This window comes from Alligator mississippiensis, chromosome 5 (assembly GCF_030867095.1).
Source record: "Alligator mississippiensis isolate rAllMis1 chromosome 5, rAllMis1, whole genome shotgun sequence".
Taxonomy (NCBI): domain Eukaryota; kingdom Metazoa; phylum Chordata; order Crocodylia; family Alligatoridae; genus Alligator; species Alligator mississippiensis.
Genome location: NC_081828.1, coordinates 214108878 through 214249938, shown reverse-complemented (window position 1 = coordinate 214249938; position 141061 = coordinate 214108878). Strand labels below are relative to the sequence as shown.

General features: G+C 49.7%; 4 protein-coding genes across 8 annotated transcripts; 2 read left to right on the top strand and 2 right to left on the bottom strand.

The window, feature by feature from the left end:
* Positions 1-24517: 24517 nt before the first annotated feature.
* Positions 24518-43452, top strand: ARF1 (ADP ribosylation factor 1). Its single transcript, XM_006275324.4, has 5 exons — positions 24518-24627; positions 37409-37588; positions 38464-38574; positions 39410-39534; positions 41848-43452. The coding sequence occupies exons 2-5, from the start codon at positions 37441-37443 to the stop codon at positions 42007-42009; spliced, it is 546 nt and encodes a 181-aa protein (XP_006275386.1). The 5' UTR covers positions 24518-24627; positions 37409-37440; the 3' UTR covers positions 42010-43452.
* Positions 43453-58613: 15161 nt separating this feature from the next.
* Positions 58614-80609, bottom strand: C5H1orf35 (chromosome 5 C1orf35 homolog). Its single transcript, XM_014602753.3, has 9 exons — positions 80501-80609; positions 79377-79547; positions 78013-78163; positions 77153-77198; positions 75516-75598; positions 74594-74666; positions 72889-72968; positions 70381-70530; positions 58614-67680 (listed from the first exon to the last, which is right to left on the bottom strand). Exons 2-9 carry the CDS (start codon positions 79468-79470, stop codon positions 67392-67394), a joined length of 966 nt encoding a protein of 321 aa, XP_014458239.1. The 5' UTR covers positions 79471-79547; positions 80501-80609; the 3' UTR covers positions 58614-67391.
* Positions 80610-81738: 1129 nt separating this feature from the next.
* On the bottom strand, positions 81739-86028 carry MRPL55 (mitochondrial ribosomal protein L55). The gene is made up of 4 exons (XM_006275325.4): positions 85934-86028; positions 83823-84014; positions 83195-83396; positions 81739-82004 (listed from the first exon to the last, which is right to left on the bottom strand). The coding sequence occupies exons 2-4, from the start codon at positions 83846-83848 to the stop codon at positions 81855-81857; spliced, it is 378 nt and encodes a 125-aa protein (XP_006275387.1). The 5' UTR covers positions 83849-84014; positions 85934-86028; the 3' UTR covers positions 81739-81854.
* A 61-nt stretch (positions 86029-86089) lies between these two features.
* On the top strand, positions 86090-113641 carry GUK1 (guanylate kinase 1). Of its 5 annotated transcripts, XM_059729240.1 has the most exons (11): positions 86113-86197; positions 91054-91211; positions 91499-91661; positions 97153-97471; positions 98099-98212; positions 101335-101376; positions 103648-103744; positions 107633-107771; positions 109167-109251; positions 110211-110296; positions 112522-113641. In XM_059729240.1, the coding sequence occupies exons 5-11, from the start codon at positions 98101-98103 to the stop codon at positions 112555-112557; spliced, it is 597 nt and encodes a 198-aa protein (XP_059585223.1). In that variant the 5' UTR covers positions 86113-86197; positions 91054-91211; positions 91499-91661; positions 97153-97471; positions 98099-98100; the 3' UTR covers positions 112558-113641. The 5 variants fall into 5 exon arrangements, with proteins under 5 accessions (XP_014458226.2, XP_059585223.1, XP_019336244.1 ...); XM_019480699.2 differs by lacking the exon at positions 97153-97471 and having other exon boundaries at positions 86114-86197; XM_059729241.1 differs by lacking the exons at positions 91054-91211; positions 91499-91661 and having other exon boundaries at positions 86121-86197.
* The last annotated feature ends 27420 nt before the right edge of the window (positions 113642-141061 follow it).

Genomic DNA, 141061 nt, shown 5'->3' with positions numbered 1-141061 from the left:
GGAGCTCATGAGGTCACATCTAGTCCAACCCCTGCTCCAAGCAGGATGAGCCCCAACTACATCATCCCAGCCAAGGTTTTGTCTACCCAGGTCTTAAAAACCTCCAAGGATGGAGAGTCCAACACCTCTCTGGGTAACCTGTTCCAGTGCTTTACTACACTCCTAGTGAGAAGGTTTTTCCTATTATCCAACCTAAACCTCCCTTGCTGCAACATGAGCCCATTGCTCCTTGTTCTGTCATCTGCCCCCACTGAGAACGGTCCAGCTCCATCCTCTTCTAAACCCCACTGCAGGGAGGTGAAGGCTGCTATTAAAGCCCCCCTCAGTCTTCTCTTCTCTAAATTAAATAAACCCAGTTCCCTCAGCCTCTCCTCATAAGTCAGAGCTGTTATAAATCATTCCCAGGGCCGCTGTAAAAAAGACCCCTATAAATAACATCACTGATAGTTTCTGCAACTGACTTTATGGCCTATACTTTCCCCAATACAGTATTGTACTGGGCAGCACAAAAAAAACAGTGTCCTTGCCATGGGGCCGGCAGAACTGAGAGCACCGTTTTGCTCTCAGTGGGGGCACCGGGTGGGGGGAGAGATTTATGGCACTGGAAGAACAAGCAAAAGAGAGCCTAGCTCTGTGGCCAAGGGTAGTGAGTGTTGCCCTGGGAGGGAGAAACTGCTGTTTCCCCTGCTGTTTGATGCATTTACATCACAGTTATTAGGAAAATGGCATAAGCAGTACAGGGTGGAGAGTGTGTCACACCGTGTCCCATCCTCTCTGCAGGGCAGGAGATGATGCCCAGGCTGCTCTGCCTGGAAAGTCTTGGAGCAGAAGCCCTCCCTGCAGAGCTTCTCCATGCAGGAAAGACAGATGGGAAGACATGACAAAAATGTCTAACAGAAAGGGGCAGGTCCTGGTGTTGAGGGAGAGGAAAAAAAGAGCTGGCCAGGCTGGGCAGTGCAAATCTCAAGACCTCGGACAAAGAAAGCCCACGTGTGTGCAATGTGTGAAAAGAGAAACAGGTGAGGGCATGTAGTGACAGAGGGCATGTGTGAGCCCCCTGCCCTCTGTCACTAGACAGCCCCTGCCTCAGGGGTCACCAGTTGTCTCTCCCCACTGTCCCGTCTCTCCTGTAATCCCACTTCTCCAGTGACACTTCTTATCTTGTGTCCACCTGACGTGCAAGGGGGGAATGGCCGTGCTCACCAGTTGTGATAAACAACTACCCGATGCACTGCAGGCCAGTGCCCCCTCTCACTGGCACTGTTTTAGCTCCATTGGGCTGGATCCTAAAGTGCAATCCAGGATAATCCTTTGACTTATGCTGCCATCACTCTAGATTTCCACTGGCGCCAGGGAAGCTTTGGCATTAAATAGTCAGTGGGTAAAGCAAACACTAGCAGCCGCAGGAGCTGGGACCAAAATCCAGGGCTTCGTGCCTGCCAGGGCAGCACCCGCCTCCCTGCACCGCAGAGTCAGGTCCCCTTTTTGCTCACAACTCTTCCCTTCTTGGTTACGCAGGGAGGCAGCTTCAGCAGAAGGGGGTGAAAGATGCTCACAGCCATGCCTGCCCCATAGCCCAGTGTTTAAGATCCTCTATTAAAACAGAGGAAATGTGAGTTCATGCCTCCTGGGAGCGATGGGGGTGTATATTCCCAGTCACCCATGTCAGAGCAACCACTAGGCTCTTTGAAGAAGAGGAGCTTTATCCTGAAGTAGATGCAGTTGGTCATGTAGACTCAGGACAAAAGCCCTTGCAAGCCACCTGCAGCTTACCCAGTCATGAGGAATTGGTTTTCCAAGCAGACAGATGCATCTTAGCACAGATCCAAGCTCCGCATTGGGGTGAATGAAGAGCCATACACCTCCTGGGCAACAGAGGAGCTGTCTCTGGGGGTGTCCAATCACTTCCCTTTGATGTGCATGGGAGAGCCATGCAGTTCTGAATTAGCAAGTGTCTCCAGGGCCATGCACACTGCCCTGTGACAGTACAGGAGTGTGATGGGCCAGCATGGGGGAGAGAGAAGGCCTGCCTGACCCTGCTCTTCTTAGTCTCAAGAAGCCAAGGACTAAATCTGAGCATCCTTCAATCTGCAGTGAGGTCCCAGTCGAAACCCTGTGCCCTTTGCTGGCATGACCCACATACAGGTAGTGCTCAGACTGCTTCTCTGCTGAAGCCTGAAGCTCCTGCCCTAGGCCGCAGGGTGGTGAAGGGCTTGCCTACCTCAGCTCAATGGGAAGCTGCCCCTCATCTCAGCAGACCAGCAACTTCTGCTGAACTCTGCCTGCTGTGGGAAGCCGCTGCTTCTGTTAGCGCTGCTTATAAACACAGCTTATCTCTGGGTGATGCTTTTGCAAGGGAGAGAGAGATGAGCTGGACACGGCTGTGTGCAGTAGCGCCTCTGCCTCCCTGTTAGGTTCTCAGTAGCAAGCGCTTTGGAGGTGGGAGGTCAGCACAGATAAAGCCCCCAGAGTTCGGACGCTGGACTGATTGGATCCTTTGCACAGGATTCCTAGCCTCGTTCATACTTTTCATACCATGAAAACACCAGGCTCATGGCTCATTGGTACTTTGGTCTTCCTGGGTCAGAAAGTACGGGGGCATAAAGAGAGGAAAATAGCATAAGGAGGGGCTGTATTACCCAGACTTGTCCAAAGCGCTCCAGTTCAGACGCCATTTGGGCTGAACCCTTGCTCTGGTTCTTTTTTTATGCAAACCAGCTGGGCCCATCGGTGATCCTCCAACGCGTTCTCTTTGTTGCAAGATATCAGAGCTACTTCTCCATCCCACATATGAGTCACCAGCAGGAAGGTCAATCAGGGCCATGCTTGTAAATGTGCATGCCCTTGGCAAGCAAAACACAGTTCAAATCCCGATGAATACCCCACTGTTCCCTGAACTCCTGACTCTGTTCCTCTTCAAATTTTTCTGTGCAAATAATGTATTGGTGTTGTTCTGTCCTCCCCCTGCGGGGACTGGCCAGATCACAGCTTTAGCAAGGAGCAAAATCTTCATTCCCTGCTGCCAAATCTGAGACCTGTACGGACTTTTGCAAGCTGACAACCAGGCTACTCCTCCGTAGACCTGTTTGGGAACAACAGAAGTCTTGGCTTACCTCCAAGCTCCATGCGACTAAGGCATATGGCCTTGCTGTCTCTGCCATGCCATAGTGGAGACCTCCCTCTCCGTCATGACTATAGACTGCAAACTGTTCAGAGCAGGATTCAGTCGGGATTGTTTGCCTGTTAAATGCTATGCTATGCCATGGCACTGCATGGCCAGATCATTATAACTCTATGCATTGCTAATGCACTGCCCATGGTTATATCCAGGGTGGTAGTTTCAGAGGATCATTTCTACCTGTTAAAGCATCTGTCTCTCCACCCTTTCCTGTCCTGCTTCAGTTCATTTTAATGCTTATCTGTTTCCAGTCCTGCACTTTCCACAGAGTGCTCCTTGGCCAGGATAGAGGGATCTAAGGGGGGACCATGTCTGTGTCCCCCAGTCTGCTCCCAGATTTGCTTCTACATCATTAGGGTGAAGAACGCTAATTAGAGCTGCATGGAAATCTTTGCAAGGAACATTTTTTCCATCAGAAAATGCCAATTCATCCCAAGCAAAGTGCCTTGCAGAGAAGTATTAAGTTCAACAAGGTTGGGGGGGTTTCTAAATGAGTGTCCTGATTCAGTAAACATTCAGTTTCTGCCTGCTTGGAATGAAGCAATTTGGTTTTGAACTGACTTTTCAGTTCCATTTTGTTCATTTTACACGATATGCTATTTGTAGAAAGTCAAACCTGGATTGAAACATGTTGGTGTTTACTGGATCAACCTCTCAAACAACCATAAATGAAGCTAATTTTTTAACTTCATTTCTCTGGAAGTTTCCGAACATTTTGGTTTCATTCCATTTTGAAAGGGAAATAAATTTGAAATGGCAGAATTTCCCCAAAATGTAGAATATCAGTTCTCCCCAAGCCTTGATGCAAATGGGGATCAGCAGGGTTTGGGGATTCAGGGGCAATCACTTGTTATAGTGAATATGTGCATCAAGCACTGTCCTTCAGGCTCAACAGAAAGTGCCAACGATCCCCTTTATGCCACAAACTATGGAGGGACAGCCTAAGGACTACACAGGTCAGAATTCAGCTATTTTGACTGAGGGTTTTCTCTGGTTGCAAAAGGAAGGGGCTGTAATATTGGTTTGAAGGATCTTGGGGTAATAGGGAGGAAAGCCAAGAGAAGAAGACAAGAGGGGGAGCTCAAGGGGAAGCACAGACAGTATTTCTTGGGCCAGGGGCTCACTGGAGTGGCCAACTCAGGATTTCCAAGCAAGGAAACTCTCAGCTGTCATTTGTTTCTACTATGTTCAGCAGAGCTGTAAACACGATGCTACATGAATATACCTGGTTTGCGGCACCTATTTCTCCTTGAAATAGAAACAACCCCCCTGGGGCCTGGCTAACCATTTGGACCCAAGAAACAAAAATATTCATTATAGCTCAGTCCTGTCTCTTCTTGAAAACCCACGTCTCATGCGAGGCAGTGCCAGCTGCTAATCATCAGAAGGCCTGGCAGCCCCCAGCTTGCTTCTTAAGCATGAATTCTCCGCTCGTTCCAAGCCGAAAAGGTGCTTCGATGTGCACTGGGGACTGCCCCAACGATGTGGGGCATATCCTTCGCTGATGCAAGAACAAGAAGAAAGCCAGGCCGCTGCGGGGAATCTGCAAAAGCCACTGCAAAAGCCATTGCTGCAAAAGCCACTGGCAGCGCTTTCAAATTACAGCGTAATCATGTGCAATTTGGAAATCCCACACCGCTTTATTTTCTATGGCACCTTTCACGCCAGTGACGCTCTGAGATGCTCCCCACAAAGAAATGGCATATTTACACAGCCAAGAGCCTTTCAACCCTAATCCCCTAAAAAGATGATAATCATAGAGGAGGCTTGCCAGTTGTCAAAACACATCACCTCCTGTCTTGCTCACCGTCCTAGAGCAGAAGGAGCACTGCTGTCTCCCTTTGTTCAGTTTGGCAAAGGGGAAGTGGGAGAGGCCTTCTGAAACATGGAGCGTCGCAGATGGAGAGAGACCCCTATCAACCTGGGGTTGCTTCTCAGAAGCGGAGGGTGAGCTCATCTTGGTGCTACTCCCTGCAGCAAGTGCTCCTCCAATGGGGAAAGCAATGCACAAGCTATGTCCTGCTCTTGAGATGCTCTGGGCTGTATTCTGCAAGCCGTCTGCTGGGGAGCCTCATGTAAACTTCACTGAGATGAGGAGCCAGCAGGTGACCCATCGCTGTGCTGCTGTGACACATCTTCTGCATAACCTTTGTGCCTCTCACTAGGGTAACCCCTGGTGTAGCATCATGGATTCAGACTCATCTCTGGTGTCTTTTAATACAGCACACATCACAGGGCTGAGGTTTAATCCCCCTGATAGCAGTGTTTATCTAATACTGCCTTGCTTTACCACATGCTTCTGATGCGACACTTAAGGGCAATAGTCTACCTTGCCTGCTCCCACAGTTGCACTTAGTTTTCTAGGCCCTGCCTCCCAGGCACAGAAGTGGAACTTAATGCCACTTACAGTGGACATGTCTACATGAGACACTTACTGCGCATTAGCCTAATAACATTACGCAATAGCGTGTCACGGCAAAAACCGTACTTATAGCCTACTGCACAGTGTTATTAAGTTAATGTGCAATAAGCGTCACTAAACTGTGTGCTGGCGCTACTGCACAGTAACTCTAGGTACTGCACGTTTAGTTAGTACTTTGTTAAGCACGTACTAAACTAAATATGCAGTATCTAAGGCGCATTAACGAACACATAGACGTACCCACTGTGTACTTCAGATTCTACCCTGCATGGCTAAGCTTGGCCAGATGCAGAGGCTCAGCAATAATCCAGCTGTGCAGTGGAGAAATCCCCATAAAACAGAGAAATCCCTGCAGCACACCTCCATGGGAAGTGTAGTGCAGCCCATCCTAGGTCAATGACAAAACTTCCACCAGTGCAGGATCATGCCACGGGAGAGCTCTTCCTCCCGTCTGCAGCCAGATCTTACTTCTGCAATTCTCAGCATTCTCCAGGAAATGGTGCGGCTCTTCCTGTCATGTTTGCCTGCACGTGAACATCAGGGAGCATTTATTTTAGAACTTGAAACTCATGGAGCACAGTAACGACCATTCATCTTGGGCCAGCACAAGGCCTGCGGCATGTGCAGAGATTCCCCAAGGAGAATCCCGGACGTACAATCCTTCCCATAGCTTCCCAATTTTCCCAGTGCTGGTTGGGTCAGGAGCAGCCAAGAATTGTCCTGGGAGCTCTGCAGGACTGAGCTTCTGAAGAGTCCTAGAAAAGTCACAGGCCAGCTGCAGTTCCCACTTCTCCAGAAGTTCCCTGACCCTTCTTCAGACCCCACAGGGGAACATCTGGTCTCATTAAAATCAATCAGAAAACTTCCATTGACTCCAGAAGGCTGTGAGTTCTCCCTATGCATTTATTTCGCCGTGTGCATTTGAGTTTATCTGCTCCAGGGCGGAGGTTATTGCATGGGGGATTTTAAAGCACTCAAACCTCAAGACTCCCTCTGTGCAACACAAAGCCCTCCTCATATCAGGCCTCTCCCTTAACTTCTCCATCACAAAGAAGTGCCCACAGGATAGTAGGACTGAAAGGGACCCCAGAAAGTCATCCAGTCCATCCCCTATCCCGAAGGTAAGATTAGCTCTTCCCAAACCAGCCTTGATGAACACTTGTCTAACCTAGTCTCCAAAACCTCCAGTGCTAAAGATTGTCCAGCCTCCCTACATTATCCTGTGTCCACACTTCATTGTCCTTACATTTTAAAATGCATTTTTCCTCTAATGTCTAACCTAAATCTCCTTTCTTCCAGTTTAAAACCACTCCTTCTTGCCCTATCCCCAGCGGACACAGAGAACAGTTGATCAACTTTCTCTTCGAAGTAACTTTTCCATATTCTGAAAATTACTCTCATTTCACCCCCAGTCTTCTCAGTCCATCCCCTAAACCAAAGCCTATGAGAAGCTTTGCAGTGCACCTCGCAAAAATTAAATGAATTCAGTGTCAACTAGACCAGGACACAGAGGATACTAACAATAGAGACAGCTGCAGTGAAAACTTTGCCCCTTAAAATCAATGCAACATCCCCATTGACTTCAATGGGTCCAGGATTTCACCTCTGAACTCAAGTCTCCTTCTCTTCCGATTTTTTGGCAAAAAGGTCAGATGCCTAATGAAGGTCAATGGACATGCTCCTCTGTATGGGGGGAGATCAGATAAATGAGGTGTAATAATCCAGGTGGCTCTGACTCTCCCAGGCCACGTCTATACAAGATGCTTTACTGCAAAGTAGCATGGTTTACTGCACAGTAAGCATGTGTGTCTACACATGCACGTGCTTACTGAACAGTAAATGTCGCTAATCACAAGTAAATTTGCTACCTGCAAATGCAAGTAACAAATTTACTCAAGAGTAGTTATTGCACTGTAGTGCTCATGTAGATACGTGACCAGGAGCAAATCTGCTTCCAGTCAGCCTGCCACCAGGGAGCAGGATATTGCTCCCTACCACTGCCGGGGTGGACTGCACCACTGGAGGCTGGGCGGGGACTATGTCCTCCTGCCCCGGCAGCCGGAGCTCCAAGCCTCCTGCTCCAAGACTGCATTTGGGGAGTGGGGGCTAGGAAATCCCTATCCCAGTCAAGGGCAGGTCCCAGCCCTGCACCCCAGTTGGTTGATCATGAAGCAGGGCTTGGAAAGAGCTGCAGGGGTGAGGCAGGTCCCAGCCCCCTGCCCCATCCACTGGTGGGGCAGCTAGTTTGAACCCCCAGCTGGGTGGGAAATCCCTGCCCAGCTGGAGGGCTCACTGCTAGCTGCCCCACCAATGGATTGGGCAGGGAGCTGGGATCTGCTCCTCCCCTGCAGCTCTTTCCAGTTCCTGTGCCCCAATCAGGGAGCTGCAGCTGGGAGCTCCCCGGGGCAGGAAGCAGTGATCCCTGCCAGCCCCTGGGCTAGTAACCAGCAGGAGCCTCAAATTCCCACTGCTGGCAGCAGGGCCGCAGGAAGTGGGAGCAGTTTGTTGCTAGGATCAGCAAATCTATTCCTATGTACCTGCATGTGTAGACACCTGCCTGGGAGCATTTACTCGCGAGTAATTTACTTGCAAGTAAACTGATCTTGGATCAAATGCATGTGTAGACACCCACACTGTTTGGTCCAGAGTCCCTAAGTCTGCCTGGCTGGAGACCAATCCATACAGTGGTCCAAGCGGTTCTCTATCATGCCCTTACATGGGGGACCCCAGCCCGTGACTACAGCTGTCCCTGCAGGAAGTTTTGTCTCTTACACACGCTGCGTGATTTTAGCATCGAGAAGGCACTGGAGAGCATCTCCTCGCCTGCAGCTAAATATAACTCAGTCTGACACAGGCTCCCAGGGAGTGCAAGTTCATTAGCTAGTTTATAATTACAGATCTCACACCTCCAGAGAACACAGCTTCAGCTCCCGGGCTCTAAATTCAACTGGGCCACAGAAGCCTTCTCCAAAATCCTCCTGTACAGAAAGGTCCCTGCAGGTTGGTGGGCCCGGCTGTTAAGATGAGACTACAGTATCTTGCTGAGTTCAGCCAGGGTTGCTCTAGCACTATATCTGGAAAAAGCAAAACGGTGTGATGGGTGCTGCCTAGGAAACTCGAGAAGCAGATCCATTCAGCCTACCCATCCCATAGTTTATTCATGTAGCAATGCAGCAAGACAGCTCTGGATTCTTGCTATCAGCGAGCAGATCTGGTTTGCTGTGGGAGGTTTGTGTCTATTTCTGCGGCTGAGCTAGAATTGCCGGTTGTAAGCGAGTGGCGCCTGCTGCCGGGCCCAAAGTAAATGGACAAAGGAACGGGAGAGGGTGCAAGGATTTCTACCCATGCCAAGTGAATGAATGCACCTTCATGCACATTATCTGCAGGCATGTGCATATGCCTCCCTCCCACCCTGGTGAGTTTTAAAAGGTTACAGAGCTTATTAAAAGTATGATTCATTAGAGTGCTTTTGTAACCACACCGGGGATACAGGTTTAAATGTTAATTGAAATATATTTCGCCAGGATAAATCCAACCCCGACAGCATATCTGTTTCCCTAGAGATAAGAATGCTGGGCATTAGCTGCAAATGTAAATGAGTAATTGAAATAAATGGGAGCTTGCCTGAGCTGAGGATGAATGGTATCCAAGAGCTAGATCCTGCCAGGGCAAGGAGCAGAGGGTAGGATATTCCATGGGTTTCCTCTGCAGTTTTCCATTGGGGTGAAGAATGGCTGGGGGAAAGGGAGGATCCCCCCAAAACTCCCTTGATACTCTGGGGTCCTGGTGCCCTGTGGGGGTACAGTGATCTCTACCTGGAACAGCCCTTGATCTTTGTAATTCTGGCTCCTCTGCACAGCAGCAAAGCTCCAACAGAGCACACTGCCAGGGGTCCCCTGGAGAAGGCTGTCTCAGCACCCCCATTAAACAGGAACCCTCCCTGCCAGCTGCAGCATGGTGCAGCTACAACATACACATCCCACCTCCACCTTTGGCTGCCGCTCTGCCATCCCATGCGTTGCACGCTTTGTCTGGGAGCGAGGAGGAATAGAAAGCCAGGCAAAGAAGGGTGGTCTTCTGGGTAGGGCATTTGCCTGGCAGCTAGGAGACCCAGTTTAAGCCCCTGCAAATTTGCTGTAGGATGTTGGGAAAGGTACTTAGTCTCTTTGTGCCTCAGTTCCCCCCTCCCCCGCAAAATGGAGGTACCAGCCAGGCTATACTTCAGAGTTGTGTGTGAAAACAGGTCGCCAGTCAGTGCCATGAGAGGGGTCAGGTAAGTACATACGGTAACAGCTGTCCAGCATTCATTCCTTGTTTAACTCAAGTGAATGCTTTCTCTTTGTTTCCATGTCCTCTCTCCACCTCTCCTTGAGCCTGATCTATTGAAGTCAATTGAAAAATTCCTTTGGATGCCAATGGCTTTGCCTTGCACCAGATGGAGAAATGCATGACCTATCTTTGAAGGAAAGCCCTGGATTGCTACACGGAGGACATTTCAGAAGCTGCTTATAGCTGTTGATATTCTTTGCACATTTGTTTTGGGCAGCTTTCTTTTCTGATCTCAGCGTCTATGTATAGCCAGCACCTTAGTGGGGTTTTTATGTTTGTCCATATTCTTTGCACACTGAAGAAAAAGAAAAGTTCAAAAATAAAAAGAAAGGCAACAATGAATGGCTGCTCTTTCCAGCTACACTTCCAAAGGGCCCTCCGCATATTCAAAATGCTCCATGTACCAGCCCAAGCTCATCTCCTGAGACAAAGCCAGCTCCATTTACTCAGGCAAGCTGTTTTCAGTGAACCTGCTCCCCTGAGGGAGATAAGCAGAGATTTCATAAGGCCAGAACGAAGCACTGTGATCATCCTTCACAACATTTGTCTCTACCTATCTAGACTCCTTCCCAGGATGCCCCCAAACATCAGCATCTTTTTTGCCTTTCAACGTCATCTTACTGCTTTCAATGCAAGAGCATCCTCCTCTGCAACCCACCCCTGGGAAATAGCCTCCCTGTATCTCTTCCACCTTGCCAATATTCTGCCTCCCTTGAAAACTCAACGAAACACATCTCTTGTTTCCTTCTCCTCGGGCCCTTTAATTTCCCTCTCCTCCTAGTATTTAAAAGTTGTAATTTGCTAGTTTATATATTTAAAGTTGCCATGTACTGGCCTGCATGGAGCATCTCACATACTGTGTATTCTGCACGGTGATGCTGTGTCTTGGTTCCCAGAAGCAGGGCTCCACTACGTGAAGCCATTTTTTTTTTTCCATAGTGCAGGTGTCCCGTTTGGGTTTGCAACTTGACATTGATGTTCTAATTAGGCCAGGTTCCATTTTTCTCTGTGCATCTGAAACAATCAACATCATTCTTGCAAGAGGTCAAAGTTTGCGGCTAGCCAGGGACGGTTGTGACATTGATTGGCAGGTCCCGGGTCAACTCCTGTCTTCTCTTCTTACGCAAGTTGTCAGGTCTGTGTTTATCAATTAGTCGGTTCCACAATCTAATGAGGTTCTGACGATGGAAAATCACCAGAATTTCAATCCCATCTAGGGAAAACGGCTGTGATAATAACCCTGATTCTTCTGGAATAATACATTCATGTATATTTGAGAAGTCGTGGCACCTCTCAGGGCAGTCCAGACTGCTCTCAGGCTACGATGGGTCCCTCTTTGGTTGGGATCCTCTATGGAAAAAGCTAGGAGCTGTAGGAAGTGGTGCTAGTGATCCGGAAGGTGGCATTCATTCCCTCTGGTTCTCTGCCCCATACAGAACTACAGTGCACTCAAATGCCATGTATATATAAGGCTTTTTAGGTAAATGGGATATCTTTTATTAAACCAACTCAAATATTTGAGTTGGTCTAATAAAAGATATCGCATTTACCCAAAGAACCTTGTCTGCCTATGTCCTTAAACCAACACTGCTACAACCTATACCCACATATATATAAGATCATTATTATAAGAATTCATATGAGCCTCCACTGGACACTGTCATTTGTTTTAATGGTATTTCAGCTTTGTATAATCCAAGGTGTGGGAAATAATGGAATGCAATTTCAAATAAAAGGATACACTTTCTACTTTAACAACGACCATTTCTGCTTTTTGGGGACATTATTTGAGATTATTTTCCCTGTATTTTGTCCCAGTCTTAACTCCCAGTAACATAGGAATTCAGAGAATTGAAGATAAACCTAATAAAAGGCTTCCTTCTCACGTTTATATACACACACGCACATATACACGCATATATATATATATATATATATATATATATATATATATATATATATATACACACACACACACACACACATGCAATACATCAGTTCTGTTAAGATAACTCAAAATGGCCTAGTCAGCAGCACAAAGGTGCTAGAAATAAGCAGTATAATGTAGCAAGGCAATACACCTTTCTGCCTTCTTTTTACTGTACAGTTGCAACACATATTTCACAGATATCCAATTTCTAATTCTCAACGAAAGGGAATATGGTGTTCCCCTGCAGAATTCCCCACTGATTTCCTGTCTGACTTTGTCTAAGTTACCATACCTCTCTGTGCCTCATGTTACTAAGCTGTAAAATGGGTATTATAACCGTAAGCTACCATACCTTTTAGGCGTGCCCACAACATTCTTTGAAATCCTCATGTCAAAGTTTCACTGTAAAATATAATTGTAATTGGTGAGAAGCTGACAATACATCTTTCTTTCTACTAAGCTAGCTGAAATGAGACTCTCCTTTAAAGCATCAGCTGAAATTCAAACTCAACCTCAGCTGTCTAATGATGTGGTCTAGGCGATAGACAGATGAACTATTATCCATTTGAAAGGGGGGAATTTACCACAGTTCATCTGAATCCACTGTAACTCTCTCATGTGTCACTGTTATCCCACAGTAAGTAGAAAACTAAATTGGAGGACTTTACGGGCAGCATGGCATTTTCCCAAATTAAAAATTAGCCAAGACACTAGAACAGCTCTCTTTTAATAAAAAAGGTACTATGGGATTTTTAAGACTCATAGAAAAACAGGACAGTAATATTAATACAGGACCTGATCTACAAGTACCTACTATAAGTATCCCCCTGGCCCCACTGTGACTGTGGCTTCCTTCAAACACCTGGAAGTGGTTTAACTGGGAATAGTGCTGAAGTGTTGAAAGTCCTAATTAGATGCAACCATGATTATGCTGCAATTAAAGATTAGGCCCAAGATTTGGAAGTGTTTGGGAGAATGGAGACCTACTCAAGGTACAGATGCTGATGACCTTTGAGGCTCATATTCTGTGACTCTCAGGTCCTGTATATCTGATTTGAGAGAGAAATATGTGGCTACAAAGGTACCTTCAAGATCCTTTTGTAACTCCTCAGATTTGGGTGATAGCAACCACCTACCCGAATCACAGCACCACATAGAGCAGCTTCAGGGCTGCTGTAAGTCGTGTTGTTTTATAGCAGTGATTTATCCCCCACTGTCACCAGTGGAACTGGGTCAAGGAGACATTTGGCTCCAAATACATTTAATTGGGATAGTCAGTCATTTAAAAAATAATGACAGTATTTGGCGAATATACCACAGCTATTTTTCAGCAATGTGTTTCTGCTAACACCATTAGTTCCTGACTGCTAGCAGCTTTAATTGGAGGCAGTGTTAATGCCTCTATATTTAAACAGCACTGGGGAGCAGTCTCAGGTATCAGGCTGTACGCACCTTTTGTCAACTAACACTCGAGTGTCTGAGGCACGATGAGCTGGCCCAGCATTTCTTTTACAAATCAAGCACATCCCTAAACATAATTTTCAAGTCTAATGCTGAATTCCTAAATTAATGTTTAGAGTCCTGTGGTCTCAAAGGCAAAGCAAAATCTTGTTCATGTCACCAGTAATTTGTCTGACTTACTTAAAAATCAATTTAGCCCTTAATGGAGGCCATATTCCACAGATGCCAAAGGGTACTTGAAGGATCTTCAAGGCTGCTATCAGTAGGCACTTTTCTAGTAGACCTGCAAGAGAGGCATCAATCCAGAAGTCTCATATGTGACAATACTCAGTAACACATCTATGCCCCTGGTTTTATCAAGATGTCCTATATACTTTATCGGCTAAGTACAACCACCCCTGAGCTAGAGAAAAGGAAAGCTGTGCATTGCAAAACTACTGAAAATCCAGCAACAGTACATCAAAGGATGCACACTGCTTGCAAAGAAAGAAAGAAAATGCAAGAAAAAGAAAGAAAGGACAAGAGACAATGTACACCTACACCCCTGATGATTTCTGCCATGGCAGTATTAAAGTCGGGTTAATTTAGTCAGTTCAAATAAACACAGGAACATAGGATTTACCATATGAAATCAATGGTGCCACTGATTTCCATTAAACAACTTGCAGAGTAAGAGCCTTCACCGGGAAGGAAGATGGCAGATTCTATTCTAATATTAGCCCTTTCACAGCAGGTGCAGTTAAGCAGATATCTCTTCTCAAACAGCCCTGCTGAGGAAGCAGATGCAGTACCTCCCAATCCACCATAACATATGTTACCCATAGGAAATTAAAACTCAAGCATCATTGTGTGCATGTCATATGTCCTCTGCGGGGCCCATGGATCCACCGTAACTAAAACAGAGAACCTGCTTACAGTTCATCTGAACTCACAAGGCTTGAAATTCTGCTCTTAATTACACTGGTTTATAAGCAGCAGTTTTACTGATTTGGAGGCAGATACTCAAACCCCAGTTCCTTCCCCTGCAAAGTGCCAGCATGTTGCAGAGGGGTTGTTATCTGGCCAGCTGAGAACTCCCTAGGGGATGGGGGACAAATGTAAAGCAACCTGGCCAGTGGCTTTTAAACCAGGCAACTCTTGCATGTGGCATAGAGGGTTAAATGCCATCCTGCTCTGCTATGCCAGTTCTCCACTGGGGCCAGACCCAGCTGTTATGAATTAAAGCTGCCTTATATCACAGGAAGGACAGCTTGTGAATCAGGGACCATAATGCAAACCTTATATTATAGGAAGGGCAGCTCATGAATCAGGGACCATAATGCAAAAGACATTTCTTGATACAAGAGAGATGCTAGCTGTTCAAGTTCAGTGGGTCATTTAAGCCGGTAGAGTTACAGCTGTTGGCTAAGCAGAAAATGTTGCCTGGCTATTTCTTTTCTCTTTTTTTCACCTACAAAAGTATCTAAATCATCTTAGTGTTGTTCTTCCCACCTTCCCTTCTCTCAGCTTTCTGAATAATATTTTTCCCCTTGTTTCTTACTAACAGGTTGATGAAATTTAGAAGCCAAGACCAGGCTTTTTGTTTTCCTTTTGGCTGTAATTCAGCCAGACAATGAAGCGTATGCCTAACATTAAATATGTAAATAGCCTGATGGGATATAGGTATCAAACGCCCAGATACAGGCAGATGAAAGAAATGAGATGAAATTGTACACAAATGAAATTAACTGATTCAGTGTTGGGGAAAAGAACAATAACCCCTGCTATGAGATAGGAAGAGAGTTTTTCATATCCCTGAAGGAAACACTGTTCAATCCATTTCCAAAATGTATGACCAGCTCAAGGGAGAAACACAGCCTGACCCATCCAACCCTTTGCCGCACTGCTTCTGGACAGACAGAGGACAAAAACAGCCCAAGCATCCCCGAGCGCACAAACAGCTCGGGATGGTCCAGAATAGTGCCATGCAGTTGCATTCAGCACCAAGGACACTGGGCATGAATCTCCACAACCCTGCATTAAATCATTGGTGACATTAAACAGGCATCTAAGACTTTCTGTGAGAAGCGCTGCCAGTACAAAGAACATGCATAATCAGACGCTGGACAAAAGAATTCCTACCCTTAATGTTAAACAGGATTAAGCGTTTGAAGGCACATCTCATATTAGAATGTATTACTTATCAACTCAGAAGTAAGAAGATAAATGATGTGCTCAGGCATCAATCCCATAAATACAAAATCCACATAGATTATACTTTCAACTAATACCGAGTGATTTCTTCCCAGAGAAAAAAGTGTATGCACTCTTCAAAGCACACATGCTTTTTCTGACATCTTATTACACTAAATTGTTTAACCCCATAATGTTAATCATTTGGTAAAGGACTAGCTCTCCCCAGCCACAGGCACATGTGTGTACCTATCCGGTTGTAGACAGCTGGTTCAAATGCAGCCCAAATGGCTAGCGATTGAGACATGCTACCAAGTGATGGCTGTTCAGTGACCTATGAATGAAAATAGGTGTGTACTGGTCCTCACTGACAGCACTAGCACTAATTTACATCTCTGCTGCCAAACCTAGCAGAGACCTAGAGTCGAAGGGGCGTGAAAACAAAGTTAATGTCATGGTCCTAGAAAGCAGCCTAGCATATTGTGTTGGGTGGTGGCACCCGCACACCGCTTGCGTAGGGGTGGAGGACTCTGCATTGTGAAGAGCTGTCAAGCAAGCATTTTCACACCTACGAAATTAGACTGTAAAAATAATGAAAAGACAACCCAGATCTTCAACAGCAGCCAGTATCTGCTAGGTACAGCAGGGGCTGGTTCCAGCCTCGTGATTCAGGTCTCTTCAATACAATACAAAAGAGTTCAGTTTGGCATGGAAGTTTGTCACCTGCCTCTCCTAAAGGGCTGGAAAACTCTTGCTCCCTCCAGCGCAACTGGGGAATTTCTTGAGAAAGGTTTGCTAAAATCATGGTAGGCTTTGTCAAACAAAACCTGTTAAGTCATTTGTTTTAATTCTGAGGTACACGATTGCAACACTTCAGCATAAAGAAGCCAAAGGTAGTCATTCTGCCGTTCCATCTGCAGGAAGAGTCGCTGTTTGTTTCATGAGTCACCAGCAAAAACTCTCAACTTGCATCATATCAGGAGTTGTCCGTGACTCATACTGACAAGAGGTCAACTCTGCATAGGCTTTATCATGCACACAACCTATCGATCTGCTAGGGTTGGTGGTCTCTTGTGCAGTCCCGAGTTTGGGTGGACCACACAAAAGCCTAGGAGTTGAGAACACTTGTCATCTACTTCTTCCCTGGGTACTGACTTTCTTAGTGATCTAAGCAATCGCTTAGCAGGAATCCTAGTTCACTTTCTGTGCCTAAGTGGCATGTATGCAACTCTGTGACTTGTGTAACCGCAAGTTGGGGCACTTACACAGAGTTTCAGATTCTATTTGTCCCTGTGGTGGAATAAAATCGACCTGTGCGTATAGCAGCTGACAGCAAAATGGTGATGGGGGAGGGTTTGGGGACTTGTCCAGAGAGTGGGAGACCTGGACTCTAGGGTTCCCTCAGCCAAAACGTGGGTTGAACCTGCATCTCGCCGTTCCCAGCACAGTGCTCTAACTGCAAGGGCAAAGGTTACACAATTTGCTTGCGATTTCCCAGTTGGTCTAATAAAAGGTATCATTTTGGAACCAAGAGTTCTAGTTTTTTGTAGGGCAAAGGTTAGGCATTATGCAGAAGCCTTCCCAGCCCTTTTGCACCTAATAAATGGAAAACAGTGGGCAGGTTTCTGCCCTATTTGGAGCCTGGGTACAGGCTATCTCCCATCCAAAGCATCAGTCACCTTACTGAACCATGCAGAGCCATTGGCTTGGCCTCTTCTTTTCATATCTCCATCTCCTCTACTTATCTCCCATATCTTCTCCCCTCTTCTACATATCTCCCTCTCCTGGCTCAGAAAAGCTCAGCTTCTAGGGAATGGATAGAAAAGGTGTTAGTTAATGTCTACCCTGTCACTTGGTGGTTAGAATACCATGCTACAAAGCAGATTCAAAATCCATCTGAGTGAGAGGGGACATGCTGTCCTGGGGACATGCCCTAACCACTAGGCTATTGGGCTAAGCAATAGGGTGGTTGCTCTACTCCTGCTTCATTATGTAATACCCACTAGTCATGGGTTTTTGCATGGCTGTTATCTGGGGATTTATCTGGCCTTATGGATGCTGACAGGCATAGGGAAAAAATAAAGCACTTTACTGGAAGAGGCATCAGACCCAACTCCCCAGCGTCTGTATAGCTCAGGTGCTTTAGCAGGACTTTTTGGTACTTTTATCTAATAGCTGATTGAATCATAAATAACTACTTTGGTTAGTCTATAAGGTTCAAATCTACTCTGCTTTATACCTGCTTAGCCAGAGTGCAGCCTTACTGAGTATGTTCAGTGGAGGTGCAAACACTTGCACTCTCAGAGCTGAATCCCAAGCATTGCATAAGTGCCAAAACTGCAGTTACACTGCTGCATAACTACCACTTAGGTGTGAAAAGTGAAAGAGGATTTAGGATTTATACTTTGCCAGAACAGAGGGAGGAATCATTGACCAATGACTTCACAGGACACTATTTGTGCTAAATAGCACACAAGGTCCTGGGTACTTCGTGACAAGCTGAACCTAAATGTCACACTAATGCCCCTGGATTCTGTGGTGCTCTGCTGCAACAGTTCCAGTTAAATTAAAATGGAGGTTAATGAATTCATCCAATATAAAAAGAACTAGTAGCTACGTACTTTTTATTTTACAATCCATTTTTATGCTGCCCTCAAGTGTTCAGTTTCCCATGTGTCACAGATGTTCGCAATGCTGACACATAACTGCTTCATAGATGTTGCCAGTGGGAAAGCTGGACATGCTGCCAGCTGAGCAGGAACATGGGGGCTAAAGTCATAATTAGAGATAATTGAGGATAGTAGGGTAAACTCCTTAACTGGGTATTTCTGCTCAAAGGTTCTGGAGTGAAATCACTAACATTTTTATTATTCACTGTTTTCTTTAGGTTTCAGAGTTAATAGCAGCTTGCTGTGAGAGAGGGTTTCATATCTTTCAGAGCTGGTTTCAGGCCGCAGATGGGCAGCACAACACCAGTTGACCCCTTGAAGTAGGAAATAAAATGATTAAATCAACCGGCTTTCAGTGAAGCTCCCACTTAACGAAAACTACCATCGTTACCAGTAATTGGTCCCGTTGCTAGCAGTCCCAGCAGAGACTATGTCACCATTACCAACAGTTTCTCCAGAGCCCAGCTTCGGCTTTTTGCTGAGAGTGATGTGGAGTTGTTTGCACTGAGAGAAGACAGCTCAGCCTAGTAAATAGGGTGCTAGGACTGGAAATATGGAGAGCTCATTTCTATTCCCAGCTCTGTCAGAGCGCTGCATGGCCCTTGCACCATGAGAGATAGATCTCCAGGTAATATTGTAATTCTGCTAAACCGGTAATGCTTTTGCCATCAGGCTGAGTCAAGAGGGGTGGCACCCCATGCTGCTCACAATAAGTAACCAGTTAATTAAGGAGTTCCTTCCACCGCCTTATTTTGCTCTCTTCCAAGTCCTCCAGCAAAAATGCAGGCAGCAGCTCAGTGAAAGTTTCCACCAGCAGGTGTCACCTGTGGGAGTGTATTTTCATTGCTATAATCAAAAGCTTTATGGGAAGCCATACAGAGCGTAAATAAAACAGCACTGTTGAAATGGCATCTCACCAAGCTCTGTTTATATATGTTATTTATATTTTATATATATATATATTAAGGTTTCCACAGATGTTCTCTGCTTACTGTGATCAAATGTTTCTCTGAACTGAGAAGATTAAATCACATGGCAGAAACTGTAAGTGGCTAGCTCTGGATGTCACCAAGCAGTATCTTTTTATACTGCCAGGGGGAAATGGGTGGGGATTCCACATAAATCAGAAAATGCACCAGCCTCCTGTTTCGTTTCCTTCCATGTTAGCTGCTCTCTGCAGTTTCACTTTGCATTTTAAGTTCAAATAAATGTCTCACTGCAAAAGTCCCTCAAAAGTGAAACATGGTCTCAGTAGGTGTTATTCCTGCTTACGTCAGAGCTGAATTTGGCTCTTTAACTTTTACCCCTTGCTCTGATTCCAGATGCTCAGGGCTCTGGGCCTAATCCAGCTGCTTTTTTTTCAATTGGAGTAATGTTTAGAGGTTTTGTATTCTTGGTAACATGCAGGACACGTGTAATTGTCAAGTGTGATTTGTGCAAATACAGGGGAACTTTAGAGATGACAGACAGCTATCTTTCAAAGATGAATTTGTTATTCTGGAGTGCCAGTGCCCAATCATATGTAGTAATTTGAGCAAAGGCTGCAGAATAAAAAGAGACGGATGTCTAAAAACCTCGTAGTTTCACACTGTCTATCATCCCCGGATGTGTGAGTGTGAAACCGTCTGTTCACAACACTTAGTGTGTTATTCTATTCTCTCACTGCCACATTACCTATCTACTTGCCTTGTATAAAATAATAATAATACTCCCACTTTATCTTTCCTCTTTCCCTAGCCTGTGTATTCTTGTCACTGTGTCCATAGACAGTGAATTCCCCAGGGCAGGGACAAGCCTTTCTTCAATGGTTTGGAAAGTACTTGCTACATTGCATGTATTACCATAAATAAAATAATAATATTAACAATTACTACACATTTATTTACACCCATCTCTTTTTCCTGTGTGGGATTAGCAGATGGATCCCTTTCCCATCCTGCTGAAGTCCCCTCTCACCATGTCTCAGCACAGCTGCTGCTATCACTCCTTTTTTTCCCCTGTCATTTTTCTCACCTTTCTTTTTCATTCTTTTTTAATCCTTCTCGATGTGTGTTTTTCTTCTCTTTCATAATTTCCCCGCATGTTCCTTCTTGGTTTTGTTGTTCTTTTTTTTTCTGTTGTGTTTGTGGCGGCAAGGCCTGAGATGCATCTGTTCCTGTGGCTTTGAGATATAGGAAGCAGACCACAGAAGAGAAGTGTGAGCCAGCTTGAACATGCAATTTTCTACATACACATGCCACTAGCTGTATAAGGGATACCCACTGAGTCCCAAGAGGCTGCGGGAGGCTTTTCAGGAAGCCAGCTACCAAATTATTGTAGCTGTAAGAGCGGTTTGTAGTATGAGATGTGGTGCAGCCAGAACCATGCCATTATTCATCTTCTCCCACTGCCCCATTTTCTGCCTCCTGCCCTTCCCATGCCTACAGGCCTACTGCCACATCCCGAGCCGATGCTGGGCAATCCTAGTATGCAGAGACTTGTTCCTAAAACACAGAACACATCAAACAACTGGCGTGTTTCTTTGATGACCATGTGAAACAGCAGTGACAAAGTTAAAATAATCCTTTACAAAAAATGTTTCCTCGGTTCAATGATTTCATAGATTTTATAGACATTTGAGCTGGAAGGGACCCCGGAGGATCATCGAGTCCAGCCCCCTGACCCATGGGCTGGAAGTCAGCAGGGATCATAGGATCCCAGCAAGATAAGCATCCAAATGTGTCTTGAAGGCGCTATGTTCTTAAAAGTAAGACTTCAATTCCCCCTATTTATGCAACTTACACACTATTTGCATTCGTTCACCACCAACAACAGTGAAATTTGACTTCTCGGTTTTGTTTTCTCTTTAATAACTATATGTCAGTTGTTGCCAAATCTCACCACAATCCCTGTTTCCTGAAAGCCCCAGTTCAGAAGTCGTGTGTGAATGCTTCAGATCTCTGCTTTCCTCTTAAAAAAAGAAGTTTCTAGGCCTCATGGTTGCAGAGAACAGCATGGAAATGTGACCCAGACGTATCTTAAAGGTACCAAACCTAGAAAGCAAATACAAATAAGCTCAAGGTTATTATTATTATTATTATTATTGTCATTTTAATTACTATTTTTAGACCGATTTCATGATCTCTTTAAACCTGACTCATGATGTAACATTTGGGACCAGCAGTACTGCTTTCCATGTATCTGACACCTGTCTGAGGTCCTGCAAGCACTTTCAGATCACTTTCATAGATCCATAGATGTTAGGGGCTGGAAGGGACCTCAAGGGAGGTCCAGCCCCCCTGCACTTGGCCAGGAAAGACCGCTGGGGTCAGATGGTGCACATCAAGTCATTTTTTAAAGATCTCCAGGATAGGTGATTGTACCACCTCTGGGGGGAAATAAGCAATCTCCAGATGAGGAAACTGAGGCACAGAAAAGTGAAGTAACTTTGCACCGAGTTCACTCACACAGGTGGTAGGATCAGAGCCCAAATGTCCTGATTGCTGGGCTGTTGCCTTTATTGAGGTGTTCATGTGTAACCTGAGCACTGGTAACAACTGTAGGGAAAGCCGATTAAGTCAGGCCTTCTTAAATTTGTACACAGTTGTTTCCTAGACAGCTTATCTTGGCGACATGCTCCCTTCTCTCCCTGATTACATGGGCATCCTCTGCTCCCATCCGCAGTCATGTAACATTGCTATAGCAACTATAGAAAATGTTTACTCAAAAAAGTTGTATTAGGCAAGTGTTTATGTCCCTTTCCCCTGCTTTCTCTGTTGTTTGGGACCTTGGTCCTCCTCTGTCCTGAGCATGCAGCTCAACCAACCCATCCTCTCCTCCTCCTGCTCTTCTGCACTTACTGCCTGGCTTCCTAACTCCACTTTCCCCTGATCCCCGTGTGACGACTGGGTTGTCTGGTCGCACTGGTTGTTCTGGTCCGTAAAGGTGCTGTCCTTGCCTTTCACCCTCTTCTGTCACTAAAGCGTCTATACTAACTCACTCTCGTTATTTCCATTGGGTTTGACAGCTCATTCTTTGCATCGGGAAGACTGAGAGCTTGTGTCACAAAAGGTGCGTCTGTGTCACCAGAAGGCGTGTGCATGTTTCCATTGGGTTGTGAGACGGACACAAATCGCAGTGTGTGCACTTTTCCCCAAAGCCTAAAACACATTCGTGGTACTATGGAGCGCGAGGCAGGTTCATGTATGTACATAGCACCACCGGATGGAGACTTTCACAAAGCATGTGTGTGTCACACCAAGCTGTGACTCATGTCTTTGTCACCCCAAGGCATGAAGTTCATCCACATCATCACAAGGCGTGCACCAGGCACCATGAGGCATGTTCAATCCATCACAGAGTCAGGGTGTCACCACGAGGTGAGCCATGTTTGTGTCACCAGAAGGCAGGCACACGTTGTAAGAAAGGGTGAAAGGGGTATGTTATAAGGCATACAACTGACTTCCCAAAGGTGTCAAACACATCTGTATCCGCACAAAGCGGGAGGCAAAGTCATGCCAGGAAGCACATACATGTCTCCAGAAAGGATGAGATGGCCATGCATAAGACTGGAAATAATTTCTTGGACCATCAAGTCCTGTCCCCAGTCCAGCCCCTCATACACGTCACAGCCACAAAGCACCTTAGGAAAACCAGGCCTGAATTACTGCAAAATGTGGGTGCCACCAATGTCCTGCCACTGGGAGACGTGATGACACTTTTAGCACACACCTATGCTTATGCATGTCATCCCAAGGCATAACGCGCATCTGTCTCACTGCAAGGTGCGAGGTGGGATCAGGTCACTGCAAGGCTTGCGTGTGCCGTCCCGGGTTGCAAGATGGGTTCGTGTTTCAAAGCACGTGTCACAAGCTGTGAATTAACGACATGTCACAATGTGTGTGTATTGCCAGCACAAGGCATTAGGCTGCCCATAAGATGTGTACCTGCCATCATCAGGAGAAAAGCATGTCACTGTGAGGTGTAAGGCAGGATCATACCCAAAGGCAGGCAGATGTCAGTATGAGGTGCAAGTTAGGTATACGTCATAAGCGTGTTCTCATGAAGTGTGACGTGGGTACATGCAACATGTAAGCAAAAGTTCAGTACGCATCACAGGATATATGCATGTCAGTACAAGGGGTACAAGTTGCAAGGTGTGTGTGTGTGTGTGTGTGTGCCTTTCACAAGATGAGTACATGACGAGGCATGTGCATGCTACCAGGGTGTTCCCTGTCACAAGAAATGCATGTGCTCCCAAGAAAGTGAGGGCGCACATATCAAAAGGCAGATGTGTATCACCAGGCCGTGAGAGACTGGTACATTATTGCAAAATGTGTGTGTCACCAGTGTAAGAATGGCATGTACAACAAGGCCTGTGTCTCGGGTACATGTCGCAAGGTGTGTGCGTGTCCCCGCGCAGTGCGAGACAGGTATACGTAGCAAAGCATGCATGTGTCATGGGTACATGTTACTGGGGAGGTGCGTGTCCCCACACGGTGTGAGAAAGATGCACTGGAGAAGGCGTGCGTATCATAAGTGTGTCGCACAGCAGGTGCGTGTCAGCATGCGGTGTGAAGCCGGTACACACAAGGCGTGTGCACGTCACCACACGTTATGAGGCAGGTACACGTGACAAGGTGTGTGCATGTCACCACAAGGTGAGGCAGGTACTCTGGTGTGTATCATAGGTACAGGTGGCAAGGTGTTTGCATGTCAACATGCGGTGTGAGATAGGTACACACAGCAAGGCACGGTGCACGTTATCACGTGGCGCAAGGCAGGTATACGTGATAAGACATGTACGTCACCACACAGCGTGAGGCAGGTGTACATGACAAGGCGTGTGCTCGTCACCATAAGACATGAAGCAGGTATGCACGACATGACATGTATGCATCATGTGGTGCGGGGCAGGTACGCATGACAAGGCGTGTACATGTCACCACACACCGTGAGGCAGGTACGCACAAGGCATGTACATGTCACCACGTGCGTACATCGCCACATGGCACGAGGCAGGTACACATGTGCTCATCACATGGCGTGAGGTGGGTACATGACACGTGTGCACATCACACAGTGTGACACAGGCACATGACACAACCTGTACATGCCACCACACGGTGTGAGACAGGCACACATGACACAGCGTGTACATGCCACCACACAGTGCGGGGCAGGCACACATGACAAGGCGTGTACATGCCACCACATGGCGCGAGGAGGGGGGGTCACATGACAAGGCGAGCTGACGTCACCACCCAGCGCGGGGCGCGTTCTGTAGCGGTGCAGCGCCAGGCCCCGCCCCTAACACCGCCCCGCGACCGTTGCCGAGGCGAGCACGCCCCCATTCCCGTCGTGCCCCGCGCGGGGCTGGCACTGACGTGGCCGCGGCGAGCCGCCATCTTGTGAGCCCGGGCGGAGAGCGGCCGAGACGCGCAGGACCGGCCCCGAGCCACCTCCGACCCGCCGCCGCCGCTGCCGGGTGAGCCGTGCCGTGCCGTGCCGTGTCCTTCCCCCCCGCCCTATCTTCCCCTCCTCCCCCTGCCCCGGAGCCCGCGGGCCGGCGCGGGGGCGGCCTGTGCGGGTGCAGGCCCGGGGTGGGGGAGGGGCGCTGCGGGGAATGGGCTGTGCCGCCCCCCCCCCCCACTCTCCCGGGGAAGGGGGAAACAGCGCTTCCTTCCCCCGCTTGGAGGGAGCCGTGGGGGGTGGGGCAGCGCCCTGCTGCCCCCCCACCCGCCCTTGCACCCGCTTGTGCAACTTCTTGTGCAACCCTCCCCTCCCCCCCCAAAGACATGGGTGACGGCCCAAAGGCACCCCGCTGCGCTCCCCTTGGTGGCTTCCCGTCATTATCCCCGTTTCACAGAGGGGAAGACTGAGGGGTAGTCAGGGAAGCAGCCACCCAAGGTCACTTTTAACAGTCTGCGGATCCTGAGGGTTTCCTGCCCTCCGCTTCCTATTTCCCCCGGCGGGGGGCACGCTCTCGACTGAGGGGTTTATTCGAGGGCTGTCCAGTGCCGCGCGTTTCTCCAGCCGGGGTGCTTCCCTCGCGGTTGCAGCGGTCGCGCCCGGCGGGACGAGCGCCGATAACGTACCTGGCTACCGCCCCAGGAGACGGCAACCTCGATTGTGCGTTGGCCGAGTTTCCTGCCTAGGGACAGCTCAAATGGATGTGGTTTTCCCCCCCTGGGACTCGGTGTGGTGAAATAGAAGAGGTGGGGGATAGGTTTGTGTTTAAAATCCGTCGCTTGGCTCGTTTCTGCTCCGTTTTTTGAGTCTCGACGCACGTCTTCAGTTCGCAGCGTCCGTGCCAGCGATGCCTGCTTAATGGATCGTGCCTCGTTTGCTTACGCCGGGCACGTTCGCTGCCTCTCCTCGCAAAATTAAAGGGCTTTCGGAGGGCTGCGGAAGTAGCCTGGCGAAGGCGTGCGCTGGGGAGACGGGATGGACGCGCAAGCTGAATCTTTACTGTGCCTTATATCTCCTGGTGCAAATTCCCTGCGGTAGGCAGTTGTGTTGAGGGTGCAAATGGGATGTTCAATACCCCTCCTGTGCTTTAATTGCATAGCGGAAGAAGGAAATAAATCAGCTGGTTGGTTGAAGTCAGGAAAGATTGTTTCCTTCTACATACCATCTCCTAACTTCTCAAACGTGTCCAGCGTGGACGCAAAGCATTATTGAGCTGTGACCTTTCCAGGGTAAAGAGAGACTTTATTCTTCTCTTAATGATGTATTTTATTAACTGTAGACCAATATCTACGTTATTTCCGGTAAATCTGATCACCGTATTGTAAGTCCATCAATGGAGAGAGAAAGTCTACTTTTCAAAATCTGTTGAAGGCCTTGTTATGGTTTAAAACCTGTAAAGGTATCAGTATCTGCAACCATCACGCTCTCCCTTAACTGATGAGCAAAGACGTTCAGGACCAGCTTCCTACTACAACAGCTGTGTTTTTGCATTATTCAGCAGTTTTTTTCTTGCCACGTGCAAGTATCTAATTTTATTTCTTGCTTCTAATACATAAAAATAGTGAGGGAATAAGGCATCACTTCTGCTGATTTCTCAAATCTAATATAGTTCTCATTCATGTGCCAATCTTTATCTGAACAGAAGCTGCTGGTGTTTTGGCTTTTGAATTTGGTGACATGTCAGCCACCACTTGCTTCCACTTATTTTCTGTTCACCTAATGTATTTATTACCATATTTGTTTGCGAATTGACACCAATGCGTTGTTTGAACTCATGTCATGAATGGTATGAGGAGCAAGTACTGCAGTTTTCAAGCATGCAAGTAGTTTGTTATTGCAAGCCAAGGCATGCGTTCTGCTTGAGTGGAAGCGAACCCGTTTTATTGTTGGGCCAACTGCAGTGTTTTTGACCTGGGCTGCACCTGTTGAATGGCAACTTAAACTACAATCAAAACGCCTGAGAGGGGCATTGACTGCCAGCCTTTAAATTGGTGATTCTCAGCCAGGGTGCTGTGGGGTACCATGCAATGTTAGCACTGTTAAGTGTGCAGACACAATTCACAGATTCATCCCAGAGACTTCAAGTAGTGTTACAAGCATTCTGGCCTGTTGTGGTCTTTCAGAGTTCTTTACAACAGAAGAATTACTATTTTTTTTCTGTAGTCAAAAAAATAAGTGAAAACTAAGAGCTGGCATTTTCTGAGGAGTGCCTTAGATTCCAAAAGGTTGAGAACCACTGTTCTAAATCAGTCTTCATCTTTTGGGCAATGGGGAGTGTCCAGCACACAGAGGAAACCCTGAATGTGTGGTTCTATGACATGTCCTTCCCCCAGTGCTGTTGGTTCTACGACATTACACCATGTGCGTGCGCGTGCACATCCCCCTAACTTTCCTGATCCTTTTTTTTCCCCCCTAAACTTATCAGTTGATAAAAAAAAAAAAAAAAAATCTAGGCTGCCAACAGTTCGAAGGTGAGTTAGTGAACTACCAAAGGCTGGTAGTTAAAAATCGTTTGGTAAAATTGTGTGTTTCAGGATTTTACTCTTAAAACAGAATTTTATCATTGCTTCTCTTGTCTTAAAATGAAGTTGGAAATAAGAACCTAGTTGGATGTAGGGTTTTCTAATAAAATTTGCAGAGGTTTTCTTGGTTTGTCATCATATGTGCTAGAGCAGTTTTGTGCCCCAAACCATAGGAATGATTTAACTCTTTGGCTTGCTAATCTGCCACAGCACAGATCCAGCCTGTGACATGGTGTTATCAAGCCTATGGGGCTCACAGATTCATAGACGTTTAGGGCTGGAAGGGACCTCATGACATCATTGGGTCCAGCCCCCTGCTCTGGGCAGGAAAGCCTGATGGGGTCAAATAGCCCCGCCAGGGCATATGTCCAGTCTCCTTTTGAAGATCTCCAGGGTAGGTGTCTGCACTACCACTGCTGGGAGTCTATTCTGGAGTCTGGTCACATGAACTGTGAAGAAGTTTTTCCTTGTATCCAGTCTGAAAGCTTCTTCTAGGCTCACCACAGTTCTGGAAATTAAGCAGCAGGGGAGCAGTGCCACTGCTCCATGGCTGCCAAATTTCCAGGCTCCCGGGGAGCCCTGGGCTCTGCACACCAAACTGAAAATCTAACCCCAGCAGACAGGGGTGGTACCAGGCTCCAGGGCTCAGTCCTGGTGTGGGGACAGTGAGGGGGAGGTGGCAGGCCCCTGGGGCCCAATTCCCAGCAGGAGGCAGCAGTGCCTCAACCCCCAGGATCCAGTCCAAGTACATGGGGCATAGTGGGGGTGGCACTGGGCCCCAGGATCTAGGCCTGGGGCACAGGGCTCAGTCTGGCCCAGGGCCACTCATCTGGTCCATGGGGACAAAACGTTGATCACTGAGATAGTAACATACTTATGCACGTGTTCACCCCATTATGCTTGTTCGATACCTAGCACATTGGTCCCTGCCACGAAGATATTGCAGGCTTAGGCAGGAGATGGATGCCCCAAATGTGTAGGAGAGGTATAGTGGAGTTCAGGGGAACCTGTGCACCTTGTGAGGTAAATCATTCCAGTTCAGAAGCCATGAAACTGCTGCCACCCAAGGTGGAAGTAAGATCTGCCAAAGGACGATTTGGTTTTGGTCCATACTAATGCCAAGCTCTCTTCCGCCTACGTACCGGTTACATTTATTTGTTTTTTATATTAATCTGGAAATACATTTGAGAACCGCTTCTTGTTCTTAATCTTTTTTTATTGTAAAATCTTAGGTGTGACTGTTGAGTGACATCATTGCCTTGGACCATGCAAGTTTTCATTCAGCTTATTTGGAGAGTAGTACTTACCATCTGCTTTTCTAGTTTTTCCATTTGATTGGACTGTTTCTAACATCTGAAGAAGCTGAAAGCCATATCTAGATCAGTCTTCATTGCACATCACAGACTACATCTTGATAGCTCAGAGTACCATGAGAGAGGATTGTTTCAAGCAAGGGCAAATAGGGACTCTGAAAATAAATTGCAAAGCAAAGACAGAAGTTGCTTTACTGACAGCTTTATGGTTGGTTCTTTCAAAAAGTGCCTTCATATTTTAAACACTTCAGGAATGTCAGTACTCTGCTTTTCCTTACATTAGTCTCTGAAGAGTGTGAGTAATATGCAACCAAGAGGTTATAACTTTTTGTAACTTTATTTTATGGCCTGTCTTTCTGTCCACTTTCCCCATCTGTACTAGAAAGTAGAAAGTTGTAGCTCTGGGTACAGTGTCATGTGAAATCACCAGTAGTTCAAGGGCCATCACAGATCTGCTCAAATTATGTCCAAGAAATGTGGGGGGACTTGAGTATTTCTAAGAAGTCCTTGGGTTGAGGGAGGAGGGGGGAATGCTGAGCTAGCTTTTACATATTAGGTTGAGAATATGAAATGATACGGTTTGACTTGACACCCGCATGACTTCATTTTAGACTATTAACAGAATGTCTAGATTCCTGATTACACATACTTGGAATTAAAAAAAAATAAAAAGTGGTATACCTTAACTTTTGAATGTAAAAAAAACCCAAACCAACTTTAGTCTATATTGCAAATTAAGTAAAGCTGAAATAATAGGCTTTGTTTTAAATAGAAGTATTTGTGGAATTTTTTGCATCCCCCAGACTTAAAGAATTCTCTGATTTTTAGACAAGTGCACTTTATATTTAACCATCTTTCATCCATTGCTTCAAATGTGAAAGGCCAGCTTCTAAAAATAGTTGTAAAAAAACTGCTCTTGAAGTCATGTATTGTGCCAGTGCAGTTACATATGTGACAGTACTGTAATCATGAACTATTTTTAAAATTTGCTGCAACAAAATACTTTAATCTGCCAAACATAGCTTCGCGTACAAAAGAATATAGCTTTATCTAGTTGTGTCTGTTGGTTTCAAGTGTGAAATGCTGTGCTTCTAGACTACAGTAGCCCTTAAAGCTCTAAGACACCCTCTTGAAAACTAGGGGGTTGTACTCGATGATCTGTTGAGGTCCCTTCTGACCCTAGCATCTATGAATCTATGTGATCAAACATCTGAACTTTTAAAGTTCAAAGTATGCTGCCAACTTTATGGGTACTGTAGTCTACCTGTTTTGTCTACCATTCTTACAAACAACACCAAACAGAACTAGAGCTAAAGGAAACTGGATTTTTAAAAAAATCTAACTTTGCTTACTCAGTATATTTGGCAACTCTTCCTGTGTGTATAGATGGCTAGTTTTGCCTTTTGAATGACTTTCTGAGGGGTTTTTGCGCAACAGAAAGGAATGAGACTTTTAAAAGAAATGACGTTTAGGATGTCCCAGAGTCCCATATAGTAAAAGGCAGGAATCCAAGATCATGATGTTCCTTTTAAATAACCAAAATCTGATCATTTACTACTTTGGTGCAATTAGCTAGAACTACCAAGTTGCTTTTAACTCTTGAGATCAAGCGGACTTAATTTCTGAAGTCCATTTAAGCCTTTGTTTTACCTGAGGGGCAAGTGCTTCTGATATTTGTGAGCCAGGCTTTGTTTGTTTTGTGATGTTTTTTTTCCCAGATGCATCAGACTTTGCTCACTGAGCATTTAAGTAGCTGGCAAAACAATTAGAGTGAGTTTATTTAATTTGCATGTTAATTATTTCTCTGAATAGAAAGCCAAAGTAGGCAGCATTGAATGGAGAAATCACAAGCTTAGGAATATTGTATGTCTTACCAATAGTGTTTATTTTAAATTGATGCTCTGACCTCAGTGTGTTCAGTTATTTCTGTATTAAACTCACTTTGTTATAACTAACATTTCATAGTACAAGAATGTGTATGTGTTGGTGATGCTGTCCATCAAATCAGCCTTTCCCTCCTTCCCTCCTTCCCCACCCCACAAATAACTACAGGGGGAAAAAGCAACTGAAACTGTTAGTGCTGGCATGGCAATTTATTAAGCCTTCAGAAATCCACTCTACAACTGCTGTCACTCCTTAACAGATGGCATACTTGTACTCTGAGATGGGGAGTTAAGACACTTTTTTTTTTTTAATTTATTTTTTCGTAGTTGTAATTGTTATCAATGACTCTTTCCTGTTTAGATGCTATCAGTAGTGGAGGACAGTTTGTGAGCAAGATGGTTGCACTTCTGGCCTGTATTGCTTCTGACAACACTTTAAAACAGTTGATATGTGACAATCTAGTTTAATTCCTGTAGAAACTCTTATGTATGTTGTGCTTGAGCACAGGTATAAAGCAGAAGTGTTGGTTAGAAGACAAGTGGATTTGTCACCATCTAACTTCATCTCCTTTTTAAAGTCTTCTACAATATCTTGTAAAGGACTGAGGTAAAGTTGAAAAAAATGGGGAGACATGGTGCCTTATGCCATTCGTATTTGGTTGATCAGAAAGCAAAATCATCTCTTGGCCAAAAGGTTCACCACAACGTTCAAGTAAGACTATTCATGTTTTCGGAGATGATTAAACTGTTGGTTCAATGTATGTCTGTCTGGGTAAACTTTAAGTATGCCTGTTAAATTTAAACGATACTTTGTTCACCAAGGTATGGCTAACAGCTATGAGGAATGTACCCGAGATCAAAAGCATGCAAATAAAACAATGTCAAAAAGCACAGTAAAACTAATGCTAACCAAATTAAAAACACACATAAACATTGGGTGAGACATTACAGCACTCTGAATATAAATGTAAATTTTAGTTGCATCCCTTTTTACTTCTAGTCTTACCTGGTTAAAGGAAACTTCAGCCATGTCTACCCAGGGGGACTTAACATTGGCAAAGGGCTGCCTTGGGGAAGACATCAGACAGCATATGTTTCCGCACAACTTTTGGCAGCTCTGCCAAATAAAGCCACCTCTCCATGTCATCGGTGGTGCCAGCAGGGCACAGAGCACAGCCTGGGAAGGCCCAGCCACTGGGGGTGAACTGCTCCAGCCAGTAGAAACATGTGCTTTCTACCAGGAGCCCAGCCAGGGCAGAAGCCTTCTTCCCTTGGAGAGGGGGTGTTTTGCTACTGCAAAGAATCTTTGAGCCATGGATATTCTCATAGTTTTACCAGCAGAACTTGAGTAATGTGGGCCAGACCTTTAAAGATTAGCTTTATCATTGGTGCAGTGCCACCTGGGCAAATTTCTGAGATTTCTAGACACAGCGTCTGTGGTCTAATGGTTTTATCTAAATATATTAGTTGCTAGAAATGTAGCTGCGTTGAGATCAGTGTTTTTTTTTGTTACAGACTGCAGTCTTATCCAGAAATGAGTCTGAATGTGACTGGTAAACAGCAGCAAATAATGTTAGCTGAACCTGACTAACAGGTTTCTGTCACCGTGCAAATTGTGAGGAGGTGGAGCAGAGTACAAGATCAGGGTGTACTTCACATTGCTCTGACTAGTGAAGACCAAGAAATTGGAATGAGGAGTCAGTTTTATGCTGGTGTCGTTCAGAGCATATGAAAGATCCAGAATAACAGTTGTGTGTGCTGAATTTACAGTGCATAGGTGGCAGCAATGCCGTCTGCCCCAACAGCCCTGACCTGGAGGGGCCCTAACGAGAGAGAGGAAAACTCTGTTTTTTCATTTTCAGCAGAATTAATGCCCAAGGGCTTATATTAAGCCTCAGTGTCAGTTTATATAGTTTGAGTGTAAATGTAGGCATTGACAAAGCATGTTAAGCCTCAGTTAAAATAATTCTCGTAGAAAGCCACAAGTAAGCTATTTGTGATGGTGCTACCTTTGTATTGGGAGTTATCCTGTGAAACTAGTTTTGTCTGAGTTTATCAGAAGTCTAAATTAGGAGCGTTTTGTCATTATTACTAATGTATGCCAGTGAAAAAAGGTAGGTAGGAGTGAACAGCTGAAAGGGGCAAGAGAATAAGACTATAAAAAGGTCCATGATAGGCAGGGGATTAAACAGCTTTGGGGTGGGGAAATGCTGGTAATTACAGTATTTTGTTGCATATATATGCACACTTCTTCCTAACACTAACTGGGGGAATACAGGGATGCATTATATGTGTGAAATATGAACCTCCAGGGTTTTGGAGACCCAGTGGTGGTGAGTATTGGCAGCTGTAATTGCCATGGCTCCTAGAGTGGATCTGGGAGCCACCGCAGTTAATACTGGCACTGCTCCAGTGCTGCTGTATCTCTGGACCCCTGTGGAGCGCCCCAGCTGGTTGACATGGCACTACATGCTTGCCCGATCCAGTACATAGGGGCTGTTTGCAGCCTAACGTACAGCTTGAAGTCAGGCCCTGGCATACAGCCTGAGACACCTCCCATGCCTCAGTTTCTTTTTAGTCCTAGGTAAGATCTTCATTCCTTCTTGGGGGCCTTCCAGAAGCAGAGAAAATAGGGTGTTTAGAAGTTATCCTTTAGTCAGGGTGGCAGTCTTCATAGATGTGCTAGAGAAGAAACTGTTAAGAACCCAAAACAGGGGTGGCCAGGCTGTGTTGTGTGTGCAGCAGGCAGCACAAGGATCCTCCGTGTGTGGCATACTGCAGATTTAAGCAGGGAGCACAGCGACAGATTGGGCAAGGGAGGGGGATTAGGATGAAAGTGGCACTCAGGAAGGATGTAGGGATAATTTGTGGCATGCCTGCCAAAAAGGTTGGCCCCCACTGACTTACAGCATAGTAGCGAAGGATGTCCCACTCAGGATTAGGTCTGCAGGCACATGGAGAAACGGAGGGTATGTCTTAAAGATGAGAGAGACTGTGATGTGGTAATAATGCAGACATACGGATTGAAACAAATTAATGGGAGGTGACAAAGGTCAGTTAGGTTGGAGGAGAGAGAGAGGCTACCCTGCTTCCAACAATCGCCGTGGTAAAAGTCAAGATACCTGGCATCTTTTAGTTTCTCATTGAAGGTGGAAGCTTGCAAGCAGGATCCACGAAGGGCTTTTAATAGTTTTGCAGCTTTGTTTCTCTCAAGAGCATGTCTCTTAAGCATGCTAGGGGTGTATCTTATTTTTGCCTAATATTCCTATTCCTGTCTACCAGGTCTCCAGGAATTTTTCACAGCTTGACTCTTAACGAGGATTCAGTGTGGATCAGAAGGTATTTTTGTGCCATTAAAGGGGTAACTAATTTGGTTAGCAGTGTTCAGTCTTTTGGCCCCAGGGGCTGAGTCCCAGGATCAGTGCCCACCTGGGACCTTATGCAGCCTTGGCTCGTGCTTTATCTAGTGCACAGGACCACACTGTCCAGCCACAAGTCAAGCAATTTGGCAGTTGAGGTTACTCTGTAGCCCTGTGGTCATTTTCAGACCCTTTAGGGAGCCCTGCAGGCTGGATAACATATTCCAGAGGTTGAGTACCTTTGAATTTGGTAAAAGATGGCTTACCACCAAATACAGAGAAGCTTCTCCAACAATGCTCTCGTTAGAAAGGTGGCTCTTTAGTGGGAACAACGGAGTTCAATTTTTATGTAAATAGAAAGATAGCTGCTTTAAAACTACTGAAGAGAGTAGTTGGCTCAGAGGGAGGATATAAGCTTAAGCTATCAGCAGATCTGCCACTAAAAAAATTCAAGGCTCTTTCAGTCTCCATGATGTTTTGGGGAAGTAGCAGTGGAATTAGCAAGTATGAACAGAGTAACTTACTGTAAACCCAGCACAGATTGTGCAGCTCTTCCAAGCTGTGGGAGGATGTTGCAAACGTAGAGTGTAGGCTGTATGTTAACTGAATCTATCAAATATCGAAATGGCTGCTGTCAAGGTAGAACACACAACCTAATTTATGTGCCTTTAAACTTAGAGAAAGTAACAGAATACATGATTGTCTTAATATTTGCACGGCTTGCAAAGTAGCCTAATAGCAGTAGTACTTAAACACACTCTTCAAAGGTCAGAAAGGTTATATAAGGAGTTCAGTCCAGTCCCACTTCTTCAACTAAAGGGGGTTGACGCTGCACTTGTGCTCTGGATTAGCAGTATTTGCATCGCTTGCTCCTCTTTGCTCAGACACAGCTCTTTGCTGTGAACTGAATGAGACACTAGTTTGAAAGACAGTGATTCAGAGAAATAAAGCCTCTAGAAGGAAGGAGAAGCCTCACTTTGCAAATGAGTCATGCTGTGGCTGTTTATATCTTTCCACCTTATACATATGTTGAGCTTGAAAAGAGTTCTCTGAAATAGTTCAGTATTAGGGCTTTATAGGACTCTGGACACAGAATTCAGCCAATACAATATTTTTATCTTTAAATCTGTAAATAAACTGCAAGTAACGCTAACTTAATGTTTTGGAAATTATACCATGTGTCTTTAAGTAATCCATGTGCTGGTAAAATATTTCCAGCATGACAAACATGAACTGAATTCCTTGATTCATGAAATAACCATAGTGAAGACACTGATAATGCAAGCAACCAATCCAAGACTTAAGCCTACACCCACGAATGAGAGGGAGCCATTAATTTAGTTTTGTGGCCAGCAAGGATTTTGTGACTAAGGGGCTGTGATGTAAAAGAATATGGTTACTAGACCACAGACTGAGAAGCCATACACATTTTACCTACGTAACTAAATGCCTGTCTAATACCAACTGCTGTTAGCTGCTAACTTGGGCTGAATTTAAACTCTTTAAGTGAGAAAACTGTACACAATTATTAATTCATAGAACCCCAGCTAGTTTCCTAAATGGAAAAAAAGGCTTATTATGGAAATGTATTATATTAGAAGCGTGGTGTGATAGTCCCAAGTTTACACTCAGAGAAGAGACCTTTAGCTAGTGTTCTAACACAGCTAATATTATCAAGTACTTCTTGTCTATACATTTAGATATGCTGACATATAGCCTGAAATACAGAAGCACTGACTTGCATAGTACAGTTCTGCAGTGATTGGATCATTAAACTGAAATTTTAAAATGTCAGAGAAGCTTTTTAAGTTTTTGAATCTGAGATCCTAGCTCCTTCAGTATATTGCTCAGTAAAATCAAACTTCATACTGTTGTTAATGTACCTAATGAAACATCACAAGCTAGGTTCTGATCTGCACTACATTTGCCAAGTAATTTTGGGGAAAAAGATATTAAGCATGTTTTAGCATAATTTTTTTGATGTGGCCTAAATCAAAACTTTAATAAATTGGGTGCTTGGCATCACATTAGAATGGCCTCTTGCCTATCATATATGGGCAGTATATTTTCCTATGATCCCAGTTCAGTGGGGTAAGTAAATTTATATGAAGACATAATTTGGCTTAAAGGAAACAAATCCTCTGAATATTGCATGTTCTGACTCCACATAATCCTGCTCTCCTTTATGCTTCTGTAAAATCTGTACTTTAAGTTTCTCATCTCTTTCAATTGAAGCGATAGTTTTCTCTGTATAAATAGATGTGGAGTTGAGATGCCATTTTTCAGACAACAGTAGCAAAGGTGTGAATCGTGTCCGTTTCAACACGAAACATCAAGCTGCTTCTTAAACGGCCTTAAAACCTTAATTGCTTCTGTTTGGCAGAATGGTGGTGTATGGTGATGCATTAGATAGAAAAATGTATTATTGCTGGGGCATTGGCAGTGCCCTTGTCTCTCCTGTGGCACATGATGGTATGTATATTTGTGGTTTGGGTGAGCGGTTTTGTTTGGTTGATTTTTTTTTTTTTTTCCAACTCTTTTGATGAATAGTTGCCTGAAGACATGGGACAGGACTCAGTGGCCCAAGATCCCTTTCCAGTCTGGTGCTCCTAAGTAGAAGCAGGTTCCCACCCCTACAGTGTAGTAATCCATTTTGTACTTTAACTGTTAGAGAATACTGGTTTATTCAGATTATTGGGGGATAGGGGTGGGGGTGGAAATCAGCCTCTGTTTTTCCCTTCCAGTGAAAATCCCAACTACAGTGCTTATTGGCAGAGAGAGCCACTGTATTTCAGATCCATCCCTGACACGGTGTCAGGACTTTCTCATTGTCCTCTGCCTGATAGGTTTACATGTTTAATTTCAACCAAAAGTGAATCATAACTTGCAAAGCTTTACTAAACCAGTTGGTTCATTTTTCAGAAAAATGCCTTAAAGATGCCGGTTTAATACCTAGCAGACCTTCTACTTAAGTATTCTTCATGTGACTAATTATTTTCCTGTTGATCTAGTTATAGGTGAGGAAGAAGACATGTAGGGACCTACCTAAATCATGGCAAGACGAGGTTTTTTGCGGCACTGATTGGCAGAGAGGCCCATGGGGGAGGGATAAGGGGACGGCTGTCATCTTGCTTGCTGTCTGCCCTTTGTGCTGCCACCCTGCCACTCAGCACTGATTTGTGGAGAGGTCCTTGAGGCAGGAGGGATGAGGGGGCAGCTGCCATCTTGCTTGCCAGCTGCCCTTTGTGCTGCCCCACTTCTCATCACTGACTAGCAGAGGCCTCAGCTGGGGAGGGAGGAACCAGGGGACAGATTCTCATAGTTAGTTGTTTAGTGTTGGTAGCTTAAATGCTTAAGTTAATGCACTCTTGCACTGAACTTAGCTTTCACATAAAATTGTTTCTTTCAGAAAGGGCGCTGACACCACCATGTGTCTTGCTGAGACTGTATGTAAAAATATATTAGCAAAAGATTGCAGGGTCCTTTGTAGCTATATTGCAATTAACACTACCTTTCTACTCCTGGTAGTCTTTGAATTTTCCATCTCAAGGCAAAAGAATAAAAAGAATTAATCTGTGTCTAGCACGTTTTAAGCCAATGAGCTCCTGGCAGCTTTTGGTAGAATTTGTATTGAACCACCAGTTTTAGATGGCTTGTTTTAATAGTGCAGAAGGTTATCAAGTGATGTGTATAATAACTCTCCTGAATTTTTCTCTCTAGATTTCATTGGCCAGTGAGAACATATCGCAAGCATGGGAAATATTTTTGCTAACCTCTTCAAAGGCCTTTTTGGCAAAAAAGAAATGCGTATTCTCATGGTTGGTCTGGATGCTGCAGGAAAGACTACCATTTTGTACAAACTAAAACTTGGTGAAATAGTAACTACTATTCCCACTATAGGTAAGTTCTTTAAACAGCTTGTTAAAACCTTGTTTGCTTCTTGAGAGGGCACTGACTAGATAAGTTCAGGCTTGACTGTCTGTAACTCGGAGTACTGCACCCAGGATTGGCTCTGAGTTGGGAATGTGCAGGCAGCAGAGTCTCCTTTGTAGGTGTAGGAGGAGAAGGCATGACTGCTTCTTCCTCCATTCCCTCCCACCAGCCAAGGCATGGAGCAGCCTCTGACAGTCTGCAGAAGCAGTCTAGCCAGCTCCTGTTAGGACTGCCCTGGTGCGGACTGCTTGTGAGAGTACAGATGGGGAAAATGTTGCATGCTGGGGAGAGGACAGGTACTGGGAGAACATATTTAAAGACCTTACTCGCTGGTTTATGGAATGGATAGATGTAAAGGGCTGTTAGTTCCTTTTATAACTTCTGCTGCTCCAGTCCCAGTTAGGCAGGCTTATAAAGCTCACTGGCTTGTGTTCCCTTTTTTAAGGGGTAAAAAAGCATATCTGTACTGCTGACTTGTCATGCCCCTTCCTGTCCGCTATCTCCCAAATGGGAAGAAGTGTAGATCTCTTAGTGTCCCCCTATGGAAGGATATTAGCTCTGCTGAGAGGCAGCACTAATTCGCCTGGGTGCAGTGCCACACACATGCAGGTATACTACTTCTGGTTTGGGAGTAGCATCTGCAAAGTGTAGTATAGCATGTTTCAGTCTAGTACTGCCCACTTCTAAGGGTTTTTAACTTCATGTTTAAAAAAAATGTAAGAACCTTCTTGCTTTCATGGATGGGTACTCAACGTGACTGTTTTGTAATTTTGTTCTTTAGCACAAATTGGAAAATCCAGGCCCTAAATTGATCAACTTTTTTCTTACCATTTTTATTTTAGGTTTCAATGTAGAAACAGTAGAATACAAGAACATTAGCTTCACGGTGTGGGATGTAGGTGGTCAGGATAAGATCAGACCACTCTGGCGCCATTATTTCCAGAACACGCAAGGTAAGCTGTAATGGTTAAATCACTTTTGTGACCACAAAAGATCTCTTTGTATGCTTGTTAAACTTGCTCTTAAATTGCTTATCACCTGATAGCAGAAGCCAAACTATTCCGTAAAACTGTCCTTTTTCAAGGAATTGGTTATAGAATACATATTAAACTTCATTGTGTTTTGGATTCAGTGTCCAAATTAGATTAGTGCAGATGTAAATTGGCACCCATTTCTTTAAAACACATGACAGTAAGCTTCCCTATCCAACTTCGAAAACCAGAGGTCAGCATTTTTCCTCAAGAAGTATTGAAAGCTTGCTTTTAAACAGAGCAGTTGGAGAATACAGGAAAATTCTCTTGTTTTTAAGTGCTTATGATCTGCTGTATAGTGAATTTAAGGCTATGACCTGAGGACTTGAGGGTAAGTCCAAGGATAGCGGTGTACCATTCTTAAATGTATCTCTGATTACAGGATTTTTGGAGGGATGGGGAGGTTTAAAAGATGGAGGGTGAGCATTTGTTGGCTTTCAGAATTAAACTACAGGAAACAGGATGGCACAATTTGAGGGGGGTGGGGAGGAACCTATTCTTATTCCAAATTGGGAAAAACATGCATAGTTCGTATTATTTGGGATTCTTGCATCTGTCAAACTAGGGATTTCAGTAGACTGAGGTGCCTGTTACCCTATGCATGTCAATAAGCTATTTGCTTTAATCTCTGTTTAGTCTTTAAAAATAATAATAATAATTCTGCAGTGTTGGTTTCGCATTTCAGAACAGGGATAGCTTTTACAAAGGAGAAGTTATGCACCTTTTTTTGTTATAACTATTGTTTGCTTGTTTATAGGTTTGATTTTTGTGGTTGACAGTAATGACAGAGAACGAGTGAATGAGGCCAGAGAAGAGCTTATGAGAATGTTGGCAGAAGATGAGCTTAGAGATGCTGTCTTATTAGTGTTTGCTAACAAACAGGTATGGCTTAGCAAGTGATCTTAAAGAGGAGCCTTTGAGTTGCAGGTTGCAAAATAGTTTTCCAAAATGGTTGGTACGTAGCAAGATGTGAGACTTTGAACCATTTCGTAACTTCTAATGTGATAAACGAGTGTTTAGCAACATACCAAATTGACCCTGGCTTCGGCAAACTTGTATGTGGTTCTAGTCTGAAATGTGTCTGTAAGCTGAATTTCCATATCATTGCCTTGCTGGTGAAGACTGCCACCAATTTTAGTTTATTTGATAGCTGTTTCAGGTGCTGCACCTGCTTTGAGCTTCCCTCTTGCAAACAGGAGATTGACTGTGTGATGGTGCCACAGTATAAAGTATCCTGAAAAGTTTCACTAACCCTTCCAGTGATGGTATAAACTTAGATGTTAATCATTATAAGTACAGAAATATTAAGGCTCACTCTCAGGATGTTCTAAAAATATTAGGGGTGCACCGATAGAGATTTTTGGGGCTGATATTGATAGCTGATTTTTAAGGAGGCAATATTGGCTGATACCGATCTGATTTGTGATGCGTGGCTTTTCAGCTTGAAGAGCTGCATCCAGCTGGTAAGTCTGGTGTGGTGGGAGGGAAGGGGTGTGGGGGAGGGCAGATCAAGGCACCTGCCATGAGGAAGGAAGTGGGGCTGAAGCATGTGCTACCCAGCTGGGGCAGAAAGGGGTGCAGGACAGTTGCAAGCAGGGGGGCATGTGCCCCCCCAGATCTGCGTGAGGTGGGCTACAACTGTGGGCTGGGGCTGGGGCCAGGGCAGGCATGGGACGGAGTTGGGGGTGGCTCCTGTTGCTGCATGTGACTGCGGCTCGTGCAGGGGGCACGGGAAGGGGTGGGGGTTTCACGTGGCTCATCTGGTGCTCATCTGGCGGCTTCCGCTGCTGCTCCCACCACTTATCCAGGAGGGCATGGGGGTGCGTGTGCTTGCAGGGCAGGATGGCACTGGGCTCTTCCTGAACAGGCAGATCCAGGGGCACACGCTGCCCCTCCCTCCCCCCCCCAGTGCCCTCCCAGAGGAGTGACAGGAGCCCCCGCTACTTTCCCATGTCCCCTGGACAAGCTGCAGCCACAACCCCACACCCTCCCTCACTGCAGAGCCTTGATCTGCCCCCCCCCCATGCCTCTCGCCACACTAGACTTACCAGCTGCAGGCAGCTCTCCACGCTGCCGGGCTGTGCTCCTCACTGCCTGCGTGCTGCACTGCGGCTGCATGCACACATGGGCATTTATCAGACAAATTATCGTTTCCAATACATTTTCTTTATATCGGTGTCAATCTGATATTGGACCGCGGTGCACCTCTAAAAAAGCTTCTAAATTTGAAGCTTTCAGATTAGGTTTTCCATCTAATTCGTTGTTGCCAGTAAAGTGTTTGGCCACCCAGATTTAGTCAGTAAAACCAGTGCAGCTACACTGCAAAGATGCATGTATGCAGTTAATTGCACCTGCCTCCTAATTGATAGAAGGAGTAAAATCCCCCTGACTCTTTGCCTTATTGGCTGCATACACACGTTTTGGAGTGAACTGCACTTAATGCTTTTGCAAAAAAAAACCCCAAAAGTTCCTAGGAATTCAGTTGCAAAGAAAACTTCCTGAATGGAAACTGCCATCCCAGAGTGTCCTTAAGAATTAGGCGGCCTGAAACAATAGCCCCTGAATATATAAACTGTCCTACTCCAGTCTGAGTGTTAACCTGAAACTTCATAAGCTTAAGTGTCCACTTTTAACTGTTTCATTTATGATCTCTTTGAGAGAGACACTTTGCACATGCAAATCAGTCGGGTTAGAGTCTCATGGCAGCCCACTTCCCTAATTTATAAGGATTCCCTTTTCCACAAAGCAAAGGCTTTTAAAACTAAAGGCTCAAACAGAAAGCTCTTAAAATCATCTCAGCACATGCTGGAGATGCAGTGGTCTTAGTCTGAATAAGAGCAGAGACTTTCAGAGTTGCACAGTTCTTTAGTTGGCAGCAGTTGCAGTTTAAAGCATCCTTACTTTTCTATTTAATCAAATGAGTTCTGCCACTTCGGTTCACCCATTCTTAAGCAATTGTCTTCTAATGGCAGCTTCCACTTTGGCCTTTTATAAATTTGAAACAAAAATTTGCCAGCTTGGGTCTGAAAACTGGCTGGGCTTCATACCAACTATTGAAGGCGTTTCATGAAGAGCAGCCATATTTGATACATGAGTTGGGTTATGCTTTGTTTTGTACCTTGATGTGGGACTGCTTTAACTGAAAGGCAGAAAAGGCTCTTCAATATGGAAAATGTTGTCTTTGTCTCCTCTCAGGACCTGCCTAACGCGATGAATGCAGCAGAAATCACAGACAAACTCGGACTGCATTCTCTTCGTCACAGGAACTGGTATATCCAGGCAACCTGTGCCACTAGTGGAGATGGTCTCTATGAAGGACTGGACTGGTTGTCCAATCAGCTCCGAAACCAGAAATGAAACCATAAACCTTCCTCTTCCCTCTTTTTCCACCCTCCCTCTTATTTCCTCCTATTCGCCCTTCGCTTTACTCTAATGTGGCAAACTGTGCTACTTTGTGGTATTGAGTGCCGGAAGCTGTTTTCATTTCTTTTGTCACAGTATATATTGCACCATGCTGTAAATGTGGCAAATACAAGCCTGAAAACAGTTAGGTTTCTTATTTAATGTAAATAGTTTTTGTTTCCAGTGAGGCAGTTTCTGGTACTCCTATGCAATATTACTCAGCTTTTTTATTGTAAAGAATCAACTCACTGTTTAGTACTGGGAAGGGAGTTCAGTGGATTAACATGGGTTGCCAGTGGTCAGCATGCAGTAGAGCTGAGTCCTATCTCTATTGGGTTGTGAGAGCTGTGAGATCCATTTTGATGGTTGGTTTTTAACCTGAAATCTGTATTTTTTAAATAGTCAAAGAAAAGTAAAAACACTTAAGCGCATGAGCATGTTTAACACAGCTTCTGCGGTTCGACCTTGAATACCAGTTATTTTAATTCTTGTGAACGTTGAAGCGGTGATGACACCATCCAAGCTTCAGCTGGGTAAAATACAGATCAATGTGCAACTGCTACATCTCTGGATCTTTCTAGAGTTCATAATGTTTGTGTTCATATTTATTTGTACGTGGAGACTTGTTCAAAGGTTTGTCTGAGCTGGTCCAAAACATTTTGCAAACAAATTTCACGTTGCTTAAAACGCTAATGTACTTTGGTTTCAGGTAAGGTTGATGCGACTTCCATCAGACTTGAATAATTTCTGGAAGGGTCACATTTTTAGCCTGTTAGATTCTATCATCCAAAGTGTTTTGTACTTTTCTCGTGTGTAAACCACTCCAGAAGGCAAACCTTTCCACAGAAAGCACAGCCTATTAGTCCTAAGCTCTATAGACAGAAAGTACTGTACTTAAGTAAAATGCCATGAAAAAAACACCAAACATCTATGTATAGTGTCTAGAAAAAAGCATGAGAGTTTGGAGTCATTCCATTCTAGAAGTATTCAATCTCATTTTGGAACAATCCCATATCTGTATATGTGTGAAAACCCTTGGCATCCCTCATTACTGCAAGGTTCAGATTTGCCATCAGAAAAAAAGACCTCTTTACTTTTCTTTTGTATTTTGATAAACACTGAAGAAGCTGGAGCTGTTGAAAACTTTAACTTGAGGAACTATCAGAACTGGTTTGTTTAGTGTTGTGGAAACCTTTATTGCTTTCAATACACAGTTAGTAATCAACTGTTTTGTATACTTGTTTTCAGTTTTCATTTCGACAAACAAGCACTGTAATTAAAGCTATTAGAATAAAATCTCTTAACTATTTCATGTTTTTTACGCCTTGCTGTTTATTCGATCACCTTGGCGGAATCATAATGAGAATACTTGTTGAATAAAATGTTTCATGAAACTTGTGCCAGCATTCAGTTGTTTTGCATCGCCTCCTGTGTAGTGTGAAAGGTCGCATCCGTGCCTAAGGAATACCTTGCCCGGGAGGTCAGGCCCGACATATTCTTTGCCTTCAAATATGGTGAAATCCAAACGTCTTGTTATCTGGACTCTGCAAGCCAGCAGCATTACTCACTGTTTAGTTAACTAAAGTACAAAATCTTTCCTCTTTCCAGGCAGGTCTCCTGGGGCGGTTGCTCATCAGCCCTGCCTCCAGCTTTTAATTCTGTTAAAAATGCCCTACCTATAGAGTACATGATGCGGCTGCTGTGCTGTCCCTGTGACTACAGTACAGCCTGGCTGGGAGCCAGCGCAGACGTGCTCCACCCGGGTAAGGAATCTTGCAGCATGTTGGTTTCAGACGCGTAGCAGGAAATAGGCCTCCAAGGGGCTGAGTCAGAGGAGCTCCACACAGGCGGCTGCTGGCCTTCCTGCCCTGTGACTACTCCCTGTTTTTGCTGAAGCTGAAAGGCAAGGAGGGGGGCTGTGAGCTTGAGAGGCTTAGAGATCCTTGGAGGTCTCTGCTACTGGAAGAGGGGATTGTAAATCAGAGGGAACAGATGGCTCAGCTGCCCTCATGGAGGGATGTGAGGAGAGTGGGTTTGGACTGGGAAGACTGGAGGAAGCAGGAACCTAGACACTAGATTAAAGAGCATGGAAAGAAATTGGTAGAGAAAGCTCTTGGGGGGGGGGGGGGGAACTAGTTCACTTGTAGCTGCCCACTTCCCACTCATCCCTCAACTCTGCTTTAAACCGTCTCCACTGTACATGTGTGATGGGGTCCTAGTTTGCCATTTGTGGCAGAAAAGCATGGAATCTGGGGGGGGGGGGGGTTCACAACCTACCAAAAGCGTGCCGGCATCCTGCAGCGAGCGGCTCTCTTGCCTTGGTTTTTGCCTCCCAGGCAATCAACAGTGGGGGTGGCACAGCGCTGATTGGCAGACAAACCACGGCAGAAGTGGCACTGCTCACTGTGGGATGGCACTGCATTTTCTGCTGTTTCCACAGGGTGACTTGAGCTTTCTTAGCTTACGGCCCCTTTCTGTGCCCCCTCTGCCCTTGCCAACTAGGCACTTGCTATTCAGGAGTAAAGAATGTCTCGGTGCTGGATGCAGCTTGGCAGGAAGGAAGCATGGCCCTGATTTTGGCTGTTACTAAATGGTTTCAATGGTGTCATTTGCTTTGGCAGATCGGAGCTATTTTTGAGGTGCAGGTCCCCATCTGCAGCACGGGGAATTGTGCTCCTTCCCCATCTCGCTAGATGACAACCTGTCCAAGGCGCAGGGGATGTCCCTTCACTTGTACTTGTCTTGTGCCTAGTACAATGTGATCTTGATCTTCGCAAGGTCTTCCACGTTTTACCGTAAGATCGTGAAAGCGCAGTTCAGCTGACTGACCCTCCCTCGGGCGCAGAGTGGATTACTTGTTGCATCTGCTTTCTCCTGGGGCCTCCAGGCTGGCAGCTGCTGCGTAGCACGGGCAGCTGTTTTTGGTTAGCCTGGCTTCCAAACAAAGCACTGCTTTTCCAAGGTCTGTCTGTCTCGGACATCCTCCCAGTCAGCCCTATGTGAATCAGCTTGCTTCCGTCATGAGATGACTAGCAATAGAGAGGTGGCAGGGAGCTGTTATTCTAGGCAAATTGAATTATTGCAAAGTGAAATATTCCCTGGAACATCCTCGCTGCTGCCTGAATTGCAAGCCCAGCTTGGGGTCATAGCCAGGAGGGTACTTGCTCCTGGCTGCCTTCGGTGGAGAGCTGAACTTCGCAAGTCTGCTCTTGCACTGGTGCAAATGGCTGCAATGTCACTGGAATCGCTGCAGCTGCTCTCTCCCATGGCACAGGATCTGCTCTGAGCTCATCTCGCCCACCCAGATGGAGTGGGAGGCCAGTCATGACTCAGTGCCCCACTTCCATCTGTAACAGGGATACTGCTTGTGCTAGGAGCCCTGCAGTGCTGTTCCTAGCACGAAGCGTGACTGTGTGCATGTCTTGTGTTGGAAAGAGGGACTTGCAGCTGGGGACCAGGGGAAGGATGCTGCGGGGGAAAGGAAAGGTGGTCCTTTATGATCAGTGGCACAGAGAAAAGATAAGGCAAGTCCAGAGAACACCATGCTCTAAGCGCTGCGAGCCTGGGTTGAGAGAGGCTGGGAAGGAGGGGGCAGCAGGAGTGGCCTAAGGCTGGCTCTTTGGGCACAAAGGGGCTTGCAAACCCCCCCGTGATGGACACGGCAACCTGTTCCCTTCATCTCTACTGGTACCAGCAGTGCAGGATTCATCCTCTCCCATGTTGGAAGGAGGAAAATAAGTTTCCCCTTGTTATCTGAGCTCACTCACTCTTTCCCCATCTTGGACAGCTGTGGCCTGTCAAGGCCAGTGTATGTGCTGTCTGAGCTCCGCACTGCTGGTTTTCACTGCCCTGCTTGTCTGGGTGCAAAGGTCTCTGCCACCCATGGGTGCAAATGCCAAGGCAAAGGCTGATGGTGTCTCTTTGAGCCCCAGAGAGATCAATAGATGGCCCTGCTCCTCCCTGCCACCCTGGATCCCAGCGGCCTGGAGGGGTTGGACAGTTGCCCACAGTGCAGAGGAGGACGAGTGATTTTAGGCTGGTTCAGCTGAGTGACAGTGCTGTGCCCTGGGCTCGAAGTTGCTCCAGCCTGACCACTGCCTGCCAGTCCTCCCTGCCAGCTTGCAGGGCAGGTGTGGGCAGGGGCTGCAGAGCAACACGTGTGTTGTGCCACCAGCCAGGAGGGGCAAGGGCCAGCATTCCCCAGAGGTGACAGCAGCATCCTAACTGGTGGGCCACAAGCAGCCCTGGGCTGGGAAGGTGGCTTTTATCTCCATCGTTTGTTCCATCCATCCCATCCCGCCAGCCCTGGCTCCCATCCCTGTCTTTCCTGGTTCAGCCCCTTTACTCAGGGTTCCCCCAAAACCCGACTTCAACCCCTCGCCCCAGCCACCAGGCACCAGCCCTGGGATCCCCCTGCATGCTGCCATAGGGAGTAGCAGGGAGATGAGGCTACTGCTGCGAGAGGGAAGCAATAAGGACAAATTTCACCCCTATCAAGGCCATGCACCCAGCAGCTTCCTTGGGCTATAGTGGCCCTGGCTCGTGTCCAGATTGGGGGGGGGGTGGTGAAAACAGATACTGCTGCTGTCCTTACTGTCTGCCTCGTAGGGGGAGGCTCTGCCCTGGAGATTGATTCTTAAACCATCAGTTCAATCACGGCTTTAATAGGTCTCGTAAAACCCAAGAGGCTGTAAGGGGACCCCAGGTGTTGGGGACCCACGGGGAAAAGGACCTGGCAGAGCCAGGAGATGTGTGGTAGTGTACAGCAAAGGGGCTGAGCGCAAGGTGAAACGTGAGCTGAGGTTCATCCCACTGCTGACACCAAGCCTACGGTGGCAGTGGAGCTTGGTCTCACAAAGGTGAAGCTTGTGGGGAGGGAGATGGAGACTGCAGAGCCTGCGATAAACCAGGCAGGGCAGGGAGGGGACGTGCAGCCGTAAGCTGAGAGGGTGAAAAGAGCTATTTTGGCACTAGGCAAAGAGCAGAAGGAGCCTCCCGTGGCTGCATCGAGGCAGGGCGTGTGGGCTGCAAGGTGGACAAGCAGCAGGTAGACACCATTCAATAAGGCCAGACCCTTGCCGGCTCCTTGAAGTACAAATGCAGAAGCAGCCAGTTGTGGCCAAAGCCACCCCTGAGGACCCCAGGAAAGAAAGGACATTAGGGGCCAACTCCGTGTAATCCTCATGCAGACTCAGCACCTTTCTGCTGAGGGTTCAGGGTTAAGTAACAGCCAGGCCCGGACACCTCAAACAAGCCTGTGCCGCCACTTCATGCTAGGGGCTTTACAAGCTAAGAGCAAGGCAGAGGCTGTCCCTGCTCTGCGGAGCCTGCCATCCAAGCCAGCCGGACAGGCAAGGGTGGCAAGGACACATGGCCCCCGGGCTGTGCCCTGCTGCTGTGAGCCCTCCTCGCTCAGTCCCTCCTGCTCCACCAGTGCCATGAAGCAAAGAACCGAGAGAAGGATGCTGAGCATATGCCCAGCCCCGCGCACAAGCACCGTGCTTATTGGCACGGGCTCAGACAGGGACACTGGCTTGTGTCTGGGGCAGGCTGTGGGTGGAGCAGGGCTGAGCGGCAGGTGCAGCTCTCATTCTCCCAGCACGGCCAGCCATCCAAACCCCAATGGGCTGAACCCCCATAGCCTAAAGTCCTGGCGGGACAACCTCCTCGGAAACTCCCATCAGCACATCAAGACTCAAAGCTTCCCAATGTAGACCCCCTCCTACCAACATGCCTCCGTCTCAGAGGAAACGCTGCACATGAGGATTGCATTAGTGTCTATACAGGATGCCACAAAGGACAAGCACGTGCAATTCCTCATTGCAGCAGAAGCAAAAAAGGAGGCCGAAGAGCAGTCTGTGGCCTCAACCTATGGATTAAGACCCCCCAACATAAAAGCTAGAGCGATGGATCAGTGCTAACGCACGTTGCCAGGACCTCTGTTCCATCTGAGCTGACAGACGCAGCCAGTATCGTGGTACCTGGGCGGGTATTTCTTTCCGACTGTAGCTACAAGAAAGAATGGGTGAAGCCATGTGCCCCATGGGAAGAAGTTTCTCCCTTGGGAAGTATGGTCCAATGGATAGATCTCTGAGCCATGAGTCCTGCGTTCTCTACCTAGCTCTGCTGCTGGGTGAGCTGAGACATGGTAATGTGCCTCGGTTTCCCTCTCTGTGAAATGGGGGCAATGATAATTGGCTTCCTTGGCAGCTTGCTTTGAGACCCACTGATAGGCCTCACAAGGGTCAGAAGTTGCTGGTGCTAAGAGGCTCAAAAAGAGCATGAAGGGAGGGTAGGGGGGAAGGTCATGACTAGTCACTCCCAAAGGGGTCAGGCCCCTAATGCCCTACCCTACACCAGGAGTGCTTCAGTGGGAGAGGCGTATGGGTAGGGAGCAGCCCTGGGATCCCAAAAGCACCCCATCCTTTTGCCTCTGGCCAGCAACCTTGGGCAGCTCTTCCCCTGCCTTTGTGCCAGGGGGAACGGAGCAGAGCTTAACCTTTAGGGCCCAAATGTCTTCCCAGCCACTGAGCACTCAACGCATGCGCTTACAGCTGAGTGGATGTGCTGACAGCTTAAGGCTTGAGACTGCTCCTTGCTCCAACCTGGGCCACCCTGGATGGTCCCGCTGACTCCAGCAGGGCCAGTCCCCCATGGGTCCAGAGCCGGGTCCTGTTCCTTCTGGACCTTCACATCCCTCATCGCACTCTTTTCCTGCTATTGATGCAGTCTGGGTTTTTTATCCAGTCCCTCCAACCAAGGTGGAGACAGCAGCCCTCAGCACAGAGCAGGGAGGCCTGGGGCGGCAACAGGCAGGTTGGGTGGGGGCAACAGGACAGGGGGCAAGCTTGACTAATTACACCGTTGGAGTGAGCATTGCTGGTTTGGCTTGCCACTCATCAGAGCAAAAGCAAGGCCATTTGCCGGGTCAGACCGCAGGTCCATCTGGCCCAGTCTCCCATATCACACAGCAGCAGCGAGAGGATGCTGACACGGAGAGCGAGCTGCGTCTGATCAGGGTTTTTCCCTCTATTCCTCTCTCACTTGCAGCCTCCAGCATTTAAAGTTTAGAAAGTCCTGATTCAGGGGCTGCATCCCAAACTCAATAGCCCCTGAAAGGTCCCCACTCCTGAACTCAACCAGTGCATGAGGATTTCCAAACCCCTGGGGCATTTCAAGTCAGGGATCTCCCCCGCCCACCAAAATAAAGCAAGCCACCTGTTCTGCATGAAAGGTTAAACCAAACAGGGAACTTGTACACCGCCCAGTCACTTTGATAAACTGTTTGGAAGTCCCAGAGGTTGTCCGCGGCCCTTTGAGCAGGGCAAGGGGGTGGGCGCTCTGGACAGGGGACCGCAGCATGAGTCTGTGCATGCTAAGATCGCATGCTTGGATCCCCCACAGCGTGCACAGAGCAAGGAGGGCTCTGTGCTGCCCCAAGGCAGGGGGGAGGATGGGATGGCAGCTTTAAACCCCTTGCGTGCTCCCCTGAGCTTGCCCCGGTCTGAGCCAGGTTCTTGCACCAGCCTGCAGTGGCTATGGGGGTGGATCAAGGTAGATCTTAACTATGCTTCTTTGCCAGCCGCGCCCCTGGCACGGCTGCAGTGAGGCTGCAATGGCTCAGTGCCTGCGAAGAGCATTTGCACACTCAAGTGACCCTACTACGACTGGTGAAACCGGCTTCGGGGCAGATTTCTGCTAACTCCCCTTGCACAGCTCTGGATTGCAAATGCAACTGGCTGAATAGGGGCCTGGAACGGGCGAAGCCCCCAGGCATTTCCCTGCTCAGCCGAGGAGTTCAGGTGAACAGACTCATGATTAAACAGGTGTCTAAGTGTTGTCCTGCATCCCTAACAATAAGCTTTATTTTGGCTTGGCTACCCAGGCCCATGCCCCCCCCGGACCTCTGAATACACATGCTGTTTAACACTGCTCAAGGGATATCTCCAGCAAAGAAACAGCAATCTCCAGGGCACAGGATCCATGCCAGGATATGAGCATCCACCACTGGATACGTGTGGTTGATCTCACACGGGCAGGCCAGCTCAGGACCTCCAGGGATGCGAAAGGCCCTGTATTTTCCCCAATTGACTGGGTGCAAAATCCTGGCGATTTCCCAGCCAGGATTTGCTCAGCAAGAGAAGGGAAAACACTATTTTTAAAAACTAACTAAATAAATAAAATTAAAGCATTTAAAAAATGGCAATGATCATTAAAACAAAACACGACATACAGCCCCAGTTGGCAGCAAAGCATCCCCTTCAAAAGATTGTTATTCATCTATGGATAAATATCTGGCTGAGGTATTATGATCCCAGCACTCATTCCTGCCCAGGGCAGGGGGTCGGATTTGATGATGTGTTCAGGTCCCTTTGGACCCTAGAAACTATGAAACTATGTTATCATAGATGAATCTCTACGGTGCTAGGAGGTACATACTTGCATAGGACAGAAAGCCCCTGCCCCCAAGAGCTTATAGCATCACTACACTGCATCATTGAAGGAGCAGTGACATGCATGTGATAAGGGCTAAGGGTAGCTATAGCAGTCTGGCTAAATCCCTATTAAAGATGGAGAAAGAAGGATTTTAGGAACCTGGGGGAATCCCTGCTAAGCTGTTTGTGGAGATCTTATATGGTGTTCAGCTGCTACCATGACACCGGGCATTTTTAAGAGATTTTGAAGAGGCTGAGATGGACTGGGATGGAAGAGGCCAGGGTTATGCTCCTGTCTCTGCCATGTACTAGCTGGGGGACTGTGATCATGCCATTTATTTGCTCCAAGTCTCAGCTCTTCTGTCCTGCCACTGAGGGCAGGGCATGTGGCAAGAGGGCAGCAAAGTCTGGATCTGAGCTCAGGAAAATCTTCCTACCTGTCGGAGCAGCAGGACAACGTGCCCAGGGAAGCAAAGTGATCTCCTCCCTTGGAGGTTTCCCTCAGAGAGACCGGACAGGCGTCTGTCTGGGACGGGTTGGGAATGGCACACCTTGCCATCAAATGTTGGACTAAAAGATCCAGCCCTATGACTCGTTCTGGGGCTGCTACCTCTCCTTGCAAAGAGCTCTGACACCTGGAGGTGTAAAATCACTTGAAACCCATTGCTCAGAGGAGCTGGGCAGAATTGTACTCATGGTCCTGGTTAAAGCAAAAAGCATTGGTAGTTATTCAAATCTATGGGGACAAATGCAGCCCCCCCAAAATCAGCCCAACCTCCACTTGCCCCAGGCAGGAACAGGCCCCTGCTAGTGTGAATATACAATACTTACATCAACAGACTGCTCCAGGCAACGGCCCTTTGGTTGGGGGCCGAGGTCCACGTCAGGGGAGCAGGGTGCAAGAGAGACAGCTGGCTGATGCCTTCTCTGCCTGATGCAGGGCAAGCGCTCCCTCTCCTGGCAGATGAGAGCTTTGCCGCAAGGATAGGGAAAGAGTCGATCTGGAGTCAAATCCTAGCACCGAAACGCAGCACATGTTCCTCTTCCTCGCCCAAGAGAAGCAGAAGTCTCTGCGGCATACGGGAGCGATAGTGTAAATAGTTCACCCGTCATATAGTGATGCTCACTGGGTGCATCTACACGTCCGTTAATGCGCCTTAGTTTACTGCACGTTTAGTTTAGTACGTGCTTAATGAAGCACGGTGATTTAGTGACGCGGACTGCGCCTTCGCCTCATAACGCTGCGCAGTAGGCTACGAGCTACGAGGAAGAAAATGGGTACTGGTGCAGAGCGGGGAGCTGGGGGGATGCTTTCTTGGCAGGAGGACGAGGCAGGTGTATGCTGAGGCCCGTGATCACCAAGACTGCGAGTGCCCGGCCCCGTGGCCCACACGGGATGTTTGGGGGCTCATATTGAAGCCAAGAGGAATGCCCCTGGACTCCAGGGGGATCGGACCGAGCCCTGCAATGGGGGGCTAATCCTGCAAGGTACCTCACAGCTACTACAGGGCTCCACATGGGCTGATCCTGCTCCCTGCAGCCGTCTCCCCCTTATCATCCGCAGCACAAAGGCAAGCCCGTGCCAGCCCCTTTCTCTCTCTTGGGGTCGGCGTTTTGGAAGCAGGCTCCCTCAAAGCCAAGGGCCGTTTGTCTTCAGCGCCCTGACTCCCCCTTTTCTTGTCAGCCGGACGATTATTTCAGCATTTCTCCCTCCTTCCCGACAGCTAATAATTATCTCCATTTCCTTCTTCTCTTTATCAAAAGAGGCCATTTTTCAGCCAAAAGGGATTACTCGGGGCCATACATCATCCCCTGACATTGTGCACCAAGGGGGGAAATCCAGCCCCTTGTGCAAAAAAGGCCGGAGTGGGGGTCTGTGAATGGGGCAGATCCCCTTAAAGCTTTTAGGGGTGAACAGCATCGGTCCGCTACCAACTGGTCCTGTTCTTCATGGGAACAGCCGAGGCTACCACCCAGCCAGGCTCCTGCTGCTTCTTTTGCATGGCTGACTTGAAGCAACCATTGTAAGCCCAAATTAAGGTTAGTTAACCAGTCTAAAGCTCTTGAGGCAAGGGCATGCATCTCTGCAATGTCACCGTCAAATCTGCATCGAGGGCAGGGCGTTGTTATATGGTTCGCACGCAGTTGGATCAGGGTTGCTCCAGTCATATTCTGCAGAAATCCTAATACTCCAACAAGCGACCGCAGTGGCCATGCCCGGTTCGGATCTGACTTAGAGCCTTCCACATTTTTCGCGGACAGTCAAAACTAGGAGGCTGTATTGTTGGGTTGGAAATTAGAAGTTTATTCCAAATGGTCATTTCGTTCCACACTTACTACGCCGTCGTGTCCTACAAGGGCTTGTACACATGTCCACAAAAGTTTCGGGGAGACCAAGCGGTGAGCCAAGAGGCTCTTTAAATCTCTACGGATGGGGAAGTCTAGGTTGCCGTTCATGCGGACGCCCTCTCTGAACGTAGCTTTGTTGCAGCATATGTCTGGAGGAGCAATATCGCCCAGCGCCTGTCTGCTATATACGAGTCACAAGGTCTGCTATATACTCTAACGTTGTGGGTGCGGCACGCATCCTGGCTGCACTGAACACCCGCAGTTTATTTTATAACTGTGGCTTCCTGCTTCCAGGCTTAAAAATAGCTCCTCTTCTAAAAGGCTCACATGCTGAAGGAGGGCTGGGTTGGCCCTTCACTGTTGTTAGAGGGCCGCAGCCCAGAGACGGAGCAGTCAGTGCGAGCATCAGGCTGGAAACAGAGGTGATCTGCTCCGTGTGTGCATGCCTGGAGATGAATGAAATGATGCACTAGCTGCGACCCAACCTGTAGCCCATGAAGGATACACTGTGATGAACCCGGTGCATACATCCTTTCCTAGAAAGAATCACAACCCAGACCCCACACGGCGGGGTGTAATAGTAAAAGCCTGGGATTTGGTTTTGTTACTATCCTGGGGTGCTTAGGTGGACTGCATCCACTAGTGTTACTGTGGACACGTCAGCAAGTGCCTCTGGCTTAGTGTGCCTTAGGGTGAAAAAGGCATCCAGCTGGAGGATGCACAAGATACGGGGTAGGTCACGCTGCATGCAATCTGCCGGTGGCACTCACCACCGCTGCATTTTGTACGAGCTCATGTGGGTTTCAAAGGGGAATGGGTAGGTCCATGGGGGATTTATCAGAGGAAGGGATGGTGCAAGGTTGAAAAACCTATAAACCTGACTATGGCAGAGCCTCAAGGCAAGGTCTGCAAACGGGGGGAAGAAGTGGAGATGGGATCTCCTGGAACAGCCCCCTGGAGCATGCATCTCTGCAATGTCACCCTCAAATTTGCATCGAGGGATAATCTTGCAATTATCATCATCACCTCCTGGCTGGCTGCTGAGACCGAAGGCTCCAGCCCTCCACTTCCCAGCCTGGGGACAGGAGGAGACAGTGACGAGATCCCTCCAGACAAGGGTCCTTTCAATGTTGTCCCAGCAGAAAATTTCCCTGAGAAACCCCCATATTCCTGCTAGAGATTTGGGTTTCACCAGAAGGGCACAACAGGATGGGTCGCTCTCCTCTGACCAGCCCTTGCTTCCACCCTGCATCATGGGTCTCGTTCACCGTCTTACGGGGGCAGCTGCGTGTGCAAGGGTTAAGCCATCGGTGAGTCGATGCTGGAAGGGCCGTTGTCTCCGCAGGAGCCTGTCAGGATGCTTTCCTGACCTTTGAGCCGCGTAGCATACCTGCGCATGATTTATACCATTAACAGAGATATCGAGGCCTAATGAAGTCATCTCCACTTCCTCTCACCTCCTGATTGAGACCCACACTCCTGCTCGGACCTGTCTCAGCAGCAGTAATTAAAGGCTTTATTGTCCAGGGGAGGATTTAGGGGAGGGAGGGAAGGGCGGTCTGCTCCTTAGGGGGCTTCCTGAGCGGTTGTGGTGGGGGGGGAAGACTGGTCAGCTGGGTGAGCAAAGCCTGACTCAGAAATGGGAAGAATCAAGGGCCCTTTCAAGGATCAAAAGGGGATTTCACCTTGCCCCAGGCCTCTGCCGCACCAACAAATGATAATCATAATCATGAGTAATGGGGAGAGCTGTTTTACTGAGCCCTGCTCTCCCCTTCTCCCCCAGCCCTGAGGACAGCTTGCAAGGCAGGCGTCCTACCTGGCAGAGCTGCCAGACAGCATCAGACCGTCCTGCCTCCGGCCATGGCAAGCAGTGAAGGCTTCAGAGGAAGAATATACGAAATAGGGCATGGGCAGAGTGGTGCATCCCCTGCCAGACTCACCCAGTCCCCAGCAGGTGTAGGTTAGGGAGGTCCTGAGCCTGGGTTTGCACCAGTGAATGATGGTGTTTTGCACTGGCTTGCACGGGGATACGAGGGCTCAGAGGTCCCTGGGGCTGGAGCTGGAAAGCGAAGAAGCCAGCACGGCCACAGCTGGCAGGTTTCAAAGCAATTTTTTACTGCACTGACATTTCACAGCGGCTGTTTCCTTTTCCAACGGCTCCCGGCCCAGCCTTTCGAGGCTTTGCTTATGGCCCAGCCCTGATTCCCGATGGATCATAAAGCTGCATTTCCCTTAGTTAAGCGCCAGTTCGCACGTATGTGAGAGGACACTCACAGCCCTGCACTTTATTACAGAGGGGAACGCAATTCCTCTGTCATTCGGCTGTTACTTCGGCTTCAAGGGGCGGGTTTTCCTCTCTCGTTTCCTTGATCGCTTGCAGCATGAAATCGAGATGAAAAACGCAACCCCCGGCCCAGACGAAGGGGCTCAAGCTGCAAAAAAACACCCTGCACATTTACAGCTCTTCAAGTAGCCATCATAAAGCAATCGGCAGCTCTAAAAATTACCCCTTCTTGTAAAAGGTAATGTCCCACCTGGACCTCTCATTTCACGGGAGCTGCAATCAGCCTGGCCTCAGCCCACAGAGAGGTGGCAATCGCTGCGGTGAAAATGGCTTGATTCCTCCCAATAAATCCATCTCACTGGTTTCAACAGGGAGTGCAAATGATACGGGGTTTTCCAAATTAACCAGCTGCCTCCTCCACCTCTCGGCCTCCCCAGAGAAACGCCTCCCATTCCTTGCTACTGCAGTGGCACGTCCTCATGAAAACCCCACCCTAAGCAAGAACAGGATGAGACCCAAGGGTCCTGAACCGCCCCATGCAGATTCTGCCGATGGTTTCCATGGGGGTGCATTGAGCTAAAGGAGGGAGGAATAGGACTGTGGGCTGAGCCACTGCTCTGGGGCTGCAGCATTGGCATGGTGGGGTCAGGGGTTTGCAAGACATGATAGACGGACAGACAGGCCGGCGAGGAAGGGAGAAAGAGAGCTGAGATACGGAGCATGTCACAAGTCATGGTGGGTCCCCTCCTCCCAGGGCTTGCCTGCCACGCGGAGCCAGGATCGTTGCAGCTGTGCCATCACAACTGTGCTGGGAAGATGCAGGGTGTGCCCGGAGAAGGGGTTCTGCCACCATCACTGCCCCCCTCTGAATGACACGAGTTGTGACAAAGCTCCTCCTCTGTCTGCCCACACCAGGGGATTCACCAACATGGCTGCGGGCATGAAATATTTCCACATCTCCTTGCTGACAGAGCGAGGCTAGTAGGAATCGAGGGTGCCAGGTGATGTCTTGAGGCACCCTGGCTAGAGAGGTCCTGCCAGGCCCCTGCTATCTCAGGCTACCATGTCACAGAGGATGGCAACCTCGTGCATTGAGCATGCCCGGCAGCTGTTCTCAAGAAAAAGAAAGGCCATCAGATGCTGGGGGCCATCTAGCCATCCCACCAGCCCAATCTTCCCTCCATGTTCCTAAGGAGAGAGAAAATAAAGTGACCAAGGGGAAGCTCTGCAGCCTAAAATGCCACCATCGTGATTGTTACTAAACAAGCTAGTATTGAACGGCTCCACTGAACCCCCCAAGTTCACCCTTGGGGTTCAACCCTTTGGGTCCCCTGGGAGGGGACGTGACACAGAGCACCCCTGGGAAGCACGAGACGGTGCGGCAGGTCTTAGCAGGCCCATCTCCAAGGGATGGGAACATGGTGTTGCATCCCTTTCAGGGAATTACGGCTGCTTTCTAGAGGCAGCTGAGTGGCAAAGCGAGCGGTTATTAATCCAGATCCTTCGCAGTGAGTGTCCCACGGACCCTGAAGAAGCATGGACAACAGAGACAGCTCTTTTTGTGGGGGCTGACCGGGTCGACGCGGTGTGCCAGACCCTCTCTGGGGAGAAGCTGGAGAGCCGCATGCCTTGTCTTGCTTACAAACTTCATGCTTATGGTAACAGGGCCTGATTCACTCCAGTCCCATTGTCACACTTCTCCACAGCCTATCGATGGCTCAGTTTCCCCATCTGTAAAATGGGAACAAGGGAAGTTGTGCGGAGAAGAGAAGACTGAAGCAGGAATAGCCTAGAGTCTTCCAGTATCTGAAGGATGGTTATAGAGAGGATGGTGATATACTATTCTCCATAGCGGTAAGGGGACAAGACTGAAATTACAACAAGGGGAATTTAGGTGGCCTTTAGGAAGAATTTGCTGTCTCTGCGCCAAGTGCTGCTAAAGATACCTGGAGAGGTGGGAGAAGCGCTAGTGTTGCAGGTGTTTAAGAGCGGGTTAGACAGACCTGCCTGGGATGGTTTAGTCAGGGATGATCCTGCCTTGAGCAGCGGGTTGGACTAGATGGCCTCCTGAGGACTCTGTCAGACAGGTTTTTCTATGATCCTGTGACCTCCTTTTTAAAGCTCCTTGAGATCTACAGCTGCTTTAGGGAAATAGCCTTTTGGCACCACTGCTGGAAAGTGCTTCTTGGCCAGCCTGTGTATGCAATATCAAGACTGAGGACAGAGCTGCTCACCACTGTCCAGATACAAGTGCTTGGAAAGCCACGTCAGAGGTAACTGGTAGGGGCAGAGGTAAATGCAGAGAATATTTCTACCTCCGCCTATGGCTCCCAGGCCCTGGCAAGTGCTTTCCTAGAGAGGCCTGTTCCTTTCCTAGACAGATTTGCATAATTAACAGAGCACTTGATTGCTTAATTGCTTCTCTGACATCCAACTGGTTGTGCACAGCTGATGTCTCATTACAGTCTCTGTTTGCAGATGCCCTTTGTCTCCAATATTCCTCTGAACGAGCTGGGGGCACCCCATGGAAGATACTCCAGGCCAGATCCATGGCTGGTGTAAGCTAGCACCATTTTGGCTGGCCCATTGACTTCAATTTACACCAAGGGGACAGCTTTCACCTCGTAAGAAGTCCTTGCACGTCCCCATGAAGGATTTTACCAGGGGTTTTGGTGCATGTCGAATGCAGAATAAGTTATGGCACAGATCAGGCCTCCCAGGACCATGTCACAAAACTGCCTGCCTAGAAGAAAAGGTACCTCTATGGTATCCATCGCTGGTTGTTAAAGCCAGACTCGTTCAAACTGGAACGAAGGCGCATGCATTTCACAGGATGATAGAAAAGTCCATCTGGAAGAGATCTTCAGGGGTCACTTAGTCCAACTCCCTTCCTGCGGCAGGATCATCCCTATCCAAGCCATCCTAGATAAAGCCACTGTCTAACATATTAGCAAAACTACACGGTCAACCCTGACACGATCACAAGACTTAACATCCTAACCTGCCACGGGTAAAGCAGGGGAACCACCGTTTAACAGTGAGGGGGATTAACTCTGGACCACAGGAGGGGAGGATAGCTTCTACATCTCCTGGCATCTTCAGATGAACGCTTTTCTGGAAGGCATGTTTTAGCCAGACACAAGTTACTGGGCTCCATACAAGGGTACCAGGGTAAAGTCCCCAGACCTGGGCTTTGCCAGCACTCAGACACAGAAGATGATTTAATGGTCCCTTCTGTATTACCCAAGACCTCATGCAGGGGCATCGCTCCCAGCAGCATCTGCAGGATGCACAGGACATCTGCAGCATCTGCACAGGACAGAGCTGGTGGTAGTAAAGCTTTCCCAATTCCCCTCCATCCCAACCAGCAGGCACCAGCCAGCCCACCGTGCCCTCCACTTTGCTTGCATGAAAAGGGGCTCATGGCAGAAGAGACATGAAAGGCGCAGCAGCACCACCTGCAGGCATCAGATACATGTGAGAGGCAAGACTTTATTTGGGGATGTCTTTTATTGGATCAACTAGGTTATGTCGTTAGGATAAAGTTAGACAAGCCTTTCCAATGCAAGACATTCTCCATCAGGTCTCCGATCACAGGAAGCCAGGCACGGCCTCGGGAAACACGGCAGAGGAAAGGGACCAAGAAAAACTCTCAGAGGTAGCAGACACACAATGAGCAAAGAAACCGATTACCGGGGGAGATCAAGACCTCCCAAAAGAGTCAAATCTCAGCTTCCTCGTGTGGGAAGAATCCAGGAGATGGATAAATTACAATGTGCCATAGACCCAGTGTCAATATTTAGCTGTTGGTCCTTAGGGTCCAGCCAGCTGATGCATTTGTGTTCCCAAGGTCTCCTTTTAAAGGTGTTAGGTAGATATCCCTTGAGCGCAAGCATAGCTAGCTATAGGTATCGAGCATAGCTAGATATAGGTATTCAGGTTGTAGCCGCCTTGGTCTAGAGGCAAAAGCCATCAGGACTCGTGGTGGAGGTGATCTCTTTTATTAGACCAACTAGATTTTTGCAAAAATTTTTTTTTGCAAACTGTTTGTAATAAGAGAGATCACCTCTACCACGAGTCTAGATCGATATAGCCATTCTAGCTAAGGCTGGTCTCCCCCATTGTGCAAGGGCTCAGATGATTCATAGCCCTGAACGGGGAACACCTTGAGCCTTAGGTAGTCCTAAAAGCCTTCTGCTTACATGCCCTACCGCTGCGATGGCAGCCGGCACTTCCTCCCGCACACCAGGCTGTGACTTCCCAAGCACGGGGCTTGCACTCCCTCATCCCTGCTACCAGAAAGGCCAACCTTGCAAGGGCCAACCCTCAGTAGGGGCAGCCCTTTGTTTTTTTGGAAGAGCTAACTCCAGCTCTGTGCGCTGGGAAGAGACCTGAAGCACCAGGCAGAAGGGACCCTTAATAACCCTCTGCACTGTACTTGGGTGCAAACGTTTGCACCCTATGCTGCGGCACCCTTTGTGCCTGGCCTAGAGATGGCTGCACGGACTAAAACGTGCCAGGCTCGCCCGCCAGCTGTCCTGGTCTCCCCGGAGGCTGACCGCTCAGTGCCTGCAAGGTTCAGGGGCTGGGGGAGCAGCCCCCAGCACCCCGAGACCCAGAGGGCTCCAGTCTCTGGGGCTGCAAGTCTGATACCATCGGCCACACAGCAGGCCCTTGCAAGGGGGCAAAGAGGAGGGGTCCGTGGTGCCACCCCCGGCTGCTTCCCATCCCCTTCTCCTCCTCAAGTGCTTGCAATTCAGCAAATTAAACGTGTCCCCTGGCACCAAGCACATGCAGGGACACAACCCCTTCCAGGTGGCAGCAACATCCTGCTATCTCCTTTGCACCGTGCCCTCATAGCAAAACTCCCCTCAGCCCTACCATGCCTTGCACCGGAGCATCATGCCACCCCTGCCTTGGCCGGCTGGCTGTTTCCCACCCAAGCTACCTTCCCTGCTGGGAGGAAACCTATTAATCAGAGAGAAAATGCTGGAGCTAGGCTCTGGGGGCATGGGTCGGGGCAGGGGGAGAGGGAGGCTTTCCTCCCCCTCCATTAGCTCCTTCCCTTCTCAGCCCCTCTCATTTCCAGCTGACAATGGGACTGATTCACAAAAAAGGTCCAGCGCTCAAAGGCCTCCCCCAGAGGGGAGATGGCTCTCGTTGCCTTCTTTTAATTGACCTTCTGCCATTCGGAAAGCGGCGGCCCACTGGCTGGCGTGCACGACAACCATAAAAATCAAGCCTTGACGCCAAGGATGAATTGGAGGCAGACAATAGCGGGCCTGGTTGGGGACCATATTTATCCCACGAGTCAGCTCAGCCCTGGGATCTCAGGCAGCCGGTGGGAGCGCCGGGGAGGGGTGGAGGGGAGCAAGGCGGCGCTCATTGACAGGCAATAACCCACATTGAGTGGAGGTGATGGGGCCGGCACCGCCTGTCAGGGTGGCGTTGTTCCTCTCCCTGGCTGGGAAACATTCAGGGAAGAAAAGCAGCCCCCTTTCCCCGCAGGCCCTGCCCCTGTGAGAAAGCCGAGACCCTGGGACACTCAAGGGCAATGCCACACCGTCGCTCGGGTGCAGTGGGTGACATGGCATGCCTTAATCTAGCTTTGGGTTGTGCTGTGACCCACCTACTAGAGTCCTTGGGTTGGTCTAGTGTTAACCATCCCAAAAAGGATCCTCCAGATCTCCCCAGATGCTTTGCATCTGCCTTAGCACCTCCCTCCAGGAGCTCTCTCCCAACTTCCAGCCCAAATTCATCATCACGTCTGCGAAGGCTAAGCAGAAACGATCCTCCTCCTCCTCTCAGCACCCCGGCGCCACCCTTGAAGGCCCCAGCCCTTCAGCCCACTGACTGAGATTCAAATTCATATTAAAAAATAAGAAATAAAACACCTCCAGTACACCTATTCATCCTGCCAGCTTGCACCTTCTCCCTGTGGGCTTGCTTGCAAATCAGACTAGCTCCTTCTTCCCTGTGCCTCAGCCTGCACTTTGGACCGAACAACCTGGCTCAGCAGCCAGCCCCCGGCACAGCTACAGACGAGGTTCCTGGTTGCTCACCGTTGCATACGGAGTGAAAGCCTTGCTCAACTCAGGGTTTCAGCTAAGGGGTTATGAAATGGCTTGAGTCAGGCGAGCAGAGAACAGGCCTCTTGGCTCCCTGCACCCTGCTCGCACCACTGTGTGGGAGGGTAGTACCCCAAGGTCCCCACTGGACCAGGGCTCTGTTATGTGCATGCACAAAAGACAGTCCTGGCGCTAAAAACCACATAGTCCCAATAAAAAGGGAAGAGGGAGGATCCGGGCAACTATAGGCTCATTAGTCTTACTTCAATCCTGGGGAAACTCTTTGAAATCAAGGAGCACATCTGTGATGGGCCGGCATCGGGGATGATGCTCAAGGGCAACCAGCACGGTTTCATTAGGGGCAGGTCATGTCAGACCAACCTGATTGCCTTTTACAATCAGGTCACAAAAGCATTGGATGCAGGTGTCACGGTGGAAGTAGTCTTTCTGGACTTCAGCAAGGCCTTTGACACTGTCGACCACCCCAATCCTCATTAAAAAACTAGGCAACTGTGGCATTGATGCCTACACGGTCAGATGGATTGCAAATTGGCTGAAGGGTCGTACTCAGAGGGTGGTGGTGGACGGGTCATATTTGACCTGGGGGGAAGTGGGCAGCGGAGTCCCCCAGGGCTCAGTCCTTGGGCCTGCACTGTTCAATTTCTTTATTAGTGACTTGGACAACAGGGTAAAAAGCACCCTGTTCAAACTGCTGATGAGACCAAGGATTGGGGTGAGATGGGCACGCTAGAAGGAAAGGACAGATTACAGCAGGACCTGGACAGGTTACAGGGGTGGGCTAACGAAAATAGGATGAGATTCAATACTGACAAGTGCAAGGTGCTGCACTTCAGCAGTGGGAACCAGCAGCACACTTACAAGCTGGGAAACTCCCTTCTCGAGAGCACGGTGGCAGAAAGAGACCTTGGAGTCAGTAATGACTCCAAGATGAACATGGGCTGGCAACGCGAGGACACGGTCAGTAGAGCTAACCATACCTGGTCCTGCATCCATAGGTGCATCACGAGCAGGTCCAAGGAGGTGATCCTCCCCCTCTACGCGACACTGGTCAGGCTGCAGTTGGAGTACTGCATCCAGGTCTGGGTGCTGCACTTCAGGAGGGATGTGGACAGCATGGAGAGGGCCCAGAGGGCCACCTGCATCGTCAGGAGGCAGCAGGGCAGACCCTACAATAAGAGGCTACGGGACCTGAACCTGTTCAGCCCCCACAAGAGGAGGCTGAGGGGGGACCTGGTGGCCATCTATAAACTCACGAGGGTGGACTAGCAGGGTTTGGGAGAGACCCTGATCCCCCGAGCACCCCCCAGGGTAACAAGGAACAACAGCCACAAATTGTTAGAGAGCAGATTCAGGCTAGACATCAGGAGGCGCTACTTCTCAAACAGGGTGGCTAGGATCTGGAACCAACTTCCAAGGGAAGTGGTGCTGGCTCCTACCCTGGGGGTCTTCAAAAGGAGGCTTGATGCCTACCTGGCCGGGGTCATTTGAGCCCAGTTTTCTCTCCTGCCCAGGGCAGGGGGTCGGACTAGATCTACAAGGTCCCTTCCGACCCGACTTCTATGAATCTATGATGAAAGCACAAACATATACAGTCATGATGAGGAAAGGACGAGGAACTGGGCGTATTTAGTCTGCAAAAGACAGAGGTGGGATTTAATAGCAGCCTTCGACTCCCTGCAAGGGGGTGCAAAAAGGATGGAGCTGGACTGTGCTCAGTGGGGGCAGATGGCAGAACAAGGAGCGATGGGCTCAAGCTGCAGCGAGGGAAGTTGAGGTTAGACAGCAGGAAAAACTCTCACTAGCAGGATAGTAAAACACTGGACCAGGTTACCCGGAGAGGTGGTGGACTCCGTCCTTGGAGGTTTTTAAGACCCGGCTAGACAAAACCTTGGCTGGGGTGATGTAGTTGGGGATGGTCCTGCTTTGAGCAGGGGGTTACACTAGATGATGAGGTCCCTTCCAACCCTCATTTTCTATGATTTTATGGGAACACGGACTGTAATCTAGACCCATTCCAACCAAGTGTGCAAGCCTCTAGTCTAGGCTACAGCCAGGCTCCCTCCTCTGCTTCCTCCGGCCCCTACATCTTGCACTGTCCTGCCCAGCAGGCTGGCTCTAGCAGGAAAAGCAGTTCCAGTTAAAACAGCCCCTGATCCAGTGGTAAGGACCTTCCTGAGAAATAGGAGGCCTGGGTGTGGATTGCCCCAGGCAGAGGAAGAGGCATTAAGCCCAAGTCTCCCCTGTCCTGGGTGCAAGCACTTGGCTACTCTCCAAGTGGCAGAGGTGGCAAGGACAGCAGCAGCACTGGCCATCCTTCAAAAACAAGACGGGCAGCTCTGCTTACCAAGCACGCAGATGCCAAGCACCAGGAGAGAGCTCAGGCCTGCGGCCCCCCAAGGAATGAGGCATCTCCTTGCAGTAAATGCACCTGATGGGTGGCAATTTAAGACTCGCCCCTACTTTCAGCAGTTCCTACAGGCAGCTGCATGCTACGAATGCCAGCTTGAGGCATCTCCCTGGTTCCTGCGGGCTATTTTGGGGACTCTCGATTCCAAGCAGAGGTGGACAGGTTCCTAAAAGTGCCACCAAGGTTACTGGATCTGGCCCTCAGCCCAGTTTGCCATTTAAATATGTCCAGTACCCTTACCCAGGCTGTAGGTGTCTTTGCACTTTCGGGTTGTAGACAAGCACACAGCCCTCAGCGCACAGGCAAAGCTGGTACACTTTGCAGAAGTCTGGCTGTAGCTGTAATTGCCATTTTTAACAAGGATCTGCAGTGCGACATGACACTAAAGTGGACAAGAAACCACATCCCTGACACCCTGAATTGCTAGGGTTAGGCTGCATGTTCATTGTGGCCTTTAAAAGCTATGGAGGAGAAAAAAAAACCCTAAAAACAAACCAAACAGCCCCATTATCACTTACTGGTCCTGTACCTTGACCAGCTCCAAGAAATCTCACCATGATCTCTCCCCTACCCTGGGGGTCTTCAAGAGGAGGTTAGACGAGTATCTAGCTGGGGTCATCTAGACCCAGCACTCTTTCCTGCTTATGCAGGGGGTTGGACTCGATGATCTATTGAGGTCCCTTCTGACCCTAACATCTATGAATCTATGAACTGAACAAGTTTTCTTCCTCCTATAGACTATTGCTACTCTCTACATGCCTGTCTGGTGCACAAGCAGAAGGAGCCGTGACTGCTGCACTTTGCTTAGCACTGAACTCATTGTAAGGAAGAAAAAAATATGCTAGATTTGAATGCCGCACAAACAGGGTGTTTGGAACAGCAGCAGGCTCCTGGGGGAATTTTGGTCCAGTTATCCAAATCAAGCCGTGCAAAGCAAGAGCTAGACGGTTGGCATAACCTACATATAATGACAAGAAAAGCCCGAGAGGCACCTGCCCTGGTGACTTTGCAGCTGAATCACTGGCTTGTTTCAAAGGCTAGGTGTCAGCTTGGCTTCCTTCTGCAGTCGTAATTCATCCTACCTACCATAAAACCTGAAAAACCGGAGCTGCGCGTTCCCTGTCTCTGCCTAGTGCTCTGGCCCCAGGGTTTCATCCTGCGGCACTTCCCTGCTGGATAGAAGATCAGGGTGGGGACACGTCTCCCCGGTCCAACTCCAGACAGCCGTGGCAGGCAAGTTTGAATACCACACCCTAGACAAGGTGAATTTGGCATGAATGACAGAAAATAACCAGACAGAGAGAACATGGGCAGTGGCTGCACAAGCTCTAACCAGACAGAGAGAACATGGGCAGTGGCTGCACAAGCTCTTACCATTCCCAAAACAATGCCCTGCCAAGGTACTTCAAGCAGGGACCCTCCCCTCCTTTCTGGCAATGCAAAAGCTCAAGTAACATACAGGCTGTGGGGACTCGCCTCCTTGCTGACCTTGCTTAGGGTAGTAACAGGGGCAATGTGATGAGAGCTGGAAAGAAGCAGACACCTGCCTACCAGGCATCCCGCATGCTGCCACCTTTCTCCTGCTGGCACTTCTGGCTATGTTGCAGTGGCCCCAAGAGTAACTCAGGTTGCAAGAAAAAACAAAAAGGACAGGGGCCTTTTCATTAGGGAACCACATCTGTGCTCACCCAGGCCATGCTTCCACAGCGGAGGCAGCACAATCCCAGGCTTAAGGCACCAGATGCGAGTCTAACCCCATCTTGATTGTAATCCAGTCTCTGCCACTGACCTGCTGTGCGGCCTTGGGCCAGTCTCCTCTAGGCTACACATCCCCTCAGGGTAGGGGGCTGCCTACTGTAAGGAAAGGGTCGGGTACCCTGCACACTACACATTCAGACCAGACGGAAGAACGAGCTGCCTTCCCACCAGCTCTGCTGACCTGGCTGTAATTGCGTGTCAAGGAAAGGTCCAAGGGTACAAGTCCATCCCCAGTGCATCTTGGTTGGTTCTTCCCACCACCATCCAATCCCAGTTATTAACCCCACCAAACCTTGGATTACCAGCCCTTTGATGCATGACATACAGCTGAGAGCAGGCATCCACATTCCCTTTTACAGCCCGCATGAGAACAGATCTGCAACCATTTGCTATGAGGGAAATAGCAGCTCAGATGCTCAGTCCGTGCTGGAAAACCCTTTTCCGCTACAGCAAGGCATATGAGACCAGACCTAGGATAGTTCCCAGCACTGCAGTTGCATCTGCTCTGTCCAAGCAAAACAGAGAGCATGCCATGGAAATGCACTGTGTTCCCTCGGCCTCTTAACTACCCCACACCTGCACAATTCCCCTGTCCCACCAGCACGACTCCGTTCAGAGTGGGCCTTCAGTCCTAGAGAGGCTCAGTGCTCGGTCTCTGTCGAGGCTTATAACAGGGACACCTCGGCACTGTCTGCCTTGCGATGCAAATGGGCCAGAGATTTCCAGCTCCATTCAAAACCTTCCATAGTTTTCCAACACAGCCAAGCTTGACAATGTCTTGACCATCTAACTGTTAGGAGAATGGCATAGCACGTGTGCCCAAAGAGGCAGTACACAGGCAACATATCTAGGGCCACAGGTATATTGTTACAGCCGCAGCTAGTTCAGCCTACAGCTGGGAACTTCTGCCCTGGCATGGATTCAGCAGAAAATGCCCTCCTCTATGTGATGTGGGCATGGCTTCCTGGAAGTCAACAGACCCATGCAAGTGACACCAGCCTCGAATTGGGGCGCAGTTCTGGAGACGCATCCTGACCCCAACTCATATCCAGGAACCCCTGAGGGAAGAGGGATGCTGTTCATCCAAAGGTGAAAGTTCCCTTATATTTAGGGAGCATTACTTTGGAGTCACAAAAGCTCCTTCACTCCCCCTAAATTCTTCATTAGAAGCCATTTGTGGGATTTTAATACACAGCAGCAGGTTAAAAACCACATCTATAAACTTCTTGCTGTGCACTCCTAGGGGTCCCATGCACAATGACTCCTTTGGTGTAAAAGCTCATGCTGTTCCAGCTGCATCCCGCTGGGGTCTTGGACGTTCAGATGGACCAAAAACCACTGCCTTCTCAGTCCAATGGCCTTGCCCATGTGGCAAGCTACACACACTTCCTACAGGAAGTAAGACTTCCCAACAAGCCCTTTTGTTGGCTATTAAGAAATAGATATTCCAAAACTAAGACTGTGATTCTGTCACCCTTGAGTGAAGATCCCAGCATGGCTGGGATCTCCCACGAGAGTCAGCGAGCCAAAGACCAGAGCAGGGCAGCATCCTTGGCCAAGAGCTCATCTATCTTAGCCCAAGAGCTAGTCTACCTTAGAAGTGTTACCAGCACCATCCTTCCAGTGTGGGCACTGTCCCAGCAGCAAAGGAGAATTTTTGCTAAGGTAAGTGCCTACAATGGGCCAAAGCAGAACAAAGAACGATTCCCTCCCTGCAAGCCCCAGCCAGCAGAGCACATCAGGGCAGCCCTAGCTAAAGCATCTGTGCTTTAACAGCTGCTGGCACCATCCAAAAAGGTGCAAACTGATAACAGAGACAGGCATTAAAAATCCCTGGGCCAGACTCTCAGCTGGGGAAGCTTGAGAGCCACTCAAAGGCCTGGGGTCACACAGTAAGGTCCGAGTTGCACTGGCTTGCATCAGCTGGAGGTCTGGCCTCATTGCTGTTATCCAGACAGGCTCCCTGTGAAACAAGGCGACCGCAGTGTTGGACCCCCACCCCTGCCCGCCCCGAATCAGTCGTCTGAATCGGTGTCGTGCCGCCGCTTGGCGCCGCGTGCTGGAGGGGTCCTGCTTCTGCTCCTCTTCCTTGCTGGGGGTGAATGGCGGCTGGGGCTGTCGCTGCTGCCCCTCCTGTGAGCTGCGCGGCGAGGGGGGCTGCTGGAGGAGTCTGTGTCATGCCGTCGCCTGCTGGGCCGTCTCTGTGCCTCTGCTTTGGGTGATGAATGACTGTCACGGCGGCCAGCTCCAGCCCGCTGGGAGGATGATGAATGGTCCTTGGGGGAAGGGGTTTTCCTCCTCCTCCTGTAACAGACAGGACAGGGCACATCGTCACGCTGCTAACCCCATGGCCCCCACGGAGAACAAGAGACACATGGACGTGGAGCAGGGGGGCTCGTCCCCAAACGCTCTGCAAGAATGCAACGCCATGAGGCTTCTTGGCATGGAGGGCACGTAGCCAAGGGAACAGTCCTGCCCTCTCCCATCTTCTCTCCCGTGAGGAACAGAGCCCCAGAAAACACCCCCCTGGGAATGCACTGTCCTGCCCTAGGGCTAAGGCCAGGTGCCACCCACTAAGCCTGCTCCGGGATGCACGCAGAGGCCAGATTCTGCCAAGGAGTGACACTGAGATCAATATGGTACTCCCACGTTCGCCTTGGATTTACACCTTTAACAAAATAGACTTTGACCAGGGAAAAAGAGTGCTTGGGGGGGGGGGGGGGGGGGAGGGGGGGGTGTAATTTTTCCCCACCACCGCTCCCTCCTGCTGTGTTGTAAATGCTGCGGACGGGGTTAATGGCATTCCAGTGTCAGGCTCCCAGACAGAAGTGAGAACAAGACAGCTGTATTAATCAGATGTCCATTCACCACGGGCTTCTGAATACCAGGGAGGCCTGGAGGGGCAACCTTGCCGATTCGCATGTTGCAGCACTGGCATAAGAAAGTCACCCTGGATGCCATGTGCTAACAGCTGCTGCTCTCCACAGACCTCCTGTTCAGGGGACCGCCAAGTTTTGGCAGAGGTATACCACGGGGCATTTGCTGCCATCACCACGTGGGGTTACTGTAAGCATCCGAACCACAAGCTAGAGTCGGAGCTGCCAGGGAAGCATGGGCTGCACCGCCCCTGACTCTATATGGTTCCCCCTTGCTCAGCCATGCGGGGCCCAGCTCAACCATGGGATTGGTGCGACTCAGCAGGGCTCTGCTTATCGCTCGGTTGGCACAGACAGCACAGTCCCTGCAGTCAGGTCGGCACCAAAGGGCTTTCCTACACTGCACAGATATTATAGGATCATCTGCACAGAGATCCCATGGGGACTGAGCTGGCCTGTGGAGAGCACCCCGCCTGAGTGCATCCCCTTCCCGGGAGAGAGCTGCTCCGGTGGGGAAAGTTTGGTAGTCAGCGTGAGTGGCAGCTCTGCTTCTGGGACTGCCCCGAGGAGAGGGGCAGCTCTGGTCTCACAGTGCCCTCATGTGAGAAGTACTGGCAAGTGCAGCTAAAAATAAAGAACAGCTGGGAACAGTACACATATACCATCCACTTAGTTGGACCACGAGAGAAGCCATCAGTCTCACCCCTGCTCTGTTCACAGGGATCCTAAACTCACTTATGCTAGTGTTGCTCTTTCCTTATGCCATCAACTATGGCATAACCCAGGAGTAATGCAAATAGTGTGAGAGTGTGAGCAGGATCAAGCTCCTGTTTGTGCTGCACCAGCTAAGCTGTGCTGGGCTCCACGCAAACACTGAACAGAAGATGCCTTCTCCATAAAGCTTACAGGCTATGCTATACCATATCAGGTATCCCAAACATGGCTTCTCTACCTGCCAGGGAGGTGGGGGAAAACAGTGGGTGTGCTTAACTACTCTTAAAGCAGCAACTTTTCCTTTAAAGTGCTAAATATGAGGTAGTTTGGTCCCCCACAATACCAAAAATAACCCTGGCCACTGCCACAGGACATGAGACCCTCACCCTGCCTTGGCAATCGGTCGGCTGGTTGGGAAGATGGCATTAGATTACAAACCCACTCCAAGACCATCAATTGGAAATGATGGGGGTGGCATGCCGTGTCCTCTGGATATTTAGAAGCAGGGTAGTAGGCTAAAAGATCTCATGCATAATTTGTGCACAGAGTGTGTTTGGAGAAAAAGAAGGCTAAAGCGACAGAGATTTTCCCTGCAGTTTGGCTAGAGTGGTAGAGCCAATTCAAACCTGCTGTGGTGACTGGGGAAAGGGTTTGCTGACCACAACTGGAGGCCCAGAAGCTATTTACCTAGAGCAACTTGGAAAAACCTCAGAAATGGACAATGCATGCCCAGCGATTGTGGGAGAGTCTGGGGAGATGGCCTTGGTGCGACTGGGCAATCCAGTCTTGATGGCTCCCTTGAAGGATCCTTATACTACCAGGCAACTTTGCGGGAACACTGCTGCCTCGTGCTAAGTACCCCTCACTCTCCTCAGCTTTCAGCCCAGGACGAGAGCCAGGGATATTTTCCGCAGACACATCTAGGGAGCTCCCTTCCAGCCGTGCAGCCAGCACCTGGTGTGCACACAAGCAGGGAGAACTGGGACAGGTATCACAAGGTCGAGGTACTGCAGCATCCCATCACCCAGAGCTGGCCAGCCATGGAGCAGCTAGGATGAGACCACACCGCTGCCCTGCAAAGAGTCCAGCCCCAGGAAGATTAACCATTAGAGCAGCAAGGCCCTGGTATAGCCTTCCAGCCCTCAATGACACTCCACCAGCCTCTCCTGGATGGGGAAGGGGATGCTGCAGTCCACACCACCAAGGCACCTCCAGCACAAGGACTGCAGGAGATGTTTAAAACCTCAGACTACAACCTTCTGCCCCAGGACTGGATCCCACCCAAGGGGGATCCCGCTGAAGCTACCCACGAGGTCAGGCTACATGATCCTTCCCGGCCTTGCCCCTGGCACAGGGGCCTTAGACACTGCCATGATCAAAAGAGAGCAGTGAGCAAAGGTAGCAGCATTGGTACCTCTCCTCATGGTCTGGAGAGGAGGCAGAAGAAGAGGCGGCAGTCTCTTTCTTGTGATGTTTCTCTTTTTCCTTCTTCTTCTTCTCCTTCTTATGCTTTTTCTTCTTCTTTTTCTTCTTCTCCTTTTTGGATTTCTTGCTGCTCTCAGGCCTACGCAGTGAGAGGGAGAGGCATGAGTAGTATGGACACATCTTTGAAACCCCAGACCCGCTTGCCTTTTGACGGCCCATGGGAGCATGTTGGTAGGTCTCAGCCCAGCCTCGACATATCCCCACGCCAGCAGCAGCAGGGAAGAGCAGAGGAACACACTCCTCAGTAGCCCACGGCCAAAAGCATTGAGGAGCCAGCAATCCTTCAGGGAAATACAGCTCCCTCTGCCCTAGGCCCTCTTACAGTGTCTGCAAGCAGGAGGGAATATTTACAGCTCTCTCTGGCCTATAACCCTCCTCTATTCCCCTCAGACGCGTGCATATTCAAAACAGAGATGTGCACTCTTTCCTCCCATTTGCAGAATTCGTTTCGATATTGTCTCTGGGGCTCATCTCCATTCAAGCATCTTGCATAGCTGCTAGAGACAGAGGAGAGCAGAGGCAAAGCTCTGCTGGAGACCTGGGTCTGGCATTTTGCTGTGAACACACGGAGGCTCTGGACACTCCCATTTCTTGTGACGGAGTGTCCTGCTGCCCATGCCCAGGTCTTGGGAAAACCTTCAGTTGCCATATTTGAAGTCAGGAAGGAATTTTACCCCATGGCGAGATTGGTATGGACTGTGGGGTTTTTTACCTTCCTCTGTAGCAGGGTGCATAGCCCTCCATCTGGGATCATTGAGAGTGGGACACTTTTCTAGAAGTGGGACACTGGCTGCCGTGCTCCCCCTGCTTTCCCTAGGGCAAGTTCAGGGGTCACATCTTGTGTTGTCAGGTTGATGGTAGTTTTGCTAAGAGGTTAGATTATGGATTTGGGCAGGATGGTTTGGATGGGGACAATCCTGCCTCTGGAGCTTCTCCACACTTCTACGATTCAGTCTCCCAGGATCACAACTCCTCTATGACAAACAGCTCTGCTTTTCCAGGGGAACAAAGAGCACTCACCATCTCTGAGCACAGCCGGGGCCCTGGGAAAACAGGCTGTGCACTTACCCTGCTCCTTAACTGCAGCAGCAGCTGACCTTGAGCTTTCTGCATTTCATTAAGTCTTGCTACTCAGAGCACTTTATACCTCTAATAGCACCCAGGCTGACAGGACTTAGTCAGCTCAGGGCTGCTATTAGAAGCCTTGATTTGGTGAAACCAATTGACCGTTGTTAATTATGCAAGAAAACAAGTACAATTACATCGAAGCAGAAAGGGGGGGGGGACTGACGAGCTCTTATGCCATCAAGTGGCTTATGCACTTCAGGTATGCAGAGAACTGATACTCGTTTCAATGTGAGCAACAGGCAACACACTGGAACTAGCAACGCAGTACGAGGTTAAGTGAACGGTGCATTTATCCAACAGGCCCCCGACTCGAGCAGCTGTCAGCCACAGAACAGACACTTGCTCAGGTAAGTCAGGGTATTCCCAACGACCGGAGGCTCATGAATTTAGAGGGGTTTTTTGTTTGTTCTTTTTTTAAGGCAAAAGGGCTTCATTCAGAGCACAGCTGCGATTGACCCCGCAGAAGTATACAGATCATCCTGGCTAATTCACAGCCTACAATGGAAGTGGGGCTGTTTTGCTTCCATGGCTCTATGAGGATTTGATGAACTGACATCTCTCAAGACCTCAGATCAAACTGACACATCGAGGTGGAAGGACAGCCCAATGGTTAATGCACTTGCCTCCAAATCAGCAGACCTGGGTTCGAGTCTCAGTTTTATAAGCTTCTCGTGTCTGTGAGCAACAGTTATCTGCTTAAGATGCAAATTATAGCAGTGTCCAACTTCACAAGAGGGAGGGTCAAAGATAAGTACTTGTTCCTGCAATATCCAGGCACTTCATGGATGGACTTAAGACAGTCTAGCCAAGGACAGATGCCCAACATGTACTGCAGGGATCAGACAAGCGGCCTACAAACCAGCTCACAGGCTTGACACACAGCTCTGCGGCATCACTTCTTCCTTCCACCCCATAAATTAACTCTGTCTTTATCAACAGTCTTGCCTGAACAAAATTTGTTTCAGGATTAAACAGATCCCAGCTGCTAACATCCACAACACATGAAACGTGACTTGCAAGGCATTTCAGTATTGCCAACCCTCATGATTTTGGGCATTTCTCTTTGGGAACATGAAAAATGTAGCTCTTTCTTTTATATATAAGAAAGAACTAAGTTTTTCAAACTCCTGAAATGGAGACTTTAAGAACAATGCCAACAATCATGAGGGTTGGCAATACGGGTATTTTCAATTCAAACCAAGGGCACACAAGGCTGGGGGGGAATTCTTCCGAGATCCACCCAGCTCTTTGCTTGCCATTCCCCACCCGAGAGACAGCTGCAGATAATGTGCAAGCAGGCTATTTTTACCTTTTCTCTTCTGCTTTTTCTTCCTTGTCCTGCTTCCTCTTTGTGCTGGAAGTCTCTGGATTCTCGGTTACTTTGTGATGCTAGAGTTTCAACAGGAAAAAAAAGGGTCACACCAGCATGCTGCTAACAAATCAGCCCTCGACACCATTAAGAGGATGTCAAAGCTGAGGATAGGAACATCCTGATGATATACGTCAGGAGCACCTTTCTTCTCCTCAACACCAACTCTCCCACACCGTTGCCCAAATTGCCCCTGGTCTTCTAGTTGCAAATTTGCTCATGTCTCCCCAGCTAAGGGAAGGCACAATGGAGTCAGGGCTCTGGCTAGCACCAAACTGCAGCATTTCCCCGAGTGAGGGTGAAGTGCTGCCATTCTCTGGACATTTTCTTCACTGCAATACTGCATTACAGCCCCTCTGGCTTTCAATAATGCCTTGAGCTCTTTCCAACCACAACCTCACTTCACTGTACCTTCCCCCAACCCCTGGTACCTCCATTTCCGTTCCTCATCGTGATGCACTGAGGAGTATCTGTCCTGTAACTCAGCTACCCGAACGGTCCCAGCCACCCCAGCCTCGTAGTGAGGCTCAATAGCTTAACTCACACTTCTCATATACATGCCATGGGAATGGCTGCTTCGGACCCCTGAAGGCTGGGCTGGTATCTGGGGATTTGACTCATTGCACAGGTAAGAGGCAGAGCTGCAGACTCTGAACATTTAGGTCCAAACCCAAAGTTCACAGAGGTGAGGACGACCAGGTCAGGTTCTTCTCCATTATCCCCCACCAATACACCACCCAGCTCTCAGGATGCATCCAGTTAAACAGCAGAAGATCATGGGGACAGGATCCCCTCCTCTGCCACAGACTACCCCCCTGACCTCAGGCAGGTCACTTAGGCCAAGCCTACACTGATATTTAGGGTCAACCTTGAGGTCACGTGAGGCACCTCCTTCTTATCTATATCAGACTTTGTCGCCACACCAATGTCACAGGTTGCTCTTCTTTTGTGAGCACAGCACTAAGATGCATCCTAGCTTTCTCCATGGTGTCCTTCTAGGAATCGGCCTGTAGATGGTTTGTCTCTACTCAGGAGCAACAGAAAAGGGGCACTGAGGTGCAGGAGAGGTGGAAGAGAGGAGCAGGGAATTGTGACGTTGCTGCTAAAGCACTTCCTGGGCTCAAGGCCTACATCAGTTCACACCACAGTGCATGGAGAGCACAGGCCAAGAGATGAGAGGGGGTGAGGGTGCCAGCCTCATACCCGGGATCTCAGCAGAGCTTCCAGGCTCAGGTTAAACTGCTGTTTAGAGTCAAGGAAAAGGGTTCACGGTGTGGACAGTGGCAGGTACACGCTTAAGGATCTAACAGGCAGACACAGCCTTATCTCCCTATGCCTCACCCCCCAGTCTGTAAAATGGAGGCAATCTTACATGCTTGCAGCACTTCTGCAGGGTACAGAACTACGCTGCAATCATAACATGCTCAGAGGTTAAGGGGACATGGGCCCACATAGAGCCCACATCAGCATGGGGACAGATTAGTCCTGACACAAAAGCACTCCCAAAACATGAGCAAAGTGAAACCAATCCCACAGGACTGGCTTAGGTGGGGGGACACCACAAAGCAAGGATCATACCTCTCCCAAGCACCCAGCATCCCAGCCCCAAGGAGTAAGCCATCACCCAGAGTCCGGAGAGACTCACCGTGAACACAGAAAGCCCCAGCTTGGCAGCCTCTTTGTCTTCTCTGGAAAGCGTCATTCTGCCGGAACAGCCGCTGGAAATCAAAGCAACACCATGTGGGCACTTAGAGGCGACGTTCTCTGGCGCATGGGCACAACTACAGCTGAGCAAGTGATGTTTTCACAGCGCGGCGGAGGAACGTCCTTGCCTCAGCCCAGACTTGGGAGCCCAGCGTCCCCAAAGTCTGCTCCCAACCCTGCCACAGAGTTACCGCAGGATCTTGGCACAACCCTTTAATCTCTGCCACCCCTACGTCTCCTTTGGGGATCACTTCGCTTAAGAGGGTGGGTTGCAAGGATTCAATGATGGTAATAAATCACTCTGGAACCCCATAAAAAAAGGGCACAGCATTAGTGCTATCCCACAAGATGGCCCAGAAATGACCAGACAAACAGGTCCTCTCTGTTTCTTTAGACTCCTCTTGTACTACATGAAGCACTGAGTTTTGTTTCCATCCTTACCAGGTTAGGGCTCTATGGATGTACAACAACCTGCAGAGTACGTCTCTACCTACACAGCGCTTTGGACTTCACAATATGCTACTAAGATGCTCTTCCCTTTGCTGGAGAAAGATGTGACCTGCTTCTGTAGAGGGAAGCTGCTGATTGGTCAGTTCTAATTAACTTATTAGATCACATCACTTCCTATTTGGCATGTATGTTCTGGGGGCCAACAGGATAATTCATGGTCTGCTGCCCTCGTGGTGGTAGAGGACAACAAAAGGGCAACAGGGAGAGAAACCTGAAGAGGATTCGGGGAGCAGAGAGCTGCAGGAGCAAAACATCTGCCAATTCAGGGCCGCCAGAGATCGTGTTAGACGGGAGCGGTTTCAAGAACAGGGGAAAGCACTGCAGTTTCCTCCTCGTAGAGGACAGCCCCCTACCTTGAGCTCCCCAGCCCCACCACACGATCCACATCCTTATCCTCATGTTCCACTCCGTCGCGCTTACAGACCTCGGCCAGGTCCTGCGGACAGACAGGCGAGAAGGAGCATTATGTCTGTGGAACTGAACAAAGAACTGGGCAAGCTGGTAGCACCACCCTCCCTGTGGCAGGAGAGACCAGTGCGACCCCAGACCGGGCATGAAAAGGAGAAGGGGAAATTCTCTGGGGCCAAAGAGGCTGCGTGTCACCTCGTTACTCCCATCAACCAAACCTTGCAAAAATCCTCCGGGATAAGCAAGTACTGCAGAGGAAGCAGCTGGCCTTCGCCTGATGGAAAGGGCACCGGGCTGAGAATCAGGAGGCTCCGAGTCTAATCCTGGCGGTGACACTGACCTCCAGGGTAGCCTCGACAAACTCCGTTCTCCTCTATTAGAGTTATTTAGATTGGGAGATTCGGATGAGGGAGCGATTCTCATTCAGTGCAGAGCCCTGATCTCAACTGGGGTCTCCTGATACTCTGGTAACATTACCAGAATAGCCTTCAACCACCGTAGAAGCACCAATTCACGGACATTTCAGAAAGCTGGGGAAAAGTCTGCTCCAAATCTTACGTCTTCTTACAGTGCCTTACTCACAGTTAGCATCCCACATAGTCAGGGATTGAGAATTAAGCTGCTTGTTTTGCTCAGCCTTAGACAACAGCCAATAAAGCAGAACCAGACCAGCGAGAGTATTCAGGCGTCATCCCACTCGTAAAACAACAGGACTGGAAATAATAGTTTCCCCATAGCAAACGCAGCTCAATTTTCGCTCTGCCTGATCCCTAAGTACTGGGCTTCAAAAGCCACCTCACTCTTATTGCCTGGCTCCCTGCTTCCATGCTCGAATCCCATCATGTCTCAGTGTCTCCAGCCCCACTGCCGTGACGCGGGCTGAAAGCAGCTTTAAAGCCCAGCTTTCCCATGATGCAAACCACAGCTCTGTAACGGACCCCCAGGTTTTTGCTGCTGTAATCAGCATTTTTTGGCTCTCTGAACACAGGCTTTTGTGCCCCCCCAAAAAATGAGGGGGAGTTGACAGCGCCACTCCACCCAAGAGCAGCTGCACTGCTAATCTAGAGAACTACAATTCCCAGAATGCCTTGCACCCCGGGATGCTGCCCAGCTCTCTCCTCTCTCCATACTCTGCACCTGCAATTAAGAAGGTGGATGGAGGGGGGAGATGGCTTCCCCAGGAGTACCTTTTCCTGCTAAGCCTCCGTGCTCCTGAAGAGACTGGCTACTCCATCAATCTGGGACCAGCAGAGAAGCAAGGTGGGGAATCAGGAAGGTTTTGGGTTTTTGGATGCATTTTTTTTTTTTAAAGGGGGCAGAAACATTTTTTAGGGACCAATACGTAACTGAGGACCAAGTTACCTTTTCTAGAGACCTGTTTCTGACCCTAAAGGCTGAAACCCCACCCTCACACCCCAAAGGTGAATCCTTGTAAGCACCAGTCTGTTTAAAGCATTCATTTCAGTATTTTGGCATGCAAAGCCCAGATAGTCTATGCCATCATGAAATGCCATCTTCCCCCCCACCGCTTCCCACCAGCACAAAAGTGCCACATCTCCCAGGGGATGGATGCCCATGTTACCTCTTTGCTCAGGCCGGTGGGGTGTCTCTTCATATTCTTGTAGCCTCTAGAAAGAGTAAAATCCACAATATCATCATAAAAAACAGCAAAGCAAAAACAGGTGATGTCAGGCTCCCATATCACTCGAGAGAGAGAGAGAGAGAGAGAGAGAGACTCAGTCTGGCGTTGTCATGAACGTACTCCCCATCAGTTCAGCTCTAGGAGATTACCAGGTCAGGAGGCCCAGAGACGCCAGGAACCACAAGTGCAAGCGGCTCCAGAAACAGAAACGTGTCTTTGGTTAAGCATATTTTAGGAATACAGAACTAGAAAGGCCTCCTGGGAGCTCAAGTCCAGATCCCTGCATTCAGACAAGCGCATACCCTGAGCATCATCCACGTCGAACCCTCTCCTGTCCAGCAGATTCTGCTTCATCGCATATTGGTTATTCACACATTTCGCTTATTTGCCTACTTTCTCATAGGACAAAAACCATTTGCTCTCTCTTCAATTAGATTTTACTTGCATAGCAGCTTTGGGCACATTTTTGGTTTGCTGCATAAGCCAAAGCTAGAAAAAGAAAGGCTAGAATCAGTTCATTCAGGGGTATCAAATAAACGGCCTGGGAGCTGGACCCACTTTATCTAGGGAGAACTGCCCGAGGCAGAAGCCTGGTAGATGTGGCAATGAGTAGCAGGAAGGCAAACGAGGGCTGACACCTTCCCTCCCTACAGACTAAACACCCACGGAGGAGGGTGGGGCGGAAAGTCGAGGCGACTTCCCAGGCTGCGACAACCAATTCACAACCAGAAACGCGTAGTGGAGAACGCAGCTCTGAGTGTGTGGAAGTCACCAGTGCAATACATCCCCCCTGAACTTACAGTGCTGCCATCATGGCCTCCTGTTCGGCCAGCCGGACAGCAGCCAACTCTTCTTCCCGGGACATCTGCACGCCCTCCTTCTTCCCCTTCGCATACCATGTGAGGTCCTTCCCCTTCTGCCACCTTCCCACCGGAGCCATGAGGGAATTCCCTGCCGCAGAAAACGAGAGAGGCCGTCAGCAGAACCAGAACATCCGGCCTGTAAAGACGTCCCTGCCCAGGCAGCAGAACAGAGTCAGATCCATGACTCGGGTCACGTGGGGACCAATCCACTGGGATCAGAGACCTGGGTTCAGACCACTGACCTGCCACATAACCCTGGCTAAGTCACTTCATCTCTCCGCCTCAGCTTCTCCACAAAGAGGGTAGATGCTGTGACCCCCATGGGAAGCGCTCTGGCACATGAGCAAAGAGCTCTACAAGAACCACCCAGCTCCTGCCCTTAGCCAGGCCCAGGGCATCCTGCAGAGGCACCTGTCTGAAGCTGCAAATCTATTCAGCAATATATCCCAACCTCGAAGTTTCCAGTAACAGGTCACTGGGATGGCTCAGGAACCTCCCCTGTAATAGAAACCCAACACAATACCTGAATAACTTACGTTTATATAGCATTGTTCGCCACTAAGGATCCACAAAGGGCTTTGTAACTCTATATATGCCGCTGCACTGAAAAGCAGCCAAATCTAGGGTGGAGCGTGGCAACCACGTGACACACGAGCGCCCTCACAGATGGCAGAAAAAGGTTGTGTTGGCAACAGGACAAGCCACTAAGCTTCTAAGAGTGGCATTTTATGAACAGGCAACATGTGAGAGCCCATCTGTGCAGTATTTGTATGGCAACTTTGTACTGCTGCAGCCCCCGAAGTGTTTTAGCAGCGTGATTGACAGCCTAAGCCAGATTCGCTTTGCTCACCGATGCTCAGACACCTCTTTGCTTCCTAAGGGAAATGGGACATTCTCCAAACAGTCTTGCTAAAGCAGCTCTTCCCTTTAAGCCCACCACAGATGGCCAGGCTCAGCGTGGAAGGCCTGGAGTAGAGTTCCCAGGCCTGTGTTTTGTAGGGCAGACTGGGCGATCGCAGCGGACCCACACCAGCCTCAAAGACCTGCAGTGGCCTGTTCAAAGCACCAAGTGCTTGCAAGGTGAGGCAAAGAGCAGAACCCTTTTCAGCCAACGTGAACACCACGAAGAAACACCCCAGCAAGGCAGCGAAGCCTGCAAATGCAGCCAGAACAGCGGTCCCAAGGTGGCCGAGACTTGGGGGTCTTGCGGATACTCACCAGCCGCCAGGGCTGCTGGTCAGGCTGTGACAGAGCGCTGGATTCCCCCAAGGGCTGTAAATAATCATGGGATCTCCCCTTACCCAGATAGTTCTCCCGCTGCTTATCCGTCTTCACATCCTCCCAGTTGAACTGGTCCTGTCCCCCCCTCACACCTCCGCGGGATGAGCCGAACATGGCGGGAACGGCCAGCAGCGATGGGCGAATCAGAGATCACCGCCAGGTGCCCAGATGCTCAACCCAAGGCACTGCATCTAGAAGACAAGCAGGAGGATTACAAGCCCCAGCCCAGCCTCAGCATCCTCTGTGAGGAGCAAAAGGCTAGTTTCCCTAGGAAAAAAAAGCCACCCCAGATAACAAGCCACACTCCCTGCACCTTGCACGGGGGCTGCCTGCTCCTACACCAGAGCATTTCAGCGACTGGTCCGTGCCTGGGTCAGGTACCAGGAGGAGTAAATGAGCGTGTTCTTCCCCTGCCCGCTCCCCTCCCTCCATACGCCGAAGTGGCTGAAGTTGGCCGCTGCGAGCAAAGATTTCTAGGGAGAGCTTTCTGCAACAAGGGGCCTGGCCCCGGGCTCACTCTGGCAGGAAAGTCTCCCCCTGAGCTGAACCCAGCCCTCTGAGGCCAGCCAGCCTCACCCCAGCCCTGCAGAAGTGCTCAAGTGAGACATCCCAGGCCTTCCACCGCCACGACACGAGACGCCGCGTGTCGCAGGACACAGAGGTCACGCAGCACACCCAACTCGTGGTCCTCCGAACACCGCATCCTTCCACTACCCGGCTCCAGCTTCGGGAGGGGCAAGCTACCCCACCCCCCAGTGCCCTGCGGGGCTTTTTGTGGGTGCACATGAGAAAGGCAACCTCTCCCTGCGCCCTGGGGCAACGGGCTCATGCCCCGAAGTGCCAACTTGGATCCCCCTCGCGCGTTTTTACACAGCAGCACCGTGCACACACCAGCACGCTGCTCCCCCCAGCCCCAGAGCTCCCCAGCAGATCAGGGCACTACAGAGAGACAAGGGCCAAGCTCCACTTCCCTCCCACCCCCTGCAGGATCATTGCCCTGCATCCCTGCTGGAAGGGGGAACAACCCAGGAGGGTGATCAGCTGCTGGGGGCTTTCCTGCCGGGCCCGGGGGGGGAATCAGAGCAAACACACGCGCGATAGAGACAGCTCCCCCCGCCCAGCCCAGCCCCACTCCCCTGCCTACCCGCAAGGCGCTGCCCGCAGCCGCAGCCCCCGGACCGCCCCGCCCCCACGTGCTCCGAACGCCTGCACCAATGTTGCAAGCGGCTTCCGGCTGGTTCGGAGCATACCACGGCGCTCCGCCTGCGGGGGGGATAGAATGGAGCAACCCGGAAAGAAGCGCGGCGCCCGCCTGCCATTGGCTGGGCACAGAGCGCGCCCCCCCCCGCCCTTCGGAGAATGCGGCCGCCCGGACGTGCCATTGTCTCGGGGGATTTAACCCTTTCCCTGGCGGCGGGGAGCAGGCGCAGCGTGCTCGTCTCCTCTGTGACCTAGAAGCTGCGCTCGTGCACCAAGTAAGGGCTTGTTGCCTGGGAAACGTGGGCGGCTCCTGGAGCTCTTAAGCCCTGGGTTGTCCACACGGTAACACCCTGGAGCCTCCTTATGCGGCTTAAAGTTACGCCACTCCCAGCAGGATGCTTTCTGATCCGCACAACCCAGCTCCTGTCCCGTTAAGGGGTGGCTCAAGTTGAAGTCCTCCAGTATCCCAGGATCTCTTGCACTGCCACACATAGAAGCCCGTCCTGGCTCACCCGCCTGCTAGTGGGAACTTGCAGCTGCAGCTCCTAGCCCTGCTCCTGCTCACCCGCTGGCATCACGTTTTCCCTAGAGGCTGCTATATTTAGCAGTAGGGAAAACCATTTCCCCGTTTCGCTGTGGCTTTGAAATCTCCCGAGATGAAAGGCTCCAAGCAGCCCTGGAACATCCTGCCCTCATACAGAGCAGTGCATCCCAAACACCCATTTCAAACCACCCCTATGGCTTCCAGTACCTCCTAAGTACAAGATAAGGTTATCGCTCAGCCATGGTTGATCCTGGGAGTGGCAGACTAAGAGAGTTTTCACCTTTTTAAATGATCCATAGGCAGCAAGGTCAGTCTCAAAAACAGGGCTAGTACGATTTTACAGACTCTGAGGGCAGTTGGGATGCTTCAGCCCAGGTCCTAGTTAATTGATTCCTCAACCCACAAAGCCACCAGTACAGGGGCACCAGCTGGCACCTTTTTTGGTTAGCTCAGCAGAAAAACCAAAGACTGAATGCTTCAGGGAGAATGAACTTTCCCGTCATTCCTTAACGTATTGTGGTTTTTTGTCATTGCCCATCCAGCCGATCAGCAGATAAACAGAGACCTTCAGTCTCCAGGGTGGTACCTTTCAAACACACACGCACACACACACACACACACAATAGGAGCACAAGCAGTTACGGGGTAAAGGATCTTTACTCATGTAAAAACCACCACCCTAGAAGATTGTGTTAGTCTCCTTCGGCACAGTCCCAAATCCTCAGACCTCCTCGCAGATCCTCCGAACAAGCCCTCATTTTTTCTTCCAGAATTGCTTGTAACGATCCATATTAAAGTCATCCTCAAGCAGTCTCTCCTGCGTGACTTGGAGCTTGTTGCGATCACGTTTCCTTAACCGGGCTCTTCTTTCAGCCTCAGGAAGAGTGTTGAGGTCTACAGGCATCTGAGAAGGAAAGGGGGAGGGGGGATAGAAAAAAAAATTAATCAACAACAGAACAAAGAGAAGCAGGTCGATCTAGAACAGAGCTCCAAGGACTCTGTCGTGTCCGAAAGGAGAAAGGCAAGATGTGATCAAGAGATTTTGCTCCAAAAAAATCAATGGCCACGCAGTTTTCTAGAACGCTGCAAGTTGGATCTCACTGCCCGAAGCGGGCTTGTTGGTTTGAGAAGGATGCACAAGTCACTCTGCATTCATCTGTTACCCAAGGGATTTAAGGAGGCATTAGTGCAGGCGTGGGCAAAATACAGCTCGTGAGCCAGATCTGGCCCACCAGCTGATTGGATCCAGCCTGTGAGGGGTGACCCCCAATTGATTGGATCCAGCCTGTGGCTGCCCCTGTGGTACTCCACATGGAGCCAAGCCTGGTGCAGGGCAGCCAGCAATGCACTTCTGCCTGCACCCGCCAACCCCAGGCAGTGCACACAGCTTCCAGGAGGACTGCTCCTGATGCCTGGAAGCCATCACCTCCAGCAGCGGCTCCTCCTGCTCTCGCTGCAGTGGACCTGGTGGAAGGCAGCTGGGAGCCAAAGCCCCGCATGCTGGGGCAGGAGCTGCCTGGTTGCAGCTTCTCCCCTGCTGGGAACAGTACAGCAGGGAGAGGTGTTGCCACTGGAGGTGAAGGGAGCTGCCACACTAGAAGAAGTCCTGCTACTAAGCTGTGCCTGCTGGCCAGGGCCAGGATGGTGGGTGCAGGTGGGAGCACAGCACAGCACAGGCTGCCTGTGTAGGCTCAGCCCCATGCAGAGTCGGAGAGTAGTAGCTATGGACTGCACCGCCCGGGCAAGCTCTGCTGCATACATCCCCTGCTCACCCCCTTCCAGCTCCCAGGACCTAGCACCCATGCAGCTTCCCCCACCCTGTACATGCCCCCCCAGCAGATCGCCCATCTCACTCCCTGCCCACAGCCCCATCCCACATAGGGAGTTTTGGTAAGTTGTTGTGCAGGGGCGGAGGGGGTGGGTCTGATGACCCAACCTGCGACAGCTCATCAAAACTCTTTATGTGGCCCACAGACCCAAATAATTGCCCACCCCTGCATTAGCGAAAGCTTCCACCTATCCAACTAGTTGCTGTTTGGGCAACTTTCTTTCTCCAACAGCTCTACAGAAGAAAGAGCTCTGGCTCAGCCTTACCGTCAGAATCCACCTCGGCTCCTTATAGCGAATGTGAACGGTCGATCCATCAGGCCTGATCAGGAGAACTGGGTAGACCCTGCCGTAGGTCTGTCTCCGTAAGCTAGCAATGGCAGTCCTGTTGGAGTTGTGCTGGCTGGGGGTTGCGTGCAGACTGCAGATCGTGGGGAGCGGCCGCTGGATCAGATCTCGCCGTAACAAGCTATTAAAGGAATTCAAACAGGGCAGGGTTGATGATCTTCCCTACACTCCTTCAGGAGAAAGAGCTCATGGGCCTGCCCTCAAGCACCACGTAAGAATAGTCTGTCGTATGCTAGAGAGGGAGAAAACCTGAAGTCCCAAGGAATGGCACTTGAACCACAAACCTGGTCCTGAGGGGGATTTTTTCCTTAACCACCTTGACAATCAGGTTATCTCCTAATACAAGAGACTTGGTTTCAATGTGCAACTCAAGTGAATGCTCCTACGGACCCTGTCCTAACAATAAACACAAGCACAATTTGTGGCTTGATCTTCTGAAGTGCCAAATGCCTTCTGCAAGCAGCTGGGGGCCAGCATCTCTGTTCAGAGATCATGCAAGATGAGTCCTCAAATCAGCCAACCTGCCAGATGCGAGTGCAAAGCTTACCTCAGGCTCCTGCTTACTGCTGCCATGCTGGTCCTGGCAATGACTGCAGAAAAGAAGGGGCGCAAATGGATGAGGCACGTGCCTGCAAAACCCAGTCAGATCTCTCTTCGACTCTACTCCATGAAGTTCCTCAGGGCAGTGATGGGATTTCTACACTACCTCTTGGGACGCGCTCTCCTTGTTGACGATAACCTGATGACCAAAGAGACCAAAAGGAGATGGCTTAAGCCAAGCGATATTTCCTTAATTCTTCACTTGGATCACTTAAAACTTAAAAAAGGACGAAACAAAACCCACCCACCCCCGGTGCGTCTCTGAGTTAACATTTCCTTTAGCCTTCTAGAAAGCACTGCAAGATGACAAGCTGGAGAAAGGGATTGCTCTGAGTGGTCAGACTCACCTCTCTCCCTGAAGAATGGCAGAAGCAGGAGCGTTCATCTCAGGGCAGGCCAATTTGTGCTCTGCCTTCCCTGATTTTTCAGCTAGCAATGGGGTAAAAATCAACTAAAACAGAGACCCAGGGTGCAGAGGGGCAGACAGGACAGTGCAAGCAAGCATCCAGCATACTGGCAGTGACACCTGATGTGAGCAGCACCTCTTAGCAGCAACATTGCCCCTGGAAACATACCCTGGACAGTACTGCGTGCTCAGAGGACCCTCCACGTAACAGCAACAGCCCCTCAGAGCAATGCAGAACCAGGGCACTGGCACGTGGCTACTAGCAGGCGCTATTTCTAGTGGCCGTTGTGTGGCAACACTTCTCAGTGGCAACCAACCAGTAGCTCCCAACTCCTCTCATAGGCCAAGGATGGGTACAAAGCTCTGGATAGCAGGGAAATGCAGGCAGCTGCCTGAAGCCTCCTGTCCTCCGTCAGGAGAAAACTGCTGTGGGTCTGAGCCCATGATCAGCATCTCATCACAGCTGTGGGGCGCGAGATGATCCCGGGTCATGTTCATCCCTGGCCAAACCCCTCTGAAGTGCGAGACCACAGTTGCACATGTCCCGTGTCTGGCACGCGGTCATCTTCCAGCCGTTCAGGTTTGCACGGCGCCAGCCCCAGGATGCGAGAGGCAAACGCCTCCGCAGCTGGCAGAGACCTTGCCCCAAACCTGCCACATCACATCTGTAGGACAGGCTCAGGGGTGCTCCTGCACACAAGGCCGTAGGACCGTGATGGCTTTTTGCCGGCCTCATTCGGGAAGCCCTAAGTCATGGGGTTCCTGCCTGCCTGTGCCAAGCCCCCGGGGCATTACTGCAGCAGGCGAGGGGAGCCACGGCAGACACTTCCCGCAGCCCCAAGTGCCCTGAACTGCCCTGTGTCACACCGCAGGGAGCCAGGGGCAGACCCAGGTCCAGGAGGGACCACCCCCTTACAGTCCCGCCCTCACCACTGCCCCCCTCCATCATTACCAATGGTCTAGCCCTAGAAGCTGCCCCCACCCCACCCTAATGGTACAACCCCTGAGGCCACTTCCTTCCCTTCCTCCATAATGGTCTGGCCCTTTAAGCTGCCCCATTCCATAATGGTCTGGTCTAAACTGTTCCTCCCCCCTCCTCCATGATGGTGTGACCCTTGAAGCTACCCCTCCCCCCCAGCTTCATAATGGTGTATTCCCACTGCTTCCTGCCCCCCCCCATGATGGTCTGGCCCTTGAAGCTGCCCCCTCCCAATGGTTTGTTTCAGACTCCCCTCCTCCATGATGGTCTGGCCCTAGAAGCTACCCCCTCCCAATTCCATAATAGTTTGTTCCTGACTCCCCTTCCTCCATGATGGTCTGGCCCTCAAAGTTGCCCCTCCCTCCTCCCCTAATGGTTCAGCTCTTGAGACTGCTCCCCTCTAACCCCATAATGGTCCAGCCCTGCTCCCCCTCCTCTGACAGTATGACACTTGAAGCTCTACCCCCCACACACTCCAGAATGGTCTCGTCCGAACTGTTCCTGTTCCCCCCACTCTGCCCGTGAAGCTCCCCCCCCCACTCCATAATGGTACAGTCAGAGCTGCAGCTACTCCTGCCCCAACCCGGTCTGACCACTGCAGCAGCCGCCCCGTCCCACACCCTCACCCCCCTGCTCCGCGCGTAATGGTCCGGCCCGAGTACCCCCCACCTACCACGCGCCCAGTGGTTGGGCCCGGGGAGCGCGAGCCGCACTCGAGGTGGGCGGCGCGCTAGGCCTCAGCGTCATCACTCCGCGCCGCCCGGCACGCGCGGCGTCTCCGGGTGATGGCGTGTGCAGGAGGTGGGTGTCGCGGCCGGCTGACGCCACGCGGGGCCGGGGCCGGGGCCGGAGGCGGGGCTTCCTCGGGGATCCCGGCTCCCCGCGCCGGCGGCGCTTATGAGGTGGCGGCGGCTGCTGGGCTGCGCCCTGGCCACGGGTGAGTGACGGCCCCGCCCGCCCAGTGCTCCCAGTCCAGCCCCGGGGCCTCTAATCCAGTCCCTCCCAGTGCCCCCAGTTCTCCCAGTCCCAGGGTCTCCAGTCCAGCCCCTCCCAGTGCCCCCAATTCTCCTTGTCCAGCCCCTCCCAGTGCTCCCAGTCCATGCCACCCCAGTTCTACTACTTCTCCCAGTGCCCCCAGTTCTCCCAGTCCCAGGGTCTCCAGCATCTCCCAGTGCCCCCCTTCTCCCAGCCCAGCCCCTCCCAGTGCTCCCAGTCCTGGGGTCTCTAGTCCAGCACTTCCCAGTGCCCCCAGTTCTCCCAGTCCTAGGGTCTCCAGCCCCTCCCAGTGCCCCCCTTCTCCCAGTCCAGCCTCTCCCAGTGCTCCCAGTCATGGGGTCCCCCCCCCGATCTGTCACAAGATCCTTTTATTTTGTCCTCCCTGTGCGTGCCCCCCCCCGCCTTTCCCTGACCCCACCGGGGCCCCCCCTTGGGCGGCCGCGCGCCGCGTGTCGGGGACGAGTCCCCGCGGGCGGGATGGACGGGGCCGCGCCAGGCTCCGGCTGGGGTGTGGCAGCCCCTGCTTCCTCCGTCGCGGGGCCTGTCCCCCGCGCAGGGGATGCCCGATGGCTGCGAAAGGCAGCGCCCTGCTCCCAGGCTGCGGCACCCCGGCTCCGGCCGTCTCAGGCAGGAAGCCTGGCTGCCGCTCGCCGCGCGGCGGAAACCCAGCAGCAATTGGAGGCTGCTGCGGCGAGCGAGGGAAGCGGCGGGGAGGTGCCTGCGTGGCCTCAGCTCTGCAAAAATAGCTTCACGGCGTCTTTTAATTTCTAAAGATGGGGACTTTGGTTTGCATCTCATCTGGAAGGCAGCAGTTAGCGCACGTCGTACCTCTCGCCCCGGGACGAGGGGGGACGTCTCTGGTGGTTTAGGGGGCAAATGGGTCTTGCTGCAGGGGAGATGCTACTCTGTAAAGCTCAGGCCCTTCTTCACCTTGATTAAAAGTGAAACCACCGGACTCTGTTTAGCTCTGTGCAAAGGTCGTCTGCCTTGGGTTCCTCGCCCTTCAAGCAGTGAGAAATGTATTGGATCCAACCTATAGAAAAACACGTGTGGCTGGCCTGGTTTAGTCGGGGATGGCCCTGCCTTGAGCCTGGACCAGACGGCCTCCGAGGGTCCCTTCCAGCCCTCCTTTCCTGTAGCTGGTCAGATGCCTCTCTGCCCTCCAGAGCACACCTGAGCAGCCTCCGTCCTTTGATGGCATTTGCATTTGTGCTTGTCTGAGAACAGCTGGAGCTGCTTAATTATTTACCAGGTGAGGCATCTGAATGGCGAGCTCTGTCCTAACATGTGTCCTCTATTGAGGACTCAATGATCTATTGAGGTCCCTTCCGACCCTAAAATCTATGAATATATGTGCTTCAAAGATGGGTCCCTTGGCACGAGTCAGTGTTTAGAGACCAACGTGTTTGGGGCTGCCGGGTTTTTATCCAGCAACAGCAAACAGTGACTGTTTGTGTTGTCTGTGTGCAAACTCTGCAGGTGTGTTTGAGTGCACCCCCAAAACACGCAGGCAGCTCAGTGCAGGGACAGAACAGCTCACCCCGCCACCTCCTCCATCTCGGCTCTCCTCAGCCAAAGCAAGCGCCCTTTGCATCGAGACCCTCCAGAAAACTTTTTCTTCCCTTTCAGCACTGACTCAGCCCCTCCCGCTGCTTCCTGCCTTGAAGAGCCCACGGAGCCACTCCCTGCTCCTGTTGGTTTAGCAGGGCAGGGAGAGCAGTGGCTGAGCAGTTAGTTTTTGCTGTTCTTTGGCAGCACCGAGGCAATGAGTGCTGCTTCCCCTGCTCCACATGCATCCACTATGGAAAAGGGCCTGTGGGAATGTACTTGTTACACCCAGGATAACTCCAGAGAAGTACAAGAGAAGCTGAAGCAAGTTCCTCTGAACTTTGCACCTGTTTTTTGGGGGTATTATCAATCGGGCAATGTTACCAAGAGCAGCTACATGCAGCAGAGAATGCACAGACATGCTCACTCCCTCCTGGTGAGGACTTAAGCCCTGCAGAACCTGTCCACGCTCCCACACGTGTGCCTTCGTGTGGAGGAGTTTATATGCTTCAGATTCAAATTTCTGTATTCCCACCCATTCCTCTGAGATAAAGGTCTCGTGGCCACTTGCGAGTAGGGAGCAGGGAAACCAAGCCGTGACCTGTGACCGCCTTATTATCATCGGGTGTGATCATCACTGCATCTCAACTCCCTTCAAACTGCCCTTCCTAATCTGCTTCTCTCGTGTGCTAATCCCGATTCAGGCTGAACCACTTCTGGGATCGCAGTATCTGCGAGGAGGAATGGAGTGACACACCTAGCACAGGAAAAAGGGGTGAGGGGAGTCCAGGACTCCCCAGCATACTGAGGTTGCCCCGAGACTCTTGCTCACGCTGGAAACCAGGTCTGGAGCAGGATGCTACTTCATTTTGGAAGTTGAGTGGAGTTGGGTAGCCAGGCTTTATTGATTCGGCACCAGGGCTGAGCTCTCTGCTGTCACAGTGTAGATGGACACGCAACGTGCTGGGGTTATTTGACCCCGACAGTCTTTCCTGCCCAGTGATCTCACAAGTTCTCTTCCAGCCTAAACTTCTGTGAATCTGTGGCCCTTTGTCTCAAGCAGACTCTGCAGGTCTCCATCCATTTTGAGCTAGCAGCGGTAGGTAGAAGGGCAGGCAGGGGACTACACTGGCCTTTGCTTGAGGGTGTATCAGGTGTTTTTCTATTGCACTGAACTGTATTCAGATGTTTTCTCAGAGCTTTCCCCTTGGCTTTTTTTCTTTCCTGTGTCTGGCTTGGCACGGGGCTGATTGAACGAGAGGGGGAGCTGAGGGTCAAGGCCAAGGAGGGGATTGCCTGGATGGGGTTGGGATTGCCTATGTACATGAGGAAGGAAGGGTGTTGATCATCTGTTAAATGCTTGTCCTGAATGGCCACATATAACAATGAAGTATCTGGGTATCCAAACCAGACCTGCCAAAGATTTGCATTTTTTCTGTGCCCAAACGTCTTCATTTCCCTTCATCTCTACCGTTTGTAAGGCAGACAAGCCCCGAGAAACTAGAACAGTGCAGCACTGGTGTGGCACTCATGAAATCAGTGAAATGCAGGGTAGTAGACATGTCTCAAAGCATGGCTATGGTGGACCCATACGGAGGCAGCGTGCTTTCAGCCAGGTGCAGTGGGAACCAGTGCTTGGTTCCTGCGGTCTACCTCTTGGTCGATGATGGGGACTGGCAAGTGAGGAATGAATCATAGGAACCATGTCCCTGCAGTTCCCCTTTGGTCGTTCTGGATGATTTTCCCCTCTCTAAAAAGATCTGCTCTAGTGCAAGCAGGAGTAAATTCAGAGTGGACTTGCTGCCTACAGATGACTGATTAGGCTAAATCAGTGGTACCCATCTTTCCTCTCCTGCCCCCACCATGGGCCAGATGGGAGGTGCCTGGTCCATCCACAGGCTAGATCCAGCCATGTATTGGAGGGGGAAGGGTGGAGGGTTATTAATTGCCACTGCTGCCATATTTCCTGACCTATGGCAGCCTTATGGGCTGGATGCCACTGCTCCGTGGGCTGGATTTGGTCCACGGGCGAGGGGTCGAGCATCCCAGTCTAGAGGATAATGCTGCTCCTGCTGCACTGGCAGCGTGCGAATCTCCGAGTTTGCTCATTGGGAGATTGCACCGGCTGAACTCAGATGCTTCCCAAACCAATTTTAGTTCACTCAACTCAAGCGTCTAGTTCAGACGAGGCTTTCCAAGGCCGGCGGCGCTGAACCTTCATCTAGAACTGACACTCCCAAACGCCGCTTTTTGTGACCGTGGGCAGATCTCGCCTCCTTTCTGCTGCACTTTCCCCTGTTTAATCATAATCATAATGAATGCCTGTGGCCTGGAGGTGTTCAAAGGATTAATTAACATTTTAATAAGCAGCTTTGAAGGAGAAATGTGCCAAAGACCCTTCCCGTGATGTCAGTTCAAAGCAGCCGTTGGGAGATTTGACGTGCGCTTTTGTGCGGCTCTTATTTGAGTTGAGGGGAAGGGATTATTTTCTACCCCTTTGGATTAAGAGCAGGGTAGAAACAGCGGAGGCAGGAAATACTCAATTACTGCAGTCCCTCGCAGGGAGTGCAGCATGTGACTGTCCGTTTGCAGCTACTTACATGGCTCTGAGTGTGTGTGCCAGCCCTGGCCTTGCCAGGGGCCAAACAGCCCCTGAATTTCTGTCCTTCCCTGTGGCTAAATGTGAGGATCCCGAGGATCCCATCAGAAACTTGGTGCAATCAGCAGACTGCAGTGCCTGGGTGAATATCCTTTTCAGACCCGTTTTTATGAGCCCTTTCCTTATTGCATGCTTTCCATGCAGATGAATAGCAGAGGTCTTAGCTTCCTTTCGGCCTGTTGCCAGCTGGCTTTTTTTCCGAGCAACAGGAGCACGCGGATGAAGGTGCAGAGAAACAGCTTGTTGTTAAAACACGCTGCAAGCTTGTAGCACAGAGCCAAGTTGCCCTTCCTGTATCGCTAAAGGAGAAAGCTGTCCTGCGGACCCCTGTAAAGTCCTAAGCACTTCACTGCCTTTGGATGCTTCTCTCCACACCTGCTTGGTACCTGTTGGGGGTATAGCTGGCACCCCAGTGACAGCACTGACTTAAGCATGGTGTCACCTGTGGAGGAGCTGGGGCTGGCCTCCGTTGCCACTAGCTTGCTGGTCTGCTCCTCTTTGTTGTGTGTATATACAGGGAATAAGTGCATGGCTTCCTCTGCAGCAGGGGACATGACCCTCTTCCTTTTCCCATGCTTAACACGTTCCAGATCCCAGATCAGTGTGACCGCTGCATCTTCTGTCTACCCAACTTTTCCAGCCACCTGCTAGAAGATACTCAGCAAGAAGGATCTCTTGAATGCTTTGTAGCAACCCTTGCAGCAGTGGGACGCTGACAGCCCTCATCCCTCTGCTTCATCTGTGGCAGGTTAGGGCACTTTTGGTGTCTCGTAGTTGTGCAGTGGGCTCGGTGTAGTTTTAAATAGGTGAGACCAGGACTAGTACGGCCTGGTTTAGTTGGGGAAGCCTCGAGCTGGGGCCTGGACCAGAGGACCTCCAGTTGTCCCTTCCAGCCCTACTGTCCTATGATCCTATGTTAGGCCAGACTAGCACCAGTCACAGGACAGCTGTGTGGGTCTGCCCCATTCACATCCCCTTTCAGCCATGCTGGTGGTTGGAAGGAGACAGCACTTTTGACTCCCTTCCCCTTTGCAGAGAGCTCTCCAAGGCGCTGCACAGCTCTGCTCTGCTCCTGTACCGGGCAGTGCTCTGGGAGCCAAAAACTTACCAAAAGCCTGATCTCATCCGAGTCGAATTCTCTACACTGCCAGGCGGACGGAGCAGCAGATGCAAGGGAACAGGAAAGCAGCTCTGGCAGGTAAGTGGTCAGAGTGATCCCAGCACAGCCAAGTTGAGTAGGTGGAAGATGCAGCAATCAGACTGATCCAGGATCTTGTGTGTTAGGCACTGGGAAAGATTGAATGGCTGGAGGCCTTTGGCACGGATAAAACATTGTAGTGGTCCAGGAACTAGGAGCTGGTGCAGTATCTCCTGGATCACACGCAGACACGGCCAGGTTGAGAGAACCTGTGACGGGCTCGAAGCCCATCATTTTGTAAATCGTAGGGCTGCCCTCCCACGCTGAACGTCTCTTGAAAGCTGCTGTTCCAAGCGCTCGCGGGACGTGAGGCAGTGGCTCATCTCTCCACTTGATTGAGGTGTAGCAGCCAAAAACCATTACAGTCGCATCCCAGTTAACAGTGGAAAATGGCAAAATAGGAGGTGAGAAGGTGTCGGCAGGAGTGTATTAAGATCTATTAATCCCTGGACATATCTTAGGAATGCTTCTGTTGAGACCAGACCAGGGTCTGACCCAGCTGAGGTCAGAAACAGTCAGTTTTGCTCCTCCTGCCTGAAGAGAAGCCAGCGTGTCTTAACACTATAACCCCTTGTAAGGCCAGACCTGCAGAGAGCCTGCCTCTTGCAACGTGCAGCTATCTTTTGCTGTCTTTCCTCAGCCAGAGGTTGAAGTGTGGCCCACCGGTTATCTGAAGGCTTCATAGGCTGGGAGTGAAGCATTTATAGAGAACATCTTAACGACAGGAAAGGAGGTTAAAGATGTCTGATCCAGGGAACCTTTCCTGTCCTTCCTCTCAAGTAGTTTTATCATCTCTAAGCTATCTGGCTAATCGGGGTTTATTGCATTTAACTCTGTCATCTTTCTCAGCTTATTCTTATTGCATTTAACTCTTTCTGTGCCTGTTTTCTGGCTTGCCACCTGTGCTGTCACCTTCCTACCTTGGGTAAATTCAAAGAGGTTGGACGATCACCTGTCTGGGGTTGTGTGATCCCACCGTGTGCTCCTGCCAGTGGCGGGGGGTCAGACTAGATGATCTGTTCAGGTGCCTTCTGCCCCAAACTACTATGAAGGAGCTTGGCTTGGTCGGTCTAGGAAAGCAAAGGCTGAAAAAAGATATGATTCCTGTCCCAAAGTAGCTTAGGGCAGTAAATGCCAGGGGAGGGTCAGAGCTGTGTACGCTGAAGGACAGTGGTGGCACAAGAACAAATGGGTATAAATAGACCACTCATGAATTCGGGCTGGAGATCAAAAGGGGGTTTCTCAGCATCAAAGTGGCCAGGTGCTGGAACAAAGAGCAAAGCAGCAGATCAGAGCAGGGAGGACAAAACATCTGGCTGCTTTTAAGATGCAGCTCAGTTGGTTTATGGAAGACTTATGCTACGTGGTCACTTGTGATCACAGGGACTGGACTTGATGACCCAGCAGGTCCATTGCACCGCTGTACCCCACCCTGGTGAATTAAATATCCAGTGGCTTGAGGCTGCAGGGAAGTAGGTTTGGACTGGATAGCAGGAAACACTTCTTCACCGTTAGCGCAGGAAGGCAGTGGAATAGATACATGCCTAAGGAAGTTGTGGACTTTCCATCACAAGATGTTTGAGAAGGGTTGGACAGCCATGGTTGGAGATGATCTACGTGTAGCGATGCATGTCTTCTACTGTGGTCCTTTCCCAGGCTTCTGGGCTTTGTCTGCCCCCTCCTCCCCTTTCTGCTACTTGTGTCAGGGTGTTTTTAAGCCTTCCCCACAGGCGCTGGGTGCAGCCAAGACTGGGGATTTTGACTGGGCTGTGTCAGTGCTTCTGCTGGGACTTAAAGTCGAAGGATCCTGGCTAGAGGGTCTTGGCCTTGGCCTTTCCACTCAAGGTCAGACTAATCATCGTACTTGGGGTCCAGAATTATTTTACCTCCTGGTCAGATTGGGCTGTGGGGGGCCTTTGCCTTCCTCTGTAGCAGGGGAATGGCCCTTTACCTGGGATCTCTTGAGTATTTATTAACCATCGTTTATAGAAGCAGGATGTTGGCTTCTGTGATTCCCCCGCTTTAGCTGCAGCAAGGTAGGGTGTTATGTCTTGTGTTGTGTCAGGGTTGGCGCTAGTTTTACTAAGAGGTTAGATGATGGATTTGTACGGGATAGTTTGGATAAGGATGATCCTGCCTCTGGCAGGGGGTTGGACTAGGTGACATCTGGAGGTCCCTTCCAACCCCACTTCTCTGTGATTCTCTATGAAATAGCAAACCATTTCCCTGTCGTAATAAAAAGCATTGCTACGCTGTCTGTGATGTTCAGGCAGAAGGCAGGGTAGGTTTGCATATAGATGGTCATTGGAGTTGATCGTTTGCATGTGTTAAAGCCCGGATATGCTTTGAAGTGGAAAGCATATGCTGCCAGTAACCAGGGCATGACTCCTGCATGCCTGGAGGTTTAGTAATAAGAAGAGTAGAGAGATCAGAAAAAACCAAAGGAGAAGATTAAAGATCAGCAGAAGGTGCTCATTGGCTGTCTTAAAATGGCGAATCTGTAATTAAGGCTTACAATGCTTGCAGATGCAGCCGGCTTTCTGCCTGCTCACTTGTCTGATCCGTTGGCTGCTGCTCCCAAGAGCTGGATTTTATCCTTTGACCGGAAGACATAAAAGGTGGAGGTAAGGCTCGCAGTGATAAGAGGGGAGCATTGCTAATTCACCGGGGCTGTTAAGCAAGGGGTGTTTCCGCTGCTCTTTCCTGGATCTGTTGAGCAGAGTGAAGTTACTGTCACAGATATTGGTTGCTTTCAGTTCCTCTCTCTTAATAGATAGGAAAAATTGGGAGGAGAGAGACGTAAAGGCAGGCGAGGAGAAAGGAAGAATGAAAGGGGAAAGCGGGAATCTTCTGAGCATTCCCAATTGGTATGTCAATTGGGAGATGGAGAGTTCGTCTCGGGCTGTGCGGGGGAATAAGGACAGAGGTGCCCCAGGAAGAGCGAGTTGTTAACGCTGAGCTGACGGACAAAGGTCTGCACCAGCATTTGGCCATCACACTTGGCGTGTTACTTCTAAAGGCTGGTAGACACAGAAAGAGCAAGAAGGCTGTGTGCATCAAAGGTGATATTGGGTGTAATGGAAGAAAAATCACATAGTAAGTGTTTGGCGTCTGGGTGCTGGGGAGAGCCCCCTTCTATCCCCAGTACTGGCCTGGAAGGAAATAATATCCCCCATTAATGCCGCCTTGTTCTGTCCCGTAGCATTTCATGAGCATTAATTAAGACTCATCGTTTAGGATCCCTGCTTTGTGAATGAGGAAAAGTGGAGACTTGAGAAAACAGATGGTGAGTGATTTTTCACAAGAACTCAGGGCTCTTTCTCTGCCCAGCCCTTTTACGCTTCCCCGGCTGGTGGGGGAAGGATATAGTCTCTCCTTTTCAGTAATTAGCAGGACTTCTAATACTTGCATGTAGCTAAAGAGTTGGGGACATCACAGTCTGACTCCCTGGACATCCTACAGGCTGGTTAAGCCATGGGTACCTCTCCCGAAGGAAACTTGGGAAACGAGCTGTGACAAAGCATTCATTGTATCGGGATCAATTCCCCTCTGTCCCTCGGGGAATTGATTAGATAACATAATAAGACTTTATCTTCCAGTTGTGACTCCATTATGAGCATAAAATAATCCAGTCCCCACCTGAGTTGCAATTACCTGGATGGTCCTTGTCCCCACCCCCAAAACAATTAAAGTCCTTCCTGAATAAATAAGACTTCATTTGTATTTCCAAGTTTGCTTCTCCTTCAGTGCTTGTGGAGAAAAATATCTGGTAACACCCAGCAGCCTCCTCATGAGATATGCAGAGGACTCTTGTTGGTTTTGAAATTAGATGTAAAACATAAGTGCCCGGGCAGGCCGTGGTGCTCTGCAAATGAGATCGGGGAATATGCCAGCCTCCAGCCTGCTCCTGTTGACCTGAGCAGAGTCGGAGGTGAGTTATATGCCCGCAGCGAGAATACAGCTGTGGCTAATCCTGCAAGCGTCTGCCTTGGGTACGAGGCTATTTTAAAAGCGATTTGCAGGGTCAAGGTGAGATTGCTGAGATCCCCGTTAAAACACTTAAGGGTTTTCTAGTGCTTGACTTCTGAACCCTTCTGAAACGAATGGGGCACCGGGAGCTTTTCTGCTTACACAAATGTATTTTCTCAGGAAAATCTGTGCAGGTTTAAACTGTGCTCTCCGTCTCCTTCCATTTAAGGAGAGACCCACCGAATCAGTTGGTTCAGCAGGGTTGTGCCTTTGAGGTGTCAGTACACGAATTTCCACATTATAGGCAAGTTGGTTAGTAGTAACCCTCCTACCCAAGGGAAGTGTGAAGGTAAATAGTCTTCTTTCTTTTATTTTTTTTCCACCCCCCTCCAAATGGTGGGCTGTTTGGCTTAAGGTCACAGAGCGAGTCGGGTCAAATGCTGGACGAAGCCTGGCTTCTAGTTTTCAGTGTCCTCAGTGAGTATTGTCTGCGCATGCCAAGGCAGGAGGTGATGTACTCGGCGACCAGAGCGCCTGCTGGATTTTGGGAGACGGTGGGATGTTCTTTTAAAGGACAGACTTCATTGGAGTTTGAACCTGGGACCTCCCATGTGCAAACTTCTAGTGCCGTGATGCTCAACCAGGGTGCCACCAAATCCTTTTTTGCACAAGATTAGTTTGGGTAGGTGAAGACCTATGTCCAGTCGCGTGTGAGGGGCTTCCCTTACTGCTCTACTCCTTGTGTGATTGGGATGGGGAATGGCTTTATTTTGGACACGGTGTTTGGATATGTGTCAACTAGCTCTAACTTTTTACCTCCTTTTCTCACTTCCCAAGGTATTTCTCTTTGAACAGGTGCTTCACCTCATTGCTCTTAAATGCAGTAATGGTATCTGGGTCAGTAGTAGCCCTTTTACCTCTCCCTTTGTGAACTGAGCTTTTATGACCCAGAATTGGATTTCTTGCCTCCCAAGTATGTTGCATCAACAATCCTTATTGGTGCATCACTTGGATCAGGATCTGTTGATGCAAGTCCACGTTAGTGATGCAGCTAAATATAAATGAAACGGGTTTTTAGAAACTCCTCTTCCTGCAGACCTTGAAATGCAATTTAGTGGGGTTTTTTAGGTTGCCTTCATTTAATAGGTGCGTGCAGTACTTCATAGCAGTGTTAACAGATAAGGCTGTCATAGACAGTGGAAGACAACCTTTTGGCAGGGGTGTGCAAATTAAGCCCACATCCTCCCCAAGTGCCACCCTGGTCCCCTTTCCCTGCCCGATCTGCTGCTCTGCTTTCTGCTTCTTGCTCTATCTGCCACTGGGCTGCTTGTCCCATCCGTAATGTGCCGTGAGCCACACACGAAGGCTGCCCGTGCCGCTTGCAGTATACTGCCCACCTCTGCACTACAACATATGGTTTGAGTCCACAGCTTGGAATAAAAGAACATATTTCCAAGCTACAAATCTAAAGGCTTTTCCTCCCTTGTAATATGCAGCGGGGTTTTATTCTTTCTCCTATTAGGTACATCCATTCCAGGGACTGAATGGCTTGATCCATTCCTGATGGATGTTGAGCTATGCAGATGCCAATTTGAATTCCTCCCTGCCCAACAGGGAGCTACTCAACACAGCTCACAAAGACACTCTCACGGACCCAGAGGGACAGCCTTCCATCTTCAGCTCTCTCTGTGCAAAAATGAAGTTTATTTCCTACCTTTGGGGACTTTTTAGCATCTTGTACCATCTACACTTTTCCCAGAGCCTGCCGAAGGGACTTTGATCCTGAAAGCTTGCAGAAAAGGACAGTTTTCTTGCCATTTTCCAGTTGGTCTAATAAAAAGGTATCATTTTGGAACCAGGAGTTCTAGTTTTTTGTTATGTCCATGCTTAACAGGAACTCACTTCCATTCACTGTCCCTTTTGGGTCCAGGAAGTGAGTTGGATTTCACTTCCTAGGGGACAAGCATCTACTTCACAGAGACCTGCCCTGCATGTGGCACTAGCTTGTCAGCTGTCTTGGCAGAGAAACCATGGCTGCCTGGGCCATGGTGACCGAGCTCCCTACCCCTATCCAAGACCCTTCCAGGTAAGGACTAAGGGGACAGGAGTATATTGTGAAAGGCAGCCTTGCTGCACTGCTTCTGTTCATCTTGCATCTACTCCAGGGAGAAAGGGCATCACTTTCAGGGCTGTCGGTCCATCCCTTTGCACCACGAGCACCTAACTAGTGGTTTCAGTTGCACAGCATGGGAGTTAGCATATGCTCGTCTGACTTGATCACTATTCCCTGACTAGCTCCTGTTCTGCTCCTCTCTGAGGCCATGGCATTGAACATCTGATCTGACCTTTGGCTGCTGAAGCTTATTCTCAAAGGCAGAGGACGAGGCACCTGCTGAAACTTTGCTGTGGTTTTCCCATGATTTTGTGTGTTCTAACCAAGACACCTGCTTGCCTTCTCCCCTCCCCAGCCATGCAGGGACCAAGGCCCGTCGTGCTGAGTGGCCCTTCAGGAGCAGGAAAGAGCACCTTGCTAAAGAAGCTGCTTAAAGACTATGAAAACATCTTTGGCTTCAGTGTCTCCCGTAAGTATCCATGCACAACTGGAGCTTCCCTTCCTGAAAACTCGAGAATAAAAGACAAGGGTCCCTTTTAGTAGTAATTTTGTATGCACAGCTGGGACTTCAGAGGGAGTCTGGCATTGAGTCGGGTCTAAATTCCATTAAATGCTAGCTGTTGTGGTTTGGGCTAATGGAAGTATCTTAACTTGTGTAAATTTAAGGTTGGAAATTAGGAGGACCTTTCTGACTAGGAGCGTGGTCAGGCATGGGAATAGGCTGTCTAGAGAAGTGGAATGGGCATCCTTTAAAGTTTTCAAGAGCAGGTTACACAGACACGTGAATAGGGTGGTCTAGCCAGGAACAATGCTGCCTTGAGCAGAGGGCTGGACTTAATAACCTTGTAAGGTCCCCTCCAGCCCTACTTTCCTATCACTCTATGAACCTTGTTTTACACGGCTGATTGTACACATGGCGGGGGTTTAGTCCCCTAAATTGAAATGGTTGTTTTTTAATTGTGACGATTAAAAACCCACCGTTTCAATTTAGGGGCTTCCATCACTGTTACAGTGAGGGGCCTGATCTCCCCCCCCCCCCATGGAGCTTGCCTGTGTCTCCCACAGCTGGAGGGCAAGCTGCCGGCTGGCTGAGTGGCCCCGGAGCTGAGGGGGACCCTGGTCCTTCCCTCCGTGGCAGCAGTGCCCCCTGGGGCTGCCTGGTTGGGCTGCTAGCTAGCCTCCCAGGGGTGCCACCACCGTGGAAGGAAGGTCCAGCGCCCACTGGCAGCTTGTCCCCTGACCGCAGGACACATGGGCAGGCTCTGCAAAAAAAAGGAAAAGGGATCAGGGTCTCTCACCATTTCTGCCTTCAGCCTGCCTCTCCAGTGGTTGGGGGGACAGCTGTCAAAGGCCACAACATTACAAATAGCTACGTTGCAAACTAAACTACATGCACACGTGGTTTAGTTCACAACATATTAAACTCATTTAAATTGTAAAAAACCCTGCACATATACAGCATGGTCTTGTGTCAAGATGTTTGTTGCATCTGCAATGTATTAGATGCTTTACGGATGTATGGAGAGGCACAAGCTTTGCCCCAGAATGACTACAGTGTTTTAAGGGAGATGTGCTGATATGAGACCCTTGCTCTCCCTATGCCCATGTTCAGGGGCTTGACTGATAAACTGCTTCTGCAGACAGCACACAGGAGATTTGTGCAAGGCTCAAAATTTAACCCCAAACTTGAGCTTTGTGGCACTGAGAAAATTAATCTAAAAACCTAGGAGGAGGAGTTGGTGGGAAATGGAGAGGGAGCAAGTAACCAAATGCATGCTGAGAGGCGTGACGGGAGAGAGGTAGTTAGGTATGCGAGGGCCTTGGAAATACCCCAGAAGGGCCTCTGCGGATGTTCATCGGGAGAGAAATTCCAGACAAAGCTCTGCCTTGGCTGTGTCCAGGGTGCAAAGCAAGAGCAATCCAGGTGATCTTCCCTGCCTGCATGCTCACTGCAGAGGGGGAGTTGCTAAGCGTCTTACATCTAGATTAAAGGTTTATCTCTTAGCAGCCTAGAATACACACTAACCCAGTTGAAACGAGTGATCTTGGGTCACGAACACTTTTCTTTAAACATTTATTTAAAAAAAAAAAGTCACTTTTGCAGACTGTCAGTGCCATGTTCTGCACTTGTAATTTTTAAAAGGTCTGGTGAGCAATAATGATGCTCTGCAGGGTCCATTCTCTTGCCCAGGTAACCCACTCTAGCATTTTCCAGGGGATGGCAGGGCTGGGATTTCTCTTACTCGGTTGTAAAACATACTTCACTATCCACTGCCTTAAGTCACCCCTTTGAAGTATCACTGGGGCTCTGAGAGCAATTGCTCTGGCACTTAAGCTATCTGGACAAGCTGGACTTATTTTATAGAGCCCCTGGAGGATATTTTCAGGCTTCCTTGCCAGATGGATAAGGAAGAGAAATGTCTGATTTGTGCTGGTACGTGAGGGGCTGTGGGTGAAGCCCCTAAATTATCAAATGTAACTTTGAAGGTCATTTCAGAAGTGCCCGAGACAGAGACACAGATGCATCTAATGTGTGTGTGCATCCAACACCCCAGCGCAAATCTTACCATGTCCCAGAAGTAGGCATTACTCCTCGCCCCCTGGGTTGCCTGCCTTTCTTTGTAAATCCACATGCAGTGCTTATACCTCGGTGACCAGCGCTTTGTAAAGGTATAAGGATGAACACAGCTTTGCCTGGATCAAGTTCATGTTGCTCAGTATGAAATGCAGTAGCTGATGCATTGCATGCTGACTTCTTTGGGGTTTGCAGAAACATTGACAAATAGCATAAATCACAGTCGTTCCCATAAAGGACTCCCATCTGGTTACCCACTTCATTCGGACAGTTTGTTTTAGGCAGTATATGTGGCCCTTGTCACCAGGGCATTCAGGCACCTTCTGATCTTATAATGAATATAGCGCTGAGGTAGAGCAGTGCTGTTAGCTGCACAAAGTCCTGGAGTGACTTATCTAGGCTATACAGGGAGTCTTTGCGGAAACAGAAAATTCAAGCCAGACCTTGCAAGTCTTGGGGAACTACCTTCTCCACAGGGCCTCCTCCCTTTATGTATTTACCCATTGTTTTAGGCAAGTGTTATGACAAGTCTAGTAAAACCTGGATCATTTGTATCTGGGGGGCTCACAACCTGCTTGCTTAGTGCCAGGCTGCAAGGTTACGGATGAGGCATTCAGCTGTTGGCTGCAGCCTTTACTTCAGAGGATGCCAGTTCTCTGCACAGCTGGTAGGAGAAACAGCCCCCTTTGAAATAAAAGCCACAGAAAACAGCTGGAGCATCTCAGCAATCCTGCACAACTGCTTCTGCACCTGTGTGTGCTCCTGGCTAGTTCATAAACCCGCATCTTCATAGCAGGGGATGGGGAACAACCCCAGGAAGGATCTGGATTCTGCTGTCAAGGCAAGCTGTGTTGCGTACCAGTCACAATGGTTCCAGAAGTTTTGATCAGTAGGGGATCAAATGGCCCACTGATTGATTGAATTAAGCTTCCAGGGGGGTCACTTTTGATTGCTTTTTTTGGCTTTATTGCACTGTTGGGTGAATTGCAAAATTACAGGACTGTCTTTGTTTGCAGACACCACCCGGCAGCCACGACCAGGAGAAGTGAATGGCAAAGGTCAGTATGTTGCACCAGTGCATGCCATCAGGTGAGGCAGGGACACAGCTCTGAGTGGTGTAGACCAACAGTGTCAAACTCCTATGAGCCCACGAACCCCTCTTCCCCTCCTCCACACATATGCCTGATCCAAAGTATGCAGCACATGCCAGTCTGGGACACCAGCCCCAGTGGATAGCGTGGTTTGTGCAGAGCAAGTACTGTGGTCAGCCCAGCCCCGGCCCCAGCAGGCAGTGCACATCCTGGGTACTGCACCCTGGGTGAGTCCGGGGCAGCACCAGGATCCAGGTTATGGGGCTCTGGCCTGCGGGCTGTATGTGTGACACCCCTGGTCCAGACAGCATTTCCTGTGGGAGCAGAGGTGGAATTTGCAGAGCTGGAGATAAGCAGCAGGCTCTGCTGGTAGAAGCTGAAGGGCAGACTTATTTGAAGCCAAGGGATGGATAAATCTCTTAGCAATCTTTGTAGTTGAAAGGAGGAGTCCACTGAATGTGCCATTGCTGGGAAGCCAGGCTAATGAGTTTCCTTAGAGTTGGCAGAGTGTTTTTTCTTTGGCCTGCTGGCAAGCTGGAGGAGCATCTGCTTCAAAACAGTCTTTCACACTTCTCCATTGCTCCTTTCATGCCAAACAGTCCCAGAGAGACTGATACACCAAAGCTGCATACGATACACAAGGATCCCTTCATCCTTCAGTGAATGAGGCTGGCTGGGCTGTGGCACAGTACAGCTGCAATAGCACATAGCAGCATTACCCAGCAGCATGTGAGAAAGAATAGAGCAGGTGCAGTAGAACCGGAGTCCAGGTTTATCCCAGATGCTGGAAGAAGTGAGTGGTGGGGTTAGAAGAGAAGGCAGGCACTCCCACGCTTCTTCCTCAGCTGCTGCCACTGTGATGTGGGGTCCAGGATTTTCAAAAGCAGGTGCCTGAAGTCAGGCTCCTTGGTCTATAACAAAACACTTCAGCAGCCTATATTTTCAACCATGCCAGGTGTTCAGCAGCTCCTGTGCAGCTTCAGTGGGAGCTCCTGTGTGTTCAGCACATCTGAAAACCAGGCTGCTCTAATTAGGAATCTCTTTATGGATTTAAGAGATTAACTCGACATGCCCAGTTTTGAAAAGCTTGACCTTCAGTCACACAGGTTGTTAAACTCTGGACTGCATCCTTAATCCAAGAACTGTGCTACTAATAGTAAATAGAGCCCCAGTGAAATCTGAGATGACTCCTTTGCTACTGATTTGCAGGGAGCCGTGAGACTGATCTCAATTGCCAGAACAAACAGGGCTTGAATGCTAGAGTCATTCCAGGGTCTTAAGGCAAATGAACTGACTTGCTGGTGCCTTTTATTCTTGGATATTTCAGAAATGCAAACATGAGGTGTGGTTTTTTTTCCTTCAAAATGAGCCAGCACGTTTCACCCCAGAGTGGAGATTTTTGGGTATGTTTTGTTGCAAAGGTGAGGGGTGGCTTCCCCAGCAAAAGCAAAGTGTTTAGTCTGAAAGTGAGCTTACTGTCACGGTGTTTTGCCAGCCTGGTACTGTAACGAGATAGTCATTGGAGAACCAGAGCAGAAGTGTCAATGTAAACAGCAGAAAGGGTATTATCTGGCCCAGTGTAAAGATGCGGAGGGTGTTAACAGGTACCGTGGTGAGAAGAAAGGGCAGCTTTTGTGATCCTTTACATGGTAACTGAAGACCAGTTTTCAGACTTGAGTACCCAGAAGCCAGGCACCTAAATCAGCACTTAGTTGTCCAGAATGATGGGGGTGGTGTAGCCAGCATGGTCCAGGGAATATGAGAGAAGCAAGATTTGAGGGGCGAGGCAATATTTTTGAATGGTTTTAGGTGCCTGGTTTCCAGGTACTCAAGTCTGAAAATTGGTCTTCAGTTACCATGTAAAGGATCACAAAGATGATTTAGGTGCCTGGTTTCTATGTAGTTGAGAGAGATGTTAGAAAACTACAAAATCCCCTTTCTCAACTTTGGAAAAGAAGCATCTATAGCTGCAACCAGATACCGGGAACCTGCTTCTTTCCCAGCCCTCGGGAAGGGCCTTTAGTGGTTGACTTAACATCTTTCCCAACTGCATAGTTAGTCTGATTTTTTTTTTTTTTTTTAAATACTGCCTCACCTCACAAATCTGTTCCCAAATAGTCACGTGGATGCTTCAGTGTGTATTAAACACTTGAGTAAACTTGGCCCTGAGCCTTAAACGTGTTTTCAAGTCAAGGACAAGCTGTGAATTGATGCGTATTTTCAATATCACTTATCCAGATTACCACTTTGTGACCAGAGAAGATATGCTGAAGGACGTCAATGCTGGCGAATTTATCGAGCACGCAGAGTTCTCTGGAAATATGTACGGAACAAGGTCTGTAACAATTGCACCATCTCCAGTAGTCCAGGGGTTGACTCACTCTTGTGTTCTCCATGAAGATGGCATTGGGGCTGTGTGTTCATGATGCTCTTCTTTCCAAACCAGGCAGATGCTCTCCTTAGGTGAAGCTTCTCACTTTAGCAGCGTGGCACGCTTCATTTTATTCTGTCACTACCCATAGGAGGTGACATCTACCCCTGTGGAGAGGGTCTTCAGGAGACCTGTGCAGCACTTGACATTCGGTTCAAGGCCCAAAGTCTGACTGAAACTCATGTGGTTCATAGTATCCACACTAGAATTAAACAAAGTGGGACTTGAAATCCCCATCCCGCCCTAGGATAGCTTGTGTCCCAAGCATGATCAGTCCAGCTGGCATAAACCTATATGGTTTCTGTTGCAAGTGGAAACAAGCTTCTGTGCTCCAGTCTGGGAGAGTTAATGTTTGCACATTAAACTCCATGTGGTTGCCACCCTCAGCTAGGCAGATTTTAAAATAGCATCACTCTTGGCCTCCAAGCTGTTTGTTCATAAGCCACAAAGGCAGCTGCAATATTAATTAGAAGTCGTTTAACAAAAACTCTCATGGTAATGATGGTCAGATCTGAAGGCATTAATGGTGACAATGAAATGATTAGGACACCTTATCAATAGTAGAATGCATTGGAATTAAAATTGAAAATGGTTTTAAAAGTAAACTGAAATGATGGTTTTTACAATAAAATATGCAAAGGGGAAAAAAAATGGGGATTTCTTAGGGTGATATATTTTATTGGACCAGCGATGTAGTTGGGATAAAGGTAGACACACGTTTGAATGTAAGACGTTCTTCCTCAGGTCTCTGATTCTAACACGGCTATGGCGTCACGTATATACAGGCGTAAAAAAAAAAGTCCACGTTTTCTGAAGTGATTCAAAATTTGTGGCAGAGGTGATATCTTTTATTAGACCAATTAGATATTTGCAAAAAATAATAAAAGACATCACCTCTGCCACGAGTTTTGATTCCTTTTGCCTCTAGACCAATACGGCTACCACCTGGATGCCTGAAGTGATCCATGATTTCAGGGGACCAAATACTTGACAGTCTTTTAATTCAGTTTATTGCTGGCATCATTAAACATGACCGTGATCCTTATGTTTCCTCCACCATATTATCGTGACATAAGAGATGGAATTACTCTCTTTCATTCAGGTTCTTCTATCTGTGAAAGGGTCAAGTGATTCTGAAGAACAGCTGATCCTCAGACATCATTAGGACCAAGATATTTTCAGACTAATGATTTTGCATGCATCTCCCAGCAGGAGTGGATTACTTAAAGGGACCTCCCCTCCCCCCCAATAATGCTGAGTGCTTGCCTCTGAAGATGTCTTGAGACAGACCACCGATATTTTTGCTTTGTATGTGTGTGCAGTTGTAGAGACTGAGTCTGTATTCTCCACTCCCATTGAAATCAGTAGTAGTTGAGGATGCTTTGTGGTTTTAGAGCTTGTAACTGGGAGGAGAAGGGAAAAGCCAGTTAAAGGTTTAGCATTCGGGACAATGTGGGTCCATGCTGGATGGAGCCATGGCTCTGGTTACTAACAGCATTTGTGGATCTGGGGTAAGAAAACAGAGCTGTGGTTCAGAGCCGTGAGGAGCTCAGTCTGCAGAGGGGCAAGCTGGTGGGTTGCAGTCTTTAAACTTCCTTCCTTTCCAGGACTTTTCTTTGCATCGTGTATCAGGTTTCCATAGGCAAAGCTTCTTCTGGCCTCTAGCCAGATGCTGCAGTGCTTCCTTGTACTGCTTTCAATATAACTTGCAATTCTCCATCTGTGAGATGCATGGCACCCTAAATCACTCCTGTCCCATGAGCAACAGCCTCTTCTAGGAGCACACAACCCGCTCTGCCTTCTTACGAGCTCCTGTTACGCTGCGCTCGTCAGCTGCTCTCTGTTGCCTGGTGTTTTCTTCTCCCACCACATTTTGAGGACATGGCACGCAGGCCTGGGGTAAGGGACTGGAAGTAGATGGGGAATGGGCCACCTGGGTGGCAGAAGGGAGAGGAGTCGTGGCTGTGGGCTGAAAGCTGAAGGAGGAGGATGGAGGAGACGTGGGTGGGGGGAGTAAACAGGGTAAAGAGAAATACCCACAAATCGAATAAGGCTCCAGGAAAGAGGAGCTGAACGAAAGAAAGGGCACATGGGAAAGGAAGAAGGGCACAGCAACTGCATCCATAGGCAGGACTGTGGAGGGGAGGTCGGCTCCCAGTGAAGTGATGGGAGCAATGGAGCTCATGGCTTTTCCTGCCCCTGAGGAATTGGGGTCCTTCTCTGATGGACTCGCTATTACTGCAGCCATCCTAGGGCTCCAGGGAGGCCACAGCTTGGGGAACGAGACTTGCTGGGGAAGAAGGAGAGATTGCTGCCCTCCATAAACCTGCCTCTCTGGGACAGGGATGGTCCAGCCAGGGGCAGGCATCACTGTCCTTTGGGGATCTGTTAGCTCTTGGTGGCCTGAAGGAAGAATTTGGGAGGAGGCAGCAGTGGCTGAGCAGACTTGGGGGAAAGCCTGTGGGCATAGGCCAGCATGGAGAGGGCACGAGGGATGGGTGGGTGAATGGGCAGGCCATTCATCTGCCTTCATCCCATAGCATTCACTAACAGCGATAGCCCAAGGACGGGAGCGCACTCGCTAGTGCCCGGGGTAGGCAGGGCCTCGAGAACAGGGGAACGTAACCCAGCAGACGCAGCCATCATTTCCTCTGCTCTGCACTTGGTTTGTCACATCCCTGAGGATATCTGATGCCCCTGGGGACGTGTGAGGGTGGTGAGGGACTGAGCATCACAAGACAAGCTTAATAATTGTTTTGAGGCTTGACAGCAGCTCCTTTTATCCTCTGCTGCCGCCTTCAGGCAATTTGAACTCGACTTCAGACGGCCTCAGGATTTCTCCAGCATTACTGCTGAAGATCCCCAGCCATGACCTGGTGCTCCATCAGGCCAAGCACTGAACAAATCCAGAACTGAAAAAGCCAGCCCCTGCCCAAAGAGCTTAGACCTGGCCATTTTATTATTCTGGGCAGTTCTCCTCTATGCATTCAGGTAATGGGAGTCCTTTTAAGATGCTGGCTTTGCTGTTGTAGAAACATAGGGAGAAGCTGGGGTGATTCTCCAGGACTGCCTAAGGGCCCAAGGCAGCCCAAGGAGAGGCTGGTTTAATGAGCATTTTAACTGTGTTGTCCCAAACCAGCAGATCTGTGGAAGATCCTTCCTTTTCCAGGGACTGTAGGAGCAAAGATAGTTGCATTCCCTTCAAAAAGCTCTTCCTCCAGGCATCTCTGTTTTTGACGGTGTCGCCACCCTCGTAGTTGTTCCGGACTTGCAGGAGCTCTGGCATTTGATCCCCAGTGCCAGAGACCTTGAGCAGGCTGCTCAGTGCTTGCCCCAGTGGAAAGCAGCGTCCTCGCTTCATCCATTTCCACGGATGAAGAGAGAATGAAGAGCCATCTCCATGGCTCTCCACTCAGGTTGATGTAGGCTTCCCGGTGTGTTCTCTAGGCCATGGATGGTGGGAAAGGCGGTCCTGCCACTCCTCACTCCCTCTGTCCAAGGAGCTGGGATCTTGGGGTCCCCAGCTAGTTAGAACCACCCCCATTCCCTAGGAGGAGAGAGATACAGCTGTTAACACAACCGAGGCACGTTTCCAATGTTAGTTTGCTCTCCGGCCTCCCCCAGGGACGCGGGAGTCTGGGCATCAAGGGAAATGTCCTTGCAAAAGACCACCATATGGGGTGTGGTGTGGTCCAGTACAGTCCACCTGAGGGGCGAGGGCCCACTGCTGGAGCCGTGCGGACTCGCAGCTCTCCCTGCACAGTAACCAGCTCCTTCCCCTCCCTCCCCCAGCAAAGCCGCCGTACAGGCCGTGCAGGCCCAGAACCAGATCTGCGTGCTGGACGTTGACATGCAGGGAGTCAAGAACATCAAGAAGACGGATCTGAATCCCATCTACATCTCCATCCAGCCTCCGTCCCTGGACGTCTTGGTGAGTCTCGAGGCTTCCTTGCATAGGTCCGGACTTTGCTGTTTCCGAGGAAAGAGGCAGCTTGTATCTCCAGGTGCAGTAGGAAATGACCTGATGGATGCATTGATTTAATGAAGGGATGGGGAATTGTTTTACCCCTCTTTTGACTGTTTGCTACAGAGCCTTTAAGAAGTCTGTGCAGACCTGCTCTCTCCCCCTCTCCTCCCTGCATCTTGTACTCTGGCTCTGCCTTTGCATGCACATTCTCCTGCTGCTGCTGCTTATCCCTGTGTCTTCCTGCAAGTCTCTGTCCCCTGGGCTCTACCTCCTTGTGCTTGGAGTTGCATTGGCTCTGGGCTGTGAGCTCCTGACAGCCTGGCTGGTTTTTGTGCACAGTCAGGAGAGCGTTGCACTCACAGCTGTCTGCAAGGGCATGATGATTCCTAGAGGGGATTGATGTCCGTATCCATATCATCATTAGTCCTAGCGAGGCTGGTATTGTGCGGTAAGACAGCAGACGTCCCATTGATCTCTGTTCTGTGATCTCATCCCTATAGTATTTCTGTGAGGGTGGGAATGTTTTCACTTTCTTCCTTCCCTCTGCTCCCCACCCCCCATTTTACACAGGGGGAATTAAGAAGCAGAGAGAAAGTGACTATCCAGGGTCACTCAGTCTGTGGCAGAGTAAGGGAGTGACCCAGGTCTCCTGAGTCCCAACCCAGTGCTTCTCTGTGGCCCCCCCATTCCTCCCCACCCACTCCTCTTTCTTTTTGCTGCCTTAAGTGCCTTGTGCAAGGGAAAAGGCCACTCTGTGTGCTGCCATCATAACACCAGCTCTGAAGAGTCACCTCTCGGCTGCTGTGGATAGCTCCAGGGGTGCAAGGCTGGGAGCCCTGACATTGAATCGCAGCCTGGGCAGTGATTCTCCTTCGGGCCTGGAGCAAGTTGCTAAACCATTTGTTAAGATGATATAATGCATCTGTTCCGTGTGTGTGGGTTTATTGATCCAGGTCTGTACATGCTCCCCAACCACGTACATTGCTCTTGATCTACTTTGTCTTGGCACTGGGCTCCAGACACAGCCACGTCCAGCCCTCCTGCGCTGAGGGAACAGGGCATTCCCGGTGGTTTCCAAGCTTTTGGAACCAATGGGCTAACTCAGTGTTTCTCACAGGCCACCCCACACCCTCTGCATCACAATTTTAATTGGAAACACTATTTTAATCGGGGCCCCATGCAATCTTCAGACCAGCTGTAGAGCCCTCCCTGTACCCTGGTAGACACAGGTTGGAAACCAGTGACTGGGAGCCCACATAGGTGGTGACAGAATGACTTTCGGGGCACAAGGAAGGGTGTGGGCTGCTTGCTAAACTGACTCTCGGATGTGCCCTGACATTTGCCATCTTTGGGGTCTAGGAAAAGAGACTGCGCGAGAGGCAGACGGAGACCGAGGAGAGCCTGCAGAAGCGGCTGAAGGCAGCTCATGTCGACTTGGAACTTAGTAAGTGCAAGAGCCTCACGGAGACGTGTCCCCCTGCTCGCATCCCCTGCTGCCTTTGCATTGCCTGCAGTATCCTCCATCTGCCCCACTTCTGACCTTGTGTTCCCAGGGCCCGGGAGGATCCTGTGGAGTTTTCCAGGGGGGCCTTTTAGGAATAAGAAACAGACTAACAGCTTTCTTGCTCCTCCAAAGCCTCTGGGATTTTCTAGCACTATTTTCCACCTCTGGGCATTGTTTCACAACGTGAAGGATTTAACCTTTTGGTCCTCGCTCTGTTACGAGGTCAGCTGCAGGGCGTGTTGTGACTCCTGTCCTGTCTCTTGTTCTACCTCCACCACTCTGACACAGTCTGTGCTGTGTTGTCTTTCCCTCTGGTTTTGCTCAAACTCCTGTTTGCAAATGGATGTTGCATGGAGTCTCGCTTTCTTGTGGAGAGCATAAGCAGAGTGCCAGGCACTCGATCTACCAGAACATGCTGAAATTCCTGGAAGAGGTTTGGTCGGCTAATGAGGAGGAAAGTAAATGGTCCTAATATGCTCTTCTGGCCTAAATGCCTATGCCCTGCTCAATGCTGTCCTTTCACAGCAACTGATGAAGAGAACTTGGGTTCATGAAAGCTCATGTGCTCTCACTCTCTTGCTCCACATTATATACATATGCATATGCCTATACATTATTCATTAAGTCTATAAAAGTTGCATATCTACGCTGCCTTCTGACTAAATGCCTATGAGCTTATGTTATATACAGGCCCTATCATGATGTGCACCTAGGACTAGACTTGACCCAAGTAGAAGGTTTCATGCTCCCCCAGTAAATGACTTGGCAGAGAGCACCCTTAGCATGACCTAAATGAAAATGCAGAAAGTCCCCAAGCCTTAAATTCCCAAAGGAGAAGTCTAAGGAGCTGCCATCCCTTCCACAGGTCCTAATTGTTGTGCTTTGTTTGGGCTCCCTAGGTAAGGAGCCTGGCCTTTTCAACTTGATCATTATTAATGACGACCTAGAAGTCGCCTACTTGAAACTGAAGGAGATTCTTGCAGAGGTAAGTCACCTGGCATGAACGGCACATACCCCCAGTGGCTGGGGGGGCAGAGCTGTGCTGGCAGCAGCGGGGAGCTCCTGCAGATGCCGCTGGCAGCATCAGCAGCAGACGGGCGATCAGGGACTGTTGGCGGTGCCTTTTTGCAGGGGATGCACTGCCCCGTGTAAGGGGTTCACATGGATCCCCTACACGTTGCCCCTGTCACCTGGGGCACCTCTGCCTGTACAGGCTGCTGTAAATGGAGAACGACTTGGTGTGTTTGTCTGCCACCCTTCCCCCCTGCCATTTCCCAGCACAGTCAAAATGGTGGGTAGCAGTAGGGTCCCCACTTGAGTGAGATATGGAGGCACATGCCCAACTCCATGCACTTTTGGCTTTGGTGCCTAAAGTTAAACTGAAGTGCCCTGCTGACTTGTGCATTGGCAGTGGCTTTTCTTCCTGATCTGGGATCATTATTGGCAGGAGCTGACTTGGCTAGGCACCAGGTCTTCTAACATTGCACGGGGCCAAGTGCCCTGATCTCCATCAGGAAGTGTTCAGTGACTTTCACGAGCTCAGTCAGGGTACAAGTACAAAGAAACAGAGGAAACTTTGGCCCCTGCACCAGACAGAAAACATCACCCGGCATTCAGTAATTAGGCTGCTGGCATGTTTGGCTGAGCTGTAACAAATAGCAGAGGGGTCACACTGCTCCTATAAGAGGGACAGCTACTGTCATCCTCTTGCAGGCAGGGGAGCTAAGATGTAAAAGGGTAAGTGACTTGACCAGAATAAAGGGGGGAGTCAGTGTCACACCTAGGCTGCAAGTGCAAGAATCCCCCATGCTCAGCCTCTTGCCATAGATGCACACCCACCCTTTTAAACCTATTTAGAGCTGTTCAGGTATTAATGGCTTCCTGGAAACGAGCTCGTCTGTTCCCAGCAGTGTTCTGGATGCTGCAGTTTCATCCTCTCAGCCGTGAACTGATCTCTGGGCTCCACAGAGAGATCTGCTCTCAGTGTTTTTTGCAGACCCCTTAAAACCAGCCCTAATAATCCAGAGGGTCTGGGATAACACTCTCCAGGCTCTCTGATGAGCAGAGCTGGAGACACATTATTATAGGTAGTACTGCTACTTGGGAGTATTAATATAGGTAGTTACTACACATTAGTATAGGTAATACTGCTACTGGGAGAAGCTTAGATGGTAGACTAACCTGGAAGATGAAGATGGAGCAAGGGTGCAGACACATGGCATATTTACTCCAGAATAATACTTTAACTCTGTTGTAAAGAGCAGGGACAACGAGTTCTCCCAAATTGGGTGCCCAAAGCAGGTGCTGTAACAGTGCCTGATCACTACGTGGCAGAGGAGCCAGTTTTAAGCAAAGGACTACCCCAGAATGGAATTGCATGTGCTCATTACCACTCTCTACTTTGTATCAGAGTAAATTTTTTCAGAGCAAATTTATATTTGACCTCCTCAGAAGTGATGCTAGAGCAGAGAACAGCGTTTCCTCCAGAGTAAATGTGGTGGGTAGGGTGCTCATGCCAGTTTTCCTTTGCAACAAATAGAGATGGCTCCAGAGTTAGCGTAGTGAGTGTGTCGTATGTCCTTACGCTGAGCCCTGAAGGCTGAAACCAGACAGCAGCAGATGAGCAGAGGCATGCGTTTTTAACACTGAGTGTAACATGGGCAGTTTTACCGAAGGATGTGTAGGATCACATGAAGCCCTCAAATCAGCACTTCTCAACCTTTTTTAGACTGAAGGCAGCCCTTGGAGAAAGCCAGCTCTTACTTTTTCACTTGTTTTATGAACTCAGGAAAATACTAGGGTAATTATTCTATTGCAAAGAGCTCAGACCACAGCATATCTGAATGTTTCTGACACCATGGATTCCTATTTGGCATCTCTGGGTTTGTCATGAGAAACATGTTTGCACATCTGGCAGTGCTAATGTTGCATGGCATCCCACAGCACCTTTGAAAGGATTTCAGGACACCCCAGGGTGCCATGGCACCCTGATTGCAAATCACTGATCTAAATCAAGATGGCATGTATTTCTAAAAGAGGAGCTTTTCTTCAGCTGCACCAGACAGGCTGGACACAAGGGTTGCTAGTGAAATGTAGCGGCCCGTATTTCTCAGCAGGTCCGCCTGTCTTTTTCTGGGCTTAAAATCTGTGGATTTAGGAATAATATTAGAGGGCAAGAAATGACCTTTCTACTTCTGTGTATTCTTACAGGAAATCAAGAAGGCCCAAGGACCCAAGAAGTCCTGAGTTCTGTCTGCTTGGACGTTTTAACATTGTCTATCATTCCCCAGATGCTTCACAGCTTTTTATTCCAAGAGAGACATTCCCTTTTGTCCTGATCCCCTTCCGAGCAACAACAGGATGTTAATATTAAAAGGCGACAAAACGGCGCCCAGTCCAAACCAACCTTGCATTTGTGTCAGCCAGGGGGTCCTGGCACTTCCTGGGTGTGTTTCTAAGTTGGTATGAAGAGTCCAGGCAGGCAACTGAGAGCAGTTATCCTTACTTCCCGACCAAAGGTCCCGTGAGTACCTCTGGGATGCCGGGCTGCTGCTGCCAAGCTCTGCCCGTGTAACCGGAGCGTGTAGTGTACATAGCAGTAAGCAGCATCCTCCCCACCCCAGTACAAAAGGTGGGTATGCTTGTCTCGTGCCACGGTTACCCGTGCCACCTGCTAAGGGGAACTGCTTGTCCCGTTTCCTCCTGCAAAGTGCCCTGTGGGACCAGGTCGCAGGAGGAGGCTGGCCAGTCTGGGAAAGGGATTTGGAGCAAGGATGGAGCAGAGCTGGGATGGTGCCAGCGCTGGGATCCTCGTCGCTTAGCCTTGGGGCTCCCCTTGTCTCTCTCTCCCTTCCTCTCCCCAACCCAGGGGACATCGTCACGGTTCCTTCAGAGACTCATCGTCTCTGCTTCCCACCCTGAGTCTCTGTGGCTGATCCTGGGGTTGCTGCCTTGCACCTAGTCAGCAGAGCTCAGGCCGGGGAACCCTAGACCTGGCGCCAGGCCGCTCGGAAACATCGCTCCCCGCCCATCCCCGTTCCCAGTCCTCCGCGGACACCGACCGCTTCCTGGCTCGTGCTGGGTGATCTCAAAGGAGTTCCAGGGGAACGACATCTTCCTCTCCCCTTCTCAGTCCTGAATGCCTCTGGGGTGGAGGCATGAATGCTGCAGGCAGATGTACAGCATTGCATGGTGATGGAGGCAGGTAGGCTCCCAAGCCCCTATATTCGGACCTCTCTGAAGAGTTTCTTTCCAGGCGGTGTAGCCTTTATTCCTGGCAAAACTGTAAAATGCCCCCTTGAGGGTGCAAATAAATTCATTTTTTCCAATAGGGCTCCGGTCCTGGTCAGTGCCTAGTCCCTGCGTCCCAACCTCCTGCTTGGAGACCTTTGCTCCAACACAGCTGTGAAGAATGGTGTTTTTCTTCCCCGAGTCCCTCTGACACTAACCCTTTCATCCCCAGAATCGAGGCTGGGCCCTCTCCGACCACTGCGCTTGTGTTGAATCCTCTGAAAGCTCCCGGTCTCCCTTCGTGTCCTAGAATGGGTGCGGGACCTGTGGTCTATCACGGTCAGTCTGTGATCCAGACTGCTTGGGCCCTTTCCATCCTTAATCTATTAAAAAAACCCAGAGCCCTGTTAGCTCCCGCTGTGTTCCTCCACGTGCCGCCAACATGCACCCCCTCCAAAATGGTTGTGGTGTTTAATGTTCATGTCCTTACGCAAAGTATGTGAGCTGATAACAACCTTCGAACCAAAGTTTGCTTTCCAAGGCACTGGGGACTAGTTCCAGCCTCTTTGCTTTCAGGCTTTCTCCACCGTGAACTGGGGTTGGAAGGTGTGCACCAGCCCCTGTCCACTGTAACGTTCAGCAGTGAAGCATTAATATTATCTGTCCCAGATCTTAGCATGTCCTTAGAGTCGAAAGCTTTAAATACCCGCATCGTTAGAGTAATGAGACTGCTTTCCTTTTTATAGTAATGAGACTGCTTTCCTTTTCTCATCATCCGCAATTTTCGGTGGTTCTGAAACATGTGCCGGCTACTTGCCCTTCAGAGTTGCAGTCTTCCCTGCTCCAACGCCCGTGTCCAGGAGTCCTGGGCTTACTGGTCAAAGAGAGAAGTTCCCAAACCACAACTCCCCTCTCCCGCACCAGATAGGAGCCTGCGGCAGCTTTTGAACTTCCCTCTCAATCGCTTGGGAGTCAAGTTGACACCACCCTTCTGTTCCGATGGCTGCGTCTGTACTTTGTCGTTCAACTGGGTCTGTAGAAGCCCTGGGAGACCTCCTTCCAAATTATCTTGTGTCAAGTCGGTCTGCTCCACGGTGCGGGAGTTAAAACAGCCTGTGGTCCCCATTGAAATCATGCCCGTTTCTTGCTGCTTGACCCGCTCATGAAAGGCTGTGCCGGAACAGAGCAAGTCTTTATTCTTGGTTACTGCAATGGCTCGTGTTGGAGCTGTGCCGCACGGCTCCTCCAGGTGGTAACAGAAGCGAGGGAACCCGGTTGCCTTCCTGGTTTGAAACCTTACGGAGTTTGGAGCCAGACCTCTAGTGGTAATCAGCCTCTGGAGATGCAGGCAGCCGGATTTGCAGTGGGAGTCCGGCACATTGGTGCCTCTGAACTGTAAGTCCATTTAACAGTCCAAGTAGGGGTTTGGATATTTAGAAGACACCTTTAAAAAAAAAAAAAAATCACCCTTGCAGCTCAGTCACAGTAAAACCGGCTGTAATACTCGTTACCTGGATTAGCATTTGCGGCCCCTTTGTTTCTGGGGGTTATTTCCTTGCGTGCCTCTCGTAGACTCCCTCTTCTCCTTTCCCTCTTCCCTCCCGCTTCTGCTTTCCTACCTGTTGTATTGTAGTCGCGCGCTCCACTTCACTCTGCTCTTTGCTGTCCTGTCACAGCATCTCATGAAGTGAACTTGGGTTCACGAAAGCTTGTGCTATATATGTGTGTACATGTGTATGTATACGTGTGCGTGCATGTGCATATGTGCATGTGCGTGTATGTGATATATAGAGAGAGATCTATATATATCTATAGATATAGATATATATAGATCTCTCTCTCTCTCTCTCTCTCTCTCTCTCTCTCTCTCTGTATATATATATCTATATATATATACAGAGAGAGAGAGAGATCTATTATATATATATATATATATATATATATATATATATATATATATATATATATACCACACACACCAAAACATGATTTTTATATTATATATCTAGATATAGATCTAGATATATAATATAAAAATCATGTTTTGGTCCTCTATAAAGGTGCATATCTGCCCGGCCTTCTGACTTTGTTATAAGAGAGCTTGAGAAAGATAGAGAGATTTAGTTTGTCCGTAAAGGCATATATCTATCTTGCCTTCTGGCTGACTTCCAACTCGAGAGCTAGCTACCTGTCTCATAATAGTGAGTACACAGCACTAGAGGGCACCAATGTCTGTGCAGATCCGTTAGGAAGTTGTGCCCAAATGCAGAAGAGCTGAGTGGTGTATAATGCAAACTAGCGACTCCACAACTCTTGCTACGCTAGTTTGCCATTCGGTGGCCGGTTGTTCAGACCTGCCCCTGGGCTCTGGGAGGTTGGTAGCCAAAGGGACTTAAAAGCTTTAAAGCCTTAGGATATCCTTATGAGAGAGAACTTCATACGGAGGGATGTCTTTGGGCTGAGATGCAGACGTGCCTGGAGAGGAGGCAGCAGGTGTCCAGCGCTGTAGCAGTGTTGGACAGACAGGGAGGAAAGAACCTGATCCGCTTGTCAGCCCATCCACCTTGCACTCGGTGGATGAGGCTGCTAAAGAAATAAGCCCTGCTCACTCGTGGCCATGCCCGAGTCTGCAGCTGTGGTGTGTTAATGTCTTGGTGCCCTCCTGGCTCGGGAGAGCCTGAGCGCTGTGCCAGGATGTGGGTTCAGGGCTGCACCAAGCTGTCTGCACCCAAACGGATGAGCCTAGGCATACGTGGGAGGGCTTTTTTTTTTTTCAGGCACCTGAGATCATGGCGTAAACTTCCCCGAAATGACCTCAACTGAATAAGACTTGTAGGTTCTCCTGGCACGGTGGACTAAAGCAATGAACACACGAGTAGAGAGCACCCTGCTTGCTGCCACTTCTTCCACACCAGCTGCTACAGGTTCACCAGCGTGTAAAACCAAATAGAAACCAAGTTGCCTCTCTGTTCACTATCTGTTGGTGGGTCCAACTGAAGGGCATAAACCCCAGGGACCACAAATGCAAAGCTTTCCTCGAAAGGTACGCCTTTAGACATGCGTTACTCATTGGACCATCCAACCACAGGCTAACACGTGGTTACACCCAGCTAGATATTAGTCCTTATGTAGCAATGGGTTAAAATTTCAATCCGTTTTCAGCATCCTTTGACCATCCTATCACTTCCAAGTTGCTCAGTAAGCTCCACCTCAATTGCAGAGGTACTGAAGACAGGCTATTTACAACCCTTGGAAACGTTGATGCCTCCCGGGATGTTTTCCACAATCGTACTGTGGGTCTGACCATTGAGCTAAGCCTGGGGAGCTTTCCCACCATGCTGTGGTGGCCAACGCCTGTTGAGACAAACAATGCAGCGTTGCATCGTTCACCAGAGCAAGGAGGATATGGGCGCTGTGGGCAGAAAAGAGGATTTAACATCACTGGATTTTTTATCTTGGTCTATCTTGCAAGCTTTTCATTAAAGCAGAGCATGCTCTTTCACTCCCCTTAAAGCAGCAGCTGGCAGTCGCTATCCAGCTGCACTGTTGGGACTTGGAGGGGATGCGGGAGGGAAAGCACCGCAGCCTTGAAGGTGCTTTGTGCCTTTGCAGGAGGTGGGGAAGACATGGCTAGTTAGGACTGACGCTTGGCTTGCAGGCTGCCCCTGACCTGTTCCGTGCAGTTTTGAAGCCTAGAAATCTCAAATCTCATTTAAAAAAATAATAACCCTCCAAGCACAAACCAGGGTAGTCTCTCAATGCATCTGCAACCCAACTGAAGCCCGAGGGGAGCAGGTCGGGGGTGTCTGCGTTCACCCGCAGTCCTTTTAGCACAGTGCTTCCCAAACTTTGCCTGAGCATGACACCATCTATGACCTCCGTGGCCCAGGGGGTAGGACCTGCTGTGGGAGGGTGGGGAGGTTCGGTGCTGCTGCCGGGAGCCCCACACGGGCCATGCTGCCATGGTGAGACACCCCCTGCCCACCAGCAAGCAGCAGCGGTGGTGCAGAGTTGTGTCCTGGCCAGGCAGGGGACACCTCACCGTGGTGGCTTGGGGATCCCGGCAATGGCACCAAGCCTCCCTGCCCCAGTGCCACAGCGGTCCCAGTGGGAGGGCAGCAGGGCAGGGAGCCCCGAGCCTGCAGCAGCCAACCTGCTCCCACTCCTGCCTAGTGTGCACATCTTGGGGGGGCACATGGCCCCCCCCCCCATGCCCTCCTTCCTCAGGAGCCTGCAGCCCCATTTTTTATCATTGCGACCCCAAGATTGGGAACTGCTGTCATAGTGGCAGTACGTCCTGGACTCTGACCTCCACTTGCATCTTAGGTTTTACTGGGGTGGAAATGACTGGGTGGTGGGCCTGGCGGCTGGGGAAAAAACTTAGCACTTTATAGGGTGAGACCCCTGTGCCAAATTGGTCCGCCAGGCTGGCTTCCCAGGTGGAGGACACGAGTGAATCGCCTGACTCGGGTGTGTTGGGAGAGGAGCGGGCAGTCCTGGGAGACCCCAGGGCAGAGCTGGGGGATCCCTGCACCCCAGGGTGTCTGCAGTGCTGCTTAAAGGGTGGCAGGGATGAGCTGAGCAAGGCGGGCGGTCCAAGGCGAAACGTGTTATTTTATGGGTCTATCTGGCTCTTCTCTAGGGATCTTAGAGCTAGGGCCCCATAGAGGACGGCTGTGAAGCAGTGGTCCCTGATGCTCAGCAGATGACAGGAGCGTTGTGTGCCCCGGGCTGGCTTGGGGGTGACGAATACTGCCTGCCCGGGAAGCACGGGCTTCTGGGGACACGGCCACCTACCCAGCACATGGTCCGGGAAGCGAGTCGCTGAATTATGCTGCAACCTTGGTTCACTGGGGACTTCCCGATAGCTGCCGAGAAGAAAGCATCCTGCAGGGAGTAGCTGCGGAGGAGAGCTGGGCCGGCAGAGCAGAGGTAAGCTTTCCACAGAGGAGAAGTCCAGCCATGGTGGAGGGCATGCGACCCACGGTTGGTGCCGGAGCAGAGGCCGCGGGAAGGGCACATGGGTGGGCACCGTCGGATTAGGAAAGGGAAGCCAGAAAATGACTGGAAAAGGATGTTTCTGCTTCTCCCTCTGGATCGATGGGGTTTCTCTGCACATTTCCTGTGCTGTGAAAGCCATGCTTCAAGGCTCACCTAAGCCTTGTTTGAGACTCTGGGCTGGGGCAGAATGAAATAAACTTTAGGAGGAAAATATGCTTAAAGCTGCTCTGAAAAACCCTGACCAGAAAACCACGGTGTGCACCTGCCTTAGATGTTTGCGTGACTGCGAGTTGTACTTGGAAACAAAACCAAGCCAGAGCTTGAGGGCTTTCTGTAGGGTTTTGCTCCATGCCCACCTGGTCTTGACTCAGACAAACCCAGTGAACCTTATACCTCTGAATACCTACCTCGGTTTTCAGACCCCTATGTCCAAGCTTATGCCTGAAAGTCTTGGTGTGTTTAACATATTCTGCATCTAGGATGTCCCAGCCCCTTGGGGGTACAGTAACCCCCAGTTCCTGCAGCTTTTCAAGGGGTAGACCTTGCACTCCTACCCCAGATCCAGGCCTTCAGAAGCAATCTCCATATTGGCCCAAGTAAGGTCAGCGGGAATATTACTCTTGCCTCTGTTAGGGGCAGGGTTAGACGGATGCCGAGTGCTCTTGAAAATCCCACCCAGGATACTTTCACACCTTAAGATAGTACATGGAGTCCTGTTGTGCCAGGCATTGCACCAGCAGATGTATAAAGACTGCCCCAGCCCTAAAGTGTGAACAGTTTAAAACTGCTGGGAGTCTGAGGCTCACCGGGAGGGTAGTCATTATTGCTGTATCTCCTAAAGTAACATGGCTGCTTTTGGTCCTACCTAGGGTGACAAGATAGGATGCAGTATAGCATGACGGACAGAGCAACGAGCCCTCAGGAAGCTGGGTCCTGTCCCAACCTCTGCCACTAGCAGTTGGGGTGACCAGAGGCAAGTCACTTCGTTGCCTTGTAAGGTGGGGATGCTGTCTGCTTTGTGCATAGGGCTTCCCATCAGAAGATCTCACAGGGCTTCAAGAGAGTTGGGTGTTACCTAGTCACCGCTGCTCTATTGCATCCCTATTTCTCCTTGCAGCATCCCTGGGTACGTTGCTGGTCCCAACCATCTTAGCAATACCTCTTAGATTCATAGAAAATGAGGTTGGAAGGGACCCCAGGAGGTCACATCTAGTCCAACCTCCTGCTCCAAGCAGGACCAGCCCCAACTACAGCATCCCAGCCAAGGCTTTGTCTACCCAGGTCTTAAAAACCTCCAAGGATTGGAGTCTCCACCACCTCTCTGGGTAACCTCTTCCAGTGTTTTACTAGCCTCCTAGTGAGAAAAAGTTTTTCTTAATATCCAACCTCAACTTCCCTTGCTGCAGCTTAAGCCCATTGCTCCTTGTTCTGCCATCTGCCCCCTTTTCACCATATTCTCCCATTCCTCACGTCAAACCAGTCCCATCGGGGCTGGGTAGGTAAAAGAAAAGACACCGGAGGCTTTTGCTGTGGGTTTCTTGCTTTAAGGCATTCAAGGTAAACACAGCCCTGTTTAGCAGCCGTCTCTTGCCTGCACACTTTTCAGTGTGAGCTTGCACTCGCCCTACTTGCATAGCAGCAGCATACAGGGAAAGAGCCTAACGGGTTGCTTCAGATCCTGATGATCGGCTTCTTAACTAGACTGTGCCGCCATGCAACACTTGCCGGTTATCTTTGAGCTTGTTTCCATCAAAGGCCAATCTCCAAGAAGAGCGAACCATTTCAGGTCGGGCGTACGTGGGGTGACTTGTATCTTGGTCCTGTTGCTATTGCTGGTGTTCCCTGTTTCTCAAAGCACGCCGGGTATACTTCTAGCTCCACTGCACTTGCTGGCACTTCCCATTACCTTGATTGAAATGAAGGTTTCACTGATATTTTGTGACGGCCGCCTCTAGTGCTGCCAGGTCCTTCTACCAGGCAGAGTAAAGAGTAAAAATCCTTTCATTTCTAGGACGCTCCTGTGTGTAGTATCTGGGAGCCCTGAAGCACTTGCCTCTCCTCTTCTGGACTCTATCTGATTGCAATGTATTTTTTTAAAGCTGACTTAGACATAAATATGCCAGAGGTATTGGGGCTACAGGGCATCATGGTCTTCTCCTTACCCATCTGCTGCAGTGCTCCCAGCGTTTTGCTACCCTTGCCACTTCTGCTCTTCCAAGTGCTCCTAATGATTTGCTATGGGCCTCAAGCCTTCTAGTAAAGGAGATAATAGGAGACAAGAAGCTGCTGTGCCTCACTGCAAAGGTGCTGAGGTTTGGTGGTATTGGGCATCATTGCCTCCCATCAGTAATGGCCCACGAGGCTGTTGCAGCGCCTCTCTGCCTTGAGGGGCAGCTGAGTAGACGGGACTGTTCACCCCCCGTAACTGCTGTATCAGGAGGACGGATTTGCCCCTCCAGCCTCCTGGACTGATAGCACGTGCCTAAAGGATGCATCTGCTGCATAGAAGAGCAGGGGAGCTGCTCTTTTCAGGGCTGTCTGCTTGCTTGTTACGTGCCGGCGTTCAAAATAGCACGATCCAGGTGAAACGCGGCACGTGAAATCATGTCCCAGCTGTGATGCAAGCTGTCGCATCTGGGCACGCTGTCTATTTATGGCTCTGGAGCACGGACGTGAGTCAGAGCGGTTTTTGGGCTCTCAAATGAGAAGTGAGTCTCTTCCCTAACAGGGTCAGGAGACTTTAAATGGGCTTATTCTAGCTTTTGGCAGTTTGAGCTATTAGCACTGCTTGGCACTAAAGGACAGGGCCTTTTTCCAAAAGGGTCCTTGATCCTATCACCAAAAGGTAATACCTGCTGCTGTAGTGATCTAGGAAGAAGTCGCTCTCATCTAAACAGAGACAAATTCACTGTGAATTTAAATTGTGCCAGAATCTGCCAAAGTGTTGCAGTGAAGTGTGCGCTGTAGGGCAATAAACCAGATCAAATGGCAGCTTTTACAGCTCAGGGGGAACTTGGGGCATTGCACCTCTTATGGGATTGGGATAAGATTCATAGCTTGTAAAGGGCTGGAAGGGACCTTGCAAGATCATCGGGTCCAGCCCCCTGCCCTGCGGGGAATCTTGCAAGGGGTCATATAGGTGAAGTGTTTATGCTGAGTGAAGAGATGCCAGGCGGTCTGCAGACAGGTTGCTGTTGGCATGATAGTTGTACAGTGCTGTGTGGCTTCAGTGATGCCACACTTCTGTTTTTCCATATTGGGAAACAGTATATTGCAATAAAAACTGCAGTGCATCATGCCTGGCCTGGCCAGGACTTGGGCATGAGACTTTCCCAGGAAACTCATGCAGGCATACGTGTATTTGCTTTGCATCACCCAGCATGTGCACACACAGATGCAGACAGGTTATTGATGTCTTCACGTCGGGGCTTCACACGGCCAAGCACCCCATATCCTGTACAGGCTAGGGACGTCATCGAAACATAGAAAATGAGGGTTGAAGGGACCTCAGGAGGTCACATCTAGTCCAACCCCTGCTCCAAGCAGGACCAGCCCCAACTACATCATCCCAGCCAGGGCTTTGTCCACCCAGGTCTTCAACACCTCCAAGGATAGAGATCCCACCACCTCTCTGGGTAACCTGTTCCAGTGTTTCACCACCCTCCTCTTGAGAAAGTTATTCCTAATATCCAACCTCAACTTCCCTTGCTGACTTTTTGTATTTCAAAAAACCATTTGGTGTTATAAATCATATTTGACTGTACAGGTAATTATCTTCCAGTTCTTCTGTTTGAAATGATGTCCCCTTTTTGTTGAGATCACGTATAGCAGAATCAGAGACTCTATAGCAGGTGAACCGCCAACATTTTTGGCAACTACTTTTTGGGGGGGTGAGATTGGCCAGTGTTTCCAGACCCTTGCTTTCTGGCTTTGGGACAACTTCACTGCATTGGTTTTGCAGTGACTCGATACAAAAAAAAATACCCACCCAGGTTAGTTCTCATTCTGTTGCTAAAAGAAGTTATTGCAAATGATTACAAAGTACATTTAAAAAAAATAGGATATGTACAATTTACTGATTTTAAAGAACACTTGTACCCAAGGGCTTGTGCAGTGTATACAATACAGCTTGGATTCATTTCCAAGTCCATTCAGCTGGACATAGTTGCTTTAGGGTTTGACCCCTGAACCTGGAATGACTTTAGCTTGTAATGAAACCTAGCATCAGGCAGGTCTTGCACGACTTGGATGCAAGCTCAAGGGATAACTGACACATCAAAATCATTATTTCCAGTCGTCTTTCAGCAGGGTCTCTTCAGGCCTACTGATATGAAATTTGAAAGCGAATAATGCTTGGGTTGAATATTTGTGCCTTTGTGAAACAAGCAGCATGAGATGACTTGCCTACCCACCACCCCAGTGCAGGCGGAGCTAGGAATTGGAAGTGCCTCTGCGGGTTAAATAGGGTATTTATTTCCTAGCAAGCAGGGGTGTGTTGGGTACCTCCCAAAAATGATGCACAGCCTGGACCTGGAAGAGCTTACGATCAGCTGGCCCAGTCGTGTGGTCTGACTGCATCTGGTGGGCTAGCCAGGGGGCATGGGCATGACCCGCAGCTGCTCAGGTTGACCTGGGGAAAGCCCCACTCAGGTCAGTGGGCAATAGGTGAGACTTACCTCCAAGAAGGGAGCCCGGGAAGATGGGCTGGGGAAGGACAGTGGTTACAGTCACGCTGTGCAGTTGTGTATTGAGGTCCGTGCTCATCTCTGCAACTTGGTTCTGACTTCTCTCTCCTCCTTTGTCCTTGGAGGCAACCTAGGTGGACTTTCCTCCGGTAAGGAGTTAAATGGGAAGAGGGCGATGGTGTAGGGTTCCCTTTGCATGGAAACCAGTCACTAGAAAGGAGCACAAAGATGGGCTTTAGGCTAGGAACAGACATTGCAGTGGCTCCTGGACAAGTTGTGCCTGTGCCTGCCCCAGCACAGAAATATGCTGGGATTTGTGCGTACACGGGGTTGGGGTGAGCAGCTGAAGGCCCTGCGCTCTTCTGCCATTGATTCAATGAAGCAATCCCTGGATAACCATTCAGATGCACCCCGCGATGTCCCGGGATAAACTGTTAGTTCTTCTTTTCCAATGAAACTTCCTAGGATTTATCATGGACATGGGTGTCTGAAGGACTGTGCCTTGACCCGGGATAAAATGGTTATCTAGGACAAATGCAATGTCTGTTTTGTCGCCTTAGAGAAAGAAACACAAGGGTGCCGGGGGCCCCCGATGGAGCTGAAGAAGCCCATGAAAGTGGCAGGATTACAGGTCCTCCACTGCCGTGCTTTTGGCAGGGAGGAAGAGGTGGAGAAGTCCACGGGCACGCCAGGAACGAGCTATTGCATGGGATGGAGCCAGGATGCATCTTGGCACAGCTGCCAAGGCTGGAGGACAAAGGCTGAATGCATGCAGGGGAACCACCTGCAAACCACAAAATCCCAGTTGTCGGTACTCTGCCCTACGGGAAAGGGGAGAAAATCCTCACTGGCAGTCATCTCTCAGGAGCATCCTCACAGTCCCCTCCTCCCTTACCTCCCCCTGTCCCAGGGACCCAGGCAAACCTCCTTCCATCCAGGCTCCTTTGGAAGAATCGAAAGGAAGTTTTTTGCAGAGGGATATGAGGAACTTCCCCCTGGTTTCAAGAGAAGAAACCCAGTCTGTACAGCAGCCTGTCCCTCTCAGGTCTGGAGTCAGTCAAAAGTGGAGCCGAGACTCCCTCCAACCCCTTCCAGCTCCTGGCATGCTGAGCACACGATGGCATTTGCACCCGTTTTATTTTGTGCTGCTAGCGATACTGCAAACGGGGCTGATTCTGGGGGACTCTTAACGCCGAACTTGCCCGAAAGCCAGGTGCTCTGTGCAAGCACCTCGCGTCAGCTGAGTTTAATGCCCATTCTTTGCTCACGCACGCAATGTGTTTTACCCTTTTTCATATATGATGGGAATTGGCACTAACGGACTTGTCGTGGAGGCTGATTGCTGTGAGAGATGCTATACAAGCCCTAAGCTAGGTCTTCCTTCTCAAAAGCTTTATTTCCACTCTACATACAAAGCCTAGCCCCTAAAAAGCACAGGGGAATATCTTCTGTCCTGTTCTTACAACCAGAAGAATGTAATTAGACTTTTGATCCATTCCTTAATTTCATTGAGGCTTTCCAATGGCCTTAGCTGACCTCTCTGGTACCATCCAGGCTTGCAGCGGGAGTGCTGAATTCGACGGCCCCTCTCACACAAAGCTTCCACAGTCCTTTCCAGTACAATGATGATTTTTTTTTTTAGTACCAAGCTGGAAGAAAGCATCCAGCTGTGTGATAATCAGCACAATAAACCATGCTTGACTACTAGCAATTAGGTGCTGCAGCACAGCAGAATTATTCCTTTGCACAGGAGCGGTCTCATTTCCTCACTATGCAAGAACTAGGGGTCAGAAAATGGGACTAGTCGGTAGTAAGTTTAAAATTAATGGAAAAGAAACAAGGGTGGGTGGGAGGGAAACCTGGGTCAGACCCCGTTCACTCTCCCTTCAGCATCGGCTCTTGGCCACGGTCTGATGATGAGCCAGATGGACTTGCGGTCTGACCCAGCAAATGGTGAACTGTGGACGCCCTGACATGAGTTACTATTAACCCTCTCGATCTATAATCATGTCCACCCCACCCCACAGCCAAACTGGTAGAAATCTGCCAGGCACTAAAAGATGCCACATTTACTTTCTTTTACATGACATGTAGTTAGTTCATTGTCACAGGAGGCAGTGGAGGCAGATAGCATAGCCAGGTTCAAAAAAAGGGACTGGATAAATTCACGGATGATAGATCTGTTAGTGGCTTTTGAACAGAAGGGTTGGAGATGCTTCCTCTGGCATCTCTACCCCAATAAGTGGTGAAAGGCAAGGAGGGTAATGAATAACTTTAGCTATATCCAATTCAATGCTCACTCTCTATCACATCCACTCCTGCCACTGCCAGAGACAGAAGACTTGACAAGCTGGACCATTGGGGTGACCCAGTGTGGCACTTCTTGTGGTCTCACCATCAGAAGCCCCTGATTTATTAGTTGTAGGGCAATACAACTACAACTAAAGAACTAAAAACTGTCCTTTTACTAGTGTAATTTGGTAAAATTACAAAGTTTAATTTTAGTTAAACTTTGGCTCTAGTTTCAAAGCTTCAGTGGTAAAGCTGGGGGCCCAATCGGAGGGGCTGGTGTGGTGTTACTAGACCAGAAAAGGTACTTGCCAATGTAGCCAAAAGCTATGGTTGACAGCTGCACATGTGCTCAAGTCTCTGTAATGTTCTGGGGAAAGATTTGGTGCTAGTTAACTTGTCTTGAGACTCCCTTCCTCTTGCTAAAGTATAGCCTTTCCCCCCACATGCAGCAGCATAGCTGGCTCTTATAGATCCACCGTGGTGTTGAATGGGCCGGTGCAGCACAAAATGCCTGCAAAGGACCCCAAACTGGGAAAGCCCTTGGTACATACTTAACTGGAGGCACATTGACATATTAGCCAACGTTGCTGGGCTGAGCCGAGCACCTCTGTAGTGAAAGTGTAAGTAGATATGCTTTGAACCAGCTGGTTGGGAGATGCTGGGGAGCCTCTGCAGACTGGATGAAGAGGGACCTGTGATACATGCTGACTTCTAACTGGATTGCTAATCTCCTGGTAGGAGCAGTGCAGTGTTTTGCTGAATATGAAACAACTAGTCATTCTGCTTGGTCCAAGCGGCTCCTGCTCATCCCTTTGGATGCTGCAGCTGGAAAGGCTCCCAGCAATGCGGGGTGCTGCAACTGGAAGAACAAGATGGACAGCAACGGTGGATCCAGGGACGAAGCCAGGAATGGGAAGAGATTGAAGGGATGGGGGCAAGCGTAGCAGGGAGGAAGAGCAGCTTGTGCAAAGCAGAGGGAATTGGGTTTAGGGGTATTGGAGGAAACCAGCTTGAAGATGGACTCATCTGCAGTGATCGTGGGGAAGGCAGTGGTGATACTTTTGCATATGCAAAAAGTCTGGACTAGTGCATGCTCCCTGGTGATGCATGTTGAAATAAGGCCGGTCAGATCGCCGGTTGTGGGGTGACAGTCACCCCTTGTGTCGGGATGGAAATGCTCCACTTATTGCTGTCTTCTGCCCTGGGGGCCTGGCTTACCTGTCCCTCACTGCTCCCAACCAAAGACCAGGTGTGATGCCCTAGTCTGGTCCAGCACATGTCCCAAAATGCATTGCTTGCCTCTAGAGATGGAGCCAGGCCAATACTCATGTTCTGTACTCTTTAGTCTGGGTCTGACAGCATTGTGTTTGCAGGGCGAGTTTCACTTGTGCCTTTCTGGTTGCCTTGAGTGTGTCCTCTTGGAGGGGAGGCTCCATCTCCCCTGGGGAGCAGTTCTGCAATGCTCCCCTTTCAGACGGGATCCTGGATGGAGGTGCTTTGTGAACCCGAGGTACTGATCCTCTGGGGCCCTGTCAATACAGTGTCCAGGCTGCCTTAAAACCAAAATGCTGTTATTTTAATACATGGGAGCAATACGTAGCATAGCCACCAATAGTCTACACGTGGACCTGCAACTGGACATCCCATGCTGGCAGTCTTGGCTGGCCCGAGCTGCTTCAGACCACCTAGCCAGCGGATGTCTGTGCTATCTGATTGCTCCACTAAGCTGCCCTGAATGACGTCCTTCCATCTAGCCGTCCTTCCATCTCTTGCCACGGCCCCTTTGTTCCCCAGGAGCCAAAGCCAGACTTCTGGGTTGGTGGTCCAGCCTTTATCCCAGACCCCTGCCAGTGTTGGAGAGGCAGTTTGTGCCATTCACTTCCTTACTGTTAAACCAAATCGGTCTGTTCATGGTCTAAATGTCAGAAAAAAACCCCAGGTCAATGCCCAGTATTTACAAATCATAGAAGAGCTTCATGTATATCCTGGACATGGCCCGTTCCCCGAAAGCCTCAGCTCTCTTGCTCAGCTTGGGGATGCACCTGGGTAGCTCTGTGCATTAGCACAAATGCAGAGCGCAGATCCATTTGCTTCCTACCCCTCTCGGATGACCACGTCCTGCTCGCTTTCCACGTAGCACGCTCCTATCGGCTTTTGCTCTTCAGATTCAGGCCTCGCTGTCAGTCGCGTTAGCTGCTCGTCCTGCCACAGAGGACACCATGGGAGGGAAGAGTTGGCAGCAACAGCATGGCAGGTCTGAATCAACCTCCCAGAAAATCTTCCAGGACGACGGTACCAGCTGTGAAATCTCTTGCATTGCTCGTTTTCAAGAGGAGGCTACATGGGCATCTGCCTAGATTGGCTTAGGAACAGCAAATCCTGCATCTGGGCACGGGGTTTGTCTTGATGAATCAGAGTCCCAGTCTGGGAAGGGCCGTCAATCTGTCCGAGCAGGCTCCTGCTCCCTCAGCATCAGCAATACCTTGTCCCATGAGACCTGCCCAAATAAATGCTAAACTTCTCAGAAACAGGGATGTTCATGTAGTCATCTGCCCCTTGGGACATCTCGAAGCTTCCCGCTGGCCTCTGCTGGGAACGCAGGCAGGGCTCTAACGAGCAGCTTTCACGGCAACCACAGCCTTTTCAAATCAGATTTAAAATAACCTCATTTGTGACTTGCTAATGAATGGCTTTGCTGCTGCCTGAGGCATCCTTGTGCATGGGACAAAATGTACCCATAGTGTTCCCTCAGTCTCAGTGATACAGGCACGGTCCTACCCCTGAACCTCTCTCATGCAAAGCATCAAATCCATCTGCTTTAGATGCAACCCAGCTGTGTAAATCATCCAGACATGCATGTGCATCTAGCAACTCGGGACCTTGCTCCTTCAGCTCCAAACCCAAAAGTCTTGGGTCTTTCCACAAAAAGAGATGCCCTCTGGCCACCCAGAAAACCATGCCCCTAAAAAGTCCCTAGAAGGAAATTAGCTATGTCACTACCATGACCCTTCCAAGCTTTTAAGGGTGCAACATGTCCAAAATAGATGAAATAAGTAGAAGAAGAGTATATTTGGCCTGGAGGATGTCCTGCAACGTAGCTTCCACTGCCGATGGGAAATCTCCTTGTAAAGACATGATCTTTCTCTCCTGAGGACGCTGTTGGAAGGCCTTGGGGGGATGCTTTTGCAGAGCTCTGCACGAGGCTGGGCTCTTGGAGAAGTCCCTGTAATTCCTATGCTGCGTGTTTCAGTTCAAGGGGAGGACTGCCGTAATGTGCTGGGTACAGCTCCTTCCAAACCCTGACCAGGGCTTTAGGATGTCCAAAGAAAGATCAGCCCTCATGAGTCCGTGGTAGGGTCTTCTACTGAGCTCAGGGCCAGATGGGGTGAAGCACTGGGGCGACTACCTTGCATTGGCGTGAGTGCTTGGGCAGTGCAGAAACGATCCACAGCCCTGGGCTGCACGTGCCTGTCTCGAGTCTTGGTGCATCGGTGCAAGCCATGCCTGGAGATGCACCAGCTCCACGTTGTCGATGCAACAAGGTGTGTGCTGGAGACCAATATCCGTTAGACCTTGCCAAGCACCTCTTTGCAGCTCTTTCTTGTTATCCCTTTGTACTTCTCATCTTGGCACTGCTCGGTTCTTTCTGAACTGCTCTACAACTCCTTTTCCTTAGCTCCTTTTTCAGAAGGGCCCACACTTGGATCTCTCTAGTTCAAATCTTTCTTCCTTCTTTCCTTCCTCGGTGTGGAGGGCTGGTGTGGGGTCTTTCTCCCTCTTTTCTCTGGAGGAGCCAGATACAGGAGGGATGCAGATGTGGAGTACCTTAGGTCCCTCTCCTTGCCTGGAGGAGGGGACTCGCCCATAAAGCGTCCAGGGGAAGTCCTCCGAACCCTGCCTTGTTCTCTAGCCTCATTTCTGGGCAGGATTCAGGGCCTCTAGCCCTGGAGAAAACCCCTTCTCTGGGTGTCAAGTCCCAGTGCTTTGCTGTGAGATAAATTCACATTCACTACGTGGTAAAAGCGGAGCAGACACAAAGGGCGCAGATCCTACTACAAAGGAAAGCCCTTGAAATCCAGGATTAAGTTACCCCTTGAAAAATATGCGGAAACTTCTATGTGCAATGTGTTGCGTATCTGCTTCCCTAATGCACTTCACCCCAAATAGGCTTTGCTCAGTGCTGCCAGGATGTCCTGCCAACTGCAACAGCACCTGGTGCGGGTCCGGGAGAGCTGGGAGTGGAAGAGGCGACAGACTTTGCAGAGGGATGCAATGTTATCTAGGCGGGAGAACGTTTGAAGGCTTTCCTCAAGCCCGATTAGCGTGGAACGAGACTAACAATTAGAAACGTGGAGCTGGCAAATGCAAGGAACTGCTTATGGGAAGGGCTTGCATGGTGGGCTGGGTTTCAAATGAACCGTGGCGAGATCGGGGATACGAGGGCATCAGCGTGGACAGGTCTGTTGGGCACTGCTCCAGCGTCAGCCCCAATCCATAGCTGCAGCCGTGGTCAAGGTACGAGCAGACAACCTCCTTCCCAGCCAGAGTAGCAGGGATTGAACTGGGACGTCTTGAGCTGAGAGCCAGATCTAGAGGGTCCAGGCTGTGTAACTGGTGCCTGTCAACCTCTCCCCTGACAATTGGTGTATGGTGGAAGAGGAGGAGAGCTTGAGATACAGATGCACACTAAAATGGCATAAAGAAGGTCTAGAAAAAGGAAATGGCTCTTTGTTTGAAGACCTCTGGGGGTAGGGGCTCTATGTGTGTTTTGTGCTGGTGCTTTTGGTCCAGGACAAGCTCATTCAAACAACACTCAGGAGGTGGCAGGGGTGACCTCCAAGTTCAAAATGTATTCAGCTTGCCACAAAAGCAGGACTAAAATTCACCCGGAAGCAGAGGGTCTGGATTTGATTGAATTTCACCCGTCAAATTTGGTACAATAACTACTCCACGGGGAATTGAATTCTTTAGGTTAAATACCCATATAATATTTACATTTACTGAGCAAATGCATAAAAATGTCCAGGTTACTGTTAGGTGATCCACTTCATACTGCGCACGTCTACATGTGAGCCCAGCTGCGCCGTTGCTACTGCGCGGTCATTTAGTACTTGCTTAAGCAAGTGCAGGCATCGATTGCTTAAGCAACTACTAAATGAGCGCACCGTAACCGGCGGTACTGCCCAGGCCCAGCGCCGCACGGGTTGTTTCTCATGTAGACGCGCCCACTATGCTTTAAAAGCGGTGCAGGAAAAGTTTACAGCATTTCTCATCCAAGAAATGGTTTGGTTTTTGGTGGGGGGGGGGTTCTCTTGTTTTGTTTTTGGTAAGAAAATATCACGTTTCCTTAACTAACTATCCCGTGCTGCTGGGCATGTCCATATCCACATTTCAGGGTTCGCTTGGGCAGTTTTGATACCCGGTTGCATGTGTGTTCAAATGTGGTGCAGCCTTATTGATGCTCTTGGGTCCCGAGCACATGACATGGCAAATGGATGTTACGCCGATGTTTTCAACAGAGCATGTCTCCGTTTGAAAACGGGTGTTGCTTCCGATTATGTATTTTTTGCCTTTAAATACAAAGCAGCTGTTCTGCCTACACCAGAGTCTGGAAAGCTGGGTGGATAAGGGGATCTGTAACCTAAACTGGCGGTGACAATGATTAAACTCACTCTCTGAAAGGCAGGGTGGGAGCAATATTACAGCACTTTTATTATTATTTTTTCCCGTTGACACTTGGGGAGGGGGGAACAAATAGTCCTTGTTTCAGTGTTCGGCAGAGGTGAGCTTCCCTCCTTCCCCCATACACAACTGCTACAACCCCCGCCTCGCAAAGGGCCTAGTAATAACTATTCCCATGATACAGCATCCTAAAGAAAGACTGAGGCCTTGCCATGCCAGGAGATTGGGGTGTATGTAGACGTGTTTATTAAATTGTGTTGTTTCCATCTCAGCTCAGTGCTACAGGATCGCTCCATGTGGGCGAGCCCTGATTTGCTTCCTGGATCCACTATTTTCAAAGGTCCAGTAATGCATCTTCTCTTCTCGGAGGGGATGGTATAAAAGCAGCTGTTATTAAATAAATGTGTGGATAAAAGCCTCGGAAAGGAAACACTTGCAAGCTCCCCCGCGCCCAGCAGCATGGCGTTGTGGAGTCAGTGCAATGCTCACACATGTCGGATCATCTGGTTTCACGTGCGCTGGGACAGCCTCTCGCCTAAACACTTCCTCTGTAACATAAAGCAGGCCCTGCAGCCCACCGGCGAGGTGTGTATCGTCCGGATCTGCCCAGCTCCTGGAGCATCTCGCCTGATCCGCTGAGAGCAGGCAAGGCCCACCCCCCTGCCCCTGACGTCTGGGCTGGATTAGCAAGTGCATGGATGGAGCTGAAATGCCGGGACTCTGAACAACCAGGACAATCCCTCCTGCTGCTGCTCTCCAAGCTCTTTGCTGCAATTACCGGGCCGGCCGGAGCCGTGCGCTCTGCTTCTGCCTGGCGCCAGCCTCCAACGTGAGCCCCTGCCCCTCCTGCAGCAGCTCTCTCCTGGGAGAAGCCCGGGAAATATGACTGTTTATCCGGCGGGGATTTGCTCTCGTCCCTTCTGCGTGGCCTTTTCTGGTGCTGCCTGAACAAAGGAGCATCCGACGCGGCTGGTAGCAAACGTAACGGGGCACGAAGGCTGTAAGGATGCTGCGGCTGGCATAAGCGGTCAACCTGGTTCGATGAGCAGAGGCGGCAAGCGCTGACTCTGGAGGGTCCCAGGTGGGTGTGCATTGGCGTGTGTGTTGGGATGGGGATACACCTGCCGGCTAGCGGGGGGTTGTATGGGTTTTGCAACACAGAAGTGTATGCCCAAGGTCTGTATTTGGCTGCTGCGTGCGTATCGGTTTCCACGAGGGATCTGTTCAATTCCATTGGTTTTAATCTCTGCTCCCTGCTACATTTTCCATGTGGTTGAATCGATGGAGATGCCCGTTTGTGCGCAGTCTGGGGCTGGTGTGGCAGCGTGCAGCCTTTCTCCTGAGTCCGCCACGCGGAAAGAGAGCGCCCATCCTGGGATTTTTCACCGGGGTTTCTTCATGGTGCTCGCTGGCTGTGACGAGCTTTGTCTCCTGCCTGAAACGACCCCGAAAGGCAGGAAAAGCCGGGAAACGATGCAAAAGCAGGTGCTGTTTTTCTTCCTCTTCTGTTGGGAAGGAAGGTGGAAGGAGAAAGGATGCCTATGTCACCTCGCAAAGTGTTTCTGGTGAAAAATGCTCGAGACCCTCTGGAGATAGGCGTTCACTTCCATAGCCTGCCGGGGAGTTTGCTCGGCGCTGGGGTCCGTGCATGGGCTACTGGAGGCATGGAAATTAAGGTTGTTTAAAGTTATGCTGAGCATTCGTGACGTGCTGGAAAGGACCCAGGAGTCCCAAAGTCCCTTGATTGCAATCACAGCCTAGAGCTGACTCAAACTGAGTGAAATTCTGCCGTAGCAAATTTGAAGGGAGCGGGGGATTGATCATTTTTGCTTTGCTTTTCCAGACAGCTGGAGCATGGTGGGGGGAGGAAGAACCTGGCCTCTCCCCAATGAGTTAAAGCATCTCTGCATTGCTTTAATTGGCAGAGAAGGGGGGCTCACTCGGAGCCTGGAGCGTGCTGCGGCCACGGCAGGGACACGGCAGAGGGGGACAGAGAGCCGTGCTGTGACCGTGGGTATCAACAATAGATGCTTAAGCGGCTTCTTCATCGCAGGCCCACCAGCCACAATGCACAGAGTTGCCCTTGCATCATTACGGTGACAGGCCTATTGATGCCGGCTGTCTGCCAGCTGTTAATTAAAGCCTGGGTGAGTGGCTGCCTCGCTGGCTGGCAGCATGGGATGGGCAGTCATGCAGGGGGCAGCTGGGAGGGAGCACAGACTTAGCAGGGAGGCAAAGAGGCCTTTCGGGGAGGAGGAGGCTGGACCTTACAGCAACCTGAATGCGGTCATCCTCTCTCGAGCCACCAGTGGAGGCACGATGCTACAAGGGGGCATTGCAAATGGAAGAAGGATGGCCTGATGTGATCTCTTTGCTACGGGGGTCATCCTCGGCAGATTTAAACCTGCTGTTAAGATCTCGGAGAGGGTATAACATGAGAAAGAGCGTTTTAAATATGTCCATACTGGTTGTGTGGACATGCGTATTCTGTACGAAGAGGGCCGCTCTTCGGCTTGGCCTACAAAGGCAACCCTAGTGCAGAGCAAGCCCCCGCGCGGGGAGGTGCTGCAGAAGAGCGTCTCCACTAGTGGATAAATCCCACAGGCGAAGTGCGACCCCTTGCAGATGGAGGCATCGCCGAAGGGTATGGGATGGGGCAGTACCATGGGAGGGGGTTGGACTTGATGATCTGCTCAAGTCCCTTCCAACCAGACCAACTATGAAACTAGGAACAGGGCTCAGTGTGGTTAAGACCCCAGGGGCAGCGGCCACGCCGCTGCAGCTGCACCGTCAGTCCCTGAGCTAACTAGCTTAAAGCTGGATTGTCTATGTGCATGAGTCTAATTATTTGATCCTGCCCTGGTGAGAGGAGATGTAGCAGATGACCTCTCAGGCTCCCTTCATTCCCGTCGTCTATGATCCCACCCGATGAATCAGAAGTTGGGCTGGAAGGGATCTCCGGAGGTCATCCATCCAACCCGTGGCCTGAGGCAGGATCGTCCCTATCTAAATCATCCCAGACAAATCTATCCTCTAACCTCGTAGCAAAACTACTGTCAACTCAACATAAGACATGACACCCGAACCTGCCACAGGTTAAGCAGGGGGACCACGGCAGCCAATGTCCTGTTTCTGTAAAAGGTTAATATACACTCAAGAGATCCCAGGTAAAGGAAGGCAAAAAACCCCACCCTCCGTACCAGTCTGACCCTGCGGTAGAATAAAAGAGTGAAGCTGTGTCTTTGATTGCAGTGTAACTATTCTGTGTGTGTACACGTACAACACCTAGCACACGTGTCTCTGATTTCAGTTGCACCGTCTACGTGCCTTTGCAATGCAAGTGGTGGTAGTAATGCTATTTATATGGTAGCTCCCATGGCGGGCGCGATGTCTCAAGAAGGAACAAGCCTTTGCCCTAAGGGCGTCAGGGTCGTAGGCTGGATGTTCGGGTAACAGCAAGAGAGATTTCCATTGGAAAACTGGATTTCCCGGGCACTTCGTAGGAGTGGGTGGTGCTGGGATCGAAGGTGCTGGAGGGGCTTAGCATGAGGGATGGCCATAAGCCATTGATCTCCACCACTGTGTGCTGCATAGATTGCAGAAAGGCCGCACGGTGCTGCGGGGACTGTGACCGGAAAGGCCCAAGACACCTCTTGAAGTACCATAAGAGACCGCCGGCAGGGCTCATGTTGCACTCTGGGCATGGGGCTGTGCCCCGTGGTGCGGTGTTTTGCAGCCAAGAGAGCTGGGGTGGGACCGTGGCTCTTGGTGACCACAGCACAGTAGCTTTGGGCCAAGGAGGAGGATGGGCTGCCGGGAACGTGGTACAGCTGCTGCTGTCATCAGTGATGGGAGCGGTTGGAAAGCTCGCCCTCGGACTCAGCTTTGACCTCGCAGCCGGCGATTATCTTCCTCCCCCGTCCCCTCGGAGCAAGTCGGCTGTTTGGGCGCATGCTGCCGACTGATCTGGAGCCAGGGATCTGTCTGGAGAGTGTTTGGACTCGTTCAACTTTGCCTTCCACATCAGACACTGCAAAAACCCCTGGTGTTTGATGAAAGATAAAAGAAGAGTGTTTTTTGCCAAGGCCTGGGGAGCCCTAACACGTCGCACCCGCTCATGGACCTGTCCTCCATGCACTTGGCCATTGGCAATCCCTTGCAGTCGAGGATGATCGTCTTTCATGATCGTCTCATCTTTGAGTCCAAAGATGCCTGATGAGGCCGATCCAGGATCGACCGACTCCGTTGCAGCTTGGGCACATGTTTCTGCACCGGGCGGTGGCGCTGGGCTCGTGGTTTGGTCTGCGATATGCCGTTCCTGCCACTCCCGCTTTTCATTCTCCTGTTGTCATCGTGAGGTTTCAAAGTACCGAAATCCTTGTAGCAGACCCTTCCTCCATTTGGGGCAGCCCTAGGTGATCTTCTCCCATGAGTTGACAGCAGTGTTGCATGTTTTCAAGTCGGCCTTGAGGACGTCCTTGAAATGCTTTCTCTGCCCTCCTCTTACGTGTATGCCTTGGGTGAGCTGGGAGAATAAAACTTGCTTCGGGAGTCTGGAATTGGCCATCTGGGTGGCCAGCCTTGCAAAGTTGGTGTCGTATGATCATCGCCTCGATGCCTTTGTCCAATCCCCTTTCAGACTGGGCTAAACGATCAGCCTCCACGGCATCCTGTGGCAATGAGCTAATTGCAGGTTGTGCCAAGAAAAACATCCTTGCATCTGTTTGAAGCTGGCTTCTTAATGTCCTTATCGCATGTCCCCTAATTCTACCGTGGTGAGAGGGGGTAAATAGTAAATCCAGATTTGCTTCCCCCACGTCACTTGGGATTGCATAAACTGTTCTTTTAAGTTGGGAACTCCACTAGCCTATTTAGTCTCTCCTTGCATGGAAAACCTTTCCATGCCCTGATCATCCTCATTGCCCTCGTAGTGGGACACAAGTGCCTCTTGTGCTTAAAATCATAGAAGACAAGGGTTGGGAGGGACCTCAGGAGGTCACATCTAGTTCAACCCCCTGCTCAAAGCAGGACCAGCCCCATCTACATCATCTCAGCCAAGGCTTTGTCAAGTGGGGCCTTAAAAACTTCCAAGGATGGAGATCCCACCACCTCTCTAGGTAACCCGTCCCAATGCTTCACCCCTCTCCTAATGAGAGAGTTCTTCCTAATATCCAACCTCAACTTCCCTTGCTGCAACTTGAGCCCATTGCTCCTTGTTCTGTCATCCATCCCCACTGAGACCAGCCCAGCTCCATCCTCTTTGCACCCCCCTGCAGGGATTTGAAGGCTGCTATTCAATCCCCCCTCGGTCTTCTCTAATCCAGACTAAATAAAACCAGTTCCCTCAGTCTGTCCTCATAAATCATGTCCCCCCAGCCCCGCAACCATTTTCATTGCTCTCTGCTGGACTCTCTCCAGTGTGTCCACATCCTTTCTGTAGTGGGGGACCAGGCTTGCAAGCTGGGGATTGCCTATGGAGCAGAGGGCTGGGAGGCTGCAGCTGCGTGGCTTCGGCTGGGTTTTACACACACCCCTGCGAGACAAGCGGCCCCTTCTCGAGCGGGGCTCTCTGCGCCCTCGTGCTCCCTGGCAGATGTTCCTCATCCACCCACTGGACGCTCCCTCCTGCCAAGAACTGCCTGAAACATCTGCCGGCTGCTCCAGCCCCAAATAGCCTGGCTGCTCCATGCACGGCTGGGGGCTATAAACACCTCTTTCCTCCACCATCACCTGCCTCGCTCCCCGCACAGCAGCCCCGAGGCCATGGGCATCCTTCTGACACCCTGCCCTCTGGATGAAATAGGCTGTTTCCCTGCAAAATACAGAAAAACCAGCTCCACTTGATCCGAGGGCTAGATAAGTACGTAGAAAGGCTCTCCTGGGCTGCAGCTGTGAGTCTATAGATGGCTCGTTACTTGGGAGCTTGGTGGCGGGGGTCTTGCAGGGAGACTTGGGTGAGCAGAAGGGAGACCAGCTACTCCAAAAGGTTTGGGGGGGGGGCAAGGGGATGTCCTGGTGGATCCCTCTGGACTGAGCTAGCATCCCGTTGGGGCTGGACTCTGTAGGTTGGATCCTGTGTCTTTGCCATATCTTCTCGGATAGCATCGAAAGTGACTTATGAGGGGCTTGGATCTGATGCAGCGGAGGAGGGTGAGCCAAAGGAGGGGTTTGCAAAGCAGATGGCATCTGAGCAAAGGGCTGGGGGAGCAGGTTTGAGTGGGTGCTTTGCTTGTCCCATCTCTCCCAGAGACTGGCAGTGAGTTCCCGGGCTCTGGGCCAGCTCAGGCAGCTGCTTAAGGGAATGGATGCAGGGAGATGCAAGTAAGAGGTCTGGCCCTAGCCACAGATGAGGGGTCACCATTTGGGACCTCTGCATTTTTGACCTCTTCTCTCCCACTTGGTTGCAAGAGGCTCTTCTCGAGACCCACCATGCATGTGATGGCACCCCCCACACCCTTCCAGCTGCGTCCCCCAGTATGAACAGACAACATGACAGTCTCCTTGGTGTGCCCAACACATTGGATGCTGATGCAGCTTCCCCTCCTTCCCAGTGGTCATGCCGTGGCTTTGCGCAGGCAAGCTAGAGGATGCTGTTGGACCCAAAAGCAAGATGTCCCCCACACGTGAATAAAGGCACTACGCTCTGAAGTGCTTTGCTGAGGCTGTGTCAAGACAGAAGGTTATGTAGTCAGTCTCCAAAGCAGGCAGATCTGTCTTCCAGGGTTTGTAGGAAAGCAGGGCTGGAAGGGACCTTATGCCGTCATCTAGTCTAGCCCCCTGCCCAAGGCAGGATCACTCCTAACTAAACCTTGAGTTGCTAAACCTTGTTGCTAACCTTGAGTTGGTTTAGCCAGGGGTGTTTCCGCCTCCAGACTGGTGCAGTTCTAGCAAATAATCGGACTCTTTTTGCTCTCAAATAGTCACTTGCCCTTCAGCCTGGTGCCCCTTCGCCCCTAGATGCCTCCCATGGCTTATCCCGAAGCCTGATGCTTATGTGTGTCCTATTATCTAATTATGACCTCTCTGGTGGCTTCCTCTCCCACTTGACATTGTGCAAGGAATTGTTTTTCAGGAATTAAAAACTCTTAGCTCCAGCATCATCCACGTATCCACTCATGTACGCAATTAGCCACAATTTACATTCTTCAAGTTGTTCCCTACAATTCTGCCTACAGCAAACGCTTGCGCTTGCCGTGGGAACTCACGCCTGGCTTCACCGGGTTTGGAAGGAGAGGTAATAAACTCTTGTGCCTCTTTGGGTGACCTATGGTGTCAAATAATTTCACTTGTGTTTGCTTGCTACAGATCTGCAAGAATTAAGCAGTTTATTATGGGAAATAGGCTGGTATTGGCACCTAAGTGAGAGAGCACTAAAAACAATCCAAGACAAAAGACTGCGACATGCCAGGATGTTCTCATATGTACTCAACTAAAAATAGGATGAGTCTGGAAGTTTCTTTTCAGAATTGAAAATTGCTAAGGGCTGAAGTGGCGTGTCCCGTTCGTATTGCACAGACCATTTGTGTTGGGTCTATAGCGGATGGGGCATGGTGATCTTTTTAAAAATCAGCAAATCTACACTTGAATATTTAAGCAAATCCGTTCTTGTCTGTGTCCATAATCCTTTCATAGTCACCCAGCAGGACCATGTCGGCAGATGAATTTACTGCCAGGAGTGCTTGCAGATACAGATGTTCCAAGTCAATATTGCACAAAGAAGGGGAACCAGTTTCCACCTGAGGGACATGAGTATTCATGCTGGGACTCGAGCCCTGTGAGTGACTCTTCCCCCCCAGCCCCAGACAGCAGCACGTCCCATCCCCTGGGTCTCACGAGTGTCTCAGATCCTGCATACTTGCAACAAATCTCTTGTCATTGAGCTGGTTGTTCAGAGGGCAGCATCTACAACAGCAGCCGGGTGACGTTGGGTCTGCACTAGAAAATGTTGTTCACAGTCATGTTGACTAGGGGAGTGGGGTCTTCTGTTTCTGATGATGAGTCTATACCATGTAGGCAAAATGTACACTATTAGTGTAGATGTTGCTGCTACTAGTATAAAAGCAGTGTTTTCCCCAGGGCGGCTTATCTCGCTTGAGCAGCTGGTAAAGATATGGCATCAATAGTACAGCTACCAAATACATCCCTGGCATCAATAGCACCTTTTTTGCCAGTACAACCAGCAACTCTGCTACCAGAATTGGCTAGAACAGTTCTCTTGGTGTTTTGGATGTTGTTCCTTATACATGTGGATGAAAGGTTTGAGGTAGTGATTTTGGGGATTCAGAGTTTCATGGTGGTTCATAGATTCATCGTGGTTCTGAAATGAAATGTGAGGAAGTTCAGAAGGGTTGCAATATTGAAGGAAGTCATGTAGCCACACACTCCAAAATTTCAAACTACTTGCAAAAAACTTACCATTACGGTAATGCTGTCTTCAGGAGCTATGCCCACTGCAGTGGGCGCACACGGTGGAGGAGTGTGGGGTGGAGGGTACATGGGTGGGAGCAGGAGGACATAGACTTTAGGTGGGGGAGGAGGGCGGAAGAATTAAGAGAGGGTAGTAAATAATTTGGGGGATATTGGGTTCCTCCGCCATTTCTTTTTATTAAAAGAAAAAAAACAAAATTACCGACCCAAATTCTGTGGCCACTGTGTGCTGTGAAGGAGGAGGGAGGAGTGAGGAGTGAGCGAGGGTAAAAAAACACACAGTGGCACCTACTGGCTAAAGGCTGAAACACAGCGATGCCTTGTGGCGAAGGGGATTAATTAGAAGTCTTTAGCGTCACTGGCTGTTTAGACGAACCAACTCCATAGCTGGGGCGGCGTAACTGGGGAACGTCGCAAAATAAGACACCTCCAAGTAAGTGTTATTTTAAGGCACTAAATGGACTGTTAGGGTGGTGGGAGATCCCGGGTTGTGCAAACACAAATGCAGTTGCGTCGGTATAACTGGGAAATATAATTTTTTCTACATGCGCTCATAGTTGTTAGGGGCTGGAAGGGACCTTACAGATCATCGGGATAACTTTGGTTAATGACTGTCTTGCAGATGCAAGGGACTGGACTTGAAAGCCCAGGAGACCCCGGCTAGTCCAACATTCAGCAAGCCTTAGCATGGGATTGTCATTAGGAGTCATCTATGCCCTTGGAAGCCCATGGGACCTGTGCTTCAAAGCCATTTAGTAATGTTTTGGAAAGCATTCAGTCAGCTACAAGAGCTGAAATAAAAATAGCTTAAAAACTGTGATCTGCCCTTGGGCATTCTGGGAACAGAGGAGGGGAAGTGTTTTAACTAAGCAATCAGTTATGAACGAATGGCTGGCTCAGGTTTAGTGGTTACTGTAAACCATGTAGGTATTTACACCATGTGTGGAGGGGATTACTCGCTGCCAACTCTCCCCACACAGCGGTGGTCCTTGCACAGAGACACAAAGGAAAAGGGCTAGTTTATAAACAGTGGCTATCTGTCACGTTTATTTTAAATACTGTATTTTCTCATATATGCTATGCACCTTGGTTTTGAAAGGCAGAACGAGGGGAAAAAAAGATCTTGCTTTGCAGTAACTGAGTAGCAGCAGTGAAGGAGCCAGGCCTGCTCATTGTCCTGCTCCTTGTGGATTAATTCCAGATTTTTACTTTTGCTTATGCTTCATAAGTAGCAGAAGCTGCTCTTATTGTATTTCTCACCTATAACGTGCACCTCAATTTCTAGCAGTTTTTTTTTCCGGGGGGAGAGGTATGTGTTGTATGCAAGAAAATTTGGCACTTCATTGTCTGTATTTTTCCAGAAAGACAAAGTAAGTCTCCATGAGGACCAGCCTCTCCTTGTGCCAAGAGGAGTCAGTATGCCCTGGTCTCTT

What these genes read in the sequence shown, in the direction of transcription:
- GUK1 (XM_014602740.3), top strand. Translation starts at nt 86,158, where the DNA reads ATGAGGTGGCGGCGGCTGCTGGGCTGCGCCCTGGCCACGG. An exon ending in CTTTGGCTTCAGTGTCTCCC is followed by an intron (nt 98,213 to 101,334) that starts GTAAGTATCCAT and finishes CTTTGTTTGCAG; the next exon opens with ACACCACCCGGCAGCCACGA. An exon ending in AGGAGAAGTGAATGGCAAAG is followed by an intron (nt 101,377 to 103,647) that starts GTCAGTATGTTG and finishes TCACTTATCCAG; the next exon opens with ATTACCACTTTGTGACCAGA.
- C5H1orf35 (XM_014602753.3), bottom strand. Translation starts at nt 79,470, where the DNA reads ATGTTCGGCTCATCCCGCGGAGGTGTGAGGGGGGGACAGGACCAGTTC. An exon ending in GAGGCCATGATGGCAGCACT is followed by an intron (nt 77,199 to 78,012) that starts GTAAGTTCAGGG and finishes TACTCTTTCTAG; the next exon opens with AGGCTACAAGAATATGAAGA. An exon ending in GTGGGGCTGGGGAGCTCAAG is followed by an intron (nt 74,667 to 75,515) that starts GTAGGGGGCTGT and finishes TTTGATTTCCAG; the next exon opens with CGGCTGTTCCGGCAGAATGA.
- ARF1 (XM_006275324.4), top strand. Translation starts at nt 37,441, where the DNA reads ATGGGAAATATTTTTGCTAACCTCTTCAAAGGCCTTTTTGGCAAAAAA. An exon ending in AACTACTATTCCCACTATAG is followed by an intron (nt 37,589 to 38,463) that starts GTAAGTTCTTTA and finishes TTTTTATTTTAG; the next exon opens with GTTTCAATGTAGAAACAGTA. An exon ending in TTATTTCCAGAACACGCAAG is followed by an intron (nt 38,575 to 39,409) that starts GTAAGCTGTAAT and finishes GCTTGTTTATAG; the next exon opens with GTTTGATTTTTGTGGTTGAC.
- MRPL55 (XM_006275325.4), bottom strand. Translation starts at nt 83,848, where the DNA reads ATGGCAGCAGTAAGCAGGAGCCTGAG. An exon ending in GCAGTAAGCAGGAGCCTGAG is followed by an intron (nt 83,397 to 83,822) that starts GTAAGCTTTGCA and finishes TTCCTTTAATAG; the next exon opens with CTTGTTACGGCGAGATCTGA. An exon ending in AGCCGAGGTGGATTCTGACG is followed by an intron (nt 82,005 to 83,194) that starts GTAAGGCTGAGC and finishes TTTCCTTCTCAG; the next exon opens with ATGCCTGTAGACCTCAACAC.